At 60.4% G+C, this 136668-nt stretch overlaps 6 protein-coding genes across 8 annotated transcripts; 4 read left to right on the top strand and 2 right to left on the bottom strand.

The window, feature by feature from the left end:
• Positions 1 to 9023: 9023 nt before the first annotated feature.
• Positions 9024 to 30299, top strand: LMNB2 (lamin B2). The gene is given in 13 exon segments (XM_058282123.2): positions 9024 to 9308; positions 15907 to 16043; positions 21172 to 21328; positions 21525 to 21650; positions 23976 to 24146; positions 24913 to 25038; positions 25371 to 25434; positions 25437 to 25590; positions 25705 to 25993; positions 26076 to 26183; positions 26539 to 26658; positions 26810 to 26926; positions 27509 to 30299. Coding segments are annotated over 13 exon segments (1818 nt in total). The 5' UTR covers positions 9024 to 9101; the 3' UTR covers positions 27551 to 30299.
• Positions 30300 to 30709: 410 nt separating this feature from the next.
• Positions 30710 to 31833, top strand: TIMM13 (translocase of inner mitochondrial membrane 13). Its single transcript, XM_058282124.1, has 3 exons — positions 30710 to 30885; positions 30984 to 31052; positions 31358 to 31833. The coding sequence occupies exons 1-3, from the start codon at positions 30766 to 30768 to the stop codon at positions 31454 to 31456; spliced, it is 288 nt and encodes a 95-aa protein (XP_058138107.1). The 5' UTR covers positions 30710 to 30765; the 3' UTR covers positions 31457 to 31833.
• Positions 31834 to 32112: 279 nt separating this feature from the next.
• Positions 32113 to 73379, bottom strand: TMPRSS9 (transmembrane serine protease 9). Its single transcript, XM_058282122.1, has 18 exons — positions 73244 to 73379; positions 68385 to 68512; positions 64922 to 64989; positions 64628 to 64803; positions 63201 to 63242; positions 59483 to 59596; positions 57943 to 58114; positions 56048 to 56322; positions 53762 to 53898; positions 49015 to 49333; positions 44088 to 44259; positions 42390 to 42661; positions 42030 to 42166; positions 36544 to 36877; positions 33548 to 33719; positions 33082 to 33347; positions 32869 to 33005; positions 32113 to 32423 (listed from the first exon to the last, which is right to left on the bottom strand). Exons 1-18 carry the CDS (start codon positions 73377 to 73379, stop codon positions 32262 to 32264), a joined length of 3219 nt encoding a protein of 1072 aa, XP_058138105.1. The 3' UTR covers positions 32113 to 32261.
• Positions 73380 to 89464: 16085 nt separating this feature from the next.
• LOC139436963 (uncharacterized) lies at positions 89465 to 99452 on the top strand. The gene is made up of 4 exons (XM_071209695.1): positions 89465 to 89537; positions 93867 to 93997; positions 95058 to 96602; positions 99213 to 99452. Exons 1-4 carry the CDS (start codon positions 89465 to 89467, stop codon positions 99450 to 99452), a joined length of 1989 nt encoding a protein of 662 aa, XP_071065796.1.
• Positions 99453 to 104441: 4989 nt separating this feature from the next.
• Positions 104442 to 120264, bottom strand: SPPL2B (signal peptide peptidase like 2B). Of its 2 annotated transcripts, none has more exons than XM_058282125.2 (15): positions 120143 to 120264; positions 115842 to 115961; positions 115382 to 115564; positions 114557 to 114646; positions 114000 to 114139; positions 113673 to 113815; positions 112788 to 112884; positions 112369 to 112485; positions 111451 to 111532; positions 111122 to 111196; positions 110995 to 111057; positions 110796 to 110895; positions 110504 to 110581; positions 109269 to 109429; positions 104442 to 105761 (listed from the first exon to the last, which is right to left on the bottom strand). In XM_058282125.2, the coding sequence occupies exons 1-15, from the start codon at positions 120203 to 120205 to the stop codon at positions 105507 to 105509; spliced, it is 1767 nt and encodes a 588-aa protein (XP_058138108.1). In that variant the 5' UTR covers positions 120206 to 120264; the 3' UTR covers positions 104442 to 105506. The 2 variants fall into 2 exon arrangements, with proteins under 2 accessions (XP_058138108.1, XP_058138110.1); XM_058282127.2 differs by lacking the exon at positions 104442 to 105761 and adding an exon at positions 108121 to 108905 and having other exon boundaries at positions 120143 to 120262.
• Positions 120265 to 120290: 26 nt separating this feature from the next.
• Positions 120291 to 126132, top strand: LSM7 (LSM7 homolog, U6 small nuclear RNA and mRNA degradation associated). 2 transcript variants are annotated; one of them, XM_058282128.2, is made up of 5 exons: positions 120291 to 120340; positions 120424 to 120514; positions 120615 to 120674; positions 124604 to 124675; positions 125871 to 126132. In XM_058282128.2, exons 1-5 carry the CDS (start codon positions 120335 to 120337, stop codon positions 126011 to 126013), a joined length of 372 nt encoding a protein of 123 aa, XP_058138111.1. In that variant the 5' UTR covers positions 120291 to 120334; the 3' UTR covers positions 126014 to 126132. The 2 variants fall into 2 exon arrangements, with proteins under 2 accessions (XP_058138111.1, XP_058138112.1); XM_058282129.2 differs by lacking the exon at positions 120615 to 120674.
• Positions 126133 to 136668: the final 10536 nt, after the last annotated feature.

Genomic DNA, 136668 nt, shown 5'->3' on the forward strand with positions numbered 1-136668 from the left:
AATTTAAAAAACAGTTGCGAGGGGAATCGGATGTGGCTCAAGCAGTTGGGCTCCCGTCTACCCTATGGGAGGCCCAGGGTTCAATTCCTGGGGCCTCCTGGAGAAGGCGAGCTGGCCCACGCAACGAGCTGGCCCGAGTGGAGAGCTGGCCCACACAGGAGTGCTGGCCTTGTGGTGAGCTGGCCTGCACGGAGAGCTGGTGCAGCAAGGTGACGCAACAAAAAGAGACACAGGAGAGACAATAAGAGACACAACAGACCACGGAGCTGAGGTGGTGCAAGAGACGGAGTGCTTCTCTTCTGCTCCTAGAGGTCCCAGGATCGGTTCCCAGAGCTGCCTAAAGAAAAGACAAGCAGACACAGAAGAACACACAGCGAATGGACAGAGAGAGCAGACAATGAGGGATGGGGAGAAATAAATAAATAAAAATCTTTGAAAGGAAACAGTTGCAAGGGGAAGCAGATGTGGCTCAAGCAGTTGGGCACCTGCCTACCACATGGGAGGTCCCAGGTTTGGTTCCCAGTGCCTCCTAAAGAAGACGCCAGCAGTGGGCTGGCATGGCAAGCAGATACAACAAGACGATGCAATGAGACAACACAACGAGATGATGCAATGAGGAGACACAAGGAGGAGACACACTGACACACAACAAGCAGGGAGCAGAAGTGACTTAAGGATTGGATGCCTCCCTCCCACATATGAGGTCCTGGGTTCGGTCCCTACTGCCTCCTAAAAAGAAGAGGAGCAGGCACCGAGAGCACAAAACAAATAGCCAGAGAGCAGACATCCAGCGCAAACGACAAGGGTGGGGGAGAAATAAAATAAATCTGTTTAAAAAAAAAAACGAAAGAGAAAGTGAAAAAACAACAGCACACAGTTGCAAGCCTTGAACATTCCGCCAGCGACAGGCGGTGGGTTTCCCCTCCCTGGGCATCTGGGCTGGCTCGGGGCTGGCATCGGCCCGTGGGACGCGGAAGTGGGGCTCTGCCGGCCCAGCATCCTGGACGATGCCAGCCCCCGCCTCGCTCTCAGGAAGCACCGAGCCACCACGCGAGGAACCCAGCAGGGCCGCGGGGGCCAGCCTGCTGGGAGGCCAGCTGAGACCAGCCTCCAGCTGTCCCCACCGAGGCACCCGGCGGGCCACAGCCCTGGAGCCTCCAGCCCGGCCCGGCTGCAGGTCAGCGCCACGGGGTGACTCCATCTCTTTTCGTTCCTGAGCTGCTGGAACGAATCTCACACAGCGGGTTGATTTAAGCAAGGGGAACTTACTGGCTCATGGTTTTGAGGTTAGAAGTCCGAAGTCGAGGCAAAACGATGCTTTCTCCCCAAAGAGGGTCGCGTTCTGGGGCTGGCTGCCGGCGCCCCTCGGTGCTTGGCTTCTCCGTCACGTGCTGGTGCACGTGGCGGTGTCTTCTCCTTTCTCTCCCGGGTTCGTTTGACTTCCGGCTTTTGACTTCTTTTTTTTTTAACGCTTTTTAAATTAAAGTTAATAGAGCACAAAGAACGTTACATTAAAAAAATAAAAAAACATAAAAAACATTTAAAAAACCTGAGGTTCCCATATACCCCTCTCCCCACCCCCCACCCCATCATTTTTGTACATTGTATTTTTTTGAAGATAGATACATCACATACAAAAATGTTACATTAAAAAATATAAGAGGTTCCCTTATACCCCTCACCCCCCCACACACTCCTCCCACACCATCAACCTCCCCCATCATCGTGGCACACTCATTGCACTCGGGAACACACTTTGGGGCACTGCTGCACCATCTGGATAATAGTTTACCCTGCAGTTGACACTCTCCCCCAGTCCATTCAGTGGGCCATGGCAGGACATACGACATACAGCATCTGTCCCTGCAGCACCACCCAGGACAACTCCAAGTCCTAAAATGCCCCACATCACACCTCTTCTACCCCCTCCCTGCCCTCAGCAGCTCCCGGGGTCACTTTCTCCTCCTGAATGCTGCAGTATCTTCTATTACTCGGGCTCTCTGTGTCTTCGCTCTCTCTCCGTCTGAATTTTACTCTGCGTCTACAGAACTCCAGGGATCGAGGTGAAAGGTCACCCTGGTTCATTCCAGCCACGCCTTAACTGCAGGAACGCCTTCTAAGGGCTTACTGAAAGTGGGTCCATGCCCGCAGGGCCAGGGTTTGGGACCCGAATGTGCTTTTTGTGGGGGACGTGAGTCAGTCCCCGATACTGTCCACACCCCGTGGGGCAGGAGGCCCCCCCAGACCGCATTCCCGGCCTGCAAAATCATGAGACGTGATAAAAATGGTGGTTGTTTTAAACCACGCCTTGGGGTCATTTGTTACGCAGCAGTAGCTCACTGGTGCAAAACTGCCTGAAAGCTCAGGTTCAAGTTCAGAATTCTCGGACTCCTGGGAGTTCTGCACCAGAACGTGGCAGTGCAGGGGGAGCCAGGTCAAAGCCCGTGGCCACCCACCCCTGTTCTCTTGCTTCCTTAGTTGAGACCCCCCACTAAACACCCACCCTTTGCCACCTCTGGGTCCTGGAGGTGCCCTTGGGAAGGTGCCTGAGGACGTGAGAACTGAACAGGAATTGGGAACAGGGACTTCTCGGGTCCGGGGGCCTCAGAATCAGGTCTAAAAGATGGAAATGTGGGAGAGGCGCGGACAGAGGGCAGCCAGCTCAGGCAGGGGCCCCTCCTGCCGCGTCCAAGTGTGGCAGCGACCCCAGCCCTGGACGATGCCGTCCCACCCGCCATCCTGGTCTAGGACGCTGCGGTCTCTGATTTAGCTCACCACACCTGGGCTGCCTAGGTGACTCTGGCCACACGTGGCTCCTGAGTCCTGGAAACGCAGCAAGGGCAGCGAGGAACGGGATTTCAGACGGAATTTCACTTCAATGAATGAAATGCAAATCCACAAACGGAAGCTTTCCACGGATCAACCCAACTTTGTTTTGTTCAACTGTGGAAAACTGAGCACCCACCTTGCAACGTGCTGTTTGTTTTTAAAGATTTTATATTTTATTTATTTCTCCCCCCGCCCTGACCTTCCCCCTGCCGCCTGCCCTCTGTGTCCACTCATGGTGTGTTCTTCTGTCTCTGCTTGTCTTCTCATTAGGTGGCTCTGGGAATCGATCGTGGGACCTTCCAGAGAGGAAGAGAGGTGATTACTCTCTTGCGCCACCTTATCTCCCTGTTTTGCTATGTCTTATTTTCTCTCCTGTGTCTCTTGTGTCATCTTGCTGCACCAGCTCTTGGCATCGGCTGGCACTCCTGCGTGGGGCGGCTTTCCTGCACTGGGTGGCGTTCCCACGCAGGGCGGCTCTCCTGTGCAGGGCCACACTCCCTCACGGGCCGGCACTCCGCGTGGGCCAACTCGCTGCGTGGGCCAGCTTGCCTTCACCAGGAGGCCCTGGCATCGGACGCTGGACCTCCTGTGTGGTAGTTAATGTGCTGTTAAGTGCAAAGTACACACCAGGTTTGGAAGGCTTAGCATATATATTTTTAAAAGACTGTCTACAACTGCCAGCAGGGGAATCACATCCTTCATCCATGTGGAACCTAAGCCCCCTCTTGATATAGAGGGGGAGTGGACATCACCATCCCAGGTCCACAGGATGGAGGAAGAGAGTGTGGATTAGAGTGGACTTACTGATATTCTACTATAAAACTTTTGTGACTGCTAACATAAGAAATTGTAGCGTTGATGTGGAGACAGTGGCCACAGTAGTTGCTGAGGGCAGGAAGAGGGAAGAAGAGACGTGATGTGGGGGCATTTGGGGACTTGGAGTTGTCCTGAATGATATTGCAGGGTCAGATGCTGGACATTGTATGTCCTGCCACAACCCACTGAATGGACGGGGGGAGAGTGTGAACTAGAGTGTAAACTATCACCCATGTGGTGCAGCAGTGCTCCAAAGTGTGTTTGCCGAGAGTGATGAGTGTGCCACGATGACAGGGGATGTTGGTGGGGTGGGAGGAGTGGGGGGTATATGGGAACCTCTTAGGTTTTTTATAATGTAACCAACGTTCTATGTGATCTATTAACTTTAATAAAAAATAAAAAATAAAAAAGACTGTAAAGTATCTCCTTAGTTATCTCCTTAATAACTTACAGACTGACTACAGTCTTGATGGTAATATTTGGCATACCCTGGGTTAAATAAAACATTTAAAAATTACTTGCTCCTATTTGTTTTCATTTTTTCAAAAAGTGGCAACTAGAAAAATTAAAGTTACTTGTGTGGCTCTTATTCTATTTCTATTGGGATTGTGTGGTTCCCATGGTACTCCCAGGGAGTTTTTCCCTTTTTCCTTCAATTTAAAATTTTTTTTTAAAGATTTATTTTTTAAAATTAATTTTCTCCCCTCCCCCTCCCCCATTGTCTGCTCTCTGGGTCCATTAGCTGCGTGTTCTTCTGTGTCCACTTGCACTTTTGTCAGCGGTACCGGGAATCTGTGTCTCTTTTTGTTGCGTCATCTTGTTGTCAGCTCTCCGTGTGTGCGGGGCCACTCTTGGGCAGGGTGCAGTTTTTTTGCACTGGGCGGCTCTGAACACTGAGTACCGCCACGTACATTTCCAATGAACAGGTTCGTGTCTCACGAGCTCATGTAACCAACTTAAAATCATCACATTCAAGACTTTAGGGAAGCAGATTTGGCTCAACTGATAGGGCATCTGCCTACCACGTGGGAGGTCCAGGGTTCAAACCCCGGGCCTCCTGACCCACGTGGTAAGCTGGCTCACGCGCAGTGCTGATGTGCGCAAGGAGTGCCCTGCCATGCAGGGGTGTCCCCCGCGTAGGGGAGCCCCCTGTGCAAGGAGTACACCCCGCATGGAGAGCCGCCCCATGCAAAAAAAAGCGTAGCCTGCCCAGGAGTGGCGCCGCACCCACAGAGAGCTGACACAGCAAGATGACGCAACAAAAAGAAACACAGATTCCTGGTGCCACTGACAAAAGTGCAGGTGGACACAGGAGAACACACAGCGAATGAACACAGAGAGAAGACAGCAGGGGGCAAGGGGAGAGAAATAAACAAAAAATAAATCTTAAAAAAGAAAAGAACTGTAATGCTGATAGAAAGCGTTCAGTCTGTATTCCATGCGTATTTCAGATGTCCCAGCCTCCGTTAGAGCCAGCCCAGGACCATGCGTCGCACTGAGTTGTCAGCTTGTTCTCATTTTGGCAACACAAGTATGTCCCCCACACAGAGGACATTGACAATGCTATTGTTTGGTTTCAAGAAGATACAAATGCACAGCAGGGCCCAGCTTACGATACAGAGCTCGGCCTGCTCGTGGAAGCCCTCACTGCGTGCTCCACCCTGCCTGCCCCCCTCCAGTGGGCACCACTTTTCGCTTGAGTTGTATCACATCTGTAGCGCCCCTAAATAACAAAGTAGCTGGTTTAGTTGCACTTGGCATTTTGTAAATATGGCAGCATAGCAGATGTACTCTCCAGTGGTTTGCTCTCTTCACACTATCACGTTTGCAGGGGAACCGTCCTGTTCACTGCTGTATAATATTCCACGGCATGAACAGGCACCAACACGTTGGTCTGTTGTTGGTGGATTGTTTTCCGTTTTTGTTTTCCTGGTACGACACACAGTGAGGGATTCAAACCCCAAATCAGAGGCTCTTTCTCTCTCTCGGGGTGAGGAACTGAGTCAGCCCCTGGCCAGTGAGGAACGTCCTATCCACAGTCACGGAAAGGTCTTGTGCCCCAGTTGAGGCCTGGAGACACCTTCGCTGTTTCCCCTGGAAACCCGGAGCCTCAGGTCCCAGCCAGACCACACCCAGATTCTCGACTGTGGAGAGATTATGATCGTGAGTTGTTTTTAGGAGGAACCGGGGATTGAACCTGGTGCCTCGTGCATGGAAGTCAGGTGCTCAACTGCTGAGCTATATCTGCTCCCCAGTGAGAGTGGGCGTTTTCGGTTTGCTTGTTTTTAGGAGGAACTGGGCATTGAACCCGGGACCTTGTACGTGGGAAGCAGGCACTCAACCACTTGAGCTACATCTGTTCCCCAGGAGTGGTTTGAAGTCACTATGATGGGGGATATTTGTTACACAGCAAGAGCTAACTAGGACACTTGTGGTATGTTACATACGTGCTCCCTTGCTTAACATCTGCCTCCTGCACCAGACCGGCTTGCTCCTTCATTCCCATCCCCGGGAATGGCCCCCACCCACGTGGCTCATCTCCCCAGTCTCTTCAAGTCCTTGCTCAAATGCCCCCTTCTCCGAGGGGTCCCAAATACATCCCTAAGCCGACTGCCGGCTTTCTGTACGATACCATTAACTTACTCATTTGGTAAGTCTGATTGTTTTCCTTGGCCCCTCCCTGCTATGTTGGCTCCCCAAAGGGCAGACCTGTTTTGATTCCTGCTGCAGCCAGGGGGTCTAGAATACTCTTTACACAAAATAGGTCGCCACCAATGCCTTGGATTTCATGACTCTCTTCACAGGTCTGACAAACAGCTGTGGGCCACCAGGCCCCCCGGATCTTCTTACTGCCTGGATTTCAGTTGGGATGCAGGGTTGGGGCTCCGGGTTCTGGAATTCTGAGCTTAAACCCCAGGTTCCGCCTCCAGGCTCTGGAATCCGGGCTCCGGGAGATCCAGTTTCCGGAATTCAGGATCCGGGGCCGGGAGCCAGAGGCAGCCGTTGGGATGAGATTTTTCGAAATCTGGCGCGGACTGGGGTGGGTTGAGGGACCCGCCCGGCAGGACCGCCCCGGGGGCGGGGCCTGGTCGCCCAGGGTCCCCCCCATCTGCCCCCAAAGCGGATCAGAATTGGCCCTCAACTGTCCAGCTGCACAAGGTCCCGCGTTCGAATTCCACTCCCACTGGGGTCTCCGGACAGGTCCCCAAACCTCCCCGAGCCTCAGTTTCCCGAGCCCGGGAGCCCGCGGAGGGGGGGCGGGTCGGGTGTTCCGGAAGGGAGACGCGGGGTGGGGGTGCCGGGGTAAGAGCTGTCACAGCCCCGCCCGCTAAGCGCCAAAATTTGAAAATTGCCCGGGCCCCACCCACGGGGCAGCGCGGGGCTTGCTGGGACTTGGAGTCCAGCACCCCCCGCCCCCGTCCCGGGCTGGGGTCCTCCGAGACCCCGCCCAGCTCTGAGAAAGGAGGGCGGGGACCCTGGTGTACATTGGAGGGACTGAAGACCCAGGCCCGCGGGGAGGGGAACAGCATCCGGGCGGAGGAAGGGCACGGCGAAGCCTGGGGGGAGCATGGGGGCTCTTAACAGCCAAGAGGGGGCCGGAGGTGGGTGGGACCCTGCGGGGCTTGAGTGGCAGGGGAGGGGCGGGGCGGTGGTCGGGCAGAGCTTTGATGGGGAGGGGGCGGCAGATAAAATTTTTTTTTGGGGGGGAGGGCAGGAAAAAGCGACCCCAAAGTCCAGTTCTTCTTCCTTCTGAGTCTGCCCCCTGTCGTATGATTTATTTTAAATTTTGCTTTAAACCCTTCTCAGTTTATCCAACCCTTTTTTTTTTAGGTACCAGGGCCAGGATCAAACTCCGGATGTGGGTATGTGGGAAACTGGCGCTCAACCGCGGAGCCACATCGGCTCCCCTGAGTCGGTTTTTTTTCTTGTTGTTTGTGTGTGTGTGTGTGTGTGTGTTTTAGGAGGCCCCGGGGAACCGAACCCCGGACCTCCTGTGTGGGAGGCAGGTGCTCAACCGCTCCAGCCACACCTGCTCCCTCCAACCGTCTTTCCTATTTTAAATTCCTACCATTTGGAGGAAAGAAGGCCGAAGGGGGTCCCTATTACAAGGTAACTTTTGAGGAGGCCGTTTAGGCACAGCGCAGCCAGGCCGGGATACGGAGGCCGAGCCTCGACCTTCCTGCAAGAGGGGTACGTTGGCGAGTGTTCTGCCTTCAAGACGTGGAGAACCGAGCCGACGCGCCCCCTCGGCGTCCTCCTGGAGGGACTGGATTCTCCGCGGGTGATCTCGCAGAAGAACCCTTGGCAGTTTCCAGAGGGAGAGGCAGTGGGTCTCAGCCCCCCCATCCCCCGGCGGGGGGTTCTGCCCCCAGGAGGCGATGCAGGGTGGGCTGGGCTTGTTCCAGCGCCCGGTGACTAGAGGAGGACGGGGTGCCGCTAAAGGCCCAGCGGGGTCCAGGACAGCGTCCCCCCCCCCGCCCCAAGTGTGCACAAGGCCGGAATCGAGGACCCCTGCTCTGTAGAATTTTCTGGACGTTGCATTGCAATGGCATCCTGGAGCCTGAGGTCTTTTGTGTCTGGCTTCTTGCACTTCGCAGGACTTTTTAAAACATATAGTTGCGATGTCATCACCCCAGTCATTTTTACTTTTTTAATTTTTGCACTTTTTAAAATTGAAGTTCATAGATCGCAATGAACGTTGCATTAAAGAACATGAGAGGTTCCCCTATAACCCGCTCCCCACCCCCCACCCTCATCATTTTCGTAAATTGTATTTTTTTGGAGATAGATACATCACACAAAACCGCAGGACGTTTTTAGGTCACGTGTCAGTACTTGACCTCCCCACGTTGAATTTTTCCTGCACTGACAACATAAACAGATTTTGTCTTTTATTGCCTACCATATATTCACGTATTGGAAAAAGGGCGGTCCGGAAGTGTGCAAGCTGTGAAGATGTCACCGGTTCAAGTACTAATGGGATAATGTCACATTCTCTGTGATCTATGCATCATAAAAAAAAAAAAATTCAAATAGGAAAAAGTACTAATGGGAAAAACGGTAGGCTGCACAAGTGGAGAAACTGAGGCACGAGGCAGCACCCCGAGGTCACGGAGCAGCTGGGCCGGGCTAACGAAGCCAGGGGGATCGCCCTGGAAGACCTCGCCCCCGCACCGCGAGCGCGTTCACGGGAAGCGCGTGAAGAGAGCGGGACCCCGAGCCCGAGGGGGGCCGCGCCGCCACCCCGCCCCTCCGCGGCCGGGAGCCCGGGAACTACGACTCCCGGCGGGCCCCGCGCGGGCGCCCCGGGCGCCGGACTACAAGTCCCAGGGTGCCGCGCGGCGCGCGGGCGGGCGGCGAGCGGCGCCATCTTGGCAGTCGGCGGCGCGGGATTGAATGAGCCCGCCGCGCCGCGGGCCGCCGTCGAGAGCCGCGCAGGCCCCGCCGCCGCCGCCATGGCCGCGCCGCCGCCGAGCCGCGCGGGCGCCGGGCCCGCCACGCCGCTGTCGCCCACGCGCCTGTCGCGGCTGCAGGAGAAGGAGGAGCTGCGGGAGCTCAATGACCGCCTCGCGCACTACATCGACCGCGTCCGCGCGCTCGAGCTCGAGAACGACCGGCTCCTGCTCAAGATCTCCGAGAAGGAGGAGGTGACCACGCGCGAGGTACCCGGGCGCCGGGGGGCGGGCCGGGGGGCCCCGGGGCGAGGGGCGCGCGCTGGGCGGGGCCCGGGCGCCGGGGCGCCCCGGGGGCAAGCTCGGGGATCCCGTGGGCCCGGGGTGCAGGCTGGGCAGGCCCCGCCCTCCGGGGGGGTCCCCAGGGAATCTTCCCCTAAATGAGGGGGTGCAGGCTGAGCAGGCTCCGCCCTCCGGGGGTCCCCAGGGAATCTTCCCCTAAGTGAGGGGGTGCAGGCTGAGCAGGCTCCGCCCTCCGGGGGGGTCCCCAGGGAATCTTCCCCTAAATGAGGGGGTGCAGGCTGAGCAGGCTCCGCCCTCCGGGGGTCCCCAGGGAATCTTCCCCTAAGTGAGGGGTGCAGGCTGGGCTGGACCCGCCCTCCGGGGCCCCCCAGGAAAATTTCGGGGATCCCGTGGGCGCGGGGTGCAGGCTGGGCAGGACCCGCCCTCTGGGGTCCCCTGGTAATCTTTCCCTAAGTAAGGGGTGCATGCTGGGCTGGACCCGCCCTCCGGGGCCCCCCAGGGAAATCTCGGGGATCCCGTGTGCGAGGGGTGCAGGCTGGGCAGGCCCCGCCCTCCGGGGTCCCTAGGGAATCTTCCCTAAGTGACGGGTACATGCTGGGCTGGGCCCACCCTCTGGGGGCCCCCCAGGGAAATCTCGGGGATCCCGTGGGCGCAGGGTGCAGGCTGGGCAGGCCCCACCCTCCGGGGGGTCCCCAGGGAATCTTCCCCTAATGAGGGGTGCAGGCTGGGCGGGCCATGCCCTCCAAGAGGTCCCCAGGGAAATCTTGGGGCTCTCCTGAGTGAGGGGTGCAGACTGAACAGGCCCTGCCTTCCGAGGGGTTCCCGGGGATGCTTCCCGAGAGAGGGGTGCAGGCTGGGTGGGCCCTGGCCCCCGAGGAATCCCCCAGGAATCTCGGGGATCCCCTGAATTGGGGCGGGTGCAGGCTGAGCAGGCCCCACTCTCCGAGGCATTCCCAGGGAATCTTGGGGTCCCCTGGAGTGGGGGGTGCAGACTGGAGCAGGCCCTGAAGTCCCCAGGGCATTTTTGCCCGCTAACCCCCCCCCAAATGCCCCCTGAGTGGATCAGGGAGTTTTGGGGGAGTCAGTGGGTCTGGATGGGGTGGTGGGGGTCCAGGGGAAAATTTGGGGAGTGTGTCTGGTCTTCAAGGGGACCCTGAGGAGGGATGGAGGGTTTTGCGGGGGTCCCTGGGGCGGGTCCCGGGGTTTCCGTTTTCTTTGGCACTTTTGAGGGGTCTCGTGCACAGTCGCGGGGAGTTCCATGGCCAGGTGGTGGTTGGGGGATCAGCGCCACCTCCTACTGGGGCCTGGCGTGGGGGGGCGCGGCGTCGGGGGTGGGTTCGATGCTCGGGGGTCCCACGGGACATTTGGGAGGCCCCTGGTTGGGCCTGGGGGCCACCAGTGCCTGAGGGGCTAGGAGCTGGCTCGCCCCACCCTGAGGGGGGCGAAGGGGGTGGTTGTGAGATCTTGAGGTCAGCGGGAAGAAGTTTTGGGGTTCTGGGTGGAGGGAGAAGGGGCTACAGAAGAAGCTGTGCCCAAGGGGGATATGAGGGGGACTCTCCTGCGGTGGTTTGGGGGGTCCCTTGTGGGAGCTACCCTGAGCTCCCCAGCCCTCCTGGCCACGCCCCACTCAAGGGCAGGTACAGGGAGTTAGGGGGTGGGAGAGACAGGCCCCTGGGTGGGGGACTGGGGCCCCGTTCCCCCAGCAGGGTGCCGAAGCCTGGGTGCCGAAGCCGGGGCTTAGCGCCTTGAGCCTCGGCTCCCCCAGCCCCAGAACTGCCACGTGCTGGCGGCTGGCAAGGGGCTGACCTTGGTAAAGACCCCGGCCCGTGCGCGTCCCGGGGCCTCCTCCGTGGGGCTGCTGGTGACGGAGGCAGCCAGGGACGTGGGCGCTGCGGGGGGCTGGCCCAGCCGCCGCCATCCCCGGGGCGAGCCGCCCTGGGTCCGCCCACCTTTGTCCTCCCCGTCCCGGGGCGAGCCCGCCCTGGGTCCCCTCACCTTTGTCCTCTGTGCAGTGGGGTGGACTCCTCCCGACTCTTAAAGTCCAGCCTGGCCTGGCCTCTCGTCCCACCTCCCGGCCAGGCTTCCGGGCGCTCGGGGTCACCGCAGCCCCCGAGCGCGCAGGAAGCAGCCGCACTGCCCCGCTGCACAGTGCCAACCCGAGAGGGTGCGAAGGTGGGCGGGCAGGGCGAATCCCACCCGTCCGCCCGTGGGGGGCACGGTCGCCGGTTCCTCGGCTCCTTGGCACTTTGCAGAGTCTCAGTCTTGTTGGGGTGCGAGAGCAGCATGGGGTGCCGGGGAGCTGGGGCGGGGGCCGCGGGCCTCATGCCTGCCCCACTGGGCCCAGGACGGGCCGAGGTGTCCCCCGCGGGGGCCCCAGGGCAGCCCTTCCAGGCAGGTGGGCATGGCCGGCACCTGGAGGGACCTGGGTGTGTCCTGCGGAGAGGTTGCACTCTGCCTGGGGCCCTGAGGTTTCCGGGTGGGGCGAGTCTGCCCTGAGAGGGGGCGCCCCAGCCCCAATGGGGTGGCCCGGGGGGCTGCTGCACACCCTGCCAGGTCCTTAGGGCCCAGGTGGAAGGGGCTTGCTGGGGACGTGGGGGGCCGTGAGGGATGTCCCGGGATCTTGCAGGCGTAAGGCACACTGGGAACAGGAACGAGAGCAGTGCCAGGGCCGGGTCCCGCTTCCCTCCCCTGCGCCCTGGGCGCCAGGTCGGCCCCCCTCGCCCACCCACGAATGCACTTTCGCTCCTGGGGCGTCTCTGGGCGTCGCGGGGTCTTTCTCACGCTGCAGGGTGTGGCCGCCCCTCCCCGGGGGGGTCTCCTGGAAGGGGGATGGGGAGCCGGCCAGGTGGAAGTCAGGGAGTACCCGGCCGGCGTCTCCCCTGGGCCCGGGTCTCTGCCGCGCCTGCCCCGAGTCCCATGCGGCCTGGGGCGTTGCCCCTCTGTGGGCTTGGCCAGGGCACCTCGTGGAAGGAGCTGGTGCCAGGGTGGCTTCCCGCGCCCTGAGCTGGCACCTGGCCAGCAGTTTTGTCCCCAGGGGACGTCTGCCCCAGCCCCGGCGTCTATGGGGCCATCTCGGGTGACTAGAGCGCGCCCCTCCCTGCGCCCAGGCCGACACGTGCGGGTGCACTTGTCGGGATTCCACACGCTGGGCACGCCGCCCCAAACAGCCGGACAAGAGGCGGAGCCCACACCCGAGGCCCAGCGGTGGCACCGGCGCGCGCCCCAGCCGGCCTGCGGGGAGGCCGGCCCCCCACATCCCGCCTTAGGCAGGGGTTTCCGAATCCTGGCCTGGCGGTGGATCTGACCTTCCACAGACTTCTCCTAAAAAGGGCCAGGCTCTCGGCGTCTGTGGCCTTGACACACGTGAAAGTGGCCTTTGGCGAGTCGGAAGCAGACAGGCGTGGCTGCGCGCCAATAAAGCTTTATTTATAGAGTCCAGAACTGGGGCTGATTTTGGTTTGCAGGTGCCACAGAATTACTCCTCCCCCCGCTTCCCCCACCGTTTGAAAATGTAACAACCATTTCAGGCTTCCAAGGCGGACGCGCAGTGGGGCTGCGGTGGGCCGGGCCGCTGGCCCTCGCTTCCGCTGCCTTAGTAAGAGCAAGCACCCACGGCTGGGGGGCTGGCGGAGCTCCAGTGGTTGAGCACCTGCTTCCCACGCACGGGATCCTGGGGTCAACCCTCGGTACCTCCTAAAAAAATTTTTTTTTTAAATAAAGATTTTTAAAAAGTCAAAATTAATGCCCAAAAAATCTGCGGTGGACAAAGTCTTGGAAACTTAAGTAAACAGGGCCTCTGTCGCTGACCTTTCCCTCTGCTTGCTCTGATAGGGCGCTGCACTCGCTTTTGTTTAGAATCCTGATGCCCCTTTCTTAGTGATGGAAGGTGCAGGAAGCACTGGGTGAGCCCACGCTTTGGGGGGCAGGAGGTGTGATGTTAGGGGGACGGAGGGGCAGTGGGCGGCCCTGTCCCCTGGGTGGCGACCCGGCGGGGGCGCGGTGTGCTCGCAGGGCCCCCGGCTGTGCTGGGGGTGCTGCCCGCCCCTGGTGAGCAAGGCTTTACCCCAGGGGCGGCGTGGGGGGTGTGGCCCGTGACAGCCGCCCACCTGGAGGGCCATCCCCTGGCTGTCCCCTCAGCAGACCCGCCTTGGCCCCTTGGGCAGCTGTAGCCGGGAGGTGACATCTTCCCGTTCCATGCCTTGGTTTCTCCATCTGTAAAATGGGACTGGGTGCCCGTCCATACCCCTCCAGCGTGTAGGATGAAGCGCCTGGAGCTGCCGGGTGGTGGTGGTGGGGGGCCCAGGGTCCCCCCAAACGCCCGTGTCCAGGAAGCCCCCATGTCCTGGGCTCGGGGCAGGCAGTCACCCTGCCCGGCGGCGCGTCCTTGGCGGCTCCCCCGGCCCCCCTGCCCATGTCCTTTCCTGCAGGAGGGGGCGGGAGGGCCCCTTGGGTCCGAGCGGACGCCGAGCTCTGTGGGCACGCTGCGGCTTCCCGGGGGGCCTCCAGCCCGCTCCCCCGCAGCACCGGGCACCTCCACCAGCTTCATCGCCACGTGCCACCCTTCCCAAGAAGCGTCACTCCTGTTTTAAACTTCCCGGCCCATCCTTTTAAAGTACACAACTCAGGGCTGTTTGGTAGTCACATGATGGTGCAGCTGTCACCTCGAGTTCCAGAACCTTCTCATCACCCCACAAGGAAGCCCAGCGCCCATTTGCAGTCCCCGCCAGCCCCTGGCCCCGCGAATGCTGTCTCTGGCTTTGCCTCTTCGGGACAGCCCCCGCGCCGGGACCGGGCAGCAGGGCAGCCTCCGCGCCTGGCCTCTCCCCCCGAGCCCCGCGCTTTCGGGGTGACCCAGTGGCTCCCCTTCAGGGCCGAGCCATCGCCGTCGCGGGGTCGGGCACATTCTGCCACCGCCCGCTTAGGTTGTCTCCGCTTCCGTGCCACGTGCCACGTGCACATGCACGCCCGCCTCCCGCACAGACGGGGGTCGCAGTCCTCAGCCCGGGGAGCACGGCGGGGCCTTCGGGGCGCTTTGCTGAGGCTCTCAGGAAGCGCCGGGCTGTTTCCCGCAGCAGCTGCACTGCCTCTGCTGCCACCAGCGAGGCGCCAGCGTTCCCGGCTCTCCACATCCTCGCCAGCACTGCTTATTTTCCCTTTCTTTTATTAAAACAAATGGCGCCAGCCATCCTGGCAGCACGTGCTGCGGTGTCCTCAGTGGTTCGGTGCCAAATCCTTTCGGCGCATTCTGGGCCCAGCGCTGTGCTGGGGTGGGGCATGGAGGGGCCAGCAGCTGTGTGAGCTGTGCCCCCGGCTGGCGTGTGACCAGGCGGGGGACGGGTGACACCCGAGAGGGCAGGAGGTGGCAGCTGGGGCAGCAGCTGGGGGAGAGGGCAGAGGGCAGGGGTGGCAGCGCCCGAGCTGGTGGGGAACCCCCCGGGGACCAGAGCCACACGGCTCGAGGCAGGCCGCCTCAAGGGGGAGCACTGCCATGCACCCCAAGGCTTGCGCTGCCAGCTGGGCCTGGAGCACGTGCCCAGGAGGCTCAGTCGGGCATTGTCCGCAGAGTGGCACTGGGCCACCGGGCCTGCCCTGGCCTTCCAGAACCCGCCCGGGCTTCCTGGCTGGACAGCTGGTGGAGGGGGAGCGTGGGGTCATACCCGAGCAGATGCCCCATGGGGACAGGTGCGCCCTGGCCGGCTGGCCCACAGGAGCTCTGCCCCCGCCCGGTGCCTGTGTGCGGGCAGCAGGGGCAGAGCTCAGTGCTGGTCAGTTCCTCGGGGAGCTCTCAGGAAGGGCGTCCCTGAGCTGGGTCTTGCAGGCAGCATAGGAGTGTGCCAGGGGCTGGTGGCGCTGGTTAGAGCACCAGGAGCGCAGGAGCAGGCACAGCACTGGGAGGCCGGCCACCCCCAGGTCAGGGTGACGCCCCAGTCCTCCGTCCTGAGACCCCCCGGCAGCTCAGAGGCAGCACTTCCCGCAGAGAAAGAAACTTTTGTTTTTCCTGGAAAATTCGTTCATTTTTTGGAAAATGTAACCTACTCATTCTTTTTTCTGGAAGATTCATTCATTTCTTATAACAAAAAGTCAGATTTGTGATCAGGGGTGACTCTGCCCCCCAGGGACACCTGGTGATGTCTGGGGGGGGCAGATGTGATGGACAAGACTGGGGGGGGCCCTGGCCTCGCATGGGGGGTCTGGGGAGCTGCTCCCCACCCCACACACCCAGGACGGCCTGCCCGAGCGCGGCTGCCCTGACGTCGGCTCTTGTTTCCTGAGTTCCAGGCCCGGGGAGAGGAAAAGAGTTGGGACGAGCAAGTTCTATGTGGCCACGGCAACAGCCCCGGCCTGGGGGCCTGGGGGCGGGCGTCCCCCGCGCCTAAGCCGCCCTCGCTGTCCTGGAAGGTGCGGCGGAGCCCCGGCTTGTGGCCGAGGACACCGAGGCCCGAGGGGCGGTGACCAGCCCTGAGTGACCCTGCGCCGATGCTTCCGGGGTGGGCCTGGGGCTTGGGGAGGGGCGGTGGCTCCCGCCCCCCGTCTGATGGCCCCGCGCCCTGCGCCCTCCCTGCAGGTGAGCGGGATCAAGGCGCTGTACGAGGCGGAGCTGGCCGATGCCCGCCGCGTCCTGGACGAGACGGCCCGGGAGCGCGCCAGGTTGCAGATCGAGATCGGGAAGCTGCGGGCCGAGCTGGAGGAGACCAGCAAGAGGTGAGGGGTCACGGCCTCCTGCCCGGGGCGGGGGGGGGGGTGCCCCAGGGCTCTCCGAAGGCCTCAGGCTTCGCAGTGGGTTCCTGGAGGCACCCGAGTGGCCCCGGGGACGCCCCGATGCCGGACACTGGCCTGGGCGGCTGCCTGTGGGCCAGCGAGGGAGTGCCTGGAATCTGGGGCGGGGGCGCCCCGTCTGCCTGGCCTGGCCGTCCAGCTGCGCCCGCACCCCCCCTTACTTGCTCCAAGTGGGGACTTGCAGTGGGAGCAGCTCCCGGGGGCCGATTGGGACAGCGGCATGGTAGCCTGGGGAGGGGCCGGCCCAGCCCGGAGCCCACCTTGCACCGAGGACCGGCCGCCGCCCTCCCACCAGCCCCAGCAGGCCTGCCCCGGAGGCTCGGGGACCTCCGGCGGGCAGCTCCTTGGCCCCGCGGCCCTTGGGGCAGCTCCTTGGCCCCGCGGCCCTCGGGGCCCCTGACCCACCACTGCGGCCCTCCCTGTCCTCACTCCTGCCCTCAGAGCACCCCCAGAGAGGGACTCAGGCCCAGGACGCGGGGTGGGGGGGAGCAGGCGGCTCGAGCTCAGGTGCCCTGTAATTGCCGAGCACATTGGTTTCCGTCTTCCGTAGGAGTAAAACACAGAGAACGTGGAGAACATTCTTTTTCAAAAGCACAGGTCGCTTCTTCCTTTAAAAACGTAACAGGCCCCTGGGCCGTGCGGTCTAAGGAGCCGCCTGGGAGTGTTGGGGCCGGTCCCAGCCTTTGCTGAGGCAGCCTCTCGGGGTGACAGCCTTGTCACTGTCAGGCACGGCCTCTCCGTCAGCCTTCCAGCAGTCTTCCCTGGCTCAGGTCCAGCTTTGGGGGTAGATTGTAAAAATCAAACAGGAAGAGAGTCCCGTCGCAGGGCGGCGGGCGGATGCCCGAGTGAGTGCTGTCCGCTGTGTCTGAGGCCCCTTCCGCCTCTTCAAGTAGCTGCTTTCTTTTGTCCGCGGGCCTTCCAGGGTGGAACGGTCCAAACGCTCTTTCCCGCTCTTTCTCCCCAAATCCTCTCGTCCCTCCGCTGGGCCTTGGAGCCAGTTCCCTGGGTGCCCGCTGCCCCCTGCTGGCGGGAGCGGCCAAAGGCCCGAGGGAAGGTGCCACAGCTAAGGGCCGCCCTCCTGCCCCCAGGGTCCTGCTTGCTGGGGCTGGGGGGTCCTGGGAGGCGAGGGCAGGCCCGTGGAGTTAGGGAAGTGCCGCCAAGGCTTGCCCGGGTGGCTCGGAGGTCTCCGTCACCCCCGTGTCGGAAGGTGGCAGCACCAGCCGAGGACCTCGACTCCAGTGTCGCCGGCCCAGGCGGAGCCCCCCCGCGAGCAGCTGCTACCACCCGGCCCTTTGTCGCCTCCTCCATCCCCCTGGGCCCCGCCGAGGCCCGTGCCGCCGAGAGGGGCGCCTTCGGGCAGGCCCAGCACCCTGCCGCCAGCCTGGGCCCAGGGTGCCCCCAGCCCTCCCTGGCCCACCCCTCGGCGAGCGCAGGCCGTGGGCTCTGGGCTGTCGACCCCCAGCTGAGGGCCCTGCTCTCGGGCTCACGGGCAGGGCATTTGTGGAGAAAGTTTCTGACAGATGAAGAGTCCAGAGGGGCTTCTTTCCCTTTTCAGTATTTTTAAAGTTTATTTACAACTCATTCTCGCAGCACAGTTTACAAGTGACAGAAGACTTGCCCCACGTGCAAAGAGAACTGTCCCAATTTTTAAAGCTTTAAACGAACACATCTGAAAGGCTCCATCTCGCCGCGTCCCCTCACAGCTGGGTGAGAAGTCCTCTCTGTGTCGTCGGTCCCCATCACGCGTGGGTTCCGGCTTTGTGAATCCGCCGACTTGCCAGGGTTTGTTTGTAGCCCCCTCAAAGGCGACTTGGTGCTTGGGCAGTCCTTGGCGGGCGTGCTCGAGAATGACCCGTGCCCACGTCTTCTGCCGCACGTGTTCCCAGGGCGAGCGCGGCGACGTCCTGTTGCTTCAGCTCTCAGGCTGTCAGCAAGTGACTGTTCTGTGGCCCATCGGGCGCCACCGTTTGCACATTTTTGTGCTTTCCGTGGGTGGGGCTTCGCTCTTTAAAATGGCCCCAAGCGTAGTGCCGAGGTGCCATCCAGCCTTCCTAAGCGCAAGAGGGCTGCGCGGGGCCCCGTGGAGGAAGTCCACGTGTCGGAGAAGCCGCCGCTCCAGCCCGGCCTCAGCTTTGGTAGTCGGCTGCGGGGTCAGTGTTAGCGTCGCAGCGTATGTTAAAGCGTCTTCAGGCAGACACACAAGGAACGAGGCTGTCGATCTGTTGATGAGAAGGGAGTGGCCCGAGGCTCGCGGGACCCGCACCCGGATTCCCAGGACCAAGGGGCCGCGGGGCAGCACGCGCTGGCTCAGCATTCGTGGCGGCTCCGCAGAACGCTGTGGAGCGTTACCGTGAGTGAGCAGGACCGCCTGCCCGGCTGGCGTGCTCAGTGTCGTGGGTTAAATCAGCAAGTGGACGGAGTGTGATGGGGCCAGGCCCTGTAGGTTTTCAAGAAACGGTTGTTCCTTCCTGGACAATAGTTACGTACCTAAAACCCGAAAGAACAGGTCGTAGTCTTTTCCTGTGAAATTCAGTGAGAAGGGTGTGGAGTCAAAGCGTGCTGTTATTTTCGACTTAATCCCATACAGAATCACCTTTGTGTCAGCTCAGTAGATACAAATATGCAAATACACCTGGAGGTCCCAATGTCATTGTAACGAAGCACAATATAGCGTAGTCTACCACTGACCACAATTGCTAGCTTTCTGGAGCAAATATTCACTTCTAATAGCAGATTTTCCAAGAAATCTTGTGAATTTTGGGGGACAGTAATTACAGTATAATTACAATCTTAAATTTATGTAGTTTTTCCTCAGACATTCATTTAAGTTATTTTCGGGGTTATGCAAATTGCTGCTGCTATGGGAAAGTTTTCTCTTGGAGAAACTGAGGCAGCAGGGAGCGGGAATGACCTGCGCCCAACAGACCCGGGTTCAAGTCCCACCTCTGCTGTTTGCTGTTAGTGTAGACGTGAGCACGTTCCGTAGCCCGAGCTGGTTTCAAGAGGGGCATTTACAGGAGCTGCGTCTGCTGGAGAAGTTGCACTCGGTATCAGGGTTTCCCTGTCGCGTCTCGCCGAGCAGTCGCCACGTGCAGTTACGCCCGAGGCCTCTCCTGTCCGCGTTGCTTCTGTGATCCCGCCTCGGGGTGCCAGGCCTGCTGTCACACGGCCACGGATGGGTTGGCGGAAGCAGGAGCTCTTCATCTTAGGCTTCAGTCTGAAGCTGAGGTGTCGGCAGGGCCGCGCCCGCGCCCGCTCCAGGAGAGAACCCGTCCTGTGCGTCTCCCTGGTGCCGGCGGGGAGCCGGCGCCCCCGCGGCCCTCGCTGCTGCCGGCACTCGCCGTCGCGCGCTCTCCTGGCCTGTCCCAGTCTTCTGCTTACTCGGCGGCAGGCGTGCTGGATGAGCGCCCACCCCAGGACAGGGCGGCCTCTCCTTAATTACCAGCATCCTCAAAGGCCCCCTTTTTGGCGGGGGACACAATCCAGCCCCTAACAATCCCAAACAGCGTCGGCTTCCCGAGAGGTACATACATTGTTTTCCTCAGTAAATTTATGCCCCAAACTCTCTGATGTTAAAAAATGCAAGTAGCAAAAAAAAAAAAAAAAAGTCCGTTATCTGGGTAGGGAGTACTTTGGCGTTCTCGTCATTGTCTTATTTTTGCAACAGTCCTTAAGTTCAAAATTATTTCAAAATAGAAAATTTCTTGGATAAATTTTTTAAAAAATGCACGTAGCCACCGAGAGGCCTTAGGAAGCCAGATTCTCTTGCATAACCCCCAGGAATTTTTTTTTTTTTTTTTAGGATTTATGTATTTATTTCTCTCCCCCCCCCCAGGAATTATTTATACAGCCAAGGACTCTGCTCTGGTGCCTTCTGGCCTTCTGGCTGCGCTGGAGTGAGAGCCGCCGGTGCCTCCGGCTGGGGGCCACGCGTGGGGTTCTGCGGGACCCTGTGCTTTTATTCTGTGGTTTAGGGATTTCCTACCTGGCCGTAGCTGCTCCAGTCGCCGTGGCCTCTTGGCTGCTCTGGAACCTGCTGGCATGCCCTACCCTGGGCCCTGGCAGAAATGGCTCATTTTTCTGCGTCACCTCCATGTCCCCTCTGTCAGGTCCGTGGTTTTTTTTTTTTCCCCATGTTTTTATTTTTTTTTTTAAGATTTATTTTTCATTTATTTTTCTCCCCTCCCCCATCCCAGTTGTCTGCTCTGTGTCCACTCGCTGCCTGTTCCCGTGTCTGCTTCTTTCCTCATCAGCGGCACTGGGAATCTGCGTTTCCTTCTGTTGTGTCATCTTGTGCGTCAGCTCTCCGTGTGTGCGGCTCCATTCCTGGGCAGGCTGCACTTTCTTTCGTGCTGGCCGGCTCTCCTTACGGGGCGCACTCCTTGCGCGTGGGGCTCCCCTACGCGGGGGACACCCCTGCGTGGCAGGGCACTCCTTGCGCGCATCAGCACTGCGCATGGGCCAGCTCCACATGGGTCAGGGAGGCCCGGGGTTTGAACCGCGGACCTCCCATGTGGTAGGCGGACGCCCTAACCACTGGACCAAGTCCGCTTCCCTCCAAGAAGGTCTAGAATTACGCTTCGCTATGTTCTAGGGCCTTGGGTCCACGATATTCTTCATTGCGTGTTCAGGAGCCTGAACGTTGTTTTCAGTATTTAATCTTTTAAGCCAAACAGTCGGTTGGGATGTAGGCAGAGCCCACCTGCAGTAGTTTACGCCTGTTTCCAACGAGCGCATCCATTCCAAGGCCAAGGGTTGTCATCTGTAACTACGAGTTATACTTGGCTTTTCCCACACCCGAATCCCCCCGGAGCGATCCCTTCCGTGCCCAGAAGGCACAGGAGAGGAGCGAAGGCCCCGCGGCCCCTGTGCCTGCCCAGCCACGGGGCTCGGGGCTCGGAGCCCACCTGCCCGTGGGCGCGGCGGCGTTGCCCCGAGGTGTCAGGGCGTTCAGCCCCCTTGTGACACGTGGGGCCTCGGCACGCCTCCCCAAGCCCCCCGCCCCCCGCCCGGGGCTTGGCCTCCCCGGCCCACCGGCCCTCTTGGCTTTCAGCTCCAAGAAGAGGGAGGGCGAGCTCACGGTGGCACAGGGCCGCGTGAAGGACCTGGAGTCGCTGTTTCACCGGAGCGAGGCGGAGCTGGCCGCGGCCCTCAGTGACAAGCGCAGCCTGGAGAGCGACGTGGCCGAGCTGCGGGCGCAGCTGGCCAAGGTGGGCGCCGGCGCCTCCCCTCCCCGCCGGCCCCGGGAAGCCTCGCGGTGTGGCCGAGCCGGGCATCGGGGCGGGGGGCGGGGGCGTGCCCGGGGCGCGAGTGCCAGCGGTCTGAAGCCCCTGGCGCCGGGGGCTGCCAGAGAACTGGGCGCGGGCCCAGCCGACACGGTCGCCCCTTTACTCCCGTGTCTCTCAGGCCGAGGACGGCCACGCAGTGGCCAAAAAGCAGCTGGAGAAGGAGACGCTGATGCGTGTGGACCTGGAGAACCGCTGCCAGAGCCTGCAGGAGGAGCTCGACTTCCGCAAGAACGTGTTCGAGGAGGTGGGTGTCCCGGGGCGGCCGCGGGTCCGAGGTCAGCTGCGCGCCTCGCGGGCGCAGGGGAGGCTGCCGCCTGGCCTTCTCGGCGCCAGGCGCCCCGGCGGGCCCCGGCTCGTGGCTGCCTCTGTCGTCACATGGCCTGCCCGCTCGCTCGCTCTCGTCACTGTCCCGCCAAGGACAGTGCCGTGGGGTTTGGGGCCCACCCGGCGAGCCCACCTGACCTTGTCTTGAGACCCGTCACTAAATCCTGTCTGCGGAGACCCCCTGTCCAGCTAAGGTCAGACGGGTTCCAGGCCCGGCACGGGGACTCGTCTCGCTGGGGGGCTGCCATGCAGCCGCGGTAGGGGCCCCCCTGTCGGGGCGGGGGAGACCACCTGCTCCCCAGGGCTCTGGGCCTCCTTTCTCCCCCGTCCTGGTCGCTGGGCCCCTGGGAGTGTGGCGGGCAGTGGCTGGGGTCCCCAGCCGGCAGGGCGGGTGCTCCTGGGCTCTGGGAGGAGGGACCAGCACGGGCCCGCGGCCCCCCAGCTCGGCCCCCCGCCGGGCCCCTCCCCCGCCACGTGTCACAGAGCCCCCTGTGTGGTCACCGCCCAGGGGCCCAGGACAGAGCCCCGGGCCCGCCCGCCAGTGCGCCTCCGGCGCAGGCAGAGCCGCCAGCCCGCAGGATGCTGGCACGGCAGAGCTGCCGCTCCCAGCTGGGCCTGGCGGGGGCCACCGGGGGGGAGGCCACGGCGGGGCCTGTGAGCAGAGATGCGAGGGACGATGTGAGGAAACCGGTGAAGAGACGCAGGACGGCGCCCGTGACGGGAGCCGCAAGGGAAGATGCGAGCGGACCAGTGCCGGGACCTGTGGAGGGAGCCGTGAGGGAGGCTGTGGGGGGCCCTGTGGCGGGAGCCGTGAAAGAAGCCATGAGGGGACCTGTGACGGGAGCTGCGAGGGAAGATGCGAGCGGACCAGTGCCGGGACCCGTGGAGGGAGCCGTGAGGGAGGCTGTGGGGGGCCCTGTGATGGGAGCCGTGAAAGAAGCCATGAGGGGACCTGTGACGGGAGCTGCGAGGGAAGATGAGAGGGGACCAGTGCCGGGACCTGTGGAGGGAGCCGTGAGGGAAGATGCGAGGGAACCCGTGCCGGGACCTCTGGATGCGGCTTTGAGGGAAGCTGTGAGGAGACCTGTGGAGGGGCCTGGGAGGGGACCTGTGAAGAGAGCTGCGAGGGAAGATGCGAGGGGACCTGTGGAGGGAGCCGAGAGGGGAGCCGTGAGGAAATCTGTGAAGAGAGCCGCGAGGGGAGCTGTGAAGGAGTCTGTGAGGGGAGATGCAGGGGAGCCCGTGCAGGGAGCCGTGAGGGGACCTGCGAGGGGACCTGCAAAGAGACCCAGGAGGCAGCCCGTGGAGCGAGTTGTGGAGGCCGCCGCGCGGGGGCCCGTGAGGGAAGGTGAAGGTGCACGGGAACCTGCGCAGGGAGCTGCGCGGGAGCTCGTGAGGGGTCCTGCGAGGGGACCTGCGAGGGAAGCCAGCAGAGGCTCCTCAGCGTGGCCCCTGAGGGAGAAGGCCAAGAGGCCCTGGAGGGAAATGCTGAGGGGCGCAGCGAGGGCGTCTGAGGAGGACACGGTGTCAGCCAGGCATGGAGCGGTGAGTGCCGCCGTGACGGAGGGTGCACTGGCGCGGGGCTGGCGCGTGGGCCCCCAGGCTTGTCGGCTCTTTGTAGAAATCACTTTGCTCTAGAAACGGTTCTGCCCCGAGGCACGTGTGCCCAGCGGGCCCCGCTCTGAGTCGCCGCAGAGCAGAGCGGTGCTCTTGGCTGGCGGTCCAGGCACCACCATTGCTGGCGTGTCCACGCTGCCCCGAGGCCCAGGGCTGGTGGCAGTCCTTTACTTTCCAGTAACAGCTTTATTGAGAGAAAACTCACGTATCACAACGTTCACCGTTTTAAAGTGCAGCATTAAGTGGGTTTTTTAGCATGTTAACGATGTGAAACCACCGCCTTCGATTCCAGAACATTCTCGTCACCCCAAACAGAAGCCTGTGAGCCGTCCCCCGCCCCCTCCCGTGCAGCCCCCGGCAAGCGCCTCTTTCTCTCTGGCGCTGCCGATCCTGGACGTCCTGGGCCTGGCGTTTTCGAGGTCCCCCCACGGCGTGGCCTGGGCCGGGGCTTCCTGCCTTGGCACTTTCCCGCGGTGTCCGTGGGAGGCTTGGGAAGGAGTGGCCAGGGGCTCCCTGCCGCGCATCCTTGGCCATGTGCCCTCTTGGGACAGGGATCCGATCAGGGGCTGCAGGAGGGGAGGGCCAGTGGCCCCCTCGCCTGACCGTTCATGCCGGGCCTGTCCCCCAGGAGGTGCGCGAGACGCGGCGGCGGCACGAGCGCCGCCTGGTGGAGGTGGACAGCAGCCGGCAGCAGGAGTACGACTTCAAGATGGCGCAGGCGCTGGAGGAGCTGCGCGGCCAGCACGATGAGCAAGTGCGGCTGTACAAGCTGGAGCTGGAGCAGACCTACCAGGCCAAGGTGGGCGGGGCCCGGGCGGGGCCTCGGGGCTGGAGCTGACCTACCAGGCTGAGGTGGGCAGGTCTTTGGGGGTGGGGCGACTGGAACTGACCTACCAGGCCAAGGTGGGCGGGGCCTCAGGGCTGGAGCTGACCTACCAGGACAGGGGGGCGGGGCCTCAGGGGGCAAGGTGGCTGGAGCTGACCTACCAGGCCAAGGTGGGCAGGGCCTCAGGGCTGGAGCTGGCCTACCAGGCCAAGGTGGGCGGGGCCTTAGGGGTGGGGCTGCTGGAGCTGACCTACCAGGCCAAGGTGGGTGGGGCTTCGGGGGTGGGGGGTGACTGGAACTGTCCTACCAGGCCAAGGTGGGCGGGGCCTCAGGGCTGGAGCTGGCCTACCAGGCCACTGGAGTTGACCTACCAGGACAGGGTGGGCGGGGCCTCATGGGGCAAGGTGGCTGGAGCTGACCTACCAGGCTGGGGTGGGCAGGGCCTCAGGGGCAGTGCAGCGGCTGGAGTTGACCTACCAGGCCAAGGTGGGCGCGGCCTCGGGGGCGAGGTGGCTGGGGCTGATCTACTAGGTCAGAGTGGATGGGGCTCGGGGCTGGGGCTTCCAGGATTGGGAGACTGGAGCAGACCTATCAGGCCCGGGTGGGTGGGGCGGACTGAGCAGACACACAAGCCAAGGTGGGTGGGGTCTTGGTGGCTAGAGCAGCTCTATCAGGCCCTGGGGGCGGGGTCCTGTATGGGCTGGGTGGAGCTCTTCCCTCTCCCCCTTCCTCTCCTCAGCTGGAGACCGCCAAGCTGAGCTCCGACCAGAACGACAAGGCAGCCAGCGCGGCCCGCGAGGAGCTGAAGGAAGCCCGCATGCGGGTAGAGTCCCTCAGCTACCAGCTCTCCGGCCTCCAGAAACAGGTGATGCCCGATGCCCCCAAGAGCCTCCCACCTGGCAGGCGGGGCAAGGGAAGGGGCGGGGATCCCGCCAGCGTGTCCTCAAAGGTGAGGCAGGTGCCTAGCGACATGGCACAGGCGATGCCTGGTGGTGCTTGTCCCTCCCCCCCCCCCCGTCCCGAGCCAGCCCCATGCCAGCGCTCAGCAGCCCTTTGGGGGCCACCGCAGCCGGGTGCAGGGCGTGTGCCGGGGCCTGTGCGGAGGACCTGTCCTGCCGCCTGCTCCCGTGGCCACGCGGGGGGGTTGGCCAAGGCTTCCCGTGGGTCTCAGAGGCCTCACCTGGCCGCTCCTCCCAGGCCAGCGTGGCCGAGGACCGGATCCGGGAGCTGGAGGAGATGATGGCTGGGGAGCGGGACAAGTTCCGAAGATGCTGGACGCCAAGGAACGGGAGATGACGGAGATGCGGGACATGATGCAGCAGCAGCTGGCCGAGTACCAGGAGCTGCTGGACGTCAAGCTGGCCCTGGACATGGAGATCAGCGCCTACCGCAAGCTCCTGGAGGGCGAGGAGGAGAGGTGGGGCGGCGGGGGCGGGGGGAGGCAGAGCAGGGGCGGCGGGGAGGGGGCTCCACTTGGCGGGCCTGGGGGCGAGCCGCTCTGCCTGCCACCGACACTGTCCCCGTCCCCAAGGCTGAAGCTGTCGCCCAGCCCGTCGTCACGGATCACCATCTCCCGCGCCACCTCGAGCAGCAGCAGCGGCAGCGTGTCCGCGGCGGGGCGCCCGGGCCGCAGCAAGAGGAAGCGGCTGGACGTGGAGGAGTCCCCGGGCTCGGGCTCCAGCGGCCTGGGCACCGGCAGCAGCGCCAGCGGCACCGGCAGCTTCCCGCTGTCCCAGCAGGCGTCGGCCACGGGCAGCGTCAGCATCGAGGAGATCGACCTGGAGGGCAAGTTCGTACAGCTAAAGAACAACTCGGACAAGGTGAGGGGTGGCCGCGCCGGCGGGGAGGCCCCGGGGCGCCCCACAGTCCCGGTCCGGGCGTCACGCGGGGCGGCTCTTCCAGGACCAGTCGCTGGGGAACTGGAAGATCAAGAGGCAGGTCCTGGAAGGGGATGAGATCGCCTACAAGTTCACGCCCAAGTACGTGCTGCGGGCCGGCCAGGTGGTCACGGTAGGTGGCGAGGGCAGGTGGGGGGAGATTGGGGAGTGGGGGGTGGGTGGAATATGGGGTGGGGGACAGAGACCGGCGGCTGCTGGGGAGGTGGTGGAGTGGGGCTGGGGGCCTGGCGGGCCTGAAAGCAGGACACTGCTCTGCAGTGGGGGCCGGGCTCCGAGGACAAGTGCTGTTGTGGCCCCGTGCTGGGGTGGCGCTGAGGCCCGGGGAGCCGGGTGGCAGGGCGGGGCTGGAGGTGTGGCGGTCGCGGGACCTGGAGCCCAGCGGGCTCCCCTGCAGACCCCGGCCGCGCCACCTCCCCGCCGAGGGTGGCTGACGGGATGAGACGCTGACGGCCGGCCCTTGCCCTCAGGTGTGGGCTGCTGGGGCGGGGGTGGCCCACAGCCCCCCTGCCACGCTCGTGTGGAAGAGCCAGAGCAGCTGGGGCACGGGCGAGAGTTTGCGGACCACCCTGGTCAACGCCGACGGAGAGGTGGGTCCTCGGGCTCTGGGCGGGGAGGCCTGGGCTGGCGCGTCCCGGCGCGCTCCAGCCCTGGGCCAGGCACGCCACGCAGCACCGGGGGTCGTGGGGGGCAGGTGCAGGCCCCTGCATGCCGCAGGCCCACCGCTCTCGTCTCGCGCAGGAGGTGGCGGTGAGAACGGTGAAGCAGTCCTCAGCGGTGCGGGAGAATGAACACGAGGAGGAGGAGGAGGAAGAGGAGGAGGCGGAGTTTGGAGAGGAGGATCTTTTCCACCAGCAGGTAGAGGCCCCGGAGCCGCTCACCACGGGGCGGAGGGGACGTGCGCGGGCGCCTGCACACGGGAGGGCTGCGCTCGCGGGCCCGGGCTGGCGTCCCCCCGGCTGGCGTGGCTCTGGGTGCGCGTGCCTCGCCTGGCTGCGGGAGGGAACGGGCCGTGGGGGCGTGAGGACTCAGCGTCTGTGGCCCCTGATGGCCCGGCGGCGGCTCGCCTGGGGCCCCCGCGGGGGGTGGGCGCTGGAAAGCCGGCTGCGGCCCCGAGGGGCGCCCAGCGTTGTGGGTTGTCCTCAGCCGCGCGCCTCCTGCCGCCCCGTGTCGCCCCACCTCGGACTTCAGTGTCAGCTTTTGTGGGGAAAGAATCCCAGCCCTGTTCCCCGTTCCCGTTCTAAGACCACTCTGGTTTCTGCAGTGTGTAAACACGGGACTAGCAGCGTAACCCTCACGGCCGAGGGAGTGAAGGCACGGGAGGTTCTGGGAACAGATGAAGCTGCTGCCCCGTCCTGTTGGGAACCGGCCTTCCTGGGCCTGGGGGGCGGGGGGCCGGCCAGGGGTGCCCACCCTCACCGCCGCCTCCCTTCCTTGCAGGGGGACCCAAGGACCACCTCGAGAGGCTGCCGCGTGATGTGACCCGAACACTCGTCGTTCACACGTCTGTCTTCTCCCAGAGCCACTGAAAACTATTTTTATATCATTGACATTCTTTAGTTCTTGATACATTTCTAGAGAATTTTTAAGCAAACTGCCAGAGTGTGGGGGGGTTACCTCAGCCCGTCCCTCGGCGCCACGCCAGGAGGCGGTTGTTTCGCCCTGTTCCAGTGGGTTGACTTCGAGGCTTGGGCTGGGAGGCGGGAGGGCACCCCCCGGGGGCCTGGGGCTCCCCCCACAGCCGCAGCCTGGGCTGGGAGAGAGAGCCGCGCCTCCTCGGCTGCAGGTGGACAGAGCGCGGGACTGCTTGGGAATTCGCTAGTTTTGTGTGTGTTTTTAAAGCTTTTAAAAAACCAAATTGAGAAGCCAGGGTCTGGCCTGGTGGAGGACAAGGAGCACCAGCCTGTCGGTACCAGTTGTCTCCTTCCGCTGACCCTCAAGCATCTGCGCCTGAGAAGCTGCAGCGGAAGCTGCCGGAAGCCGCGCAGCCCCCCCGGGAAGGTTTTGGCCCCTTGGCCTGGGCCGAGAGAGCTCCCAGAACTCCCCACTCTCACGTCAGGCCCAGGGCATTCCGGGGGCCCTCCTAGAGTTCCCTTCCTGACCCCCGTGTCTTGAGCCTCTATTCCGGGCCTTTCTGTGGTTTCTGGTTGGGGCAGGAAAGAAGAGAACCTGGAGCAGCTGCTGCTCCAACAAGGCTTGTCACCCAGGTCCGCGGAAAGGGTACCAGGTGAGGGGACCATTGTTTTTATAACCTCAGAAACCAACCCCGTGAGTTCAGAACAGCTAGCCACGCGGCTGCCCCCCCGCTGGGGGGAAGTGAGCTCTCTGGTTCCCGACTTGCTCCCCCGTCCCTCGAGTAGATGTGCTTATGGGTATTGTACCTTTTATCTGTAACTTTTCTTGCTGAAATCATGTTTCTCAGATGTGCAGGTGTGGACTAGCTCTTCTCCATGGAAGGTTCCAGATCCCAGCCCCGCTCCCACTGCCCAGCCCCTTTCCGCAGTAACCTGTCGTGTCGCCCTGTCCACGTAGATACTCAGAAGTTATTTTTTTAACGGATATTTATTTTTTTACATTGGTCAGTATGCAGACTTGCTGGGATCCCACTTCAGGGGCTCCGGCCAGGGTCCCAAGGGCAGGCTGACAGCCCCCTTCTCCTCAGGAGCCAGCGTCAGGGCGGGGGCCTGTCTCCATGGAGATCTGAGCCCCCAGACCACAAACTTCCTTCAGACAGCGCAGCTCGAGTCTTAAGAGACGCCAACACTGAGCCTAATTATGGGACTTGTTCTGCCCCAGAGTAAGCTGGGCGGGCCTCCCCCTGCCGGGGCGGGACGGTCTTGACAGAATCGCACCCTTTCCCCAGCCCAGCGTGCGCCCGCTCCCTCGCCTGCTGCGGCAGGGCCTGCGGGTCTGGCTTCCCTTGGGAATTGCTTTCGGTGAGGGGGGAGCTGGAGCCACTGGCCTGGGCAGAATCTGCCGGCAGCCCCATGAGACCTTTTGAGTCCCTTGAGCCTTACCAGAACGAATCCCCCGTGAAAGTCCAGACGCCCCCAAACCACTGGGCTCCGTTTCTAGCCGGTAGTGGAGAGCTGTGCCCACCCTGGCAGGTGCGTGCCTGAGCCTTTCCCAGGCCTCTTCAGGACAGGCCTGCTGGTGCCAGGTGCCCAGGCCCTGCCCCCTTCCCGCCATGTGCAGCCTTCCCTTTTCCCATTGCCATAGCAGGAAGGTTCTAGAGCAGCAGAGGCTCCCGCAGCCAGGGGGGGTTCTTGGTGGGCCCGACATGTAGAAAGTGTGCTGGGCTCAGCCCACCCTAAGTATAATGGAAATTTCAGAGGTTCGAGCCATTTCTGGAGCCTGGGCCTCTGGTTGGCTGCCGAAGGCCTGCAGGCTGGGTTGGTGGACAGGAGAAGGGGCCCGAGGGGTGGCCTCCCCACCCCGCCCCCAGCATGGGCGTGGGCCAGCACCCCAGTGCCTGGCAGGCCCCCCATGCGTGGAAGGGCCACTGCCTGCAGCTGCTGGCTGCGCACCCTGGCCCTCATCCCAAACAGCCATGTTCAACCGACTGAGGTGGCCTTGGGTGGAGCTGGAGGGGGGGGCTGGTCAGGACTGGGCAGCCCAGGGGGGGAGTTCGATGAGGCCACTGGTTTTCAAGTACTCAGAAATGTGGAGCGGGGTCCGGTTTTTAAAATGTTGGTTGTGGCCTGGGAAACCTTTGTTCCTTTCCCCAAATACGCTTAGCTTCATGCCATTTAGAACAATAGAGAAATACTGGTTTGTATAAGCTCTTATGGTGGTCCTGGAGGATGTGGGCACCCCCAGCCCCCGGGCATGTGGGGCTGGAGGTGGGGATGGGGGGCGACCACCTGGGGTTAACACTAAGGGCCTTTCCCCCGGGCCTGTGGGGTGCAGCTACTTCCCTAACCATGACGACTTGGGTTCCTTCCACCCTGGCGGTTCATTTCTCCTAAAAACCGAGTCGGGACTGACATTCCTCCGGGACCTCCAAGCCCCCGGGCCGCGGCTCCAGCCTCCGGAGCATCCGCAGGACTTGCAAGCGGATCTGGCTTCGAGAGCCACGGGCTGGTCTACACTCCGATCCCAGCGCTTCGGCGGGCCGTTTCTGAGACAATGCATGCCAAACGCGTGGTCCCCCACCCACCCGTGATTTGTAATCATTTTATGACTGGAAGCCTTTTTTTTGTACAACACTCCAATAAACGTTTTGATTTTATGTCCTTTTGAGTTTACTCTGGGCCCGGAAGCTCTGCCTCCATTCAAGAGGACGGTCGGGACCCTCCCCCGCCAAGTGGCTCCTGGCGGGTGTGGACAGAACTCCGTTCCGGGGGGCCCGTCGCCCCAGCTTTCTTACAGCCCCTCGGCCACTGGGTGCGCCACGTGGTGGGCCCCGGTCCCAACCGGCCCCGCAGCGCGCGGTGTAGACGCGCACGGTCGGATCTTGTACGCACGCGCGGCGGCTTCCGCGGGACGGGACCGGGACTGCGGTGAGCGGGCCCCTCCGGAAGGAATCCACCGCGAAGAGCCCCGGGAGTCGGCCGGTCGCGGGCTGCCTCCCGACTGCGCATGCGCAGGCGCGCGCGCGCAGGCCCTGCGGGAGTCGTGGTCGTGGCCCCGCCCCCAGCCCGCCCAGACTCCATTTCCCGCCGTGCCCCGCGCGGCCCGGTTGACTTTGCGGGGCCATGGAGGGCGGCTTCGGCTCGGACTTCGCGGGCTCGGGCGGCGGGAAGCTGGACCCGGGAGTCATCATGGAGCAGGTGAAGGTGCAGATCGCCGTGGCCAACGCGCAGGAGCTGCTGCAGGTCCGTGGCCAGGCCGGGGGGCGCGAGCCGGTCCCGAGGGTGGCCGCGGGGAGGTCTGGGGGCGGGTGTTGCCGCTCAGGGCTCGCGTGTCTCCGCAGAGGATGACCGACAAGTGTTTCCGGAAGTGCATCGGGAAGCCGGGGGGCTCCCTGGACAACTCGGAACAGGTACGACCCACGGGGTCGAGTGCGGCCGAGGCCGTGGGACTTCGAACCCGGCTGGGGTCTGCCGCGCGTGCGCAGCTAGCTGGGGAGCAGCGATGGAGAGACCGCCGCGCGTGCGCAGTTAGCTGGGGAGTCGCGAGTGTGGGGCCGCCGCGCGTGCGCAGTGAGCTGGGTAACGGCAGTGGAGCGGCTGTCGCGCATGCGCACTCCTTCCCCCGGCTTGCTGCCCCCTGGGAGTGCGGACCGCCCTCAGGGGGGTGCGTGGAGGGACCGGCCCTGAGCACCGCGCGCCCCCTCCCCGCCCCCAGAAGTGCATCGCCATGTGCATGGACCGCTACATGGACGCCTGGAACACCGTGTCGCGCGCCTACAACTCGCGCCTGCAGCGGGAGCGAGCCAACATGTGAGCGGAGGCGCCGGGACCGGCCCCCCCGGAGGCCCCCCCGACCCGCCGTGTCCTTTTTATCGATGATCCTGGAGACTGTGGCAGCCCCGAGGCAGGGGCCAACAAGCGCATCCCGCCCGCGGCCTGGGGGAAGAGGCTGGGCCAGGTGGGGCCCTGCCCTGCCCCGCCAGCCGGTGCATCGCGGGTCTTGGGGTTCCTGGGCCTCCCGAAGTGCTGGCGGCCCAGGGGCACAGCCTTCAGACCTGGGAGTCGGCAACCCCCCCCCCAGCCAGGCGCAGGGCCTCCCTTGTTTGGACCTTTTGGGGAGTGGGGAGACCCTAGTCGCACTGGGACCTCTTGAGAACAGACTAATAAATTGCTGAGGGGAGGGCAGAGAAAGTCTTTTGTGTCTCTCCCCTTCCGTGGGTGCCTGGGAGCAGGTGCCGCGATTGAGCTTCGGCCTCCCCTGGCCAGAGTGTGGGTCTTTCTCTGTGCCCCTGGTGGCCGGGTGGGGTGATGGTGTTTGACAAAATAGGGGCCTTTTAAGAGGAGGCTGGCATCCGTTGCTCCCGGAGACCTGGCTTCCTTTCACTTCACTCCTTCCACCTCTGGACCCCCGGGGAAGGGACGCAGTTGGCCCTCTCTGTGACATCAACAAGCTGAACCGGCAAGCCGGGGGCGAGAGGCTGTTTATTGGAACAAAACATGCAGCTAAGCCGCTGCTACAGCCCCCTCTGTCCACCAGCCGCACGCCCCCGCTCAGGCCAGGCGGCCACTTCCTGCCGCTGTCACCTCCCGAGTCCCGGGCCTGGGCAGCCCCTCAGCCGTCACTCCTGGATGTTCTGTCCGATCCAGCCTCTCACAGCTGCCACCCGGGTGTAGACGCCGGGGAAGTGGGGCCGGCCGCAGCCGTAACCCCAGCTCGTGACCCCAGTCAGCACCCACCGGCCGGAGGGCTCCCTGCAGGCCAGGGGTCCCCCGGCGTCACCCTGCGGGCGGGAGAGGAGAGATGGCCTTCAGAGCCCCCTCGCTGGCCCGTGGAGGACTGGCCAGGCCCCAGGACCCCCAGGTTCCTGGCCAGGCCGGGGGTGTTGCCTGGGCCTCCTGAGTGACCCCAGCCGGCCCTGGGGAATGGGGTAAGTGCTGCCGGGCTGCCCTATCCCGCCGAGGGACAGTGATGGGCCCCACCCAGCAGTGGTGGCCTCACTCGACCGGAGCCAGCCCAGGGCAGCTGCCGGGACCCGCATCCTCATTGTCCACGCGGGGGCCGGTGCCCTGCTCTGCTCCCCCAGCGTCCTCCCGCTGCCGCCGCTGCCCGGCCTGCCCTGTTCCCTCCCAGCATCGCAGACCCCCAAGACGGAGGGTTTTCTCCTCTCGGGTTGCTGGAGGGCGGGGTGGGGACAGCAGCGCCTCGGGGCGGCGAGGGGCGCTCACCGAGCAGCTGTCCACGCCGCCCTGCGGGAAGCCGGCGCACAGCATGCGGCTGCTGATCTGCACCGGGTAGAAGCGGCGGCACGCCTGCTCGCTGAGGACGCGCACGGCCGCCTGCTGCAGCTGCCGCGCCATCGAGCCTGCGGGCGACACGGGGCCGGCTGGGCGCGCGCGGGGCGCGGGCGGGGCGGGGGCCGCGGGGCCGGCGCCGCCTACCTCCCTCGCGCACCGAGCCCCAGCCGGTGATGACGCAGCGCGCGCCGTCGGGGGGCCGCGGCGCGGGCCCGGGCAGGCAGATGGGCCGCACCAGGCGGCCGCGGCGCACGGGCCCCGCCAGCTCGAGCAGCGCCACGTCGTAGTCGAGCGTGTAGCCGTTGTAGAAGGGGTGCCGGTGGATGCGCGCCACGCGCGCCAGCTGCCCGTCGGCGCCGCTCAGGAGCGGCGTGCCCAGGAAGGCCGCCCACTGCCGGGGCTCCCCGTAGCTGCGGGGCGCGCGGCACGGCGTCGGCGCGGGCCCGGCGGCCTTCCTGGAGGAGGGGGCCCGGCCCTGGGAAGGGGTGGGGGGCGCCATGCCCGGGCCCCCGGGGGACTCCGGGAGGTGCCCCCTCCCGGCCGCGGGACCAGGGGTGCGGGGCGGGGGACACGGCGAGCGCGGGCCTGGGCAGGGGCGGGCGGGACTCACACGTCGAAGCAGTGCGCCGCCGACAGCAGCCACCTCTCGGCCACCAGCACGGCCCCGCAGCGGTGCTCCCGGCGCAGCAGCCACAGGCTCGCCTGCCACGGCCACGCCCCGCGGCCCGCCGCGCTGCCCCCCACGATCCTCGTCAGCGCCGCCGCGGGCGCCACGCCGCAGTCTGCGGGGCGGGGGAAGGCGGGTCGCCGGCGGCGCCTCCTCCAGGGAGACCCAGGAGGAGGCGTAGAGGGCGGGGGCGAGAGCCCGCCCGGAGGGACGCTGGGCCCCCGGCTTGGTCCACCAGGGTTCTTTGGGTTTCATTCACCCTTGTTTTCTAACCTTGGCTTTGGGGCCAGGCCCCCTCCCTGCAGAGGCTCAGGCAGGCCCTCGCTGTCCCCAACCCCACCCTCTCCAGGCAGCTCGCACCCCTGCAGGTGCCACTGCCCCCGCCCCAGGGCTTTTGCACCGGCAGCCCCTGCCAGCCTCCCCGGCTCCTGCTCCCCTCTCTTCCCGCTGCCCCCACCACGCCCTTTCCCCAGACCTGGGGACCCGGGATCCTCCCCGGGACGCCTCCTCCCCTCCCCCATCCCTTGCTCAGTGGGACCAGGCGCCAGGCAGACGGCAGAAGAGCCAACGGCGGCTTCAAGGGGTGCCCCAGGGACCACCGCGGCACCCCGGGGCACCCGGGCCCCCACAGGAAACTCCTGCAGCCGTGGAGGAGCCTGGTGGAAGCTCCAGCCCCCCTCCCTGAGACACAGCACTCTGCGCCCCGTCTCAGGGGCTTCCCGCCCCGCCTTTGGGCCCCCCAGCAGTTAGGAACTCCCCGGTGTGGCCCTTGCAAAAGCCAAAGTCAGCACAGACTGAGCAGGTGCGAGCCTCGGCAGGCGGGGACGACGGGCCGGCCACAGCCAGTGGCGGCGGGCAGTTCCCGGGGCGCTGCCCCCCGAGCCGCCAGCACGCCCCCCGCTGCGCCGCCACACTTGGAGAAACCGTGTCCCCTCACACTGCAGCCTGGCGGGGGCTCTGCGGCTACAGAGCCCTTCAGCGCAGAGGACGCCCCCTCCCCTGCCCGGAGGGCATGGGGCCCAGAGGAGCTGCCTCGGTTTCCCGCCCGCCTGCAGAGCTGCACTTGAGGGGCTTCCACGTCTCTTCTGAGGACCAGGACCGGGGGCACTTCCCAGCCCGGAGCCAGCGCTGGCCTCTGCACGGCGCCCTGCGTTGCCGCGAGCCCGGGGACAAGAGGACGCCCCGTTTAGATCCCATCGGCTCGCCACCCAAGCCCTGCGGGAGCTCCAGCTCTGCCTCCGCGTGGGTCTCCCACGTGGCAGTGAGCCGGGAAGCCTGACGTGCGTGTCCCCGGGTCTGCACTGCTCGCCCGGGACACTGAGTGCATAAATGCGTGCAGGCAGAGGGGCAAACACACCCCGTGAAGCACGCCAGGTGGCGGTGCCAGCCCGGCTCTCAGCTGGGGTTAAGTCACACCCGCCCGCCCCTGGGCTGGAGGAGCTCGAGGCCTGCAAGGGGAGGCCACAGGAGGAAAGGGGGGGCAGGTTTACGAAGGAGGAGAGGACAGAAATGAGCTGGGGTCCAGCGAAGCCTCCCTGGGTCCTCTCGGGGCTGGGAAAACGCCGCCGCCACACCCTGCCCCCGAGGAATCTGTGTGTGGGGACATCAGGTTCACCCAGAGAGAGGCGGGGGGCACGGTGGAAAGAGGGGGACACACGGGGGTTGGTGCCCTTCCCAGCCCCGGGAGAGCCCTGCCACGTCCTTGCCAAATGCCGTCCGGCTCAGATTGGTGTTCTGTCCCTCTCCTCCAAGACGGGGCGTCCACTAAAGGCAGAACAGGTCAGCCTTGGCTGTCCCACGTGGGAGACTCAACGAGCAGGAGGCAGCTCCCTGCAGCTCCCGGGCCCGCGGAGGGGGGCTGCTTACATTTCTAAGCTTGAGCCACGTGAAATTGTCTGGTCAATGGGGCCTTTGACCCAGGCAACGTCCACGCGTGGCTGCCGTGCCAGCGGGCCTCACCGAGACCCCCCGGGGAGGCTGTAGGCAGTGTGACATCGGTGTCCCAGCCAACAGCTGGCCAAAGCAACGTGGACGAAGGCCCATGCTCACTGTCACCAGCGGTCACCTGAAGTGAGCCTGGACGCACAGGTGGCCCCATGATGCCCGCAGCAGGAGCCTGCGGGAGCCAGGCCTTCTCTGCCTCCTGCGGTCCCTCCTTCCTGGCCACCTGCCCGTAGAGCCTGCGGCTGCCTCTTGGCCTCCTGGTTCCCGGCTGCATCCCCAGAGCGTAACCTGCACCTAAACCTCGTGCGGCAGTCAGAGATTGTTCTACGAATCCCAGACAGAGAGAACGTGTGCCCAGGACGCTGCCCCTCCGGGTGTGCCAGCCTTTGATTGCGTTACCTTCAGCTGAGGGGCCTTTGATTAGCTCTCCTGAAAGGTCAGGGCTTTTGAGTCCGCTCAGGTGGAGTCCCCACCCCTCCCTGTGTCTGATATAAACAGTGACGGACAGGAGAGGCTCAGAGGGGCTAGAGCCCCAGGGAGAGAGGGCCCCTTGGCCCGCTGGGGAAGAGAGGGACAGCCCAGACTGGTCTGGGAGGTCCGGGAAGAGCCGAGCCCTGGGCCAGGAGGGGGGGACTGCGGGGTCACTCAGCCCGGGGCCCCCGAGAGGCTGCACCTCGGCTCCAGAGGAGAGGGTGCGCCGGGGGGGGGGAGGGGGGAGCGTGACCAGGTGGCGCCCGCCGTCTCGCTTCGCCACGGGGCCGCCGGCTTGGGTGGGAGGCCCACCCGGAGGTGGTCTTTCCACGGCAGACTGCAAGCGCTCACCCGGACCAGCGCCCTTCCCAGAAGCCGCAGATTGCTGCCCTTTGCCCCGGCACCCCGTGGCTGAGTGAATGGAAGTCCCACCCCCCCGGGGCCTCCCCAGGCACCCCGCGCCCCCGCCGTCTCCTTCTGAGATGGGAGAGGCCCGGGGCGCCCGCCCCGCCGCCCCGCGGTACCTGGCAGCTGGGGGCGGGCGGTGGTCTCCGGGGCGCCAGGAAGGGGGGTCCGGGTCCCCGCGGTGCTGCTCGCGGCGGTGACGACGACGACGGGGCTGGCGCTGCTGCCGGCGCTGGGCCCGGGGGCCGCGGGGCCGGCGGTCGTCCCCGGGGGGCCGGGGGCGGGGGCGGGGGCGGGGGCCATGGTCTGCAGGATCCAGCCCTGGAGCCTGGTGACGCGGGCGTAGACGCCGGGCCGCCGGGCCTGCGCGCAGCCGATGCCCCAGCTCACGATGCCCGCCAGGTAGAAGACGCCGGGGCTCTCCTCGCAGGCCAGGGGGCCCCCCGAGTCGCCCTGAGGGGGGAGAGAGCGCGAGCCTCGGCACCCCCCCACCCCGCGCGGGGGCCTCCCGAGCCACGCCCCGCTTTAGGACATGACGGTGAAATGCACATAGTAGGCAGCTTCCCCTTCTGCCCTTCCCTGAGGTGAACAGAACACGGCACTTGGCGCATTCACGACGCTGCGTACCGCCACCACCGCACCAAGTCCCAGCACGGCTTCGTCGCCCTGGGAGGAGCCCCCGCCCCGCCCCGGCCTGCCGCCGGCAGCCTGCGTGGCCTGCGCTCGCCCGCGGTGTAGCCTCGCCCCGACTCACGTCCTTTCAGCTTTTATTTTATCGCCTTAACTCAGACGTAACGCCGACTCTGCCACTTTCACCGTTTAAAAAAAGAGATTTACTTGTTTATTTATTTCCCCCTCCCCTCCTCCCGCCCTGCTGTTCCTGCTGTCTGTGTTGTCTTCTCTTCTCATCTTTCTCCTCTAGGATTCACTGGGATTCGATCCTGGGGACCTCCGATGTGGAGAGAGTTCCCCTGTCACTCGCGCCACCTCAGTTCCTGGCTTCTGTTGCACTTCACCTTGACTCTCCCCTGGTTTCTCTTTTGTTGCATCATCATCTTGCTGCGTGACTCACTTGCACAGGCGCTGGCTCACCGCGCAGGCACGCGTTCTCTTCTTTTTCACCAGGAGGCCCCAGGGATGGAACCCGGGTCCTCCCATATGGTGGTCGGAGCCTGCATCACTTGCGCCACACCCGCTTCCCACTTTCCCCGTGTTAAGGGTCCGATTCGGCGGCCTTGGGCCCTCTCACCTCCATCCACAGCGAGAACGCTCCCATCGCCCCCGTGGAGAGCTGGAACTTGTAATGCTGTCGTTGGCATTTGGAGGGAAACAATCATGTTGTCTGCAAATGACCCTTTTGTGTAGTTGTTTTTTTTTTTTTAGGAGGCACAGGGGATTGAACCTGGGACCTTGAACATGGGAAGCAGGCGCTCAACCACTGAGCTACACCCGTTCCTCCTTTTATATAGTTTTACACTCTCAGGCGTCTTCTCTTTCCTTGGCGCCCTGCATTGGTTAGGGCGGCCCCGGCAACAGCGGGCATCTTCGGTTTGGGTTTGTTTCTTTCTTTTCATTTTTTTTTTATTGTGGTAAAAATACACCTAACAAAAACCATTTCAACTTTTTTTTTTTTTTTTGAGGTACCAGGGCCAGGGATTGAAGCCGGGACCTCGTAGGTGGGGAGCCGGCGCTCAGCCCCCGAGCCACACCGGCTCCCCTGAGTTGGCCCCTCTGCCTGTTTGCTTGTTGCCTGTTTTCCTGTTTCCAGGAGACACCGGAAACCGAACCCGGGACCTCCCACGTGGGAAGCAGGCGCTCAACCGCTCGAGCCACCTCTGCTCCCCTCAGCCGCCTTCAGTGTACAACCCTGCGGCCTCAGGCACGTCGCAGCGGCGTGTGGCTTTCGGGCACGCCACCACGAGAATTCCAAGCCCAGGAAGCGACGACCCCTCCCCGCAGCCCCTGGCACCCGGGCACCCGCCTCCGCCTCTCTACTGCTACGTCGTCCCCTAAGAGCCACGCACAGCAGTGTCCTCCGCACCTGGCTTCCTCCACGCAACGTGACGTCGCCAGGGCCCGCCGTGTGGTGGCACGGCCAGAGCCTCGCCCCCCGCAGCCGGACCACGGCCCCCCTCCTGGCGACCGCGAGTCGCGCCACGATGAACACGGCGTGATCCTCGTTCCTAAGGGGAAGACCTTTCAGAAGCAAACCATTTATTTGAGAACCGTTTAGATTTAGCGGCGGGGAGACCGCAGAGCTCCGTCCACCCCGCGGGCAGCGTGGCCTCCGGGGGGACGTTTCTCGCAGTCGATGAACCCGCGTCCATACGTTCTCGTTCGCTCCGGTCCGGCCTTCGCTCCCGTTCCTCAGTTTCCCCCAACACGCTCTGTCCGAGGACCCAGAATCGCACCATCGGTGTCACACCCGAGGCTCCCCGGGCGTGACGCCCCTCAGCCTTCCCTCGTGTTTGGTGACCGCGGCGTCTGAGAAGGCCCGGCCAGGGCCCGGCGCACGCCTTCAGCCGACACTTCGCTCCTAACTCGACGGGCGTGTGGGTTCCGGGGGGACGAGCAGAGAGGAACGTCCCCGTCCGTCACACGCCACCGGCGCGACGTGCCATCTGCCGGGTGGGCGCTGCCGCCCCTCTTTATCCTCCCGCTTTCCAGACCGGACTCTTGGGAAGGCGGCTGCCGGGGCTGGGATCGAATCCCGCCGCCCTAACCCCCGGCCCCGGTGGGCGCGACCCGCGGGACACAGCTCGAACGTGCCGCTCCAGTGACAGCGCGGCCCGCCCACGGAGGGAGCCCAGATTCTCGGAGGCTCCCCTGAGCGGAAAAGAAATGCGACGTCACCCAGCAGGGACGGCTTTGGGGGGATTCTCGGAGGCTCCCCTGAGCGGAAAAGAAATGTGACGTCACCCATCAGGGACGGCTTTGGGGGGAACGTTCGGCCTCGCGATGCCCCGGGTTCGACTTCTAGTCCCTGAAAGCGAGACGATAAATTCTGTTGTTAAGCCACCAACTGTCGGTGTTTGTCGTAGCAGCCTCGGCTAACTAAGACGCTCTGCACAGTTCAGCCTAAGGCAGAGTTTCTACAGACGCGGTGGGAGCTTTTTCTGCAGCAATATTTGTAACGGGATCACTTTTACTTCAAGCACGATGCTGGCGTTGGTTTCTATTGGGTAGCCTTCGCCGGGCTAGAAAAGACTTAATTAGCATGGTTGTTAGAATGATCAAATGATCTTTTTCTGAGATTGTTAAGACGATCATATTTCTCCTTTTTAATCCAGATGTGTGATGAATGACTTGACTCGATTTTCCAGCGCTGAGCCAACCTTTTTTGATGAGATAAACTTGCTGTGATTGTGATGTATATATTTTATATTTGTAGTTTCTTTTAAATCACTGAATTTTTTTTGTTTTCTTTTTTTTTTTTCCTTTTTTTTTAATCACTGAATTTAATTTAATATTGTATTAAGGATTTGTGCATCTATATGCTCTTTTCCTGTGTTTGTCTGGCGTTGGGGCCAGGGCTTGGCTAGCTGCTTCTTATCTTCCCGGGCAGGTTTCTTTGGTTCTTAATTTTGACCAGCCTCATTTCAAGTGCTCAGGAGCTACCCTGTTGGACGGCATGATGGTTTATGTGCTATTAGCTCTTTTCAGTCTTTTAGGAGATACTAGGGTCTGAACCCGGGACCTCAGACATGGGAGGCAGGTGCTCAATCACTGAGCTACCCCCGATCCCCTATTCTGCATGTTTTTTTTGTTTGTTTTTGGTTTTTGGTTTTCCCCCTTCCCCTCCTCCCGCCTTGCTGTTTTTACTGTCTGTGTTGTCTTCTCTTCTCATTTTATTTCCTCTAGGATTCACCAGGATTCGATCCTGGGAACCTCTAATGGGGAGAGAGGTTCCCTGTCAGCTGCGCCACCTCAGTTCCTGGTCTCTGCTGCGCTTCACCTTGACTCTCCCCTAGTCTCTCTGTTGATGTGTCATCATCTTGCCGTGTGACTCACTTGCGCGAGCACTGGCTCGCCTCGCGGGCACTCACGCGGGCGCTGGCTCACCACGCGGGCACTCACGCGGGCGCTGGCTCGCCTCGCGGGCACTCACGCGGGCACTGGCTCGCCGCACAGGCACGCTTTCTCTTTCTTTTTCACTGGGAGCCCCAGGGATGGAACCCGGGTCCTCCCATATGGTGGGCCGAAGCCCTATCTCTTGAGCCACATGTGCTTCCCCTGCACGTCTTTCAAAGTCGGCATGTGACATTGCACTAAGTAAAATAGGCCTGACCAAAGGACCCCTGTTGCAGATTCCAGTCCTATGAAGCTTCTAGAATCAGCAGAATCATATGGACAGGAAGCGGAGCAGAGGCTCCCAGAGCTGTGGGGGTGAGAGTGGGAGGGTCGTTTTACTTAATGTTTCTCTTCGTGGGTGATGGAAAAATTGGGGTGGTGACAGCAGCCCCACCCGGTGACTGAATCGACAGCGCCGCTGTGGGTGAAGGGAAACCTCAGGTGGTACCTCTGCGTCACGGCTAGGCCGGGCAGCGTGCCCCCTGCCTGGCCCAGCCAGCCCTGGGCTGACTGTAGACAAGGACACTGGTGGACTGTGACCATCAGTGAGCTGGCTGCACGGGTGGCCGGCGACATCTGCGGGCGACCAAGGAGAGTGGCATCTGCGCCGCGCCGTCTGTCCAGGCGGCTGAGGGCCTTCGAGGAGAGTGAGGTCAGCGTCGAGAGAAAACGTCCACGTCTGCTCAGGCAGCCTCGGCTCCCGGAAGCGCAGCCAGGACCTGCCTCGGGGCCCCGGCTGGCAGCCCCGGCGGAACTCGCGCTCCTCGTCCCCTCGGCAGTGTGAGACCACTGCATGAAATCTCACAGTGTTTGCGGATATCTCCTGTCAACTGTCTCCCTAGAGAACACTGGCCATTACAATATGTTCCCACCGTAAAAGATGGTAAATAAAAAATAAATAGTTGGGAAGCGGACTTGGCCCAGTGGTTAGGGCGTCTGTCTACCACATGGGAGGTCCGCGGTTCAAGCCCCGGGCCTCCCTGACCCGTGTGCAGCTGGCCCATGCGCAGTGCTGATGCGCGCAAGGAGTGCCGTGCTATGCAGGGGTGTCCCCGCTCAGGGGAGCCCCACGTGCAAGGAGTGTGCCCCATAAGGAGAGCCGCCCAGCGCAAAAGAAGGTGCAGCCTGCCCAGGAATGGCGCTGCACCACGGAGAGCTGACACAAAATGACGCAACAAAAAGAAACACAGATTCCCCATGCCGCTGACAAGAATGCAAATGAACACAGAGGAACACACAGAGAGCACAGGACAGAAGGGGACGGGGAGAGAAATAAAATAAATCTTTAAAAATAAATGAATAGCTCCCTTAGAGAAACATCCGGGGGTGCGTGCTTTCTCGAGCTCGACCACGTGCCCTCAACGGCGGCCTCAGCCCCGCTCGGTCGCGTCGTGGCTCCTCGCGCAGCCCCCCGTCGGGCGGCCCCCGGGATCGGTCCGGGTCCCCCCCCCCGGCTCCCACAGCGCCGCGCCGACCGCTCCCGGCCCGCGCCCCCCGGCTCCGGGGCGCCCCCCGCGGGCTGAGGCCCCCCTACCTGGCAGGAGTCCACCTTGCCCTCGGGGAAGCCGGCGCAGACCATGCGGTCGGTGAGGGAGAAGTTGTAGAGCGCGCTGCACGCCTTCTGGTCCATGATGCCCACCGACGCCTTCTGCAGTGTGTCGGGCTTGGTGGCTGCAGGGACAGAGCGCCGGCGTGCCCTGGGAGCGGCCCCCTGCGTCCAGCTCCCGACCCGGCGCCTCCCGGGGGCGCGGCATCAAGGCCCCCCAAAGGTGGGCTCGGGACCCTCCCCACGGGGAGAAAAACACATAAAATAAATCTGTAAGAAAAACTAAAAAGACGCGCCGGGAGAGGGGAGCCCACTCGCGGGGGCCCGGCCCCGCCCGCCGCCGCGCACCGTTGCCCTCGCGGGTGTCGCCCCAGCCCGAGATCATGCAGCGGCGGCCCACGGGGAAGGCGTGGATGGCCAGGGGCAGGCACACGGGCTGCACGAAGTCGTTGAAGCGCAGGGGCTCGGCCAGCTCCAGCACCGCCACGTCGAAGTCGAGGGTGCTGGGGTCGTAGCGCGGGTGCAGCACCGCCCGCCGCACGCCCACCTTCACGGGGCGCCCGCCCACGCCCGCCAGCGACGCCGTGCCCAGGTGCGCCCGCGCCTGCTCCGCCTTGGTGCTGCGGAGACAGGGAGCCTCAGGCCCGCGCCCGCCCGCGCCCGCCTCCCGGGGTGGAAGGTGGAGCTCCTGGGGGGGGGGGGGACCCCAGCTGGGGGCACCTCCCGCAGGCCCTCGGCTCTGGGGGGGGGTCTCGGGAGGGAAGGGCCGGGGAAAATCGGCCGGAGCGCTTTGAGAGGGTTTGCCGTCCGGTCTGTTCCTCTGGGCCTATTAGATCGTATTAGGGCCTGAGGTTTCACTTTGACTTCACTAAGTCAAGAGGAGGGCTCTGATGTGACCACGTCATTGGGGTCGAGTCCCTGCCCCTTTGGTGGGAAAAAGCCACACTCTCACAGGGGAGGAAACACCCAGAGAAGGAGAGCACAGAGAAGCAGAGGCGGCTCGAGAGCCAGGGCCCGCGTCCCGGGGAGAGCGACGGGCCGGAGAGCTGACAGCTGGCCTGTGGAGAGGACAGAGCAGCCGAGCCCGGAGAGAGACGAGCCCCGGGGACAGGGACGAGCCCCTTGCCAGCCTGGAGCCGAGCCGGGCAGGAGCTGGGCCCACGGGCCTTAGAGGAAGAGGGAGGCTGGGCCGCGCAGACGTCGCCGCCATCTCGGTCACCACGCGGCCAGTGACTGGGGGAGGAAGTGCCTCTCGTGGTGCCTTGAGTTGGACTCTTTGGGGCCTGGGGACGGTCAGCTTCTACCCCAGTAACCCCCCTTTAGAAAAGCCTGCGGGTCCTGGCACTCCACTCCAGCGCCCCTTTGGCTGATTCCCCTGCGTGCGTCTCAAGAGGGCGTTGGCCCAGAAGCACCAAAGGCGAGTGAGGGCCCTGCAGCCCGCGGCGCTCAGAGACCCACCCCGCCTGGCCATCAGGGGAAAGAGGCCCTTCTCCCCCCCCGCGAGCCCCCCAGTGACATCCTGACCCACGCTTCCCGCGCCGCTTCGCCGCCCCTCCCACCTTGTTGCGCTATTAGACATCTGGGAATCTAGACTGGGGGATTTGGCCTCCCCAAAGAGAGCAGGCCACGGGGCCGGCTCCTGGGGTGACTGTGTCCCCGGGACTCCCCCCCCCCCCCGCTGTGACAGGGAAGCCTCTGGTTGCCCAGGGCGGCCCCCGGGCCCACGCCTGGCCGTTTATGCTGGTGGGAGGACGCAGGGTGGGCTCGGGGTGGGGGGGCCGCCGGGCCAGGGACCCCCCAGGTACGAGGGGGTGGGGCTTTGAGCCACTCCTGCCGAACCGACCTCGGGGGATGGATGGGGGGGCTGGAGACTGCGCTCAGCGTGGCTCGTGCCAGTAAGCGCCGGGCGCCGAAGCCGGGGCCGCCGGCGACACCCGGGGGTGCAGAAGGGGAGGCCTGCCCAGAGCCGGGGGAGTCGGCGGGGGCAGGGGTGTCCAGCGGCGCCGGGGCAGCCGGGCAGGCCCCCGGGGCGGGGCGCCCTCTTACTGGTTGAAGCAGTGGGCGGCGGAGAGCAGCCAGCGGTCGCCCACGACGGTGGCCCCGCAGAAGTGCCGGGAGCCCTCCTTCAGGCTGACCTGCCAGGGCACCTCCCCGGAGGCGGCGCCCAGCCCGCCCACGATCCGCGTGGGCTTCTCCATCGCCGGCCTGGCCCCGCACCCTGCGGGGACAAGAGAGCGGGGCTCAGGCCCTCGCGGGGGCCCCCGAGGAGGCGCCGCTGCTCCGGGGTCCGTCGCGGGTGCCGGAAGGCGGCAGCGGCCCCGGAGCCCGTCCGCAGAGGGGCGGACAGACAAGGTGTGGCCCATCCGCACCATGGAATATTAGTCAGCTGTGAAAAAGGAACAGAGTTCTGACACAGGCACACCTTCCGTGACCCTCGAAGGCAGCCTGTTGGGTGAAATGAGTCGGACACACAAAGGCACAGATACCGCACGATCGAGAAGTAAACCTCACAGAGACGGAAGGGAGAGCACAGGCGACCCAGGGCCGGGGCGGGGAAGGGGGAGTGGGGGCTCCCTGTGTTTTCAGTGCACCACGTCACCCAGCTGTGCACCTGACAGCGACGGGGATGGGGAACTTTGAGTTGTATATACGTTATCAGAAATAGAAATTAAAATAAAGGGGATGGGAAGCGGACTTGGACCAGTGGAGAGGGCATCCGCCTACCCCATGGGAGGTCCGCGGTTCAAACCCCGGGCCTCCTGACCCGTGTGGAGCTGGCCCATGTGCAGTGCTGATGCACGCAAGGAGTGCCCTGCCACGCAGGGGTGTCCCCCGCATAGGGGAGCCCCACGTGCAAGGAGTGCGCCCCGTAAGGAGAGCCGCCCAGCGCGAAAGAAAGTGCAGCCTGCCCAGGAATGGCGCCGCACACACGGAGAGCTGACACAGCAAGGTGAGGCACAAAAAGGGATGCAGATTCCCGGTGCCGCTGATAAGGAAAGAAGCAGTCACAGAAGAACACACAGCGAATGGAAACAGAGAGCAGACAACTGGGGGGGGGAAAATAAATAAATCTTTGGAAAAAAAAGGGGGTTGGGGTAGGAAGTGGATGTGCTCAAGTGATAAGGCCTCTGCCTACCGTATGGGAGGACCCGGGTTTGATCCCTGGGGCCTCCTGGTGAAAAAAGAAAGCGAGCCTGCGCGGCGGGCCTGTGCCTGCTCAAGTGAGTCCCGCAGCAGGATGATGGCACAGCAAAAGGGAGACAAGAGAGAGTCAAGGTGAAGTGCAGCAGAGACCAGGAGCTGAGGTGGCGCAGCTGACGGGGAGCCTCTCTCCCCATCAGAGGTCCCCAGGATCGAATCCCGGTGAATCCTAGAGGAGAAAGACGAGAAGAGAAGACAGAAACAGAAATAGACACAGAAGATCACACAGCAAATGGATATGGAGAGCAAACACAGCAGGGAGGAGGGGGGGAAGAAAAATAAAATAAATACCAAAAAAATAAATAACTACGGTGGGTGCATGAGGCGCTCTGGCCTGCTCGGAATGTGAGCGCTGGGCCCGGGGCGGGGAGGGGCTCCGGCCCTCTGCAGGCGGTCCTCCCTGGTCATGGAAGGTGCTAGAGCCACCCCCCACTTTACAGATGAAGAGACGGAGGCTTCTGGGTGGGAGCAGCTCGCTGAAGTCTCGCAGCTGCAACGCGGCACCGCGAAGGAGAGGGAAGTTAACAGGAGAACCTAAGAGTGTGCGTCATTCGGCCTGAGCAGCCGCAGGCCACGTACACGTCTGCCGCCGGCTGGTGGCAACGAGGGCGTCCGCAAACCTGGAGGCCCGTGGGTGTCTCCCCCGATGACGGCAGAACCAGGTTATTCTGGGATTCGGGGAGAAGGTGGGGTTTAGGTGGAACTGGAACGAAGTCAAGTTCCACGGGCTCAAAGCCATGCCCAGCTGCACGTAAGGGGGTCGGCCCTGAGCCGGCGCTACGAGGAGGACGCACCCCTGGACGCCGCAGCGATAAGAGAGCTGTGGACCGTCGTGTCCAGAGAGCCCTTATCTGAAACCCCGCACCTGGGCTGCACGTCGAGGCGGCCTCTCTGCGTCAGAGTGACTTCCATCCGCCAGGCAAGAAAGGGGGATTTCATTGTCACTGATAGGAATGGAAGCGGCAACGTTTCTGGCAGACTTCCGAGAAGGAGGTTTGCCAGTGGGAATAAAGCGGTCATCGCTCAAACAAGGGGGCATTATAACAAGACACAGTGTGTCCTTGGGGGGATGGTGCTTCCTGGAAACTTTGTAGCCAGATTTATCCCTGTGTGTTACTCCAGCCTTTGGAAGAGCGGGGCAGAATTTCACTGTCCGGGTCTGTGCTGGTTTTTACTTTCTCAAAATGCCTGTCGACAAGGAAATATGGGCACACTGCAACGTTAATAGTTGGAAGGATGGGCTGGCAATGTGAGGTGCTCTCAGGGCCGCTCTATTTTTGGTATAAATATTTAGAACCAAAAATTTCTAAAGATCACTGCTGGCCAGGGGTTGGCGGAGCGGGGGCGACCCGGTGGAGAACAGATTTTTAGGGCCGCGAGTCTTTTCTGTAAGACGCCATAACAGACATGACGTGCGTGTCAAAACCCATAGAACCACAGAGACAGCCCTAGCGGACACTGTGGACCTTAGTTAAAAAGAACTAAATGGGTCCATCAATTGTAACAAATGTACCACATTCGTGCGCGGTGTTACCAGTCGGAGAAATGGATGGGGAGGAAGGGGGATATATGGGAACACTCTGCTTTCTGCACAATTTTTCTGTGAACCTAAAACTTCCCTAAAAATTTCAAGACCTTTTTAAAAAAGGCAAAGCAGGGAGCTGGGTTCTTGTTCTAGTTTTGCCACATAGTATTTAGGATCTTGGCACGAATCATTTAATCATGGGGAATCTGTTTTGTTTTGTTTTTTTCATCCGTAGCACACGGTATAGGGAAGGACGAGCGCTACAGAGGAGCTAGTATCAGCTGAATGGAACAGAGTGGTCAAGGGCTTCTCAAGGTCACATCGAGGAGAGCTAGAGTTGGAACCCACCCCCTGCCTTCAGACCCACGGTTTTTTCCACTCTCTGAAAGCTGAGGTGGCAAAAGAAAATTCACAGTCGGTCACTCCATCCTTGTAAGAGACAATCTACTCATATCATTTGCAAAACTTAACTCAAAATGCATTATCGACCTAAGACCGTAAGACTTTTAGAAGAAAACACAGGGGTAAATATTTGTGACCTTGGATTTGGCAACGGATTCTTAGATATGACACCAGCAGCGCAAGCAACCAAAGGAAAAAATAAATATGTTGGACTTCATCAAAATTTAAAAATTTCGTACTTCCAAGGACTCTCTCAAGAAAGAGAAAAGACAACCTACGGAATGGGAGAAAATAGTTGCAGATTATATATCTGAAAAGGAACTTATACCTGGAATATATAAAGAAGTCTAACACCTCCATAATAATAAAAAGACAAATTAAAAAGGGGCCAAGGACCGGACTAGATCTCTCTCCAAAGAAGATAAACAAATGGCCAATAAACCCGTGAACGATGCTCCCCAGTGTTACCCGTCAGGGAAAATGCAAACCACAGCCACGACCACAATGGGCTACCACTTCCTACCCGCTGGGGTGACTAGAATGAAAAAGCCAGACACTGACAAGCACTGGCGAGATGAGGGAGAAATCAGAGCTTTGGCTGCGGGAGAGTGAAGTGGTGCAGCCGCTGCGGGAAACAGGCTGGCTGCTTCTCAGATGATAAGGGCCATCAGGGGTCTGCATATTCGGAAAGCCACCAAGTATCCGAAAGGCGTCACTTTCCAGAAGCAATGCGTGCCACTCCGCCGTTAAACAGTGGTGGCGCTGGGAGGTGTGCCCGGGCCACAGAGGGGGGCTGGACGCAGGGTCGGTAGCCCAACAAGAGTGCTGGATTTTGGTTGCGCCTGCTTCAGAAGGCACAGAGCAAGGCAGACCTTAAGGGTCTCTGGTCACTGAGCACATCCAGGTGAAAAAAGCCCCCAGGATGCGCCGGCTCCTTGCAGAGCTCATGGTCAGACGAGCCCACACGGGCGCTCCCCCTGCCACATGGAGACGGTCCTCACTGCAAAGGAACAAGTTGTTCCCAAACCAGAAGAGGAGGTTGCACAGAGGAAAAAGACATCCCAGAAGAAACTGAAGAGACAAACACTTACGGCTCGGGAGTAACCGCAGCATACAATCAAGGCAAATAAAAGTTGAAAAAAAATGTTAAGAGCAGAGTTATCATGTGCTCTAGCAATTCCACTCCTAGACATATACCCAAGGAAAGGAAAACATATTCATGCTAAAAACTTGTTCATGAATATCACAGGAGCGTTACTTATAAGAGCGAAAAGGTGGAAACAAGTGTGCAGCAACTGATGAATGGAAAAACAAAATGTGGTCCAGTGCTACGAAGTATTGATACATACGGCAACAGGGATGGGTGTGTATCTGGAGGGAAACCCAAGAAAATAATTACGCCAGTTATCCCCAGGGAGCTTTCTGAGGGTATAAGGATGGGCCCTCAATTCCTTTTTCCAGCTCCTTGTGGGTCCTTTAGATTTATTCTTTATAGAGCCTCTCTTTTTTTTGCCTCAATTTTCCATATTTTACTGTTTTTTTCTATAATAGAAAAATAAGACCCGAGAATTAACGTTGCGTTCGTGATAAGTGTTGAATCAGCTTAGCAGTGTACGTGCACCCTCTTGCATCGCTTGAATTTACCATGCACATATACTACCCTTTAAAAAATAAAAAAAAAGATAAGTCTGAAAGATGGCATGGCTGTGATATTCCTCTCTGCCTGTGCCCCTGACAGACATCACTAATCAATCACCGATCGCTTTCCCACGGAGGGCTTCAGAAAGCCAGTACCGATCGATCTGACCTGGCGCACGAGATGACACCCATCTCCCTGGAAAATACCTCGTGGCTTGGAAGCCGTGGCTGAGTGGAGAGGTACGGTGCTTGGGGGCGGCGTGGGTTTGGTGGGGGTGCTGATCACAGGACGCTCGGGGCTGGTGGGCCAGGCGCTGCTGGGGGTGGCAGGTGCAGGGGCCGCCGTGGGGCCCCGGGTCGTGCTTGCCGTGGCAATCGTCTCCAGGATCCAGTCGCGCAGCCTGGTCACGCGGGCGTAGACCCCCGGGCGCCGGGCTTCCGCACAACCGATGCCCCAGCTCACGATGCCGGCCAGGAAGAACCTGCCGGAAGGCTCCTCGCAGACCAGGGGGCCTCCGGAGTCACCCTGGGAGACAGAGGCACACGCTCAGGCTGGGCGGGGCCCCGGCAGCAGCCAGCCCAGCTCCCGGAGCCGCAGGGTGGAGGAGGGCTTCCTGACACCTCCCTCCACGTGAGCTCATGGGGAAAATTGGGGCTGGTCATTCGCATTTCAGAACCTTTTCAGTAAAAATAAAACAAGACAGTTGGACTTGGGAGCTCCAAGATCTTTCAGCTCGATCACTGACCGAAATAAACAACTTCCCCTCCCAGCCTCCGCCCAGTAGATCTTTGTTAATGTCACCACTTGCTTAGGCTGGCAGCATGGCTGCCCTGCCGGAGCCCCCAGACAGCTCCCTAACAGCCGCAGCGCTTCTCCCCAGTTCCCCGTCTGCTCTCCTTCATTCTCTCTTTGCCTTCTTTCCACCCTGGACTCTCTCACACTCTTGAACACAAGCTCTCTCACTATGTTCCGGCTTCGTCTCCAGCTTCTGGTTTCACTGTGGGAACCGGAGCACGTGCTGCGTTCTCTTCCCGTCTTTCCCCCCACTCGCCAGGCCTTAGAAATGAGAGCAAAGATTTAAACTAAAAAGAAGGACTCCACAGCCATCCTAGAAATCCAGCTGCTGCTGGACGGAAGCGGCTGCCCAGCTGTGTGCTGAGGCCTGAGAGAGAAGAGAAGGCTCCCTCGAAAGGAGGGGCATTTGGCAGACGTGTTGGTTGGGGTGCAGCAAGAGATCTGGGCAACAGTAAGGGATAAGCAAGACAGGGAGGCCTTCAGCTCCTGGAAAGGGGCACCTGATCCCGGAAGACAAGCTCCTGATGTCCCCACCCAGGGAAAGTGAACAGAAAACATGAGATCTGGGAAGCAGATGTGGCTCAGGTGGTTGAGCTCCCACCTACCACACGGGAGGTCCTGGGTTCGGTTCCCGGTGCCTCCTAAAGAAGATGAGCAAGACAGCGAGCTGGCATGACAGGCTGGCACGGAGAGCTGATGTAACAAGATAATGCAACAAGAGACATAAGGAGGAAAACACAATGAGAGACACAACAAAGCAGGGAGTGGAAGTGACTCAAGCGATTAGTCATCTCCCTCCCACATGGGAAGTCCCAGGCTTGGTTCCCAGTGCCTCCTAAAAAGAAGACAAGCACACAATGAACAGGCACAGCAAGTGCAATGAGTGGGTGGGGAGAAGTAAATAAATAAAATAAATCTTTAAACAAAAAGGAAAAAGAGAAAAAGAAAATATGAGATCACTATCAAGAATATGCCCAAGTGTCCTCTGACGATGAATGGGTAACCAAAACGTGGTCCACTCACACAGTGGAATATTATTCACCCATAAAAAAGGAATTAAGTCCTGATCTATGTGACCACATGGGTGGGTCTTGAAGACACCATGTTGAGTGAAAGAAGCCGGACCCAAAAGGACAGATAGTGCATGGTTTCCCTTATTTGAAATGCCCAGAGTATGCACATTCACAGAGACACAGTAGATTACAGGTTACCTGGGAAGGGGCAGGGAGAGGGAGAATGGGGAGTCAATATTTCCCATACATAATTTCAGTCTGGGGTGATGGGAAGGTTGTGGTAATAGATGGTGGTGATGGTGACACGACATTGTGAAGGTTTATTAATGCCACTGAATTGTACACTTGAAAGCAGTTAAAATGGGAAATTTTATGTTGTATATATGTTACCGTGATAAAAATTATCCACGAAAGAAAGACACTCAGGCAAAACTGAATAACTGTTTGCATGAAATATAGTTATTGGAATAACCACAGCTGGTATTAAATTATGGTGCCCAGAGAAAAAAGAAATGGCATCCATGCAACAAGAAAAGGAGACTACAAAACAAGAACAGATGGCTGTGTGGAAGACAGAAGCAATTACAGTTCTTAAAAAGAAAAGTAGGGAAGTGGATGTGGCTCAAGCAATTGGGCTCCCGCCTACCATATGGGAGGTCCAGGGATTGATTCCCTGGGCCTCCTGGTGAGGGCGAGCTGGCCCACATGGAGTGCTGGCCCGTGCAGGAGTGCTGGCCCACAAGGAGAGCTGGTGCGGCAAGATGATGCAACAAAAAAGAGACACAGAGAAGAGAGAGAGACCCGGCAGACCAGGGAGCTGAGGTGGCGCAAGTGATCGAGCGCCTCCCACTCCAGAAGGTCCCAGGATCGGTTCCCGGTCCCACCTAAAGAGAAGACAAGCAGACACCGAAGAACACACAGTGAATGGACACAGACAGTAGACAATGGCAGGGGGGAGGGTAGAAATAAATAAATCTTTTTAAAAAAAGTGCAATTGGTGAAATAAAATCTGAACAGATGGTCTAATAGCAGAATGGATAGAGCTAAAGAGTGAACAAGGGAAGCGGACGTGGCTCAACTGATAGAGTGTCCGCCTACCACATGGAAGGTCCAGGGTTCAAACCCCAGGCCTCCCGACCCATGTGGTGAGCTGGCCCACACGCAGTGCTGATGCGCGCAAGGAGTGCCGTGCAATTCAGGGGTGTCCCCTGCATAGGGGAGCCCCACGTGCAAGGAGTGCGCCCCTCAAGGAGAGCCGTCCCGTGTGTAAAAAGCACGCAGCCTGCCCAGGAGTGGCGCTGCACACACGGAGAGCTGACGAAGCAAGATGACGCAACACAACGAGACGCAGTTTCCCAGTGCCGCCTGATGATGCAAGCGGGCGCAGAATGCACAGCAAGTGGACACAGAGCAGACAATGGGGGGGGGACGCAGGGGGGAGGGAGGAGGAAGAGAAGAGAAATAAATAAAATAAATCTTAAAAAAACCAAAAAGAGTGAAGGAGAAGGTGCCATGGGGGGGAAGAGGTCCTATCCATCAACGTGACAAAGCTCTGAAGACATAAAGCCTCTAGGCATAAACCCAAATCTCCTCCTCCCTCATAGGTTCTCATCCCACCAAGCCCCGGAAGCGGGGCTCTGGAGCGTCCTTCCACCGCTGCGTGCGGATCCGTGCCCTCGGCAGGCGCGTGCTAGCGTCCTGAGCGGCTGTAACTGATCACCGCAAACGCAGGGGCTTGAGACCACCCAGATTCACCCTCTGGATCCCGGAGGTCCAGCGTGGGCGCCCGGGGCTAAGCTCGAGGTGCTGGGAGGCCACGTCCTTTGCTGGAGGCGCTGGCGGAGAACAAACTCCCAGCGTCTCAAGTCGCCTGTCCCCGGGCTCGCGGCCCCGTCCCCCGAGGCCGGCAGCCTGGCGTCTCTCGGTGCGTTTTTCTCGAGTCGCGGCTCCCCTGACTCTTGCCCTCTGCCTCCCTCTCCCACCTCTAAGCCCCCTTCCCTCCGCCCCCCACCGGATGATCCGGAACCATCGGTTCACTCGAGGTGAGGGCTGCTTAGCCAACCTCAAGTCCACCCGCATCTTCCATAGTCACGGTGTCAGGGGTTGCCCTGGAAACGAATATATCCTCAGGTTTTGGGGATTAGGAGGGCGTGTCTCGAGTGGGGGGGGCGGGCATTTTCTGCTGACCCCTGGGCTAAGAGAGACTCAAGAAAAGAGATAGGGAGTGGGTGTGGCTCGAGCGGTTGAGCACCTGCCTCCCACACGGGAAGTCCTGGGTTCGGTTTCCCGGTGCCTCCTAAAGGAAAAAACAAAAGCAAACAAAACAAAGGGAAAAAACCCAACTCAGGGAGCTGATGTGGCTCAGAGGTTGAGCGCCGGCTTCCCACATACGAGGTTTCTAGGTTCAATCCCTCGCCCCCGTACCTCAAAAAAAAAAGGAGATCAGGCTTTGAGAGTCAACAACACTGTCTTTGAAAATCCGTAGTCCCAGGAAGCAGCTGTGGTTCAATTGATTGGGCTCCTGCCTACCATACGGGAGACCCTGGGCTCGCATCCGGGGGGTCTCCTGGTGAAGGCGGGCTCGCCCGCGCACCGCGGAGAGATGACAGCCCGCGCCCGTGGAGAGCTGGCACAGGAAGATGAAGCAATGGAGAGAGACAAGCAGACAGAAAAGAGCGCACAGCGAATGGACACAGAGAGCAGACGGCGAGCAAGCTGCAAGGGAGGAGGGGATACATAAAAATAAAAAAATAAATCTTAAAAAAAAAATCCCTAGTCCCTTCAAAGGGACGCTTTGCCAGCTGCAGTCCCTGCTGCCGCTACTGGGTGCCTGACGCATGGCATACAGGCCACCCAAGTTGAAGAAATCTAGCGGCAGAAGGGGAAACTGAGGCACCGAGAGAGCCGGGGCTAGGGGACAAAGCCCCTACCTCCGCAGAAATACCAGCTTAGAAGAGGAGGCGGGTGGTCAGGCAGGTTGATGCAGGGACCCCATCGAGGCAGCCGGGGAGGGCACAGGGGCTCCAGGGGGCAAGGGACAGCCCAGCCCCATCCCCTGGAAACGGCGGGGTCCACAAGCCCGCGGCTCCGCCCGGCAGGAGACAGCCTCCCGCCCCGCGGGCGTCTCTCTGGGGGCGGGGCTCACCTGGCAGGAGTCCACCTGGCCATGCAGGTAGCCGGCGCACACCATCCTGTCGGTGAGCGAGTGGCCGTAGAGGCTGGCGCACAGGCCCTCGTCCAGCAGCTCCACAGTGGCCTTCTGCAGCACCTCCGGCTTGACCACTGCGCGGGGCGGGGACAGGCCTGAGCAGCGGGGTCCCAGGCAGATCCCCCGCCCCGAGCCGGGAGGCCGGAGGCCCGCGCCCTTCCCAGCCTCGCTTTCCCCGGCCGCCGTCGGGATTGCCGGCAGCAGCCGAGCCCGCGGTCCACCGCCAGGCTGACCACGGCCAAGGCCGGCCCCCCGGTCCCCCCTCCCCAGGCCTGCCCTCAGCCTCCTGCACCCCCAGCTCCGTCCTTCCGGAGCTCGGGCCCCCCCAAACCGAGTCGACCCCCCGCGCCCCTCGCGAAGGCCGCGCGTCGGTCGTCCCCCAATCTGCCCGCCCGCTCATGCCTGGCTCGGCCGTGGCTTCCGGGCCCTCCGTCCTGGCTCTGCTCAGGGCTCTTAACCCCACGGGCAGCACGATGCCCGTGACACGCTCGCTCAGATCGCGCTGCCCTCCCTCGAGCCCGGCTGCCCCTTCTGCCCGGCGGGCGTAAAAGCCCGACCTGGCCTCACCTCCTCCCTGTCCCAGCCGTCACCAGCCTCCAGGCACCCGCTGCCATGCTTCCCGTGTGCAGCCACCCTCCCACCCCAGGGCCTTTGCACTGGCTGTTCCCTTTGCCTGGAAATGCTTGTCCCTGCAGTATCTGCCCACGACTCCCTCCTCCAGCTCCCTTCTCCACAAGGCCTCTCCTGACTCCCCCCATTTAAAACTGCAGCCCCCCAACTCTACCCCTGCCTTGTTCTTCTCTACCAGGCTCACGGCCATGCATGAATTTTCTTTTTAAATTTATTTCTCTCCCCTTCCCTCTTCCCCATTGTCTGCTCCCTTCCCCATTGTCTGCTCGCTGTGTGTTCTTCTGTGTCTGCTTGTATCCTTAGCTCTATGTGTCTATTTGCTGTGTCTTGTTTCTTTGTCCGCTTCTGTTGTTGTCAGTGGCACGGGAATCTGTGTTTCTTTTTGTTGCGTCATCTTGCTGTGTCAGCTCTCCGTGTGTGTGGCGCCATTCCTGGGCAGGCTGCTCCCTCCTTCGCGCTGGGCGGCTCTCCTTACGGGGCGCACTCCTTGCGCGTGGGGCTCCCCCACGCGGGGGACACCCTTGCGTGGCACGGCACTCCTTGCGCGCATCAGCACTGCGCATGGCCAGCTCCACGCGGGTCAAGGAGGCCCGGGGTTTGAACCACGGACCTCCCATGTGGTAGACGGACGCCCTAACCACTGGGCCAAAGTCCGCTTCCCGCTTTTATTTTCTAACCCTCCCTAGAGCTGCCTGGTCCGGTAGGACTGAGCAGGCTTCAGTGAATTAAAACGGAAACAAAATTTGACACGGTCTCTCAGCGCCACTGGCCAACGTCCAGGGCTCGCCGTGGGGCTCCCGGGCGGCTAACAGGCTGAAACACCCTCGTGGCCGTGGAAAGCTCCACGGGGCAGCGCCGGTTTAGACCGTGCGCTCCGCGCGGGCAGGGACTTCCGTCCCTCAAACGTTCACGGGGTGTAACAGTGGCAGCGCCATCGCCACCCAGCAGGGAGGGGGCCGTGCCGGGAAACGTCGTATCCTAAGCGGGGAACTTGTGGCAAACGTCTTTCCAGGTCGCCAGGTGTAAGTCCTTCCAGGATTTTCCTTCCTTCTCAGCCAGGCACAGACTTTTTTTTCCAAACCGAGACCCCCCCCCCCGGCCCCTTCTCTGGGGGGAAAGCCTCAGGTTCTGGAGACAAGGCAGAGCTCCCTGTTCTTGGGGTCCCCGGGGCTTCCTGAAGGGGCCCCCTCAAACACACACCCGGCCATTAGATTCATTTCCAGACTCCGTCTAAGTGCCCCAGGCACCCACTCGACTGGCCTGTTATGAGAAGCTCCTGAATTAGACAGCGGAGCTCTAGAATGTTCTAGAACAGCGTCGTCCAATGCAACTTTCTGCGGCGATGAGATGCCCCAGTCTGAGTCGTCCTGTGTCCCCAGAAGACACCAGGCTCCTCTCCTCCCGCCTCGATGTACCCCTGCTCCCCCTTTCACCCCAAGCTGAGCCTGAGCGCCACGTTCCCACATCCCTTTGCTATGCCTGTCTCCCTCCACATCGTTTTCCTTGCTGTTTCCTCGCCTCCTCCTCTTAGTCTCCTCCCAAGAGCGAATCATCTCGCTCACTTCTTTGCTGGCCGCCGCGGGAGATGCTTACGGAAGTCCTCCTTGAGGTAGCCCCAGCCCGAAATGAGGCACTTCTTCCTGGGTGGGAAGAGGTGCGTGGCAGCGGGGAGGCACACCGGCTGCACGTGGCTGCCGAAGGGCAGAGGGCTGCGCAGCTCGAGCACCGCCACGTCGAAGTCGGCCGTCTCGGGGTTGTACGCGGGGTGCCTGAGGATCCGGGCCACCCGAGCCCGCACCGTGCTGGCCTCCGAGCCGCTGAGGTAGGTCGTGCCCGCGTAGGCCACCCACGCCCTCGGATCTTGGAATCTGCAGGGACGGAAAAAAAAAAGCTTGGAAACGGACTTGGCCCAGTGGTTAGGGCGTCCGTCTACCACATGGGAGGTCCGCGGTTCAAACCCCGGGCCTCCTTGACCCGTGTGCAGCTGGCCATGCGCAGTGCTGATGCGCACAAGGAGTGCCCTGCCATGCAGGGGTGTCCCCCGCGTAGGGGAGCCCCACGTGCAAGGAGTGCGCCCCGTAAGGAGAGCCGCCCAGCGCGAAGGAAAGTGCAGCCTGCCCAGGAATGGCACCGCCCACACTTCCCGTGCCGCTGACAACAACAGAAGCAGACAAAGAAACAAGACGCAGCAAATAGACACCAAGAACAGACAACCAGATGAGGGGGCGGGGGGAATTAAATAAATAACAAATAAAAAAAAAATCTTTAAAAAAAAAAAAAAGCAAGGCTCAGGGTTCCCTCTCACCCCCCCTCCCCCTGCACAGAGCTGGGCCGGGAGAGGGTGAGGCGAGCGAGGCACTCGCCTTGGGCACAACGTTTACGGGAGGACCAAAAACCCCGGTCATCGCCGTGAACGATGTTGTATCGCGATTTTGTGAAAAAGCAAAATGAATTCAGGAGGAGCGGCGGGGAGCCAAATGTCAGCGTTTTGTGCGGAGACAGGACGTGGGGGGTCTGGCGGAGGGACAGCTCTGCCTTCTTATCTCAGCCTCATGCTGGAAACAGGCATCCTTTGCACTTTTTATTGCATTTTTATGCTAAAAATGTGCTGTTTAAAATGATCCCAAGCGTAGCGCTGAAGTGCTGTCTAGCGGTCGAGGTTCCTAAGCATAGAAGGCTGCAACGGGCCTTATGGAGGAAATCTTTAAGCATGAGTTTTTGTGCTGCAGGCTGAGAGTTTAATGTCAATGAATCCATGATAGATATTAAATAATGTGCCTTAAATAATAATGTTAATGAATCCATGATAAACAATGATATGTATTAAATGAATCCATGATGATATATATTAAACAATAACACATATCAAACGAGATTATGTACTGAAAAGCTGTGCCCAGAGGCTGGTAGGAACTCAACTCGTGCTTCCCTTAGCATTTGCTAATGCAGTGTTCTTGGAGAGCGTTTATGCAAATGACTACAAAAATGGACTGTGCATGAAATTCACACCCAGATAAAGCAGGAATGCCTGTTAAATTTCTTGTGCCTCCTTAGAGACTCTTGTAAGAAACATTTTAACACTTTCCCTCTTCTGGAGCACAAAAACTACCCAAATGAGAGTTTGCCACTCTGCCTCTCATGGGAATCAACTATTGCTCAAATTATGGATAAATCCTCTTTATGGTAAATCAGCCCAGAAAGATCTGCCTTGGATAAAACCGCAACCTGTAGTGTACAATATGGATTAGATACGAAGACCCACCGGGGTGGAAAAGGGGATCTTTGCTTCTTCTTGGTTTGCCAAATGCCCAAATAGCCATTGCTGTTCTGACTGGGAAATAAACCCATCAATGTTATCTTTAAAATAAGGAATCGAGGCAGATGCTCATGCCAGCAGCCAAAGAGTTCCGAGGGGCCCTAAGAAAGGCCAGGAAATGTGTCACCCCGGAGTGGAAGAGAAGGTGGAACGAAAGGGGCAGGGGGCTTACTCATTGAAGCAGTGGGCGGCAGACACCAGCCACCTGGCGGTGAGGATGGCGGCTCCGCAGAAGTGCTCGTTGTTTTCTCGAAGGCTGACTTGCCAAGGGAACTCCCCAGGGGACGCCTCCATGCCACCCACAATCCTGCCAGCTGCCTTCCAGGCGGTTTGCAAGCCGCAATCTGTAAGACACGAGATCCCCAACCAGGACTCTTCGTGGAGTGCCCCCCGGGCAGGGCTTCTGCCCACCCTGGCACAAAGGTCAAACGCCCCAGGGGCTGAGACAGGTCTCCACCCAGGAGTCTTACTCTGCGCAAGCACACGGCAGACCTCACTTCTCCATCTTACACTTTGCCACATTCCACTTATGGCCAAGTGCCAGGTACGAGGTGGGAACTTTAGAAACATTTTCTCTTGAATTTGTTCAAGTGAAACAAATCCACATGGTTAAGTCCCTGTTTTCTCACATTTTGTAGCTGATTTCAACCAGCCTTGATAGGCTGAGGATGACTTCGCCTTCTTTGCCTTTGTCATATCTACGTCCAGGTGCTGGACTATGAATTCTCCTTCATGGTGTGTTTTGCAAGTTTCACAACTCTTATTTGTGCATCTTTGGCACAGGATGTCATGTCTTTCTATTTACTCAACTCTACTTTTATATCCTTCAGTAAAGTTTTGTGATTTTCTATATATAAGTGCAACACCTATTTATAACTTTAGTCTTTGATATTTTATTGTTTGTTGTTACTGATAATGAATGCTGACTCTTCTAACTTGTTATTACTTGTATAAGGCAAAGCAATAACTTTTTCAATATATTTATAGCTATCTTATCCTGCCTGATTATTGAACTCTCTTAGTTTTCTAATAGCTTTGGGGTTAATTTGTTGATTCATTTTACATAGACAATTACATCAACTGCAAATTACTATAGTTTCCCTTCTTCTTTTCCAATACTTAAACCACTTTTCTTATCATATTGCATGGGCTAGAGTTGCTAGAAAAATGTTGACTATTCTTACAGCATTTTTGTTTGTTTGTTCATTTTTAAGGAGGTACCAGATTTTGAAACCAGGACCTTGCATCTATGAAACAAGTGCTCAAACACTGAGCTACACTTGCTCAACAAGGTTTTTTTTATTTTTATTTTTAGGAGGTACCAGGGAATGAACCTGGGATCTTGTACATGTGAGGCAGGTGCTCAGCCACTGAGCTACACCTGCTTCACTACCACATTTTAATTGGCTAATTTCCTTATTTAAATCCCTTCGGCAACTCCCTACTGTTTTTAGGATAGAGCTCAAGTCTTCCTCAAATAGTCTGGATTTGTCTCTTCAGCCTGATTTATTTTCCCTACTCACCTAAGGACCCTCTCTACTCCACCAATAGTTTTCTCCCTTTTCTGTGTTTTTTGCTTTTGTTTCTCCCCACAAGTAGGTGCCCCTCCATTTCCTCCACCAGCTTGCCTAGATGTGGGACGCACGGTGAGCCAGGGAGCAGGGCCGGCAGCTGGCCCTGGAGAGGGGGCATGGCCTAGAACCCAGACTGACCGCAGTGCGCCTCATCGGATCCATCGGAACAGTCCGCTCTGTCGTCACACTCTGGGTTCACTTTGGTCACGCACTGGCTGTTCCCGCAGGGAAAGGCATTCCCTGGGCAGCGACCTGAGGACGGAAGAGAGCCAAGTTCCCGACCTCGTTTGGGCGTGAAAACACTCTCAACACCGAACCCCGAGAGCGCAGCAAACATCTCTCATCCGTTTGCTTGGCTTTGACTGCTCCTGAAATAATTTTCCCGGAATTAATGCAAAGAAATAACATGAGAAAAACTTAAACATATAATTAAAAAACACAGAAGCAGATGCGCAGGAAGAGGCGGTGCTCCATGGACACGACCCTGGGTGAGGCGATGAGCCGTTTGCCTGGTAGTCCACGGCTGACCTGGTGAAGAGAGCAGGGCAGCTGAGGCCGGACAGAGACGAGCCCCGGGGAGAGAGGCGAGCCCTGCGCCAGCCCACGGCTGAGACCGGAAGAGGCTGGACCCGCGGAGCCGGAAGAGGAGGAGGAAGCTGAGCCCGCGCAGAGTCGCCCGCCATCTTGGTTCTACGCGTGGCAACGGAGTTTGATATCCAAACACGGTGAGGAGGATGGAGACGGTGTCCGCTCTCGCGAGATGCTCTCCTCCTCGTGGAGATGGACAAGAAGCAAGTAGAGTGAGGCAGATGTGACTCAAAGGATAGAGCGTCCGTCTACCACATGGGAGGTCCGCGGTTCAAACCCCGGGCCTCCTTGACCCGTGTGGAGCTGACCCATGCGCAGTGCTGATGCGCGCAAGGAGTGCCCTGCCACGCAGGGGTGTCCCCCGCGTAGGGGAGCCCCACGCGCAAGGAGTGCGCCCTGCAAGGAGAGCCGCCCAGCATGAAAGAAAGTGCAGCCTGCCCAGGAATGGCACCGCACACACGGAGAGCTGACGCAGCAAGATGATGCCACAAAGAGAAACACAGATTCCCAGTGCTGCTGCTAAGGATAGAAGCGGTCATAGAAGAACACACAGCAAATGGACACAGAGAGCAGACAACCGGGGGAGGTGGAATGGGGAGAGAAATAAACAAAAAAAAAATAAATCTTAAAAAAAAAACAAGAGTAACACAAGAATCTCAGTAAACATTGAGGCCAGAACAGAACTATTGTAGTGTGAGGGCCACAGGTGCACTTTTAATTTTTCTAGTAGTTTTTTAACTACACTTAAAAAAAAAAGAGAGAAGAAACAGGTGAGATTAATTTCATTATCTGTGCAACCTGTTAGCAACAGTGTAAAACGTGACCAGTGAGAAATTTAACACGCTTTTTTGGGTAAATTGTAATCTGGCATGTATTTGACATTTGTGGTTTACTGCAGTCCAGAACAGCTGGATTTTAAGAGCTCGGCGGCCACCGACACGGGGCCACCAAGCGTCCCGGCTGGCCGGGACTCTCGTGGCTCTCGTGGCTCAAGTGGGACATTCCCGGGCAAGTCAGGCCCGCGTGGCGAGCGCAGGGGTTTCAGCGCTGCGCATGAGGGGATCTGGCCAGCAGGGGGCAGGGACGCACGGGCTGTATCCGGGTGGCGCTTGGCCGGGGGCCTGGGGGTGCCTTCCAGGGCTGGGGATAACCGGAATGGGGAGCAGGGCAAGGGGCTGCCACGCGGCGGGGACGCCCCTCTGCTCGAGGGCAGCGCCGCGGGGCAGGGGCAGCTCGGGGTCTTTGTGCCTGATCTGACTTCGCTGCGTGAGTGGGGCCTGCCGAGCGGGTGGACGCTGCACGCTCCCCCAGGCTGCTTTTAGGAGGAAGGATTTCAGTTTGGCCAGGACCCAGCGGCCACCCTCGGCTCGAGGGGTCTGCGCCCACCACGTCCGCGCTATCACCCCCCCGCGGCGGGGAGGGTCTCAGCCGACGCCTGGCTTTAGGACTCCCATTGAGGCCGGATCGCCGCTGTGCAGACAGGAGGGTTGAGCAACCGGGGGCATTGGTGGTCGATGGGCTAACCTGCCAAGCCGGCCCCCCCAGCCCCGGCCCGGCCCATGGACGGAAAAACAGCCACCCTGGGTCAGAAGGCGGACGGTACACACCCTGTGACCCAGCAACTCCACGGGGAGGGCACATTTGTTTAGAGGCCTCAGAGATTGAACCCAGAACCTTGTATTGGGAGGCAGGTGCTCAACCACTGACCTACACCTGCTCCCCTGTGAGGGCTTTTTATTTTTTAAAGATTTATTTTTATTTATTTCTCTCCCCTTCCCCCCGTTGTCTGCTCTCGGTGCCCATTTGCTGTGTGTTCTTCTGCATCCGCTTGTATTCTCAGCAGCACTGGTTATCTGTGTTTCTTTTTGTTGCATCGTCTTGTTGTGTCAGCTCTCCGTGTGGGCGGCGACACTCCTGGGCAGGCTGCACTTTCTTTCACGCTGGGCGGCTCTCCTTACGGGGCGCACTCCTTGCGCGTGGGGCTCCCCTACGCGGGGGACACCCCTGAGTGGCAGGGCACTCCTTGCGCGCATCAGCACTGCGCATGGCCAGCTCCACACGGGTCAGGAGGCCCGGGGCTTGAACCGTGGACCTCCCGTGTGGTAGGCGGACGCTCTATCTGTTGAGTCACATCTGCTTCCTGTGTGAGGGTTTTTTTTAAGATTTATTTTCTACATTTATTTCTCCCTCCCCTTGTTGTTCGCCCTGGCTGTCTGCCTCTGTGTCTGTTCGTTGTGTGCGCTTCTTCTTTTTAGGAGGCACCGGAAACCGAACCTGGGACCTCCCATGGGGGCGGGAGGCGCCCAATCGCTTGAGCCGCCTCCACTCCAGCTTGTTGTGTCTCCCATTGTGTTTCCTCATTGTGCCTCTTCATGCTGGCGTCTTGTTGCATCACCTTGGCACCCCAGCCCGTCAGCTCGCTGTCTTGCTTCTCTAGGAGGCACTGTGAACCGAACCCGGGTCCTCCCGTGTGGTAGGCAGGTGCCCAACTGCTTGAGCCACATCTGCTTCCCCTGTGAGGGCCTTTAACCTGGTATTTCCACGGGGTGGATGATGACAGCAGAAAAACTGACAATAATTTATGTGTCTATCCATGTTGGCCCTAAATCAATCCATTTATACCGTCTGTTCCCTCAGGAATTTATTCTGGGACCTAATTCAACTGTTTTCCAAATAATGTCGGAGGGCTTCCCAGCTGGGCTGATGTCGGGGCTGGGAGCGTCCCGGGCCCTGGGGGGGCTGAGCGGCCTCTCTGGGCTCCCCCCACTCGATGCCAGGAGCTCCCCTCCCCAGCTGTGACAACCACAAATGTTTCCAGGCGTCACCCAGCGTCTCCTGAGGGCTAAATTGCCGCCGCGTGAGACCCACTGGGGTAAAGTTAAAGAAATTTATGTTTATATGTGCAGTGCGCCATCCAGAGCGGCACTCCTCAAAACATTAGCATCGCATTCCAGGGAACTTGATGCTCTCCTTTCTTTTTTGCCGTTTTTTTTTTTTTTGGGGGGGGGGGTATTTTTAAAAAACAGGCTTCCACAACTTTTCCAGAAAACAGTCGTGCTTTCTCTGAACCGCACTCGGCGTTCGGTAGCCCCGCCCCCTTCGAATTCTTTGCTGCCCCAGCGAGGACCGGGTGAGCGAAAGGAATATTTACTTGCACTAGGGATGCATTTGTTTACTTGAAAGAAGTATTGGGAAAGCCCTGGAGGTGACTGCAATCGGAGAAAAGCTGGCAGCCCACAGGGAGCTCAAGGCAAGGAGAAAAACATACCTGACTTCAGATCTCTTTCTGCCAACAGCCCCTCCTGGCTTCCTGCAGTGAAACAGAGGAGAAGGTCATCAGAGGCGAAATTCTTTGAAAACATCTTACTGCCGGCAAAGCATCAAGCCGTGCTGTCCACCACTTAAATTAATTAAAAACGCAACCAAATTAGACCTTCTCTTCCTTGCTGGCAGAGGCCGCATTTCGAGTGCTCGAGAGCCTGCCATATTGGATCGCGCAGTGGGGGAACATTTCCAGCACCACGGAAAGTTCTAGCAGCCCGCAGTAGCGTAGAGGTTGCTTTAAGAGCTCAACGGGTCTGTCAGGGCTGGTGGGGAGGGGCCAGGATGACAAATCTTCACACTGTGACAACAGTCTAGACCAATGCCTCTGAACCTGTGCTCTCAAAAGACAACATACTGCACACGATGGAATATTATGCAGCCGTGAAAAGGAATGGAGCTCTGATTCATGTGTCAACGTGAGTGAGCCCTGAAGACAGCACATTGAGTGAAATAAGCCAGACACAAACGGACAAATATTGTGGGAGCTCATGGATACAAAATGATTAGAATAAGCCAACTCATAGAGTTGGAATCTAGAATTATTACCAGGGGCTTGGGTGGGGTGGGGAATGGGGAGTAAATGGTTAAAGGGTGCAGAGTTTTTCTTTGGGATGATGGAAAAGTTTTGTAATGGATGGTGGTGACAGCTGCACAATATTGTGGATATAATTAATACCTCTAAATTTGACTGTGGTTAAAAGGGAAAACTCTAGGTTGTGCATATGTTACTAGGGTACAAATTTTTTAAAAATCCATTAAACTGTACAACACAGTGAATCCCGAGTTCAATCATATAATAGTCCACTTATAAAAAAGTGTGTAAGGAATTCACACTGACTTTAATAGTCGGGTAGTATAGAGCAACTCTGTCTTTTCTGCATGATTTTTCTGTAAACCTACAACTTCTCCAATAAAAAGAAACACATGAAAACAAATGTTAAAAATGACAATATACCAGACCAGAGAATTGCAGAGCATTTATTCTTATTTCTATACCAGGGGTCACAAGCTACGGCCCACGGGCCGAAACCGGCCCGCCGCCCGATTTTATCAATAAAGTTTTATCGGCACATGGCCCTTCATTTACAAACTACCTGTGGCTGCTTTTGCCACAGCAGGGCTGAGGAGGTGCGGGACTGGCTGACCCGCCAGGCTGGGAATATTTGCTCGCCGGCCCTTTACAGGAAAAATGTCTGCCAATCCCCGGTCCACACCCTGGCAGTGAAACAATGTGTGTGTGTGTGTGTGTGTGCGTGTTCTCGCCACAGGCGTGGCGATGATTGAAAACCTGAAGGTTGGCGGGACTTAAAACCACGCGGACACGGCAGAGAGGCCCCTGGCCCGTCTCCCGCGGCCCCCGGGCCCCCTCACCCGTGAGCTCGGCCGACAGGATGGTGCCGTAGGCTGCCAGGGGGACGCCCTGCTCCCACAGGCTGGTGCGAAGGCCCCGCTGCAGGAGCTCCTCCTCCAGGGCCAGGCTCAGCGGCCGGACGCCTCGCGGCAGGAAGCGCAGTCGGAAGTGCGCGAGGACGCTGGCGTTCCCGTCCCTACAGGTCGGGGAAGAAACCTTTGGAGAAGGACTGCTCTCTGCCGGAATCTTCTAGAACCTTCTGGAATCTCCCAGGTGTGCCGCCGAAGCTGCCCACCCAGGAGACTCCGGCTCACCTGTAACTCAGCACGGTGCAGCCCGCGTAGCTCGCCTCTAACTCCGTCTTCCGAAAGCTGCTTAAAATCTGCAGGGGAAACAACACCAGGAGAGGCTGAGGTTCAGGGTGGACCCCACTCCCGGCCCGACAGAGAGCTGGTAGGGGTTTCGGGGAGTGGGCGAGGGCTCTGGGAAAACATCTCCTTGTTTAAAAACGGTGATAAAATACACGTAACATAAAATTTGCCATTTTCAGCGTATGGCTCAGCGGCATGACACGATGATCACAAGCTGTACAACCATCACCACCACTTCCCACACGGCTGCATCCCCCAGACAGAAACACTGTACCCTCGAAGGAATAACTCCCATCCCCTGACCCCTGGCGACCTCTGGTCTATGTTTTTTTTGGATTTGCCTCTTCTGGACATTTCGTATAAATGGAGTCATCCAGGGCGTGGCACGACACCTTCAAGGTTCACCGTGTTGTCACGTGTATCAGAGCCTCATGCCTTTTCATGGCTGCATAGTATTCCCTGGTCTGGATGGACCATACGTTGTCCACCCACAGGTGACGGACTCCTGGGTCGTCTTCACCTCGTGGCGGTGGTGAACAGTGTCGCGACAAGCAGTGGTGTGCACGCATCTGTCGGCGTCCCCTGTTTTCAATTCTTTCGAGAAATCATCTCCTTTTAAACTCAAGAAGGGAAGTGGACGTGGCCCAGTGGTTAGGGCGTCCGCCTACCACATGGGAGGTCCGCGGTTCAAACCCCGGGCCTCCTGACCCGTGTGGAGCTGGCCCATGCGCAGTGCTGATGCGCGCAAGGAGTGCCTGCCACACAGGGGTGTCCCCCGCGTAGGGGAGCCCCACACGCAAGGAGTGCACCCCGTAAGGAGAGCCGCCCAGCGCGAAAGAAAGTGCAGCCTGCCCAGGAATGGCGCCGCACACATGGAGAGATGACACAAGATGACGCAACAAAAAGAAACAGATTCCTGGTGCCGCTGACCAGAATATAAGCGGACACAGAAGAACACGCAGCGAATGGACACAGAGAGCAGACAACTGGGGGGGAAGGGGAGAGAAATAAATCAAATAAATCTTTTTAAAAAACCAAAACATAAGAGGTTTCCACATACCCCACCCCCCATCCCCAAGAAAATATCTTAATTTCTGTTCTACGCTGAAGGTATGGTGAAGCGATAATATTTTGAATATACTGGGTTAAATAAAATATTAAAATTAATCTCACCTGTCGCTGCATACTTTTTTTTAATATTAGAAAATTTTCAACGACCCTGGGGCTAGCATTATGTTTCCACTGGCGTGTGCCGCCCTAGGGCCCTGGGCTGAGGTTGGCACACTGCTGCCCGTGGGCCACATTTAAACGGGCCCCTGTTTTCACGCTGTCCGTGAACCAAGAATGACTTTTACATTTTCAAATGGCTGGAAAAAATCCAAAGAAAAATATTTCCTGGCGCCTGAAAATTCTATGAAATTCAAATTTCAGTGTCTGTGGTTCAAGTCGTCTTGGCATTCATCCTCACGCCTGGTCCGCTGTGTGTGGACTGTGTCCCTTTTGTGTATTTTTGTTCTTAGAAGAAAATTTAAAACATTAAAAAAAAAAATCTAGCTATAACTCACCTACCATAAGGTGCACCCTTTTAAAGTATACAGTTAGATGGGTTTCAGTCTGTTCACAGAGTTGTGCCATCACCACAATCCATTATAAAACCTTTTCACCCCAAAAAGAGACCCCATGTCCCATCAGCAGACTCTCCCCCTTCCCCAGCCCCTCCCCTCCCTTCCCCCAGCCCCTCCCCCAGCTACCCTCCCCCCTCCCCCCTTCCCCTCCCCAGCCCCTCCCCCTCCCCCCTTCCCCCTACCCCAGCCCCTCCCTCAGCCCCTGGCTGTCACGAATCTCCTTTCTGTCGCTAACGATTGGCCTCTTCTGACATTTCTCATCAATGCAATGAGACAAGAGGTGACCTTTGGTGTCCGCTTCTTTCCCTGAGCGGGACGCCCCCAGGTCCCCCCACGTTGTCACATGGAGCAGAACTTTGCTCTTTTTTTGTGGCGGAGTAAGATTCCACTGGCTGGGGCCCCCTCTGTTCACTCATTCACACACAGGGAGCGGACGCCGGCGTGGCCGCCACCTTGGGGCTACTGTGAGTCACTCTGCTGTGCGCATCTGCGTGGAAGCTTCTGGGCACACGTGGCAGACGCCAGGGCCTGGAAGAGCTGGTCAGGGGGTAACGCCACGCTGAGCTTGTTTCATTTGCATGCTTCCTTTTTTTTTTTTTTTAGAGAAGTTGTAGCTTTACGGAAAGGTCCTGCAGAAAATAGAGTCCCCGGGTGGTAACACCTGATAGTGAGCAGAGCTAACGCTGCGGTTTATAAACGCGCTTGTGGCTGAGAGGGGGGTCCAGGGATGGAAATGTCAACTGAAAGGAAGCTAGAGGATCACCCGGGGACCACGACATAGCGGATTTAGGTGGTGAGTGAAGGTTGTGGTGAAGAGCATAAATTTAAGTGTAGTTTGTCTTTACAAAGTGTTTAGAATATGGTGCTACATGGGAAAACTACAGCTAATGTAACTTACGGGCCATAGTTGGCAGTCATACTGTAACGGTTTTGCAGCCCTGCCAAGAAGATACTGTATCAATTCTAAGCAACAATTATAGAGGAGCACAAGGGGTGTGGGATTTTCCTTCTGGAGTCAGGAAAACGTCCTAAAATGGACTGAGTGATGACGGCCCAGCTCTGGGATGAGAATGAGAGCCCCCGATGGCCACTTGGAACAGGTCGTGCAAAGCACTCAGTAACACAGGGAATCCAGCGGTGGAAGAGGGACTGCGGCTAACAGAAACAAAGCGAGACTGTGCTCTTATGAACTAGAACAAATATATAACATTGTACTAATACAGCGTGTTAGTAATCGGGTGGGTTGAGGGGGGAAGACACTGAATGTAAAAGATGGGTAATAATTAGTAATATTTGGACGATGCTCTTTCACAGTAACAAATCTTTCACGACAACACAGATGCTGGCGGTGGGAGATGTGTGGGAGCCTTGGATGATGATATGTACGTTTGTTTCATAAGTTTGCAGCTTTAACCATACACTTCTAGTTTACGTATGTCCATGTAGGCATGACGTACTTCAATCAATTTTTAAAAAAGAAAATAGAGTTTCCAATTCCCTGCCTCCGTTCGGATGTGGTTTCCCAGAGCAGCTGCACCACAAGGATAAACTTATTTCCAACCCGGCCCAGAGCCCTGCACGCACTCGGGCCGCCTGGACGCAACTCTCCCTGGTGCGCCCTCAGCCCCCTCAGCCCGCCTCAGGGCCCGCCGAGGCTGCGGCTTCTCCCTGGGCCTCCATCCCCCCTGCTCGCCTTCCCATCCTTCGGGCCCGGGAAGCTGCTGGAGGTCACAGCCACCGGCTGCCCACGTATCCCCGCGCCCCGGGCCCCCCACGCTCACCAGCGCCTCCAGGGCGGCCGTCAGGGTCCGGTAGTAGCGGGAGGACTCCCGCCGCAGGCTGCCGTCGTACCTGATCCCGCGCACCTGCACCGTGTGCTCCACCGCCACGCCCTGCGCGGAGAGGACGGCTGCGGGCGAAACGGGGCGCCGTGAGCGTCCACGCACCGCCCTCCCCTCGGGTCTCGGCCGTGTCCCCGTGTCCCGGGCTGCCCGTATTTGGAAATAGGGTCCTTACCGATGTGACTTGTTAGAAAAAATTTTTTTTAATTTGTCTTTTTTTTTTTTAAAGATACATAGATCACAAAAAATGTTATGGTAAAAAACGTAAGCGGCTTCCCCATCCCTGCCCCCCACCCCCCTCCTCCCACACCCACCACCTCTCTCCTCATCGCGGCACATGCACTGCATTTGTGAACACATCTTGGCGCACTGCTGCGCCGCGTGGATGATAGTTGACACTGTAGCTCACACTCTCCCCCAGTGCATTCAGTGGGCTATGGCAGGATATACAGTGTCCTGCATCTGTCCCTGCGGTATCATTTAGGACAACTCCAAACCCCGAAAATGCCCCCACATCACGTCTCTTCCTCCCTCTCCCTGCCCTCAGCAGCGCCCGTGGCCGCTGTCTCCACATCAGTGCTGCAGTTTCTTCCATTACTAGTCACAGCAGTTCTGTAGTAGAACACCAGTAAGTCCACTCTAGTCCATGCTCTATTCCTCTATCCTGTGGCCCCTGGGATGGCGATGTCCCCTCCGCCTCTATATCGAGAGGGGCTTAGGTCCCACGTGGCTGATGGATGCGATAGAAAAAAATTTCTTAGGGGTTCCCAGGGATCGAACCCGGGACCTCGTCCTGGCGAAGCTGGAGCTCAGCCGCTGAGCGACACCCGCTCCTTGGTTCATTTAATTTAAGATGAGGTCGCACCTGCCTGGGGTCCTTATAAGACCAGGACAAGCAAACCCACGGAGGAAGAGACGAGGACGCGTCCACAAGCCAAGGACAGGAGCGTGGCCGGCAGGCACCGGCGTGGCCAGGGCAAGCCCAGGAAACGGAGACACCCGGGGTGGGGACGCAGTCTCGAGGCACAGGGCGGTGGGTGCTGCCCCCAGGTCCCCCATCGGGACCTCCTTGAGGGCGGGGCCGCGCCTTGCTCATCCTCTCTCACCACCCAGTGTCACCCCGGAAGGGTTCTGTCTGAAACCCACGATAGCAATTTTTAAACACGGAAAGAGAAGGGCTGGACTAGCAGCCACGTTCACCATGAAAACCTGAGTTTCTAACTATCGAAAGTGCACGGGAACTGCTAAAATACACACTAGCAAAAAAAAAAAAAAAGGATCATAATTTTAAAGTAAATAATGGGGAAGCGGATGTGGCCCAATGGATAGGGCGCCCGCCTGCCCCATGGGAGGTCTGAGGTTCACACCCCGGGCCTCCTTGACCCGTGTGGAGCTGGGGCAGTGCTGATGCGCGCAAGGAGTGCCCTGCCACGCAGGGGTGTCCCCGTGTAGGGGAGCCCCACGCGCAAGGAGTGCGCCCCGTAAGGAGAGCCGCCCAGCGCAAAAGAAAGTGCAGGCTGCCCAGGAATGGTGCCGCACACACAGAGAGCTGACACAACGAGATGACGCAACAAAGAGAAACACAGATTCCTGGTGCCGCTGACAAGAATACAAGCGGTCACAGAAGAACACACAGTGAATGGACACAGAGAGCAGAAAACGGTGCGGGGGGGCAGGGGAGAAATAAAATAAATCTTAAAAAAAAGTAAATAATGACAATAGCAACCGCACACCGTGTAAATGGAGTCTAATCCTGTTTATCTTTCAGCTCTAAAAACGGGACATTATGCATTCAAGAAACGGAAAATAAAGAAAAGCGCCTCTTTCGTCGCGCGAGCTGCCCGTGCCGCCCCCCACTAAGGCACTTCTCATCTGAGGTCACCCCAGACTGGCCGGAAGAGGCAAAACCAGCCCAGAGGAGCCCCGGCACCTTCCCCCAGCCTGCCCCCTGCTTGCAGCTCCAGCTGAAGGTTTAAGCTCTGTCCGGGAAGGCGCTGAGTTTTAAGGGCTTTTAAAATCTGTCCTGTGGGTTCAGGGGCCCTGCTGGGGATTCTACTTCTCTGCTGTTTCTAAAATGTCTGTGCGGTTCTGGCGGAGCCGGGAGCCCTGACCCCCAGCTCCTCACTCGGGCGAGTCCACGCGCACGGGCACATGCGCGCCACGCGGCGCCCGCGCTGCCCTGCGCCTGACTCCCGCAGCCCCTGGGGTCTCAGCCCAGCGCCTGAGACTCTGGAATTCTCTGGAGATTTCTAAGACAATTTTTTTTTTTTGAAGGAGGAACACAACTTACTATTTTGCCAAATGAGGCCATTTCCCCCAAACCGCCGTTATCATCACTGTCTCCTCAAACGAAGGCGACGTTAACACCCAAAAGCAAAACTGCCGTGGCGGCGTAGTGCCTGGGGTCAGTCTGTGCCAGATCAGGGCTGTCAGTTTCCGGCCATGATGGAATGTTCTAGATCTGCGAGGGCCACGTGCGGCCGTTGGGCCCTTGAAGTGGGGCTGCTGGGCCTGAGGACCCGAACCTTAGATTTTATTTAATTTTACTTTATTTAAGTTTAGATAGCCGCATGGAACTGGTAACTGCTCTTTTGGAGAGCGTTGTCCTAGCGCATGTACGAGATGAACCTTCTAGAGAATGTTCACTGCCCGATCGCTTATACAGGCCTAACATTGGAACCAGCTCAGCGCCTCTCAAGAGGAATGTCTACCCGCGCACTCTGTATTAGCACAGAAAGAACGCGGACAGACTGCTAAATGGCAGAAGCAAGCTTCAGGAAGAGACTAGACTCTCCTGTCATTCATACAATAGATGCGTGCAAAAGTACTAAGTATTATTTCTGGATCCATGGACATTTCATTGGTCCTCAATATTCGTGGATTCCATATTCGCAAAATCACCTACTCACGAAAGTGTATTTGTAACCCCCAAAACAGTATTACCAGAGATTTTGTGGTCACGTGTAGAGTGGCTAAAAATGTGAGTCGCCCAACGCACCCGTTCCCCGCTCCAGTCGAACGAGGCGGTGCTCTGCCGCCTTATCTCAACTCTCACACTGTAAACAGGTGTCCTTTTTTGTAGTATAGTTAGATGCTTGTTTTTCCAATTTTTGTGCTTTTTGTGGGTGATTTCACCCTGGGTGTGGTGCTAAGGGCTGTCTAGTATTCCTTAGCACAAAAAGGCTGCGCTGCAACTTAAGGAGAAAATCCTTATCCCGGATAATCAGTGACAATGAGTCAACATCTCATTTAATGAGCTCCAATGACCTCCTACCTCGGTGAGATTTATGATTAAACTTGCTTAATTTTAGGTTCAGGGACTTTGTTTAAATGCTGCTCTAAAATGCTGGGAAGGTGACCCCGGGATTAAATGGGGGCCAGCTCTAAGGAGCTGCTCAAAGAACTCCCAAGGGCATTATTGTATGCAAATGCAGGGAGAGCAAAAGCGAGAAGGTGTCTTTAAACCAAAACCTGCCTCAAACAATATCCTATATTGATTTATTGGCGAAATGGCAGGAGCTGAGGCTCCCTGGAGCCTAACCCTGTGTCTTCTAAGGATAGAAATTTGGTATTTACTACGTCAGTGTCCTGGCAACTTTAAGGAACATAAAGAACCCACGACGACAATCGAGCGTATATGTACGCAAACGTGTATTTTAGAACCACTCATGACAATATTTGCCATAGACATGCCAGAGGGAAGAATGGCATGTGGTTGCCATCTGCAATATTTTGTTTTATACTAAAAAAAAAAAAAATACAGCTTTTTGAAAAGGTGCTCTATCCTCATGTTCCAAAAATCAAGCAACACCAAAGAGTATATGTGGTAAAAAAATCTCCCTCTCTCACCTGTCCCTCAATTCTCCATGGTCCCCTCTCTCAAGATAACCAATTAATTAGACTCTGATGCTTCCTTCCCGAAAATAATTTATGCACTGTAGCAGTCTGATATGGTCATGAATTCCAAAAACAGGTATTGGATTATGTTTGTCATCTGGTCTGTGCCTGGGCGTGACTGAGCTATGATGAGGGCTCTGATTGGGCCACATCGTTAGGGCATTGAGTCCCCGCCCCTTGGTGGGTGGGACCCACAGATAAAAGGCAAGGGACAGAGTGGAGGATTTTTAATGTTGGAGTTTGATGCTGAAGCCTTAAGCTGGAGCCCCAGGAAGTCAGCGCACAGAGGAAAGAGAAGCCAGCCCCAGGAAGAGAGGAGCCCTGAGCCCAGGAAGAAGCAAGACCCTGGAAGGGAGGAGCCCAGGAAGCCTGAGCCCTCGCAGGCGTCGGCAGCCGTCTTGCTCCAACACGTGGAAATAGACTTTGATGAGGGAAGTGACTTACGCTTTAGGCCTGGTGTCTGTAAGCTCCTACCCCAAATAAATACCCTTGATAAAAACCCACCCACTTCCCGTATTTTGCGTCAGAACCCCTTTGGCTAATACATACACATTAGCAAACTTTTTTCTTACCTGCTATTCTGCACCTCCTTTGCGTATTTTTTACAATGCACGGATGTAAAATAATCCTGTATGTTTTCTCTCAAATTATTCGAACATCACACTCGTATGAAAAAAAGGGCGCACACGTGATCTAGGCGCGACTGTTGACTGGGGGCAGTGGGATCATAAGCGACTGTTCCTTTTCCTTAATACTTTAAACAATTTCCCAACCTTTAAAAAATTCACTTCCCTATCCCTGTCTCCGTTTACCCCAGCCATAAGAACGCCTTGGGGAGCCCCTTGGCCCGGGAAAAGGGCAATGACCCGCGCCCGGCCCGGCCCGCAGCCGCCCGCGCTTACCCAGGAGCGCGGCCAGGGAGACGGCGCCGGCCAGCAGGAGCGCGGCCGCGGCGCGGCGCCGGCACGCGGGGGCCGGGCTGGGCGGCTCCTTGGTGGCCTCGGACACGAGGTGCAAGTCGGCGACGGCGGGCTCCATGGCTCGAAGACGCAAGGCCAGCGACCTAGATGCCCCAGAGAGGGGGGACACAGAAAAAGTGGATCAGCGCCGGAGGGGTCCCGCCTGCGGCCGCGGTGGCCCCCAAAGGGCCGGGAGCGCCCCCGGAGGAGAACCGCAGAGGGGCTTCGCGTGGCCACGGCCGGCGCGGCGTGCGTGGGGGCCCGTGGGCTGCGGGGGCGCGGAGCTGGAGAAAGGTGAGCGGCGAGGAGAGGGGTGGGTAAGGCGCCCGGATTCCCCAGAGCCAGGTGCGGCCCAAAGGCCACGGGACGCGGAATGAGGGGACGCGGGCGCAGCGCCCCCGTGGGAGACGCCCCCCAGCCTCGGCCACGGCGCGTCGTCAGCCGCTCAGTACGTCACCGGGTTCTACCTGCGTTTTTTTTTTTGTCTTTATTTTTTTAATATTACATTAAAAAAAATATGAGGTCCCCATATACCCCCCACTCCTCCCCCCATAACAACAACCTCCTCCATCATCATGAGACATTCATTGCACTTGGTGAATCCATCTCTGAGCACCGCTGCACCTCATGGTCAGTGGTCCACACCAGAGCCCACACTCTCCCACAGTCCACCCAGTGGGCCATGGCAGGACATACAATGTCTGGTAACTGTCCCTGCAGCACCACCCAGGACAACTCCAACCCCCGAAAACGCCCCCACATCTCATCTCTTCCTCCCACTCCCTACCCCCGGCAGCTACCATGGTCACTCTCTCCACACCAATTCTACGTGCGTTTTTGTTGAAAGACGTCTCGTTGATTTAAGCCCAGCACCGTAGCTCCCCGCTCAACGAAGCGGATCTAACACACTTTTGTAGGTGACTCAGAAGCTTTTGTCCACTCTGATCCATACTCTGTTCCTCCATCTAAGGACCCTGGGATGGTGGTGTCCACTCTGCCTCTAAATCAAGAGGGGCCTAAGATCCCACGTGGCTGATGGATGGGATTCTCCTGCTTGCAGCTGTGGACTCTCCCGGGTCCCTGGGGTGGTGGTTGACCGTCCTCACCTCCCTGTAGCTGTCCTGGGTAAGTCCAGTGAACTGGAGAGCAGGTGCTGCAGCTCTGCTGGGGCTCAGGGTCCCACTGGCACATGGGCAGGCCAGAGATTGAAGTCTCCTGAGTATGGACCAACCCCAGTGTCAAACACAGCTCAGGCAAAGTGACAGAAGAGGCATGTGTGCAGAGGTCACGTCTGAATCCAACTCCATCACGCTCAGAAGCACGAACTCCAAAGCAGGGCCCACTGATGAGGCATGAACGCCAGGGCTTCTGTCTGGCCGCGGGACCTGGGTGTCTCCGTAGCCCTCAGGAGCACCTTCCTGGTATTCTACTATAGAATCACTGTGACTCTGGCAATGGGAGAAATCATATTATTGATGTGGAGACAGTGGCCACGGTAGCTGCTGAGGGCAGGGAGAGGGAAGAAGAGCTGTGATGTGGGGCATTTTCGGGACTTGAAGTTGTCCTGGGTGGTGCTGCAGGGACAGATGCTGGACATTATATATTCCGCCACAACCCACTGAATGGACGGGGGGCGAGTGTGAGCTACGGGGTAAACTATCATCCACGGGGGGCAGCAGGGCCCCAAAATGTGTTCACCAGATGCAGGGAATGTGCCACGATGATGAAGGAGGTTGTGGTGTGGGAGGGGTGGGATGGGGGGTGAGGTATATGGGAACCTCTTATGTTTTTTAATGTAACATTTTGTGTGATCTATGTACCTTTAAAAAAAAAAGATAATAAAAAAAAAAGCTTTTGTCCCTAGAGGAGGTGCGTTCTCAGCAGTGGCATTACCACCTTCAAGGGGCACAAATTGGTTCCTGGGGAGGTGAAACACCCTTTTTTTTGTATAACACACAGATATATGTACATAAACAGATCCAGGATATCTGTAGTATTAAATTTTCAAAAGGGGTGGGGAGGAGATTGGGAAAAAATGTGCCTGAAAATGCTCCATAGTGAGAACACCATGACAAGAAAAAAAGGGTTGAAAAACCCTGCTCCAAGAAGACGGTCTCGAGTTGACACCAACTGTCCAGCTTAAACATTAAATTGTGTCTAACGATGGCCCTCTGTAGGCCAGCTCTCGTCCCAGAATGTTTTCTATTTATGTTTTATTTCAGTAGACCAACGGTAGCACCCAGAATGGATGGTAGAATCAAAGTAGAGATTCGAATTGTTTTGCATTTCTTTTGGGAAAAAAAAAGATTATCCATTACAAAGGCCAGTGGTACAGAGGTGGAGAAGTCCAGTGTCACAAATCAACGCCACTGCTTTGCTCTATCAAGATGGAGCTGGGGAAGCGGGTTTGGCTCAACGGATAGGGCGTCCGTCTACCACAAGGGAGGTGCAGGGTTCAAACCCCGGGCCTCCTGACCCGTGTGCAGCTGGCCCATGTGCAGTGCTGATGCGCGCAAGGAGTGCCCTGCCACGCAGGGGTGTCCCCCGCATAGGGGAGCCCCACACTCAAGGAGTGCGCCCCGTAAGGAGAGCCGCCCGGCATGAACAAAGCACAGCCCGCCCAGGAGTGGCGCCGCATGCACGGAGAGCTGACACAGCAAGATGACACAGCAAAACGAGACACAGATTCCCAGTGCCAAGAATACAAGCAGGCACAGAAGAACACACAGCGAATGGACACAGAGAGCAGACAACTGGGGGGGAAAGGGGAGAGAAATAAATAAGTCTTTTAAAAGAAAAAAAAGACGAGCTGAGCAGCTGTGGCAGAGGGGCTGCAAATCCTGGTTCTCCAAGTTTCCTATGTGGCGGCTTAAAACAACAGAAATCGACCATCTCCCCGCTCTGGAGGGCAGAACCCCGAAATCAAGGGCGCGGCAGGTCTGCTCACCTCCCAAGGCTCGTTGCTGGCCCCTGCAGCTCCCGGGACGCGCTGACCCGCCCCCAGTGGCCTCGTCTTAATAATCACACCTGGCGAGACCCATTTCCAGGGGGGTTCCCATTCCCAGGATTTGGGGCGAGGACTCAGACCGTGTCTTTTGGGGGACGCAATAGAATCCATCGTTTGGGCCCCGATGAAAACGTCGGCCAGTCCATGAGTTCAGCCATCCCCGACGGACGTGTCTCCACCCAGCCCTGGCCGTTTAAGAGGGTCTGGAAACGCGAGGGGCGGGATTAGCTGCCGGCCACCGATCCCCTCTGCTCTCGGGCAGTGGGTTCGCCCAGAGCAGCCCACGACTGGCTGCCCGGAAATGAGAGCCCGTGACCCCTGAGAGATGTCACAAGTGACCGTGGTGGACAGATTCCAAGACGGAGTGGGGATTCGTCTCCCGGGGCTGCTGTGGCCCAGCCCCACGGGCATGGGTGGCTTGCAGCCACGGAAACGTATTTTCTCACGGCCCCGGAACCCAGAAGTCCCAAACCAGCAGGGCCACGCGCCCTCTAACTGCTCGAAGGAAGGCGCCCCGCCACCCCGGAGCACCAAGGCTTGCAGCTGCTCAACACGCCAATCTCTGCCCCCGTCTTCCCACGGCCGCTTGCCTCTGCGTGCATCTTGGTGTCTGCTCCTCTCCTTAGATGTCACCGGCCCTTGCATTTAGGGGCCACCTCATCCAGGATGACCTCATTTGAGCTAAGTGCCTCTGCAAAAATGCTGCTTCCAAGGGAGGTCCCGTTCGGAGGTTTTGCGTGGACGCGGGTTTGGGGGGAGATGGCGTTCAGCCCGCTGCAGGCACCATGAGCCTGCCTTCTGCTGTTTGAAATCTTGGGATCTACGGCCAGACCACCCTGAACGCGCCTGGTCTCGTCTGAAATCTTGGGAAGCAGATGTGGCTCAAGCAGTTGGGCACCCGCCTACCACATAGGATGTCCCAGGTTCAGTTCCCGGTGCCTCCTAAAGAAGATAAGAGAGCGAGCCGATGTGAGGTGCTGGTGCAATGAGTTGCTGATGCAACAAGACGCAATGGAGAGACACAAGGAGGAAAGCACAATGAAAGACGCAACAAAGCAGGGAGCGGAGGTGGCTCAAGCGATGAGGCGCCTCCCTCCCACATGGGAGGGTGCGGGTTCGGTTCCCAGTGCCTCCTAAAAAGAAGATGAGCACACAACGAGCAGACCCAGAGAGCAGACAGCGAGTGCAAATAAGGAGGGGGGAAGGAGAAATTTTTTTTAAATCGAAAAAAAAAGATCCTTGTGTTCCGCCCCCTTTGACTTGCTTCCAACCCATGACTACAGCAAAGGTGATGAGCCGTGGGATTACGAGAACACAATTACGTCACAGCAGACTGGCTTCCTTCTTGGTGGGGCATGCTACCTCGCTGGCTTTGATGGAGCAAGTGGCCATGACGGGAAGGGCCACATGGCAAGGAGCGGAGGGCGGCCCGGGGCTCTCAGCCAGCAAGAAAATGAAGCCCTCAGACCTATACCCGCACGGAACTGAATTCTGCCAACCGCTCATGACCTCGGAAGGAGGTCTTTCCCCCAGCTGGACCCAACTCACACCTTAATCCCAGCCTTTGAGGGACCCTGAGCGGAGAGCTCAGACTGAAGCCAAGCTCAGACTAAATGTGTGCTGTGGAAGCTGCTAAGTTTGCAGTCATCTTGTTACGCAGCAATCGCTCACTGATACAAAGCCACTTTATCCACTACATGCCACTCAAAAGTCAACTGCTGGCCCAGTTTCATAACCCTGAAAAATCGGAGCCGTAGGCGATTTCTCCATCCGAGTGTTGATGCTCTCTTTTTTTTCACTCTCTCAGTAGGAAGGCTGCTGTGGGATCTGCGTAAAACAGGCACAGTGATTGAGCTCGCCACTGCAGCACCCTCAGATCCAACAGAACAGGGCTGAAAATGACGTCTTCACCTCTGAAACGTCTCAGGCTCCAGAGCCAACAAATTCCCTTTTCCCCTTGAAGCAGTTCAAGCTGTTTTGGCCACGGGGCCTGAGAGAGCGCTGACATATGCTTGGGCGCCTTAGCCCACACCCGGCCGCCAGCTGGCTCGGTCTCCTGCATCCGGGAGGCCCGAGCAGGCCTTCTCCTCCCGCGAAGCCTGCAGCCCGAGGAGCAGCCTTCTTCTCCAGAGGCGCGGAGGCGGCCCGCTCTGTGGTCCTCAGAGGCGGGCTCGTTTCCTCCCCGCAGGTGTGCCGCGAGCTGCCTCGGCTCCCCCGGGACAGTGCTGCCACCGGGCGCGTGGACGGTGGTCCGTGCCCGGCCTCTGACACGTTGGCTGCCATTAGGAAGCCACAGAGATGGACCCTGGGTGAGCAGTCCCACTCGGGTGTCCCTGACGGGGCACCACGGAGCTCCAGCTCAGCTGCGTGCGTTCTGGAAGGTTCTGCAGCTGCTCCTGGGGTCCCTGGTGGTGAAGGATGGACCTCGGTCCCAGATAAAATACAGAACCCCTGGGTAGCTCTGAATATCGGATCAACAATAAATATTTCCTTAAAGGATACGTATAGGGAACAGATGTGGCTCAAGTGACTGGGCTTCCGTCTACCGTACGGGAGGACCCGGGTTCGATCCCCGGGGCCTCCTAGCAAAGGTGTGTCTGTGCGGCGAGCCCTGCAGCAAGAGGATGACGCAACGACGAGGAAGGCGAAGGGGAGAGTCAAGGCCAGACGTGACAGAAACCAGCTGAGGTGGCACAAGTGACAGGGAACCTCTCTCCACATCAGAGGTCCCCAGGATCAAATCCCGGTGAACCCTAGAGGAGAAAAATGAGAAGACAAAAAGAGAGAGAAGTAGATACAGAAGATCTCACAGCGAATGGACACAGACAGCAAAACAGTAGCAGGAGCGGGGGGAGAAGGAAAAAAAAGCATAAGCTTTACCAAAAAAAAAGGATAAATATGAAGCAGATTTGGCCCAATGGATAGGACGTCCACCTACCACACGGGAGGTCCAAGGTTCAAACCCCAGGCCTCCATGACCCGTGTGGAGCTGGCCCACGCGCAGTGCTGATGCGCGCAAGGAGTGCCCTGCCATGCAGGGGAACCCCACACACAAGGAGTGCGCCCCACAAGGAGAGCCGCCCCATGCTAAAAAAGCGCAGCCTGCCCAGGAGTGGTGCCGCACACATGGAGAGCTGATGCGCCAAGATGACGCAACAAAAAGAGATGCAGATTCCCGGTGCCGCTGACAAGAATGCAAACGGACACAGAGGAACACACAGCGAATGGACACAGAGCAGACACCTGGGGGGGGGGGAGGGAGGGAAGAGAAATAAATAAAAAATAAACCTTAAAAAAAAAAAAGGATAAGGAGGCCCCAAAGCTGTATTTTAGTATAAGTATATCCTGTGCAATGTCTGGGACATACTTATCCTTAAAAAAAAAGTGCTTGTTGCTTATCTGAAATTCAGATTTATCTTGGGCGTGCTGTAGGTTCATCGCTGAGCCTGGCCAGCCCGCGCGGGGGCCCCGGCAGAGGCTCCGTCCCCAGGAAGCAGGTCCCCGCGGGAAACCACGCCTCGGGGCCACCACCCAGGGCCAGGGTCTCGCGGGGGCGGAGGGCGCAGGGCCGTGTGACATTTACCGCTCTCTTCTTACCCTGGAGCCGAATTGCCTTCCCGGGAGCCAGAGAAACTCGAAGAATCCCTTGATGGACTGTTTCGGGGACAGAGATGCCGAGATGCCCTTCTGTGATTAGCGCTGGAACCTCCGATTCAGCGCATGAGCTCATCGACGCTCCCCGCAGCCCCCCACGCTGTGCCCATTCAACCCAAGCCGCCCCGCCCTGCGGGTTTTCTAAGGATTGCTGTGTTCTCTGAATTGTCTTGTCATCACTCTCGGTAGGTGCACAGAAAGGGCCCTCCCGCTGCTGACTTCGAATATAAAAGCGCTATTCATCCGGATCCCTACCCGTCCAATATCTACAATGGGCCCGGCTCAGCGCTCCAGGTCCTCAGCTCTCAACGAGGTTGCTAGGATTCTCTGGGCTCACAGAGCCAAAATCTTAGTGGGAGAGACCTCGATCAATTAAAGTTACAGCCACCGTAAAGGCTCCGCGGAAGGGACACATCCATGGGGCTTTGCGTCTGTTCAAAGGGGACTCTGATCTATCGGGGGGGGGGGGGTTGGGGGAAGGATTCTCCGGGGAGTGACAAAGGACACACAGGAATTCAGTAAGGGACAAGCAGAAGAGACACGTGCATCCAGCAGGAACAAAATACGTAAAATCCCTGTGGCATGAGGGAAGAAGTGAAGGGCAATGTAAAGAGAGTGTATCGGTCAGCTATTGCTGCGTAACAAATTTAGCGCAAACTTGATGGCTTCAGCAACACGTATTTACTATTTCACAGTCTCCGTGCGTGAGGAGTCTGGTGTATGTGACCCAGGCCCTCTATCTGTGGAAGGCTGTGGTCAAGCCATGTGAGGCCCTGCCTCGTCATATCCACTGGCCCTGCCCACACTCAGGGGAAGATGCTACTCACAGCCTGTACCAGAGGCTGGGAATGTCAGGGACCATCTTGGGGTTCTGCCTGCCACAGAAGGCAAGAGGAGCAGTGGTCTGAGGGGGAGTTGGGGAGGCAGGGACCTGCCCAAGCCGAGGCGCATCCAGCCCGTAGAAAGCTTCAAGAGGTCAGACCCTGCGAACAACTGAAATCCTCAACGACGGGGTGTTGGGTAAAGAAATGAGAATGCAGCTAGACCTGAGCTGTCCAAATGGTAGCCGCGGGCCATGTGTGGCCATTCAGATTCAAATTCATTAAAATTAAACAAAATAGGGTATTCCGTTCCTCAGCCACACTCACCGCTTTCCAGTGCTCGCTGACCGTGGGACTGGCGGTGGCCACTTGGGCAGCTCAAGTGTGGCCTGTTTCCTTCACGACAGAACAGTGCTGGTCTCAGACCAGGGGTCAGCCAACTAGAGGCAGATGGCCAAATCCGGCCCACAGCTTCTTTTTGTAAATAAAGTTTTATTGGGACACAGCCACACCCACTTGCTTATATATCGTCTCCGGTGCAGAAACATAAAGCAGGGTTAGGTATTGGCCAATGGGTGAAAACGTTGCGAGCGGAGGCTCCTGGGAACCCAAGCCCATATTTCCCAGGGGCGGCCGGTCAATAGTTGCTAATTCAGGGAAGCGGACGTGGCTCAACTGATAGAGCGTCCGCCTACCATGTGGAGGGTCCAGGGTTCAAACCCCGGGCCTCCTGACCCGTGTGGAGCTGGCCCATGTGCAGTGCTGATGTGCGCAAGGAGTGCCCTGCCACACAGGGGTGTCCCCCGCATAGGGGAGCCCCATGCGCAAGGAGTGCACCCCGTAAGGAGAGCTGCCCTGTGTGAAAAAAAGCACAGCCCGTCCAGGAGTGGCGCCGCACACACGGACAGCTGATGCAGCAAGATGATGCAACAAAAAGAGACACAGATTCCCAGTGCCACCGAGAATGCAAGCGGACGTAGAAGAACACACAGCAAATGGACGCAGAGAGCAGACAACGGGGCGGTGGGGGGAAGGGTAGAGAAATAAATAAAATAAATCTAAAACAAAAAAATAGTTGCTAATTCAGTATTCACAGGAACCTCCTAGGACATCAAGACCTCAATGACAATCGGCTACATTGAGTGAGGTGACGTCGTGTGTCCTGACGCTTTGTCTCTGGTTGCGTGGACAGAGGTCCCCAAGCTTCCTTACCCTGCAGCAATAACTTTTTCACGGCTCCCTTTAGGTCAAAAGAAACAATTTTAGCACGTCTGTCCTAACAACATCATAGCCATTTAGAAAAACACATACACCCATTGAAAGAAAAATAACATTTTGTTTGTTCTTGTAATAACTACCGACTAGTGACATACAATGCTGACACCGCGCAGCTTCTCCAGGCTTGGGCAGGATGTCACAAACTCACATCCCGTTTTGCATCGATGCCCGTGTGGTTTTTGCTTTCGCCCATGGCAATCACCGCAAACCTGGTTTCGCGAAGACGCGATTCCTCGAAGGGGACGGAGCGTGAGCGAACGCTGCAGCTGCGAGCCACCACGAGCCAGCAGTTAGCCCGGTGCCCGCCGGCAGCTGCCCTCGCTCGTGTTTCTCTCTAAAGGCATAAAATGCCTCGCAGCCCGGGGGCGGGGGCAGTTTGCTGTGGCACCCCAGGGTGCCTCGGCACGTGGTTTAGGAACCAGAGAGCCAGGCAGGGCCCCCTGAGCTACCTGGGTACCCGGAGACGTCATTGCCTCTCTCTGAGCCACGGTACGAGGTGGCTGTCCATCTCTCTGTCCAAACGTCCCCCTTCTTCTAAGGCCCGCCCTCATCCAGTTGGGCCTCATCTGAAGGGGTCCCGTCTTTGAGGACCCCATTTCCAAAGACGGTCCCACTCTCGGGGCTGGGGTGAGGGTCTGCTCGAGCCCCCAGGAAAACGCCCAGCAGAGCTGGGCTCCCCCCGTCCACCTGCTGGCACCGGGGAGAGAGGCCCCGCCCTGGTTTTGACTGCCCTCAGCAGAACTGCCCCATCTGTGCCCTGATGGCCCGAGGAACACCCAGGGTGCCTGCTTTGCTTGCCTCGGTTTCCCCAGAAGCACCAAGAAGGCAAATCTAGGGGGAGGAGCAGAGCGATGGGAGACAGAAATCCCATTCTGCGGAAAAGAGTTTGAAAGCAAAGAGAGAGGGATGTGGCTCAAGCGACTGGGCTCCCGCCTCCCACGTGGGAGGGCTGTGGTTCGGTTCCCGGTGCCTCCTAAAGAAGATGAGCAAGACAGTGAGCTGACGCAATGGGCAGGCAACAAGATACACAACAAAAAGACACAAGGAGGAAAACATAATGAGAGACACAACAAAGCAGGTAAAGGAGGGGACTCAAGTGATTAGGTGCCTCCCTCCCACATCGGAGGTCCCAGGTTCGGTTTCTGGTGCCTCCTAAGGAAACAAGGAAGATGAACAGTCACAGCCAGTGCAGACAATGACGAGGTGGGGAGAAATTTTTTAAAAATAAAATAGGGAAGCAGCTGTGGCTCAAGCAATTGAGCTCCCATTTGCCATATGGAGGACCCGGGTTTGGTCCCCGGGACTTCCTGGCAAAAAAGAATATAGAAAAAAGGCGTCCCAGGCCTGTGCGGTGAGGCACGGGCTCCTGTGCGGCGAAGCGACGCGCCAAAAAGACGATGAGCGACCAGATAGAAAAAATAATCATAATAAAATAAATAAAGCAAAGAGAGAGAGAGAGAAGGAGGGAGAAAAAGAACAAAGAGGAACTGATAAACGCTGGAAACTGAAATAAGAGAAGGGCAGATAGTCCAGATGGAACGAAGCCGCCCCTGGCAGGGGCACGCTGAAGTGTTTCCATGCAGAAATATCCGGAAAGTGAGAGCCAGGAGGGAGTAGCTGAGGAAAACGGGGGAGCTCGCGAGAGGCCACCCGAGGCGGCCTCCTGCCAGAGACCCACCGCGCGGCCTCCTCTCGGGTTCCCAGGCCACGCTGACGCCCTGGCGTGACCCAGCGAGGTCCCGCTCGTAGGTGGGGAAATTGTAGCCGGCATCTGGCAGGGCCGGCCGGGCGCTGATAACAAGCAGGCTCTGGCGTCTCCCCTCTGAACCCAGCGAAGCTCAGAGACAGCGGCGAGTCCCGGCTCCGAAGGCCCTGGCTGCTCTCGGGGGCGGGCGCGCGCGTGGAAACGGCGATCGGCTTGGGCAGGGGGTCGGCCCCCGAAGTCGTCTCCGTCCTGTGGCTGTGTCCCCACGTGGGGTCACGTGAGGGGTCTTGAGATGGGGCGACTCATCCCGGGGCACCTGCGGGGGACGAGGTCACCGCTGCGTCCTTCTAAGAGGAGGGCGGAAGCTGGAGAGGGGAGAAGGGGCTGTGCTGCTGGCTTTGAGGGTGGAGGAGGGGGCCGGGAACCCCCGAGCGCAGGTGCCATTAGAAGCCAGAAAAGACAAGAAACAGACCTTCCGCCCCGGAGCCTCCAGAAGAACCCGCCCTGCTGGCGCCTCGACTTCAGTCCTGAGAGATCTATTTTGTTGTAGCAGCAACTGGGAGCTGATACTCATACTTCGCAGGCAGATGTTGATCCAGGAGAGAGTTGAGTGGCTTGACTTGGGGTCTTTGGCAGATTTTCGAGGAAGGGCACCTGGCAAATTGGATCTGGCCTCTCCCCATGTGCTGTCAGTATACGCCACCCCCCACCCCGAGCCCAAGACACCCTCAAATTCCCTCCCGAAGCTGGAAACCTGAGGGCACTGCTGACACCCCTGACCCCCCGCCCAGCAAATCACCGAGCCCCTCGAGAGTGAATGCAAGTCAGGACACCTGCCCGCCCCGCGGCCGGCCCTGCTTCGAGCCTCCACCCGCCGCCCAGACCCCCGCCCACTCCCTCAGTTGCTTGGCTCACCCCCTCCGAGTCCTCCCCACAGCCGCCATCGACTAAAACTCAGATGCCATCTGGCCTCGCACTGTGTTGGCTTTAGCCACCTCCCTTTTTTTTAATTTTAAATTTTTAAGCACTTTTATTTTTTTTATTTTTTGAAAATGAAATTCTTTTTAAAGATACAGAGACCACACAAAATGTTACATTAAAAAATAGAGGCGGTTCCCAGAGACCCCCACTCCCCACCCCACCCCACTCCTGCCACACCAACGCCTCTTTGATCATTGTGGCGCATTTACTGCATTTGGGGAACACATTTTAGAGCACTGCTGCACCGCAAGGATAATAGTTTACACATTGTAGTTTACATTCTACCCCAGTCCACTGAGTGGGTTATGGCAGGATTTATAATGTCCAGCATCTGTCCCTGCAACATCATTCGGGACAACTCCAAGTCCCCAAAATGCCCCCACATCACACCTCTTCTTCCCTCTCCCTGCCCTCAGCAATCCCCGTGGCCACTGTCTCCACATCACTGCTACAATTTCTTCCATTGCCAGAGTCACAATGGTTCTATAGTAGAATACAGCAAGTCCACTCTAGTCCATATTTTATTCCCTCATCCTGTGGGCCCGGGATGGTGATGTCCCCTCCACCTCTATATCGAGAGGGGGCTTAGATCCCACATGGCTGATGGATGTGATTCTCCTGCTGGCAGCTGTGGACTCTTTAGCAACCTCCTTTAGGGCAGGGCTCTCCCCACATCCCTCCACTCTCCCCTGCCCTGGCCCCTGGCTCAGTGCTCCAGCCGCGTGCAAATCCTCCCCCCAGGTGCCCCAGGGCCTTTGCACATGTGGTTTCTTCTAATGGGAAAAGACTGGGCAAGCCCTTACCTCTCCCCTCCAATGGCGCCCCCATGCCATTCGCTTAAGTGCCCCCCCCATAGCCTTCGTCACTCCCTTCCCACCCCTCAGGTTCCCACAGGGCCCTGCTCTCCCCTATTGAGCTCCTTTTGGCATCTCTATAATTGTGGGCTTCCTTTCTGATCTCTGCGGTGGGCAGAATTTAAGGTGGCCGCGCTGTCCCACCTCCCACATGGGTGGGCCCTGCGACTTGCTCCTAACAACAGAACGCAGCGCAGGCGATGGGATGTCACTCCCACGATGACATTTTGCTACAGTCTCCCTCCGTGGCTGGCGTTGCAGGAGGCACCTGCCATGCAGCCTGCAGCCCCAGGGAAAGCTGCCAGCACGCCCCCCCAAAAGCAGGGACGGGCCTCCTGTGCCAGGGGAGCCCCCAATGAGGACGCAGCTCCAGGAGACCCCTCGCCTGCAGGCTTGGGAGACCCCGAAACAGAGCCCCCGGCTGAGCCCTGCCAGGACCCCGCCCTCAAACACTCAGATTCGCAGTGCCATTGTAAGCCGCCACCTTTGTGACAGGTGGATCACCAAGTACAGAAAACAAATACCGCCTTCACGACCAAATTCTAGTCCACGGCTTCATCCCCAGAGGCCGCCAGGGAGCAAGGGCTTGTGAAGTATGTGTAGGATGACAGTCAGGACTCTTCCAGAATAAGCAGAAGAACCCGCACCAGTCTCTCCAGTAGAACCTAACTGGTGCCAGAAGAACACGGTTCCTGGTGCCCCACCCACCTGGCCAGCCAATCACAGTATCCATCCTTCTCCATCAGTGATTGGTCCACGTGGGACCCAGACCTGCCAATCACAGTACCCATCCCTCTCCATCAGTGATTGGTCCGTGTAGGACCCAGTCCTGACAATCACAGTATCCATCCCTCTCCATCAGTGACTGGTCCATGTAGGACCCAGTCCTGCCAATCACAGTATCCATCCCTCTCCATCAGTGATTGGTCCACGTGGGACCCAGGCCTGCCAATCACAGTATCCATCCCTCTCCATCAGTGATTGGTCCTCGTGGGACCCAGGCCTGCCAATCACAGTATCCATCCCTCTCCATCAGTGATTGGTCCACGTGTGACCCAGGCCTGCCAATCACAGTGTTTAGCTACCCCCCTACAGTAATTTGTCCAAGGGGTTGTACATGACTCAAGCTTCTTCCCTGAGTCAGAACTGTATGAAATTGCCCTTTTTGTAGACCAAAAGCAATAGAAGTCATCGATTTCCTACACTTCAAGGTATAGAAGCAGGAAGGAAGACGCCATCTTCCCAGTGGGGCTTCTAAGTTTCCATGATGTGGGCTTGGGGCCAAAGGCTGCCATTTTGTGCCACCAGCAAGGGGGAAGATCTCTGAATGCAGAGAATGGGTAGGGGGGTGGGGTCACGGGGCAGGAGCCTCAGCCAGGAAAGACTCCCGTGGAAGAGACAGAATGGGTGGGACCCGCGGCTGGGGCAGGATTCTCCTCTGGGCCGCCGAGTTTTAGGAAGATGTGTTCACTGGAGCTGATTCAAATTGGGCTTCTCTTACAAGATCAAGATGGGGAAGTGGACGTGGCTCAAGGGATGGGGCTCCCGCCCACCATATGGGAGGACCTGGGTTGGATCCCTGGGGCCTCCTGGTGAGAAAGAAGAGAACGTGTGCCCGTGTGGTGAGCCAGTGCCCACACAAGTGAATCACTCAGCAAGATGATGAGGCATGAAAAGAGAGACAAGGGGAAGCGCAGCAGAAACCAGGAACTGAGGTGGCGCAGCTGACAGGGAGCCTCTCTCCCCATCAGGGGTCTCCAGGATCGAGTCCCGGTGAATCCTAGAGGAGAGAAAATGAGAAGAAAAGACAACACAGACAGCAGAAAGAGCAGGGCGGGAGGGAGGGGAAGGGGGAAAATAAATAAATCTTTAAAAAAGGAAGATCAAGATGGATGATCATGGACAAACCAAAGCAGGGTGCAGTAACGTCTACAAGGACAGCCACAAAGGGGCAGCCCTTCGCCCACCTCTTCTCCTGTCCCCGTGAAGAACGCGGGATGCTGAGCACAGCCCGGGCTTTTGCTGGATTCTAGGCGGGGAAGGTACAGCTCGCCCACACGCTTGGACGCCCGCTCCATGGAAGCCCTTGGGGACACGGGGACGTCAGGGTGTGTGCCGGCGAGCCGTCACAGGGGGACTGTCCCTCCTAAGGCCCCGGGACCCTCGGGAGGGACAAAAGAGCCTCTGATGAGGTCTTTATGTCCTCGCTCACTCGCCTCCTTTGTTGGCACAATCTTGATGGGACAGGAAAGGCACAAAGGAAAGCGAGCCACTATTTCTAAGCCTCACCCACGCCGCGCTCCGGGAAAAGGCCCTCCCTGGCCTCCGCCACCCCCTCACAGCCCGCTCTCCCGCCTCCGGGGCCCAGGCAGGCCCCTGGCCCCTTCTCTCGCGCTGTGGGGCTTCCTCGGCCACCAGTGCTTCAGCAATTCCCCCAGATCGGCTCCTAACTCGCACGACTCTCGGGACCTGCCACCCGGCGTGGCCACCGGGGCGTCTCCACCTGCAGCTCAGCCCGTCCCGAGCAGAGTCCACCTGCCCCAGAGAACCTGCCGGCTGCTCGTCCTCCCAAGTTCTCCGCCTCGGGCAGCGCCTGTCCCGTCCCCGAGGACACTCAACCCGGCCACCTGCACGTCGCCCGGGCGCCCCCGGTGTCCTCCCTGCCGTGCCCGCTTGCCTCCAAGCCCCACGAGCCCGCCTCTTCCACCCCGCTGCGTCCATCTGCGTCCCCCCCTCGTTTCTGACCACGGTCACCCCTTCTTGCTCATCTCAGTCTCGCTCCCCCCAAGCCTCTCATCTTCCTACGCCCGGAGACCCTTGCCTGGACAAGCATTTCTCGCTCGGGGGTGATTTTGCCCCCCCCCCCGGGACAATTGGCAAGCTCTGACACACCGGGTTGTCACAGCTTGGGGGAGCCACTGGCGTCAAGCGGGCGGAGCCCAGGGGTGCTGCTCAAACCCTGCGACGTGCACAGGTCGCCCGTACCCCAGAGAAGGATCCGGCTGCAAACGCCGGCCGTGCCGAGGTGGGGGGCAAGTGAGCTCGAGCCCTGCTTGCACCGCCCCCCAGAATAAATTCCCCGTGGGTGAGCTGGTATAAACCAGGGCGCCCCCCCAGCTTCCGGGGCTCCCCGCCCCGCCCCCCTCGTGTATTTAAAGGGGTGCAGCCTCTTGGGACGGCAGCAGGTCGGATGATCCTGGGACCCGAGTCCCTCGGGGCGGGCAGGGGAATCCCTCAGCCCGGGGCTCCCCACCCATATTCCACCCCTAGTTCCAAATAGAAAGCGAACCCCTGACCAAGATGTAAAGTCAGTTCAGGGGTTAAGAGAAAGGACGCTAAACCGAATTATTGAGTGTCGCGTAGAACACTCCTCGACTCTTTAGACGATTCTTTCCCTTTTTAGTCATTGGCAGCAGAGACAGCCTTTCTCAGAAGAGCAGGTGTTTTGTTCAAGAAAGAGATGAGAGGAAAGATGGTTCTGGAAGATTCTTCACTTCCCTAATTGCAGGCTATAAAGAGTTTATAGATTTTTTTTTTTGCCAAGAGTGGGAGAGAGTGAAATACAAAAGCGGAGTGAAAAGAGGAAAGATAACTGGGCGAGAGAAACACGAGAGGATGCCGAAAGGCTGTTTCTGGTGCCCGCCGTTACCTCGATGGGATGACGCATAGTTTTATTTTTCGAAAGCAACCCCGGAGGATAAGTTACCACCCGAGTTTGAGAGATAACACCCCGGATGATGAAGCACTGACATCCGAGGAATAAACGGACAGTTGTAAACAGAGAAGCCAGTGGGAGGAGGGCCTCCCCCTCCCCGAGAATTCGGTAAACGCTTCGAGAAGGCTTGACGATGGAGCTGAGACCTCATGGATCGCCAGGCCTACAAGTTCAAGGGCGCCTTGGCATCTTCCAGCTTCCCAGGGCCCCGGAGGGCGGGCCGTGAGCTCCCCTGCTCTTGGCAGATATGACCTCCCCACTGGGGAAGCCGCCCCCCAGCCCGGCTCGCTTCCCCACCCGCCAAACCAGCGCCCCCCGGCCCGGTCCTCAAACCAATGGGCTCTGGCAGCCTCCAATCTGCAGAATTATTCAAACAAATCGTTCCCATCCTCCCACAGGACCAGGAGCCACCCGGCCCTTTTGGAACCACAGCCACGGCTGGGCTGCTTTGCTCCCAGGCACGGCCCCACGTGGCGTGCAGTGTCCTCTGCTTGTGAGGGATAAATTGCTGCCCACCTCACCCGATGGTGCGCTTGGCCATCCTGGACTATTTAGGGTGGGGGGACCCATAGAAGGGGATCGGAGCACTGAATCGTGCCCCAAGATTGAGGGGGGAAGAGAAAGGTCCCTAAACCGCAGCGCGTGGAGAGCTCAATGGCAGCTCGTCAGCGGCCACAGCCTGTGGCCCGTCCAGCCTGACATCCCAGCCCCCTCGCGGCCACATCGGGAAGCGGGGAACGTGGCGTGGGGGGAGGGACCCGAGTCTCACCCCGACTCGGCAGCCATGAGGGTGACACTGGGAAAGTCGCTTCCTCCTGGACTGAACAATTATCCCGAAAGCCACTCGGTCCCCCTGTTGCCCATCTTTTTTGGGGGGAGGGGTACGAGGACTGGAGATTAAAACCTCGACCTTGCATGTGGGAAGCCGGTGCTCAACCACCGAGCCACCTCAGCTCTGCTGAGTTGGTTTGGTTTTTTGTTTTTAAGAGGCACTGGGAACGGGACTCGGGGCCTCCCGTGTGGGAGGCGGGCGCTCAGCCGCTTGAGCTGCATCTGCTCCCTTGTCCTCCCTTTAACTGCCCTCAGAAGGCGCTGCACCAACTCAGAGGCTCCAGGAGATGCTAAAAGAGAGCACTTCATGGGCGCAGCCACGGGAACTCAGAAGGAGGCAGAACGACCCTCGTGCTCAGCCTTCTGATAACACCAGAGTCCTGGTCAATAAAATAAAGAACATTTTCAGGTCATATTTTGTAAAAATCGAAACTAATGCAAAAAATCTATGACCCCCAAAATATCAACATTTTCCACAAAGACAGGATTGGAACTGGTCCTTGCACAGCTCACTAGTCCCAGTCCTGCCAGACGCTATCCTGGTTTAAAAACGTTTATATTTTGCTCATCACGCATTCTTCTGTAAAACATCCATTAGATGTTTTACACTATTCCATTGAAATATTATTTATCACCATCGCTGTGTTTTTTTGATGCCTCTGTACGTTTTTCACCCGAGGCGAGGACCTTGCTTGCCCACCCTAGCCCAGGCCCTGGGAGGACAGTAACGATTTAATAATGCTCTGTTGTTTTCTTGTTGTATTTTTCAGTTGCCCTCTCTTGCTTGTTTTCTTTTTGTGTGTGACAGTGATTAAGTTTGCCTTAAAAGTATTTTTTTTTTAGATTTCAAAAGTAGACCCATGATGGGGAGCGGAGGTAGCTCAAGCAGTTGAGCGTCTGCTTCCCATGTATGAGGTCCCGGGTTTGATCCCTGGGACCTCCTGAAAACACACAAACCAAAAACCAACTCTCATTGGGGAGCGGGTGTTGCTCAGTGGTTGAGGGGCTGTTTCCCATGTACAAGGTCCCAGGTTCAATCCCCACTACCTCCGAAAAGAAAAAAAAGTAGACCAATGAAAGAAGATTAAAGAATATTTCCTGGGCTCCCTTTATAAGCTCATCCAGTCTCCTGGTTCTAACAGAATTTCTCTGCTGATGTCTACAGGCTCCAGCCCAGACTCATTTTTGAATTCCTGACCCAGGCTTCATTGACCGCTGGAAGCTGCTTCCGGAAGGACGGTGGTAGATAGAGCTCTGGTGACTTCCACTGATGCTCCATCTCCCAGTAATCCCCTCTCCTAGAGCTGGGTGGCTCCTCCACGATAGAGTATGGCAAAGGAGATGGAATGCTTCTGCCGTGATTACACTACACTATGTCAGACTCTGCCTCAGCAGACTGGCGCTAGAAACCCTCCTTGATGGCTTGACGAAGGAGCCATGCCAAAAAGCCATGTCCTCAGTGTCCGCCAACAACCCGAGCGAGCTTGGAAGCAGATTCTCCCCCGGTCGAGTCTCCAGATGGGAACACAGCCTGGCCAACATTTTGGTTGTGTGAACCCGATCAGGGAACCCTTTTAAGCCATTCTTAAACTCCTGACCCACAGAAATAGGTGTTGTCTTAAGTCATTAAGTTTGTGGTAATTTGTTACATGGCATAGCTAACTGATACAATTTTTCAAATTTGACACGCACAAACTCACCTCCTGATGTTCCTCACCCCAGACAAAAAAAAAATACCTGTTCCTCCCATAGTCTTCCCAGCTCAAATAGCAGTTGCATTTTTTATGGCCACTCAACCCCCAAATCGTAGACACCTCTCTCATATGCCCCTCCATCCAGTCTGCCCCCAAATGCAGCCAGCGCTATCTTTCAAATACATCTGGAATCGGGACACCTCTACCCTGGTGTAAGCATCACCCGTGCTTGTACTTGGGTTTGCGGCTCCCAGCCTCACCTCCCGGGGTCTATTTACAACGTGGTTCCACTTCTGCTCCCGTGATCTCGCCATGGCCCCCTGCCCACAGCCCCGTGTCCCACCCCACTCTTTCTCCTTGCTCTCTCTGGGATCACTCATTTTGGGGATGTGCCGGCCATGTTGGGAGGCGACTCAAGTAGCTCTCTGGGGAGGTCTACCTGGCGGGAGGTGAGCCTCTGGCCGACGGCCGCATGAAGAAGCTGACTTGGACGTGGATCCTCCAGTCCAGTTGAGCCTTCCGTTGCTGCAGCCACAGCCAATGCACCCTCAAGATACCCACCCCCACCCCAGAAAGACCCCAGCTAAATCACTCCCAGATTCTTAGCCCCATGGCAACTATGAGATAATATACGTTTGCTGTTTTAATCTACTAAACTTGGGGGCAATTTGTTACGCAGCCACAGATAACTAATACACTTAGCTATACACAGGCCTTTCCTGTCTTGTTTTCTTTTTTTCACTCCCAGGAAGCACACACTCTCCATCCTTAGTGACCCATCTTTCCCCCATCTCTTTGTTCTCCTCATTAGCTCCTCATCCTTCTTGCATTTCTCTGGGTCTCCACCACGGATCTTCTCCTTGCCTTTAATGGAAAAGTGTCTTTTTATTTGGTTAAGCCAGTGGTTTGACCTCTCCAAGAGGAACTACAACCATTGGGTTCAGTTTTTCCATACATAGGCAACTATCAACTTCAATAAAACCCAAAAGGTTATCTCAGCTTTGCTTTCGGGCTCCTAGATTTCTACTTCTCTCTCTTAACCGTCTTGGTCACTGATCTATATCATTTTTTTTTCCTTTCACTTCATCCAAAATGATCACAGTTTTCAGACTGTTCCGTCCCATATGCCTCCGTTGCACTGCGGCCAAAGCCCGTTTACGGAACAGGCTTCTCTTGTCTGCCCGCACCCTCTCCTGTTTCACCCATCCCTCTCGTCAGCCTCGGATCTAGCTGGGAAAACCTCCTCTCTCCCACTGCCCCAACTTCATGAAATAAATCACTCAGCAAGCCTAAAGGAAATTGAATAAGCTTGGCCTTCTACCTTTTTTTTTTTGTCTGTGAACATTTTGTTAGGTTTTCATGGGAAGAGGTGTGTGTGAGAAAACTATTTGCAGCAATGGTCCCTTGTGTTCATTTAGCTTTACAATTTGCACAGAGGAAAAAGGCGTTGCAGATCGTACGAGAGAGCGGGAGCAGTGAGGGGTAACACTGATAAACACGAGTGATCGACACCAAGGAAAACTGACAGAAGCCTGTAGATGAAAAATAAAAACAAAAACAGATCACTTACTGCTTGTGATCAATGCAGTGTGGGATGCTGGGACAGGAAAGGGCGTGGTGGGAAACCTAGGGAAGTCCCAAGTCTGTTCGATTGTAGCAATGTTAATTTCTCAGTTTGGATCGTTGCAGCACGGTCATGGGAGCTCCAAAACAATCAAGAAGCTGCGTGAAGGGTGAACGGGGCTTGGACCATCTTTGCAACCGGGCATGTTCCGAAATAAGCTTTTGAAAGTGGAAAAAATAACCAAAGCCTCGTGCAGATTTCAGCCAATAACCTGGAATCCCCGTTCCCTTCCGCGTTGGTTTTAGAGCTTTGGATGTGAAATTACAGCCTGTGGGTGACACGGTCGCGACGCGGCGGTGCCAAGAGAAGCAGCTGGGACAGCGAGCTCGTGCCGGCTCCCTGAGAGCTAACGGCTTAAATAGGCGGGTTTCGCCGTCCCGGTAGTTCTGCGGTGATCCCCAGCCTGGACGCACACGGCGCGACCGCAGCATCCCAGGACCTTCCTGCGCTTTGCTGCGTGGGTGGCGCCGAAGCCAGCCCGGGACCTGCTCTCCAGGGACAGCGGGTGCGCCTCGGCCACCAGGACGCGGACTGTAGGCAGGACGGACGAGAGGCCGGGGAACGAGGCCGGGCCTCGCCCTGGGCTGGAATCCGGCCCCCTAGGGAGGTGGGATGGTACGGGGTCCCGCTCACCCGTGGGGCCCCGCGCCAGGCGAGCGACGAGGCCTCGGCTTTCCCGCAGGACAGGGGCCAGCGCCTGGGACCACCGAGCTCCCCTCGTAGGCGGGGAGTTCCCACGCGTGGGACTTCACGCAGCCACACGCCATCACACACGGACACACACCTACACACCACACACGATCACAACCACACAGCATCAGACTTCACAGACACACAATCGCACACACCACACACACATACGATCATACAATCACAACCACACACCATCACACACTTCACAGACACAATCACACACACACTTGGTCAAACACATGGTTGTGCACAACTACACACCACAGACGATTACACAGGCACACAACTGCACACTACACAGCCACACATCACACACAACCACACACACATAGCTGTACAGCCACACGCTTACCCGCAGTCACGCACACACACAGCCCGCACCTACCCCTCTCCTTCCTTTACCTCCTCGAGGAAAAGCAGAGACCCAGGTTCACACAGGACCAACCACACATACAAGCACAACGAGCATATACACAACCACACATGCCTACACACACAACCACACATGGTCATATACACAACCACACATGACCACACACATAAGCACACAAGATCATATACACAACCACACATGACCACATACACAAGCACACAAGATCATATACACAACCACACATGACCACACACACAAGATCATATACACAACCACACACGCCTACACACGACCATACACGATCATATACACAACCACACATGACCACACACAAGCACACAAGATCATATATACAACCACACATGGCCACACACACAACCACACACAATCATATACACAACCACACACACACACAACCACACACTATCATATACACAACCACACACACAACCTCAACACCATCACCCCGTCCACACCCGCCCACGAGGGCCACGCCCTGCTCCCGCCGCTCAGCCCCTCGTCCCCAGGCGGCCGCTCTGCCCCCGCCGCCAGGCCCTCCCCCTCCCCCACCGCTGCCCCCGGCCCCCAGCCCAGCGGTCTGCCCCCGGTCCCCCGGCCCCCAGCCCCGCAGTCTGTCTCCCAGCCCCCCGGCCCCCCGGTCCCCCGGCCCCCAGCCCCGCAGTCTGTCCCCTGAGCCCACCGGCCCCCCGGCCCCCCGGCCCCCAGCCCCGCAGTCTGTCTCCCAGCCCCCCAGCCCCCTGGCCCCCCGGTCCCAGCCCCGCAGTCTGTCTCCCAGCCCCCCGGCCCCCCGGTCCCCCGGCCCCCAGCCCCGCAGTCTGTCCCCCGAGCCCCCCGGCCCCCCGGCCCCCCAGCCCCCAGCCCCGCAGTCTGTCTCCCAGCCCCCGGCCCCCCGGTCCCCCGGCCCCCAGCCCTGCAGTCTGTCCCCCGAGCCCACCGGCCCCCCGGCCCCCCAGCCCCCAGCCCCGCAGTCTGTCTCCCAGCCCCCCGGCCCCCCGGCCCCCCGGCCCCCAGCCCCGCAGTCTGTCCCCCGAGCCCCCCGGCCCCCCGGCCCCCCAGCCCCCAGCCCCGCAGTCTGTCTCCCAGCCCCCGGCCCCCCCGGTCCCCCGGCCCCCAGCCCTGCAGTCTGTCCCCCGAGCCCACCGGCCCCCCGGCCCCCCAGCCCCCAGCCCCGCAGTCTGTCTCCCAGCCCCCCGGCCCCCCGGCCCCCCCGGCCCCCAGCCCCGCAGTCTGTCCCCCGAGCCCCCTGGCCCCCCGGCCCCCCAGCCCCCAGCCCCGCAGTCTGTCTCCCAGCCCCCCGGCCCCCCGGCCCCCCGGCCCCCAGCCCCGCAGTCTGTCCCACGAGCCCACCGGCCCCCCGGCCCCCCGGCCCCCAGCCCCGCAGTCTGTCCCCCGAGCCCACCGGCCCCCCGGCCCCCCGGCCCCCAGCCCCGCAGTCTGTCTCCCAGCCCCCCGGCCCCCCGGCCCCCCGGCCCCCAGCCCCGCAGTCTGTCTCCCAGCCCCCCGGCCCCCCGGTCCCCCGGCCCCCAGCCCCGCAGTCTGTCCCCCGAGCCCACCGGCCCCCCGGCCCCCCGGCCCCCAGCCCCGCAGTCTGTCTCCCAGCCCCCCGGCCCCCCGGTCCCCCGGCCCCCAGCCCCGCAGTCTGTCCCCCGAGCCCACCGGCCCCCCGGCCCCCCGGCCCCCAGCCCCGCAGTCTGTCTCCCAGCCCCCCGGCCCCCCGGCCCCCCCGGCCCCCAGCCCCGCAGTCTGTCTCCCAGCCCCCCGGCCCCCCCGGTCCCCCGGCCCCCAGCCCCGCAGTCTGTCCCCCGAGCCCACCGGCCCCCCGGCCCCCCGGCCCCCAGCCCCGCAGTCTGTCTCCCAGCCCCCCGGCCCCCCGGTCCCCCGGCCCCCAGCCCCGCAGTCTGTCCCCCGAGCCCACCGGCCCCCCGGCCCCCCGGCCCCCAGCCCCGCAGTCTGTCTCCCAGCCCCCCGGCCCCCTGGTCCCCCGGCCCCCAGCCCCGCAGTCTGTCCCCCGAGCCCACCGGCCCCCCGGCCCCCCGGCCCCCAGCCCCGCAGTCTGTCTCCCGGCCCCCCAGCCCCCCCGCCCTTCAGCCTTGCAGTCTGTCCCCTGGCCCCACAGTCTACCTCCAGCCCCCAGCCCCCCAGCCCCGCGGTCCACCCCCAGAGCGCAGGGCCCCGCGGGCTCGGCCGGAGCACACACAAGCCTCAGCGGGGCGGGAGGCAGGGAGGGCTGCCCCGGGAGGCGCCCACGGCCACGCTGCCCCGCGGAGGCGCGCTCCTTTGCGGCCGCTGGTGGACAGGGCGGCAGGCGGCCACGTACAACCACACAGATCACACACGACCTCACATACAATGACACACAATCACAAACGACCACACGCCACCATACCCGACCTCACCCGACCTCAGGCGACCTCATAAATCTCTCACGAGATCTCGCATGACCTCACACAACCTCCCAAAGACACAAAACCACACATGACTACATACAACCACACAGATCACACACAATGACACACAATCACAAACAACCACATGCAACATAGACACAACCACACACAACCACACAACCACACTCAACCTCACATCACCTCATAAATCTTGCTCAAGACCTCAAGTGACCTCACACAACCTCACACACAATGACACAAAACCACACATGACCACACATACGACACACAATCACAAATGACCACACACAACATAGACACAACCACATAACGACACACAACCACACTTGACTTCACATGGCCTCATAAGTCTCACACGAGACCTCACACAGCCTCACACACAACACAAAACCACATATAACTACACAAAACCACACCCACAATCACATGTGACCTCACATGACACACAATCGCAAACGACCACACATAACCATAGACACACCACACATGACCTTACACAACCTCACATACAGTGGCACACAACCATACACGTGTGCATACACGACTACACACAAGTACAGAAATCATACATGACCTTGCATACAATGACACACAGTCACTAATGACCACACACAACATAGACACAACTACACACAACCACGTACAACCACACTCGACCTCACATGACCTCACAAACCTTACACGAGACCTCACATGACCTCACACAATCTCACACACGATATAAAACCACACACTACACACAACCACACACAACCACACATGACCTCACACACTATGACACAGAACCATAAACACAATCACAAATGACCACACATGACCTCATACAACCTCACATACAATGACACAATGGCATGACTTCACACAACCACAGACACAAACACACATGACCCCACACGACCTCATCGGACGTCACATGCAATAACACATAACCACCCATAATCTTACACACAATCACACGACCACCCTCAACCACACATACAACCACACACAAGCTCACACTCACAATCCTACATGCACAATCAAGCATTATCACACAACCTCACACATGCAATTCCACACAAACACCACCCCACATAACCACACACAACCACACAATCACACCACACATAATCACAACACAACCTCACACAATCTCAGAGAACCACACTCAGCCAGACACTGTCACACATGACCAATGTCACACACACAATCACACATTATCACACAAAACCACACACAATCCTATTCACAATCCTATGCACACAACCACTCATGGTCACACACAATCACACAACCATACATGGTCACACACCACCTCACACAGCACACAACCACAGATGGTCACACACAATCACAACCATACATGGTCACACAACCTCACACAATCACATATGGTCACACAACCACACAACCACAGATGGTCACACAAGCACACAAACATACATGGTCACACACAACCTCACGTGGCACACAATCACACATGGTCACACACAACCACACAACCACAAACACATGGTCACACAGAATCACACAACCAGACATGGCCCCACATATCCTCACCCACACAGTCACACAACAACACATGGCCCCACACAACCTCACACACGTAAGCACACATGGCCACACACAACCCCACACAACCTCACACACACAGGTGTGAGCCTGGCTGCTGTGAGCTGCCCCATGGGGCGGGCGGGCTCCGCGGTGGCCGCTTCAGTTGTCCCGGGCTCGTCCCCCCATCGCCGCGCACAGCGTCCCTCGGCCCGCAGGGGGAGGTCTGCGGGGACCCCCACAGCTTGTCTTCCACGCCGAACATGTCCCCGGACTGCGGGCGGCTGGGCCCCCGGGGCGTGGGGGGCGCCTGGCCGGGCCCTCGCTCCTCGCAGACCCCTGAGCCGCTGGGGGCGCGAGCGCGGGCCCCGGGCCACCTGCCACGTTCATCAACTCCCCACAAAGACCCCAGCCCAAGGTCAGGCCTTCCACCCCCACCCCCCAAGGACCTGGTCATTCCGTCGCACACCCGAGAGCCCGGCAGCGGGGAGGGGGAGCCCGGGGGTCCTGGGACCACGGGGCATCCCCACCCACCTGGTAAATCTGAGTTTTACCCCCGCCCATGCCCGCCCCCAGAATGAGCAAAGTCAAGTGCAGAACTGGCGGGAAAACTGCCTTTGGGGAGGGGAGACCCCAAGGTGGGGCGCCACCTCTGCCCTCTGCCCAGCCGGTGGCATCTATGCGAGCTGGCCGTGTCTACACAGTCCTACCCTGTCTACACAGCCAGCTGCACGCAGCCTGGTGCTGTTCCGGCGCTACCCCACCGCGACTACGCAGCCCGGTCCCCTCTACACAGCCAGGGGCCGGCTGAGGGGCAGGGAGGCGGGGGGCTGCAGCTGCCCCCCACTTTCTGGAGGGGAAGCCGGGCCCAGGCAGGCGGCCCCCGGACTCACCGCGCTCCGGGGCCACGCGGCTGTCCCCGCTCCCGCGCTGCGGGAACCGGAGCCGCACCGCCGCCTTTAGGGGCCGCCGCCGAGGGGGGCGGGGCGGGGCGGCCCCTGAGCCGCCTTCCCCGCCCCCTCGGCGCTGGTGGGCCCTGGGCCCCCCGCCCGGCTCCTCCCACGAGCCCAGGCCAGGGGTGACCCGGGGGGCGCCCCCCCCCCGCAGGTCCAATCTGCCCCCCACAGCACTTGTGGGAGGGGGCTGGGGGGGGCGCCCCGGGGCTGGACGGCAGAGGGAGGGGGGTGCTGGGGGTGGGAGCAGCAGAGGACAACGGAGGGCTGCTGGTGCCGGGCCCAGGTGAGCGATGGGCGGGGCCAGACAGGCGAGCGGTGGGCGGAGCCGGGCAGGTGAGCGGTGGGCGGGGCCGGGAAGGCGAGTGGTGGGCGGGGCCGGGCAGGTGAGTGGTGGGCGGGGCCAGGCCGGTGAGCTGTGGGCGGGCCCGGGCAGGTGAGTGGTGGGCGGGGCCGGGCAGGTGCCTGGAGGCCCACGTGGAGGAGGCTAAGGTCGCCTCCAAAGCGGCCGCGGGGCACAGGCTGCGTGGGGTGTGCGAGCGTGTGTTTGTGATCCGTGTACTACTTTAAAAATAAACTTGGTGTTGAATCGATTCATTGAGTTGCCGAACCGGCCAGAGTCCCACGTGCCCCTGGGGTGCACGTCGTCCGCTGCCGCGGCACCTCTGTCACCGCCCGTGGACCCGTGCTGACACAGCGTTGTCTAAGGTCCACGCTCGATTCGGATTTCCTCGGTTTCCCCCTAACGTCCCCGGGCAGTGAGGGTGCTCGGCTCACCCTGTGGGCGGCCCGTGCCCTGCGCGGCTGGAGCGGAGCAGCTCGGCGGGTCGGCGTGGTGGGTTTTTGAGATTGGACTGGGAGCGGCTTCGGGGCCGGCCTTCCGGCGGCCGAGGTGGCAGTGCGCGGGCCTCCCCAGGCTCCCCTGAAGCACCCCCCGCTCTGCCCACGGGGGCAGCTCGAGCCTTCCAGGCTCCGTGGCCCGGGTCCCTGGTCCTCTGTCCAGCCGCCCATGTGCTCGGGGTCAGGGGCTCAACCTGGCACTGTCACATCTTCAGGCCAGGGACGGCGTGGGAGCAGGACGCACCTCCTCCCCCCACCCCCAGCAGCCCCCAGTCGCCCCCTCGTGCGTGGCTCACGGGTGGCTCGTGTCCCGCGTGTTGTAAGTACTCTCTGCTCAAGACACTTGCGGGTGTTTTTTTGCAACCGCCTTCTCTTACTCTCTGAAGAGAGCCGCGAGCCGGGGGAGCCACGGCCGGTGCTGGAGGGAGAGCAACCCTGCAGACCCCCCGTCCGGCATCTCCCCACTGTCTGCAGCGTGGCTCGGTTCATCAGGCGCAGGCGCACGTGGGGTGCTCCGAGCAGGCAGGGATTCTACTCGGTTCCTCTGGCCCTCGTGACAACCCCGCACAGAGGGGTGGCTGCAGCCCACAGGAGGTGACGACGCCCCCCAAGGCCACGAAACTTCCAGGATGTGAGCGGGGGCCCTACAGCTGGAGGGGCTCCGAGCCCGGCTCCTTCCCTTGCTGCCTGCCTGGAGCGGGAGAGCTGTGGGAGTGGGGGTAGCCGGCCGCCTCCTCCGAGCAGCCCTTGTGGTAGCCTCCCCTGTGTGATCCACAGGCCCCCGGGCTCACTCCCCGGGAGGGTCAGCCTCACTGAGAACCCCCTTTCCTCACCAGGCTGGGCCACCTGGGCTTGGGAGGAGGGTGGAGGGACAGATGGATAGGCGGATGGAAAGAAGAGTGGGTGCATGTGTGGATGGATGGACGGATGGATAGGTGGATGCATGGAGAGGTGAATGGATGGAGGAGTGGGTGGATGGACGAATGGGTGGGTGGATGGGTAGGTGGACAGATGAGTTGTGTGGATGGGTGGATGGGTGGTGTATAGATGGACAGATAGGTGGACGGATGAATGAGTGGGTGGATGGATGGATGAGTGGGTAGATGAACGAAGGGGTGGGTGGATGGGTGAGTGGACAGATGGGTGGGTGGATGGACAGATGGATGGGTAAATGGATGGGTAAATGGATGATGAGTGGGTGGATGGGTGGACGGATGGATGGACATATGGACGGATGGGTAGGTGGATGGCTGGAAGAGTGGGTGGATGTGTGGATGGATGGATAGGTGGATGGATGAATGTGTGGGCAGGTGGGTGGATGGGTAGGTGGACAGATGAGTGTGTGGATGGGTGGATGGTTGGTGGATAGATGGACAGATAGGTGGATGGATGGATGAGTGGGTGGATGGATGGATGAGTAGGTAGATGAACGAAGGGGTGGGTGGATGTGTGGGTGGACAGATGGGTGGGTGGATGGACAGATAGATAGGTGGATGGATGGATGAGTAAATGGATGGGTAAATGGATGATGAGTGGGTGGATGGATGGACAGATGGACGGATGGACGGATGGGTAGGTGGATGGCTAGAAGGGTAGGTGGATGTGTGGATGGATGGTGGATGGATGGATGAGTGGGTGCATGGATAGATGAGTGGGTAGATGATTGAAGGGGTGGGTGGATGGGTGGGTGGACAGATGGATGGATGGATGGACAGATAGGTGGATGGATGAGTAAATGGATGGGTAAATGGATGATGAGTGGGTGGATGGGTGGATGGATGGATGGATAGGTGGGTGAGCAGATAGATAGGTGGATGGATGTGTGTGGGTGGACAGATGGGTAGATGGTTGGTGGATGGATGGACAGGTGGATGGATGGATGGGTGGGTGGATGGGTGGCTGATGGGTAGATGGATGGATAGGTGGGTGGATGGGTGAACAAAAAGCACACACATCCCAAATCAGAAGCAGGGCCACGAATAGATACTTGCACAGCAATGTTCACCACAGAAATCATTTGCAGCAGCCGAAGGGTGGAAGCCACCACGGCGCCCATCGACAGGGGGGAGCAACAGCAGGCCAGCGTCCCCGCCCTGGAACCTCAGCCAGCCCTGAAAAGGAATGACGCGCCGACGCACGCCGCAGCACGGTGACCCTCGGAGACAGCGGCCACAGAGGTAGCCAGGCCACGTGCTGACCGATCCCTTTTCTCGGAAATGCCCACAACAGGCCCGTCCTAGAGACCAGGGTGGAGTCGTGGCAGCCAGGGCTGCGGGCGGGGGCAGGGAGGGGCTGCTGAGGGAATGTTCTGGAACTGGGTGGAGCGGCGGCTGCACAGCCTGTGAATGTGCCTCGTGCCCCCGAACTGCTCACTCCAAGGGACCAAGCACACGATCCGTGAGTTTTGTCTTGAAGGTCAAGTGCGTGTCCATGAGTTTTGGCTTTTGAACGGTCGAGCAGGTGTCACCGAGTTGTCTAAGTGCATGAGCTCTGTTCGGCCTCTGAAGCCACTGTCCTTGCCTAGTGGTCCCTCTTTGGAGCCGGGACCCGGGAGGGCAGTGCTGATGGGACAGAAACGGGGCCTCCTCCCCCAGGCCGTGGGGGCACCCTGCCCACCCCCGGGCCTCCGGGCCCCAGAAGGGGACGCGCGTTCGGTCTCCACCGCCCGCGGCACCCCGCTCGAGGGGACGCCCAGACGGCGCGGGCTCGGGCCGGGGGTTTCGAAGCTCGCCGCACCGCCTTCCGGAGCCCGCTGCGCCGCGCCCGCCCGGTGCCCTCGGCCCACGCCCTCGGCTGCGCTGCCCCCGTGGCCGGGTGGAGCCTCGGCGCAAGGCCACAGGGGGCCTTTCCCACCGGGCTGCCCGCCGGGCCCCGCCGGGGGCCTTAACTGCGGCCCTTTAGGTGTCAGGGGACTCGAGGGAGAGAGCCGCTGCCTCCCCTCGGCCCCGCGGGCCACGCCTTCGCCACGCGCCCTCCGGCGGCTCGGGGTCGGCACTGTCCCCGGCCCTCGGCGCCGAGCTGGCCGCCTGCTTCGGTGGGAGGCACCTGCAGAGAACGGTCTTCACCTCTTTGAGAGGTGGGGGGGAGATCTCAAAAGAATATTTTGTGATGCGGAAAAATTATGAGGGATTCAGGGAGCAGGGGAGGCAGTTGAGCGCCTGCTTCCTGCATACGAGGTCCCGGGTTCGGTCCCCGCTACCTCCTAAAAAACATCACATGGAATTTTAACGTCAGTGTCCGTCGGCGAAGTCGGGCCTGCAGGGCAGAGGGTGCTTGCTCTCTGACCCTTTGTATCTTCTTTTCTTCTCCCTGCCATTCCACTCCCGACAATTCCCTTGAGGAATTCTGCAGAGGATCCCTGGTAAGCTCACCGTGCCTCGACACCCAGGATGGACCAGAAGGTGGACGATTCCTTCCCGGTCTCGAGCTCCCTGTCCTAGGCGCACCACGGCGCGCCTGGGGACCGGCTCTGCCGCTGCGTCACGGAACGTGCAGGGGCTGCGTGGTGTCAGAGCCTGTGTTTAACCGTCAGATCCCGGTAGGAGGCAGGCGGGAAACGCAAAGAAACCTCTGGAAATAACATCGCTTTTGCATCCTCAGCATCTACCAACCTTCCAAAACAAGGCAGAGCCCGGCCTCACCGCACCTGGGCATAGGATGGCTTGAATCAAGGCACGGTTCCAGCCCCTGGCCCATCCCAAAGCCCAGGAATTCCCACAGGGGGACAGGCACCGACTTATCTTGTTCCCAGGTCTTTGGCTTTTAAGAAACACACAGGGGAAGCGGATTTGGCCCAACGGATAGGGCGCCCACCTGCCACATGGGAGGTCCAGGGTTCAAACCCCGGGCCTCCTTGACCCGTGTGGAGCTGGCCCATGCGCAGTGCTGATGCGTGCAAGGAGTGCCGTGCCACACAGGGGTGTCCCCCGCGTAGGGGAGCCCCACGCGCAAGGAGTGCACCCCGTAAGGAGAGCCGCCCAGCGTGAAAGAAAGTGCAGCCTGCCCAGGAATGGCGCCACCCACACGGAGAGGTGACACAAGGTGACGCAACAAAGAGAGACACAGATTCCTGGTGCCACTGACAAGAATACAAGTGGACACAGCAGACAATAGGGGGCGGGGGAGAGAAATAAAATATAAATCTTAAAAAACACACACGTAAGTGGGTCAAGGACTTCTCCTTTTTGTTTATTCCTGCAGAGAAGCGAGGCTGGCAAGGCTGGTCGCAGGCCCCTGGCACTGGTGTTTCTGCAATGGGTCGGGGGTTTGGCCCGACCTCCTGCCCAGGACGGGCGGCGGGAGGGCGTCCGCCACGCAGAGGAGAGCGCCTCCCGGGAGCCCGGGTGGTCAGCACGGGGCCGAGGGGCTCGGTGTCCTTTTGGGGTGATGGAAACGCCCCTGGACCTGGGGGCAGGTGGCACAGGGCAGGGGCCCGGCGGGCAACAGCCCACAGCCTGGCGTCCGTCGGCCTTGGGGGGCGGCGTCGGCTGCTACGTGGAGGAGCGAGCTGGGGAGACGGGGACCCCGGGCCGCGAGCGAGCCCCGCGGGTGAGGTAGAAGGCGGGACGCCGCTTCCAGGGCACCCCTCGCACGCCCGCCTCTGCCCCCTCTGGGCCGGGCGGCTGTGTGCGCTGGAACGCCCCGTCCCCGGGGGCCACCACGGCGACCGGGCTGCGCTCGCGGGGCCGGTCATGCGGAAGTCGAGAGCAGAAGGCCCGGCCTGCGCGCCCCATTCCGAGGCTGCGCCACCTGGACCAAGGCGCGGCGGCGTCCCCTGCGGCCGCCTCTCTGCCCGGACGCTCGACCCCGGCGGGCGGACCCCGCTTCCCGTCTCCGGGCCACCCGAGGGTCCCCAGCGCCGGGCTCGGCGGGGCTTAGAGGAGTCTGCACGGCCAGACGGCCCTCGGGGGAGCAGCAGCGACGCCTTTTCCTCTCTCGCCCCCACCTCGTGGGCGAGAAGCGGGGTCAGCACCAAACGCACCCCTGCGGCCCACGCTGCGCGGCCGGGAGGCTCCACGAGGCGGGGCGCAGGAGACGCGGGGGCGGGCAGCAGGTGGGGGTGATGCTGGGGGGGGCTCGGGCTGCGCGGCCGGGAGCACCATGTGTCGGGGCGGCCCGTCCACGGTCCTGGGCTGGCCGTCGCAGCCATGTTCCGTGGCTGCCGGGGTCGCCGGGGCTCTTGGCGCGCTGTGCGGAGGGGCCGGGAGCCTTGGGGCCGGTGGTCCTAGGCCGAGGCGTCCGGCCGGCCCTGGTCCTGGGCTGCGGGGCCCGGGGTGCTGCAGGCTGGGCTTGTGGGCTCGCAGGCCGGTGCCTCAGCAGCTGCCTCTGTGTCCTGAGGCACGGCCGGCTCGGGGGGCTGCGCGTCTTGGAGGGCGGGCCCGGGCACCTCTTGCCCGGGAGGCGGGGGCGAGGGACAGCCTTTTGGGGACTGCAGGCCGTTGGCTCCGGCCGGGGCCCAGGGAGACTGAGGTAGGTCTTTCTGTAAGAGAAGAGGCACCTGGTGAGAGGATAGTGGGGACCGGCCAAGGCACAGGCAGGGGCTGCGGCAGAGGAGGGTGGGGCAGACGCAGTGCGTCTTCCAATCCAGCAGGGCCCACACGAGGCACTGTGTCTCCGTGGACCCCAGCCCCATCTGGGCGGCCCCTGGGGCAGGCAAGCCTGCTGGGGTGCCACCTGTTGGCAAGGAGCCTGCCGGGCGACTCGGCCCCTTGCAAACCTTCCAGAACGAACCCACTCCCTCCTGGGGCAGAGCCAGGAAGATGACTGTTAGAATGGGGGGTGTAGGGGAATTCATGTTTATGAATTCCAAAAGTAGATATTATGTTTGAAATCTGGTCTGAACCTGGGTGTGACGGAGACTGACCGGGCCACGTTGGGGCGTTGAGTTCCCACCAAGGGTGGGGACCCACAGATGGCAGGCGAAGGACAGAGTGGAGGGTTTCTGATCTGGAGTTTCAATGTTGGAGTTTGATGCTGAAGCCTTAAGCTGGAGCCCCAGGAAGTAAGCTCCAGGAGGAAAGAGAAGCCAGCCCCAGGAAGAGAGGAACCCTGAGCCCAGGAAGAAGCAAGACCCTGGAAGGGAGGAGCCCAGGAAGCCTGAGCCCTCGCAGACCTTGGCAGCCGCCTTGCTCCAGCACGTGGAAATAGACTTTGGAGAAGGAAGTAACTTACATTTTATGGCCTGGTATCTGTTAAGCTCCTACCCCAAATACCCCTTATAAAAACCAACCAATTTCTGACATCAGCACCCCTTTGGCTAATACAGAATTTGGTACCAAGGTGTAGGGAAGTGCTTTTGCAATTACCAAAACGCTGGAATGGTTTTATAAATGGGTAAGGGGTCTTGTTTGGAGGAATTGTGAGATGCTTGATGGAAAGGCCTAGATGGCTTTGAAGAGACTGTTGATGGCAACGTGGATGCTAGACAGACTTTTTATGATGTCTGAGAAGTGAATGATGAAACTATTACTGGAAAGTAGAAGAAAGGTGGTCTGTGTTTTGAAGTCACAGAGAACTTAGCAAAATTAACTCCTGGTGTTTTATGGAAGGCAGAATTTGAAAAGGGCAAGCCTGGGCATTTAGCTGAAGAACTTTCCAAAATAAACCCAGAGAATGTGGCTTGGCTTCTGCTTGCAGCTTATAGCAAAATGCTAGACAAGAGAGAGATGCTGAGGACTGAACTGTTGGGCACAAAGGAAACAGAAACAGATTCTGGAAATTCCAAGCCTCTGGAAACCAAGCTCCCAGATGACAGTGCCCCAATGGAGGACTTAGCTAAACTTGGGACTTGCAAATCAGGATTGAAGATGTGGTTATCTCAGAAAGACTTGAAGAAAGTCTTACTGTCTGATGGCCTGGACCCCTGCTTCCTGCATGCTAAACCAGCAAGGTTTTTGAGAGAGCTGTGTGAACTAAACTAGTCAGCCTGGAATAAGAAGGACACGGAAAGGAGATCGAAGGAGAAACGGCTTTAAGAGGAAAGCCACGGGAGCTGAGATCTGGAATTAGGCATCACCTTGGGCAAGAGAGGAGCCCCCCCGTGTGCACAGAGGGTGCGTTTGCCCAGCACTTGAAGAGGGCGCACGTTCCCACCCGATGTTCTGGGAGAGGTTTGCCGCCCGGAGTACAGAGAGGGGGGAGCACATACCCCAAGGATGAGGGCGGTTAAGGCCAGCACCCCACAGGTCTGAGGGGGGTGGACCTGTCCCCCAAAGCTTAGGGAAGGCCGGGTGGTCAACTAGCTGCTCTGAGAGGGCTGAGCCTTTATGCCAAAGGTTAGGGGGCATGTTGTCTCACGTCACTGTCTAGGGGGGCTAAGACCAAAGCTTGGGTGAGGGGTGGCAGTCACCCCAACACTCTTGCAGGGAGAGGTCTGGAGCTTGGTCGACACCCAGATGCTTGATGAGGGTGGAACCAAGAAAATGGCCACTGGGCAAGCCTGTGGAAAGGGGGGTCCCCATACGGCCCCAAGGAGAAGAAACCAGCACCTTAAGAATGACTCTCAGACGGAAACTGAATGGAGGATGCCCTGCAGGTTTATGAACTGTGGAAGACCTGTGACTCAGTTTCCCTCCCAATTTCTCCTTATTGTAATGAAAAAGTTTATCCTTTGTCTATCCATTTGTATTGGAAGCAGATGAATCGTTTTGTAAGTTTCAGAGGTCTATCGCAGACAGGACTTTGTTCCCGAAAAACCTGTATTTCTTTAAATTGACTGTGATATGGTTTAGTACTTGCATTATTACTGATTTAAAGTTTTTTCAAAAATTGTAATGTCTTTGGAATTAAGAAGGTGGACTGTAGAAGTCTGATATGGTTATGAATTCCAAAAATAGATATTGGATTATATTTGCATTTATTTGTACCTGTGTGTGATTAAGTTATAATTAGGGCTTTGATTGGGCCACATCATTAGGGCTTTGAGTCTCCACCCCTTGGTGGGTGGGGTCTCACAGATAAAAGGCATCGCACAGGACAGGGTTGAGGGATTTTAATGTTGGAGGCTGATGCTGAAGCTGGAGCCCCAGGGAGAGAGGCAGAGTCGCTCGCCTGAGCCTCCAGCTGAGCTTGTGGAGACAGGCAAAGCCTAGAGGGGCTCACAGTCCACAGCTTGACCTTGTGGAGCAAACAGGAGCTGAGCCCAGAGGAGCCCAGGAAGCCTGAGCCCTGGCAGAGGTCGGCAGCCGTCTTGCTCCAGACAGACTTTGGGGAGGGAAGTGACTGATGCTTTATGGCCTGGTGTCTGTAAGCTCCTGCCTCAAATAGATGCCCTTGATAAACACCCACCGATTCTGGTGTTTGGCACCAGCGCCCTCTGGCTAACGGGGTCTTCCAGGGAGTGGACTCAGCCCTGGGAGGCCCCCGGGCCTGCGGAGGCGCTCACCCCGCAGCCACCGTCCCGCCCAATGCTCCAGCCACCAGCACGGCGCTGGCCTGCGCGCCCACAGAGGCATGGCGCAGTGACGCCGCATTTGACGGGCACTGGGGGAGGAGCCGCTGGGTGCAGGGGGACAGAGCCCAGTGTCCCCCAAATGCGACGGCGCCGACTGGGCCTGCTCCGGACCCAGGAACTTCCTCGGGATCACAGACTGGAGCACGGAAAAGCGTCACGCTCTTTTGGCAACTGCGGAAAACGAGCGTGACCGTGAGGCTGCGGGGGTCGAGCGTCCCCCTGGCTCGCCCGCCCCCACTCGGGCGCCGCCCCCTGCAGAGCCTGGATGCCATCCTGGCGCCGTCCGGTTGGACGGGGGGTTACTGCGCTCGGGGCCAAGTGGCTTCAGCGAAGAGAAGACGAGCCTCCAGCGCCCAGCGCACGCCCGGACGCGGCCAGCACCGCAGACGGGCGGCCGCCAGAGCCACGCGGGCACGTCTGTGAGCACGCCGGGCGCCGGGCCTGCGCGGCCCGCCGGGGGCTTTACTCGACTTTAACACTAGTTGGGGCTTGTGAGGCCATCGTCTCCCACGGCCACAGCAAACCGATTCTCACCGCGAAGCCACTTCCCGTCCAGAAGGCGGCCAGCTCCCGGCGCCACAGGGCCACGGCGCAGCTCGTGGTCAGCGTGCAGGGCACCAGGTAGAGCAGGGCGGGCTGGCCGCGCTGCATCAGGGCCAGCGCCACGAACGTCACCAGGAGGCCGATGCCGTAGGCTGCGCGGGCAGAGACGGGGCGTCAGCGTGGGCTGGGGAAGCCGCCCCCACGCCCGCCCCCGCGTCCCTGAGCGAACGCCACCGGCAGGCGCGGCCGAGGCGTACGGGGACAGCGAGGCAAGCCAAGCCCAGGACACGGCAGGCAGGCGGTGATGCTCCCAGAAGCCCCCGGGCCCCCAGTCAGGTTGACAGGAACCGGGGTTGGCAGCGAGAGAGGAGGGGAGTGAGGAGGAGGTGGGGGCTTCCCGTCAAACCCCGGAGAAAACCCCCAGCCAGAGAGAGCCGGGGGCCCCCGCCTGGGGCCAGGTCGCACCGGAGGACTTTAAAGTCACACAGGTGTGGGGCCCACGCCGCTGCTGGCGGAGCCGTTACACGAGGGAGCGTCCCCCCTCTCAGGACGTCCCCGCCCAAGTGCTCAGGGGCACAGAGGCACAGCGGCAGCAGTTCGCGGCCCGGTGGGTCGGGAAGTAACCGTGTGTGTGCGTGTGTGCACACGCGAGGGACGAAGCATGCGTGTAACTGAAGGAGAAAGGTGGACGGGCCCCCGCGGGGAAACGGAGGGAAAGAGCAAGTTCTAAGAGGGAAAACACGCTTAAAAAAAATGAAAGAAGCGGCTGGCGAAGGCCTGGGTGGGACTTGCTACTCCTGTGAGGAGGTAAAGAGCAACAAGACCTTTCCCTAGAGGCTTCCAGCACCTCCCGCCGCCCGAGTCTTAAAGGACAACGGTGAGGACGCTTGGGGGCCTCAGACAAGGAACGCTAGGGCGGCGCGGCCGGGGGTGGGTGGGCTGCGCCCTCCAGGTGACGGGGCAGCCGCGCCCCCTCCTGCAGCTGTGCGCCCCTGCCACGCGGGGGCTGTGGGGGCTGCCTGCAGGCCGCCTCGCCCTCAGGGCTGACGGGTGGGGGCGGGCTGCTGGGGAATTAAGAACAGGCACATCCCAGCTCACAGCCGCTTTGGCGCTAAGGATCTTGGGGCAACAGAAACCACCGGAAGCGCAGGGGGAGAAAATAGAAAAGGAAAGAATGCAAGACGGCAGGGAGAGGAGGCGCGGCCGCCCCCCAGCCCGCCACGTACCCACGGTGCAGGCGACGAAGTAGACGCGGGAGGACTGCACCTGGATGTCGAACCTGTGGCAGTAGGCCACCAGCAGGCCTGCGGGGGCGCGGCCTCAGGCACGGCGGGCGGCCTCGAGGCCTCCACCCCCGCCCCAGCCCCTGACCCCGGGACCGCACGGCCACCCCCGGGCGCCCAGTCCACCCCCAGCCCCGGAGCCCACCGGCCTGTCGCTCCCAGGGGCCCTCGGCCACCCAGCGAGGCGGGCCCGGGGCTCAGCGCCTGGCAGGGCCCGTCCCCCCCGCCTGAGTACCTGGCACCAGGATGTCCCCGAAGCCCAGGAGGGAGAAGGGCCGGTCACACAGGGCCAGCGGGGAGGACGAGAGCCGGGGCACCTTTAGGACCATGGGGAGCTGCGCGGAAGGCGGGGACGTGGCTCAGCCACGAGGGCGGCTCCGCAGCGGGGGCCGGGGCCAGGGCAGGGGCAGGGGCCGGGGGCCGGGGGCACGCACCTTCTCGCGGGTGGCGGAGTCTGAGGGGCCGGTGGCCACTTCCACCATGACGCTGTGCCCGCTCTGGGGAGACAGGGGCCGCGTCAGGGGGCGGCGGGCGCGGGGGGCGGGGGCGGGGGCCGCCTACCTTGGTCAGGAAGGGCGTGACGAACACGAAGAAGACGTCGTAGGCGAAGAGCACCAGCAGCAGCAGCGTGCAGGCCTGGGGGGGCGGGGCGGGGCGGGGCGGGTGAGGCGGGCGGGCGCCTCTGCACCCCACCTGCACCCCTGCCTCCTCTGGGCCTTGCCCGCTTGGGGCAACGCCCGGCCGAGCCTCCCGAGACGGGAGACCCGAGGAGGGGGGCTGAGCACGAGGGGTCCACGCGCACGCAGAGACCAGGGTCAGAGTGGACCCCTGAGCGACCGAGTCGGAGCCCCGGGAAGGTGGCCGCGGCGGGGGCGCCCCCAGGCCCTCACCTTGAAGGTGGGCAGGCGGATGGTCTTCAGCATGTAGAGGCAGAAGGCGACGCCCAGGGCGTCCTGCAGGACCCAGGCCCACCTGGGGACACGGCAGGGTCAGCGGCCGGGGAGTGCGGGGGGCTCACCGCAGTCCCGCACCCCAACACCTGAAGGCCCCAGGGCCCGGCTGCGCCCTCGCCTCCCACACCGGGGTCACAGGACTGGGGCGTGGCGGGGGCTGCTCCCTGCTGAGCTCCCCTTTCTCTTTGGACACAGATTTCAAGCAGTCTAGAAGCAGCCGTGCTCTCCGCTGGCACCCAGCCCCTGAGGGCTGGCAGGTGCCACCCAGCGGGCTCAGGGCGCCTGGGGACCCGTGGCCCGCGTCCAGGAGCTGCCGAGGTGGCGTCTGCCTCGCTGCGCCTGACGGAGCAGGTCTCCTGGCGCAGGCCTGACGGGAAGGTTCCCGCTCTCCTTGTGTACGAGGGACGCAAAGTATTTCCACTCTCCTGCCAGAGGCCGGCTGGCGCTGCTGGCGCTGGGCTGGCGCTGGCACACAGGAGTCTAACCGCTCAGGCCAGGCTAAGAGGGCGCGCTGACAGGAGTGCCCAGCACGTGGCCCGCTGCCCAGCAGCAGCAGCCCACCAGGCGGGGAGCCAGTGCCGCAGGGACACATATGCCTGACCCGGGTCCTCTGCCACCAAGGGGGTCCGGGGAGGGGGGCGGCAGCCGGGGTGGGGGCAGGCCCGCAGCCCCTCCTCTGGGGTTCCAGTCACGCCCCATGGCACCTAGACAGGCCCCGGCTCCCCCCCAGTGAAACCATACCCGCGTTGGTCCCCAGCAGGGGGACCTCCCGTGAGCGTGGAGCTGAGGCGGCTCCAGGCCCACCCCCGGGCCGTGCGAGGTCGCCCACCCCCAGCGCCCGCGGGCCACACTCACTGGTCCTCATTGCGGAAGACGCCCCAGACCACACTAACGGCGACGCAGGCCAGCGCCAGCAGCAGCATGCGGGCCTGCGGGCGCTTGTGCAGGTAGGGCAGGCTGTTGTCGGGGAGCCTGTGGGGTGGCACCGCTGTCAGGACCCGGCTCCGGCCCCGCCCCCGTGCCCCGACCCCCGACCCCGGGGAGCCCAGCCCGGCCCCAGAACCTTTTCTGCCCCTTCCCCTGCGTGGGGAGGGAACCCCGGGGGCTGGGTCTCTGTGCCCTGCTGCGCCCGACCCCACTGGGGCGCGTTGGTGGCTGTACCCGAGGGGTGATGGGGAAGGGGGAACAGTGCAGGGGGGGCCTTGGGAGACCCCGCCGCCCTGCTCCTGGGGTGTAGGGCGTGTCCCACCCTGCGCTGCGGGGCGGGGGCTCACCTGCAGCTGCCGCAGGGCAGCCTACGGACGAAGGGCGCCAGGCAGCTGTAGAGGCCCGTGGAGGAGGCCAGGCAGAAGATGCCAATGACCACGTACACTGTGGGGGGGCGGGGGTAAGGGCCCGGAGCTGCTCAGGACCCAGGAGGTCCCATCTGCCCAGGACCCCGCAAGCCCCCCCAGCCCCCCCAGCCCCAGATCCAGGATCCCCAGAACCCCAGGAGCCCCACCCCCAGCCCCAGGAGCCCCCAGCCCCAGGAGCCCAGCTACCACAGCCCCAGGAGCCCCCGGCCCCAGGAGCCCCGCCCCCGGCCCAGGAGCCCCCAGTCCCAGGAGCCCAGCTACCACAGCCCCAGGAGCCCCGGGCCCCAGGAGCCCCACCCCCGGCCCAGGAGCCCCCAGCCCCAGGAGCCCCACCCCCAGCCCCAGGAGCCCAGCTACCACAGCCCCAGGAGCCCCGGGCCCCAGGAGCCCCACCCCCAGCCCCAGGAGCCCCCACCCCAAAGAGCCCTGCCCCCAGCCCCAGGAGCCCCCACACCCAAGAGCCCCACCCCTGCCCCAGGAGCCCCACCCCCGCCCCAGGAGCCCCGCCCCCAGCCCCAGGAGCCCCGCCCCCAGCCCCAGGAGCCCCGCCCCCAGCCCCAGGAGCCCCGCCCCCGGCCCAGGAGCCCAGCTACCACAGCCCCAGGAGCCCCACCCCCAGCCCCAGGAGCCCCCAGCCCCAGGAGCCCCACCCCCGCCCCAGGAGCCCCGCCCCCGGCCCAGGAGCCCCCAGCTACCACAGCCCCAGGAGCCCCCGGCCCCAGGAGCCCCACCCCCGCCCCAGGAGCCCCGCCCCCAGCCCCAGGAGCCCCGCCCCCAGCCCCAGGAGCCCCGCCTGGCGCGCACCGAGGTGGTCGTAGAAGTAGTAGAGCAGCACCAGCATGGAGCAGCACATGACCACGAAGACGCCGATCATCACGGGCGTCACGTCCACCGCCTCGTCCTCCTGCTTCTCGGGCCCCTCGTCCCGCTTGTGCTTCAGGTACCGCCTGGGGGTGCGGGCAGGCCGTGGGGTGGGCTCCTCTGCCTGCAGGACCCCGCCACCCCTGCCCTGGCCACGGTGTGCTCCCTCCACGGGGCCTCGGGGTTCAGCCTCCCACCTGCCGTAAGGCCCCCACGTGGGCCCGGGGCCCAGGGCGCCTGCCCCCTCCCCCAGCCCAGCGAGGTGCCCACCTCTTGACGTCCCGGCTTCCGGCCCAGTAGCCCCCGACGGCGACGGTGCCCACGGCCATGAGGAAGATGGCGACCGTGTTGTAGTCCAGCGCGGGCTCGCCAGGTGCGTACAGCGCCGCCCTCGCCGCTTGCCCGGAGCGCTGCCTCGGAGAGCACACCCTCCTCCTCCTCCTCCTCCTCCTCCTGGGGCCCGCCACCCGGGACCCCTCCTCCTGGGGCCCCCTCCTCCACTAGGGGCCCCTCCACCTAGGGACCCTCCCTTCTCCTGGTGATCCCCCCTCCACTAGGGGCCCCCTCCACCTAGGGATCCCCCCTCCTCCTCCTGGGGATCCCCTCCTAAAGGCCCGCTCCTCCGTCTGGGGACCCTCTCCACCTAGGGACCCTCCCTCCTAGGGACCCCCCTCTCCTGGCTGCCCCCAGCCCGAGGGCGTGACTGGCTCAGGCCCCGGCTGTGGGAGGGGGCCAGCCGGGCACCCTGGGACGCCTGTGCCCCCGCTATGGGGGAGCCCCGCAGCCTGGGGCCTCTCCGTGACAGAGCAGGGCGGGTGGGCGCCTACCTTGAAGAGGTCGAGTGCATCCCTGTGGCTGAGCAGGGCCACGGGGATCGCGATCTCGTCGTACTGCGTCTTGTTGCCTCCTGGGGGGACCTGGCCGAGGGGGCACACCACGGTTCAGCAGTGCCACCCCCAGGCTCAGCCTTCCATGGTGCCACCCCCCAGGGGAACGGGCCCCCACGCGGCCCGAGACTGCAGGGCCCACCAGGGCAGCGCAGCCCTACTCGCCTCGGGCAGGGGTCCCTGTCCCTGTCACTCCACCCAGGGCGGGGGTGGGGGGCTCCTCCAGGCAGCCGGGTCCCAGCCGGGAAGGCAGGCTTGGGAGGGCTGAGGCGGGGGAAGGCCCGAGCCTCTCCTCCTGCACCCGCCCCGACCCTGACCTGCCGGGAGGACCTGCTTCTGACACAAAACGCCTCTAGACGTAAAATATTTAGTGGCCGAAACCCACTGTGTCCTCGAAGGACTACGAGGCCACCGCAAACTGCTGCACGGATGAGGTTATAGCAGTCACTGTATGTTTCTTTCCTGTTGTTTCTTTTTTGTTTAGGTTTATTGTCCTTTCCGATGATCTTTTTTGTTGCCATGTTAAAGCCCTCATCCTGGGAGGGGACACAGGCACGTGCCTGGCCTGTGGCCTCTGCGCTCCCAGATGGCTGGGCGCCCGCGGGGCCTGAGGCCTGGACACTACCGGCTCTCCAGCCGCAGCTGGCCATGTGCTGCCCGTCCCCGCCCGCAGCCCTGGGCTGGGGGAGCCCCAGAGGCGCCCGGTTAACCCGGCAGGGCGTCTGCGGCCCCCGCTGCCCCGCGCCCGGCCCCCCGGAGCCGTACCAGCTTCTCGCGGCTGACGATGAGCAGTGCCCGCGCCCCGCTGCCCTGCGCCAGCCTCACTTTCTCGTAGAAGGTGCAGTTGCCCCGGGCCACCAGCGGGATCTGGTTGCTGAAGCCGCCGGCGGGGAGGTCGGAGGGCGAGCAGAGCATGGAGGCCGTCCAGTCCCGCAGCTGCAGCAGAGGCTGGGGGGCAGGCGTCACGCTGGGGACCCCCGCCACCGCGGCCCCAGCAGGGAGGGGTCTAAGCAGGAGGGAGCTCGGCGGGGAGGGGGCTCTGGGCGTGCCAGGCCTGGCCCAGGCATGCAGCCTGGACGCGCTCGATTAGACCAGGGACCCTGAGGCCCGGGGGACTGAGGGGCAGCCCGGGTCATCCCGACTCCAGGGCCCAGGCACCGAGGGTCACCCGGTGGTCTCGAGACCCCAGGGGCTGGGCTGAGGGCCCCGCGGGCCGCGCACTCACGGCTTTGCTGAGGTCGTGGGGCAGGTGGGCCCACTGCGGGTTGTAGAGGATGCAGTAGTCGCGGCCCCTGGCGCCGCCCGCCTCGGAGGTCACGTGCACCATGCCGTACTCGCAGGCCACCTGGGCGGCAGGGCGGGGTCAGAGGCCCGCTCCCCGCCCCGGCCCCCAAGAGAAAGAGGGCCTCCCCGTTTGGGGATGGACAGGAAGGGGTGCAGTCGGCCCCCAGGTGAGAGGCACGAGGTGGGCCTGGACACACAACGGCCCCCACCTCCGGGCCTGGGGGCTCCGAGGGCCCCATGGGAGGTGACCTGGGGAAGCCTCGCGGGTCTTTCTCGGGCGGGGCAGGTGTGAGGAGGCGCTCTCTACAGAGTGTCACCCCGGAGCCAGGAGCTGGGCTCACTCAGAGCGCTGTGGGCCTTGTGCACTCAGGCTGGGGCCACGGGCGATGCCCATCCAGGGTCAAGGGGTGACGGCCAGGGGGCACTCGGGGCCAGGCCTGGCAGCTGCGCTTCTGCCGCAGGCAGGTGCTGACGGCAGGTCCATCAGGCGGGGCCGCGCGGGCACAGGCAGGCTGGACGCTGCCCGCCCCTCCCCGCAGCCGGCCACGCGCGGCCCCACCCGCCCACGGAGCCCCCACTCCCCTTCCCCACGCGCGGCTCCAGGCTGCCTGGGAGGTCACCAGGGGGCCCCGCTTTGGGGAGCCTCTGTATCTGAGTGCAGGGTCCCCGGAGAGAAGCCTGGCGCTAGACACCGAGGATACGGTGTGTCCCCGCTGCACCACGCGCCTGCGGGGAGAAGCCCCGGTGGCGCCTGCAGGGCCCCAATGGGCAGGCGACACGAGGGCTGCTCCCGGGGCCCGAGGCACCTGCCAGGTATGCACAGGCAGTCGCTGCTCACCTGGAGCACCGCGAGGGGCTGGCCAAGGTGGGCCGGGGCTTGGACTAGACTAGGGGTCTCCTGCACATGGTCCCCGACCCCGGGACCCACAAAGTCACGCCAAGGCCTGGGCCTATCGGGGGCCCCTCCCCAAGTGCCCCAGGTGAGTGGCGCAGGTGCCCCGGCGCCTTGCCTGCTCTCACCTCAGAGGTACGGGCCCCTGGTGCCAGGTGCCAAAGGAGCGCAGAACCAGCCTGCTGCGCTGGCCAGGGGTGTGTTCGGGGGCAGAGCCTCGAAGATGCCCAGTCCCACAGCGGCCAGGCCGGGGCCGCTGGCCCCACTCGCTCGGGAGGCCACAGCCAGCCCGCTGTCGTCCCAGAGCCGCAGAGGCCCGTGCCGCGGACGGGGGCGCTACACTCGGACGGCTTCCTGCCCCCCAGGCCCGCCGCTGGGCAAAAGCCCCTCTCCCCAGACTGCACCCCAGAGGGCCAGTGTGGGGCGGACGCCGCTGCAGCAGGCCCCCCACGGCCAGCGCCCCCTGGCACCGATAGTGCGTGGGCCTCTCTGCCAGGGAGTCTGTGCTCCAGGGCAGGGCCCGGAAACCAACAGCCCGTGGGCCAAACCCGCTGGCCCCCGCTGCATCTGTGAGGAAAGGTTTCCCAGGCACGCGGCTACACCGGCTCAGCGCTGCACTGTCTGTCCACTCTCGAGCTCCAACGCACCTGCCCCAGGGACTCATGGGCCTGCAATGCCCAAAACCCTCGAGTCCTCCACGGAGAAAGATCGTCAGGGCCCAGCCCATGGCATCTGGGTTTATGGCGGAAAAGCATCGTTTGTGTAAAATGGGGATTGATAGACTCTGTTCCGTTTAAAAAGATCATTTAAGAGCATAGAGCAGCCTTCTTGAGTTTGCTCCCCAAAATTTGCAAAACAAACTGGCTTCTCCACACACACAAAATTAAAGGTCTGCAACTTTATCAGCCATTAGAGAAGACACTCTTGCTTTGAATAGTTTTTCTCACTGATGAGCTAAAGGAACAGGGAGCAGTTCTTCGAGAGGATGTAGGTTTAAAGGTGAAAGAGAGATCTAGAAGGATCTATCCGAATCTGGAGTACCTGAAGGGCCACCCATGGCGGGCCCAAGCACGTGGCAGCCGCCTTCCACCGCTCACAGCTGTGAGGCAGGGACGCCACACGGCATGGTACCGCCAACGCGTGGGCACCGGTGGGTTTAAAAGAAACCGCTGTGATGACGTGGTGGGTGGTCGCTCTTGAAGAGACCCGGGAAGTCCCGGGAGAGTGAGGAACGAGGATGCGGGGACCTGGGGGAGGTCTAGGGGGGAGGGGAGCTTATGACGGGCAGTGGGGAGAAGAGGGGCGCCCCGATCAGCTCAGCCCTGCCGGGTCACCGCCCCACAGGCCTCCACACTCCTTGCCGGAGAGGCAGGGGGATGTAATCGGGAGAGGTCGACCCCCAGCCCGGGGTCACCATACAGACTGCCACCTGGCAGCCTCCTGCACAGCGGAGGCCTGTCTCGGGAGCCAGGACTCAAACACCCCCACTCCCACAGCCCTGACCCGGCAGCCAAGTGGGCAGGGCCTCAGAGTCGCAGGCGGCGAGCGGCCCCGGCGGGTCTGTGCTGACCAGGGCTGCAGAAGGCAGGACACGCCTCCCTGCCCCTCAGAGGCTTCCTGGGCTGCCCGCGCTCAGGCGCAGGTGCAGACTGCCCGGTGCCGTCAGCCTGCAGAACCTGGCTGCAATCTAACGCCCAAGCCGGGACGCCAGCCCCAGCCTGCTGGGGACCCCACCCCACTTCCTCCTCTCCAGGCCCACCTGTGCCCCCTTCACCTGACATGTTCCTGGGGGAGAGCTCTCCCCAAGGCCTGTGTCACCTTCCACAGCGAGCCCCTCCCCAGGCCCCACACAAGCCACCGGCTCTCTCACCTGCGGCTCCCGTTGCCTATGGCAACCTTCCTCTCCCTTCCCAACCTGGCAAACTCCTGCTCATCCTCCAAAACACGGCTCAGACGTTGCTGCTTCTGAAAGCAGCCTTCCCGAGTCGCACCCTCCGTGGCATTCCCACAATCCTTTGTCCAGTTCTAGCTTTCCTCTCATTGGAAATATCTTGAGGGCTCAGAGTCTTACCCTCAAAACCGCTCTGGACTGGGGAGGAAGATGAGTCAACAAGTAGGTACCAGCCAGCGTGATCAGGGGAGGGGCGGGAGAGGGGGGCCTGGCAAAGCAGCTGGGGAGGGGCTGTCGCCTCTGAGAGGGAAGGACACAGCAGGGCTAACCAGGCCAGCAGGGAGGAGGGGCATTTCCAGGGCAATAGGAGAGAGCAGATCTCAGCAACTGTCTTCCATAGATGCCTCCCCCATTACGGAGAGCGGAAAGGGGAGGGGAGGCTCCCAGACTAGCCAGATCACAAAGGCCTTTCTCAACAAGGCAGGAAGCCGCTGGAAGCTGTCATCTGGAAGTGATGAGAGCTGACACGCTTTGGGAAAAGATCGCTCCTGCTGTGTGGCAAATGGACTGGGGGCGGGGGGGAGTCCAGAGCAGCCACCGGGAGATCAGAGGGGAACTCTAGAGGACAGAGGTGCAGACTGAGAGAAGCAGACAGGTTCAAGCAAACCTTTGAAGAGTTAGAACTGCAAAGGGAGTTAACAGCCCGCGCCGCTGGAGAGCTATGGGCTGCAGAGCGGGAGGGAGGGAGAGAGGGAAGGTTTGGGGGAAAAGATGAGGTTCTGACAACACATCAGCTACTTCTTTGTCTCCCCCCACGAGTCCGGGAGCTCCTTAATGCTGAACAGCACACATCATACTGAGCACTGGCTGGGTCCATTACTCCGCTTACTCCCTGCAGCGTCAAGATGAACCCACAAAACTCTATTCTCGTCCCCGCTTTCAGATGAGCAACTGACCCCCAAGTGGGACCTCCCTCGCCCAAGGTCACGGAGTAAAAAGCCCGAGTGGGGATTCGCTCCCCGACACCACCCTAGCGCGGTGGACAACGCCGGTGCCTTAGCGGCGACCCCGGGAGTGAGTACTAGCAGCATGCCCCTTTAGCACACGGGGAAACTGAGGCTCGGAGAGGGGCAGCCACCTGCCTCCGGCGGTGGACGGAGACCCCCGAGACTGACAAGCAGGACCCGAGGGGAGGGGGGAATGGAGGGGGACCCCGCAGACTTCGGCCCCGGCAGGGACGCTGCAGCTGGGAAGCATTTGCTTGGCAGGGAAGGAGGACAAGCCGGAGAAGGACCCGCAAGGTCACGGTCGGGCCCCGGACCCCGCGGGCCGCCAGCGCGGGCTCGTGGGTCCCCCAGGCTGTGGCCCCGAGCCCGGGTCGGGTTGGGGTCCCGCGAGGGACCCGCGGGACACGGGGAGCCGCAGCCCTCCGGGTTGTCGGGCCCGGCGCGGCCCTCACCTGGGCGGCGAGAAGGAGAAAGGCGGCCCCGAGCCGCGCCAGCGCCGCCGCGGTCGCCGCCATGTCCGCCGGTGCCCGCCTCAGCCGTCGGCCGACGTTTCCCGGCGACGCCCGCGGCGCCGCGACGCGCCTGCGCACCGCGCCTGCGCAGGGCGGCCAGTCGGCGGCGCTTGCGCAGAGCGGCGCGGCGAGATGGCGGTGAGCGCGCGGCGGCGGCTGCCGGGCGGGCGGCGCGGGCCCGGGGCGCGCCCTCCGCCTCACGCGCTCTGCTTTCCCCGCAGGACAAAGAGAAGAAGAAGAAGGAGAGCATTTTGGACCTGTCCAAGTACATCGACAAGACGATCCGGGTGAAGTTTCAGGGAGGCCGCGAAGGTGAGGCCCCCCGCCGCCCGGAGCCCTCCGGTCCCAATTTAAAACGAGTAACGACCGCAGTTATCACAGCTCGCGCTCAGGCAGCGCTTTCTCCCAGCAGGCCCTGCTTGGAGCGCTTCCAGGGAACTAATAACTCGTGCAATCCGGACAACGCGGGGAGGTGGGCACCGTTGTGTCCATTTTGCAGATGGGGAGACTGAGGCACAAGGAGAGGAACAAACTGAACCCAGCGTCACGTTGGCGTAGGCGGGATCGGGGTTCTCGGTGTTGGCTTCTGACGCGGTCCTGGCCTTCCAGCTCCCGCCCGCGCGGTGGTCCCAGCACCTCCCCGGTCTCCCCGCTCGCGTTCCTGTGCCCCTTTTCTCAGCCTTTCCACTGGTGACATCTGGGACCAGATAATTCTCGATGGCTGCGACCGTCCTGGGCATGTTAGGAATTTGAGCTGCGTCCCTGGCCTCTCCTCACTCCATGCCAGGAGCACACGCCGCCCCCGCCCTAACCAAAAAGGCCAGTGGAAATGTTAGGCAGCAGAGAAAGCCGAAACAAACGTTTTGCAAAGCAAGAGATGTTATCTGGTGGGTATATCCCGGTGCCGGCATGATATAGATTGAACAAGCGTTTGTTCAGATTCCCATTCTTCTGCCAGGTATCTAGTCTCGCAGTCACTGTGTTGTATTGCCACATGTCCCCCCGGGGGGTGGGATCCAAAATTGCCCCTGCTTGAGAACCGGGGCCCACCCTCAGTCTCCACTCAGCAGCCAGAGGGACCTGTCGAAAGCAGAAACTGAACCTCAAGTTGCCCCCTGCTTAAACCCTCCGTGGCACCCCCTTGTTCAGGGTAAAGTTTTGGCTGTCAGGGGACTGTGAAGTAGGATGTTTACTCTCCACCTGGAAGGTTCATTCCAGAATAACTGCCAGTGTTCTCCTGCTCTCAGATCAAGGCTCTTCGCTCTGGGACGCCTTCCCTGACCTTCTTCAGGTGAAGCCACTTTTTAAGACACTCCTGGCAGCACCTGTCACAGTTTGCACGTTTCCGCTACTTAATATGATGCGTAACCCCGCAGTTGACTCTGGCTGGAGTCTAGAAAGTTCTAGATAGTGCCCTGAAGTCAGGGACCAGGTCGGATCTGCTCCTGTGTGGGCAGTACCTCTGCTGTCTAACTCTGGGCTCTAGTTCCAACCCATCGATTAGACGGCTCGGGTTAGACTCCCAGCTCTTCTGCTCCCTGGCTGTGGGACTTTGGGCAAATCATTATCTTCTCTAAGCCTCCGGTTCCTCATAGGTCACACGGGTCGTGGTGACAACAGAAGAGCTTAAGGCACGCAGCATGGTTAGCCCAAGGCCCCAGCACATAGTGAGCTTTTGACAGCATTTCATTTATTCGGCCATCCCTCTGATCTTCAGTTTCTTTATTTCACAAGACGGATCTCCTGATCCCCTCTTCCCTGAGACACGGACAGTTGAGGGGCCACGGAGGCATTGAAAGCACAGTGTTAGCAAGGTTAGGTGTCTGATGGAAGTAAGAATTTGAATCTGAACAAATGTTGGCTCAGTCTGTATCATGCTGGCACGGGGGTGTATGAATGAGGTACATCTTTTGCTTTTCAAAATGTTCCTATTTTCTGTGCTTCATAACAAATTGTCAAACTTGGCACCTTAAACAGCAAATTCATTCTCTCGGTGTCTGGGTAGGAGGCCAGGGGCCTCTGGCTCAGGGTTCCTCACAGTTGCCATCCAGGATTTCTGTTGGCCATGGTCGTCTCGGGCTCAGGGTCCTCCTCCAAGGTCACTGGCTGTTGGCAGAATCCAGTTCCTCGACACGGCAGGATGGAGGTCTCTGCTTTTTTGGCTCATGCTGTCTGGGGACACTCAGCTCCTAGAGACTACCTGCTGGCCCCCGTGACACTCCTGTACTTGAATTTCTTCTTTCCTAATGCAATTATGGTTAATAGAGTTATAGAAATGTCGTTCTGTGAATTGTAAGAAACATACCACACTAACGCCAGGTGTTTATTATAGGGTGGTTGCATGATATTTCCATAAACATACAACTTCTCCAGTTAAAACTTTTGTACGTGCCAGGTCCCTTTGAGTTTGTTTGCCTGTTAGGTCAGGCCCACCCAAATCCATCTCCCTTTGGATTAATTCAGAAGTCCACTGATCAGGGACCTTCGCCCTTGTCATATGACCTCGTCACAGGGGCGATGCTCCCTGGTGTTCCCGTGGCATTCACGGTCCCACCCCGCCCTCCGGGGAAGGGGATTGCACAGGACGCTGGCAGGGGATGGAGTCGTCTTGGGGCTGTCTTAGAATCCTGCGCTCCTACCACAGTCCTCGTGTCCCAGGAGCAGGGCAGACCCACACATGCAGGCCCACTGTGTGCCGGCATCCCAGGCTAGCGCCTGCCACACGCTGTGACACACGCTGCAACCTGAGAGACAGCCGTCGCTATCGTTCCTCATTTTGCAGGGGAGGAACCTGAGCACAGAGGGGAAGCCCCAGAGGCAGGGGCTCAACCCAGGCGCCTTCTGTGACAATACGCAATCACTACAAACACATGCGCGCCTAACAGTAGCGCCCCGAAACACGTAAAGTAAAACTTGACAGAACTGAAGGGAGAAATAGATCTGTGATAATCGTGGGAGGTGTCAGTACCCCACTTTCAATAATAGAACATCTCTACGGGAGATCAGCAAGGAAAGAGAGAGCCTGAACAATGCCTAAACCACCCAGACCTAACAGACATACAGGACGCTACCAAAAGTGCACACTCTTCTCAAGTGCACGCGAAGCACTCTACGACAGGGTTAGGGTTAGGTCAGAAACCAGTTGTTAACGTACATTAAAAGATGCAAGTTGTATGAGCTAGCTTTGCTGATCGCCCCCTGCAATTGCTGCGTGAAAGCTCCCATGGCTAGTTGTTAAACGAGTGAGCGTAGCTGTGTACCAGTAAAACTTTATTGACAGAAACAGGCAGCAGGGCGGCTTCGGCCCGCGTGCTGTGGCATGCAGTGGCCTGCCCTTGGGCCTGGGCCGCCAGCCGGGGCCCTGCCTTCAGGGGAGGTGAGGAGAGAGGAGGCAGAGCGGGGTACCCACTTCCACAGGTGGGATGGGGGGTGTGGAGGAGGGGAAGGGGCCCCCGAAGCAGCGTGGGGTGATGTCCTAGAGGAAGAGGCCTGACGGGCGAGGGCACTAGGAAGGAGGGTGAGAGGTAGAGCCACAGGGAGAAGCACCACAGGGCGCAGAGGTCAGCCAGAGGGGACGGGAGGAGTAGTGGTTGGGACAGACCATCCAGGGGAGGTGCCGGGGGGCGGGGGGTTCTAAGCGGGAAGGGTGGACGGGCCAGCCTGTCGGGTGACCCGGGGACTGTCACTGACAAGGCACGGAGGAGCAAGACTGTCTAGGAACAGAACGTAAGACAGCGGGGGGGGCAGGAAGGGAGCCTGGAGAATAAGCATGGCGCCCGTGCAGCTGGCTGGGGAGCGGGCACTGGGGCCTGACACCTGCTCCCGTCACGACGTCCCCTGGCGACGGGGCCAGCATCTGCCCTTCGAGCCGCCTCGGTGCTTCCTGGGGCCGTCCGGGCACCTGGAACCATCCTTGGTACCGGCCCTCGGGCCAAGTCCAGCGCAGCCCCTGCTTTGATGTGGCCTGTGAATGACTTTCCCGTTTATTTAAGTGGCTGAAAATTTTTCAAAAGTAAGACTGTTTCATATCACGTGAGAATTGCCTGAAATGCCTATTTCCGCGTCCACAATGAAAGTTTTCCCGGCACGAGCCGCGCTGTCGGTGGCCGTGCCGCCCGGCTGCCTGCGCCACGGCGGAGCTGCGTAGCCGCGGCGACCCGCCTGCCCGCAGAGCGCCAGCACGGGCGCGGGGCCGCTGGGGGAAGGTTCGCCCTGCCCCTCCGGGAGGCGGCTGCCACGGGCCGCCCTGGCCCTGTCCGGAGGAAGGTCCCGCGTGTTTGGTGTGTGGGGCTGGGGCGAGCCCCCCCCTCGGTCTGCAGCCCCCGAGCGCGCTTGTCCAGAGACGAAATGCTGACCTCACGCCTCCCTCTTCCCTCTTCCCTTTCCGGTGCTTTCTCCAAGCCAGTGGAATCCTGAAGGGGTTCGACCCGCTCCTCAACCTCGTGCTGGACGGCACCATCGAGTACATGCGTGGTGAGCCGGCAGGGCGGGCGCCGGGGCGGGGGCCCTTCCCACGGGACCCTGGCAGAGGGGAGGGCTTGGCACCCGGGGGCTGCTGCGCCCCCGTCCCGGGCGTTCCTGCAGAGCCTCCCAGGCCGCGGGCGCGGAGGTCCTGGCCCCACTCAGCCGGGCACCCGTGGGTGTCGGCTTCCCCCCGGGTCCTTGGAGCGGAGGGGTGCTCAGGACACGCCCGCTGGCGCTCGCCTCGGGGTGGGGGGGGGCGCTTCCTGCCGTCCTCTGCTGCTCACCCTGCCCAGCTCCCCTGCGAACGCGGGTCCTCGGCACCCAGCCTGCCTCTTCCTCGGGGAGGACCCCCTCCCCAGACCCTCCCCGGGGCCGGCCGCGGGCGAGGCAGGGCTACTCGTGAGAAGCCAGGGTGTCGCGCCACCACAGAGCTGCGTGGAGGCGCCGCCCCTGCCCCTTCCCACGCGGGGCTCCAGCTGCGGGGCCTGGGGGGCCGCCGGTGACAAGCGAGCGCTGTCCACCAGGAGCACAGCACGTCGGGCCTGCCCGGGAGCCGGAGCCGCCGTGACAGCGCGTCTTCCCCCGCCCGGCACCCCCGGGCCTGTGCCCGCTGCTGGGTGACACGCGAGCCCTGTTCTCCGGGGCCAGCCTGCCCTGGGCACCGGACCACCCCTCCTGGGCACGGGGCAGGGGCCCCAGGGTGGGTCCCGCACTTGGAAGCCCGGCCACTCGTCCCCGCAGTGTCGGGGACGACGACGGGTTGTGACCGCCCGCAATGTCCTGACCGTGCTGCTGGAGCTCGCTCCCACCCCGCCATCGGGGGTGTGGGCGCCCGCCGGGGCTTCTGGGATTCCGCTCCCCATTTTGGCTCCCCGCCTGCCCCGGAGCTCCCGTCGGCTCAGCCTCTGCCCACAGTTAGCGCCGCGACCCGGGGCCCCGCGTTCTCCCCGGATGAGGCCAGGCGGGTGCGCGTCTTCCCGCAGCGCCTTCCGGGTGCAGCTCAGAGGGGGCCGCGTGTGTGGGCGGCCGGGTGCCTCGGGGGGGTGCCTGGTGGGCAGCGGCTGCCCCTGAGCACGCCCCCTCCGAGGCCACCGGGCGTCCACGGCGCCGCGGGTCGGGTGGGAGGCGCGCGGGAGGCGGCTCCCAGAGGGCGGCCACCCTGTGGCCCCACGGCCGCCCGACGCCCCGTCTGTCCTCCCCGCAGACCCCGACGACCAGTACAAGCTCACGGAGGACACGCGGCAGCTGGGGCTGGTGGTCTGCCGGGGCACGTCGGTCGTTCTCATCTGCCCCCAGGACGGCATGGAGGCCATCCCCAACCCCTTCATCCAGCAGCAGGACGGCTAGCGGGCGCGGCCCCACAGCCCCCACGGCCCCCCACGGACTCGGGGCGGCCTGCCCGCCGCACCCGGCTTCTTTTTGTACAGGCTGAATTTTTGTTTTCCTAATAAAACTGCAGACCTCTGCGTTGGGGAGTCCGGGAGTTCCCTCAGCCTTGGTCTCGGGCGAGGCCTGGGTGGGGGGACCTGTTTCCCTTTGCAGCCCAGGGGACCCCAGCGGCCCTGTGCTGCCCTGCGGGGTCTCGCGGGTGTGGGCTCAGGCAGGTCGGGGTCTGGGGCCCTCTGCACCGGAGGCTGGGCCTTCCCCCGGAGGCCCCGGCGGCCGCTCCAGAAGCCCCTGCGCCCAGGACCGCAGGGGATGCCCATCCCGCCCCCTCAGAGCCGCCGTGCCCCCGAGCCCCAGGGGCCGTCCAGCTCCTTCCAGCTTGAAGCCTCGTGGGGACAGCAGCAGGCAGGCGCCCTCCCGCGGCTTCTCAGCCCCTCCAGGGCCCGCCACCCCCGCCCCTCACCACCGCCAGCCCCTCCTGCCCCAGCCCCTCCCCAGCCCCTCCCCCGCCCCAGCCCCTCCCCCGCCCCAGCGCCTCCCCCACCCCAGCCCCTCCTGCCCCAGCGCCTCCCCCGCCCCAGCCCCTCCTGCCCCAGCGCCTCTCCCGCCCGCTCTGCTGGGTGCAGGGCCCCCGCACCAGCCCACTTGGGTTCCGCCTGACAAATGCTCCCCGCCCTCGTCAGGCCTGTCTTGCCCTGGACTGTCCCAGAGCTGGCCCCTCCCTCGTCACGCAGAAGGGCCGCACGAGTGAGAGGGCGGCAGCGCTGGCTGTTGCTGGGGGCAGGGGGGTCCCCCAACAGAAACCTCAGACGGGTGCCCCTGGTCTCACGGGGTAGCGTGGGGTCCAGTGCCGTGCAGGACGCTAGCAGCACGCGGATGTGCTCGGACTCGGGGCCCACGGGCTCACCGAGGAATCTGAGCCCGGCCGCCTCTGGGCTCACGGCAGGGTCGGGGCCCGCGGGCGGCAGTGCTGCCCGGTGTTGCAGCGGCCCCCGCGGCTGGGGAGTCGGCCACCAGCCCGGGGAGGGGCCGCCCAGGACGCACTCCGCCCACCGTTACCTCGCTGTGGGGAGCAGCTGCCCCGTGCCCGCTTGACACACCAGGGGCCAGGCCTCTGAAGGCAGTGGGCCCCCAGATCCACGGTCACACCCCCTGCTGTTGGCCAGAGGCTTCGGCCCGGGGCTGGGAGAGCAGCCAGGTCCTGCAGGCCAAGTAACGCTCGTTAGCGCTTCCACAGGCCGCAGGGGCTAGAGGGGACAGCGGGTGCCCCGCCCACCCAGCTCCCCTCGCCGAGCCCGGCCCTGGCATCCCCCAGCCTTGCCGTTGTCCCCTCTAAACAGACTCCAGGCCGCTGCCCGTCCACCCCGACCCTCCCAGCAAGCCACCAGGACAAGGGCTACCCTCGAGCCACAGGGCGCTGGCTTGAATCCCCTCGCACCCCTTGCTGTGTGGCTTAGAGTACTGACCCAGCCTCTCTGAGGTCCAGGAAAGCACTGGGCATCCACTTGGTGACCAGGCCCCAGGCCACAGTTGTATGAGGTGACAGTTAAGAGCACAAGGACAGGGACAGAATGCCCAGGCCTGGAGAGAGGCTCTGCCTGAGGATTCGGGCAGGACTCCCCGGAGAAGGTAAAACAAGCCCGCTCCGCCGAGCCATCCACTGTGGCCTCGTTTTGTAAGAGTGAGCGGCTTGAAGGAGCCTAAGTATGGAGCGGGCGGTCCACGGCCAGTTCAACCAGCTTCGTCCACAGAGACAGAGCCTTGCAGGGGCATCTGAAACGCGGCCACAGGCTCCCTGCAGCTCCTCCCGGCCCGGGGGGCCCGCCTCCACCCCGCGGATTGGGCTAGGCGTGCCTCGACCCCGAGACGTGGGGGAGCGACGTGTGCGCTCAGCCTGGTCCTCGAGGGCCTTTGCAGCTTCCGCTCTGCGCTCTTGGCCACCCTGACATGAGGAAGCTGGACCACCTCGGCTAGCACCGACCACCCGGCCCATCCCGGGTGGCCGGGACGTCAAGAGCCAGCCCAGGCCAGACTAGAGGAGCCCTCCAAGCCCACAGAGTCATGAGAAATAACCAGTTCCGTGCTGCTAAGTTTTGGGGGATGTTGGTTACGCAGCAATAGATTGCTGAAACTTGCTGACAGAGTATGACAAATTACAGGGTGAAAACAGCAAGTTGAGCACAGTAATACGTACGGGTGCAGAGGAAGGAATTGTGGCCCCGGTTTGGACATGTTCTCGGTCTTGGCATTCTGGCGGGTGTGGACCAAAAATAGGACCATTTGAAGACGTTACTTCAATGAAGGGGTGGCCCCTCTGAGTCAGGGTGGACTGTAATCCAGGTTACCAGGGGTCCTTTATACAGCAGAATGAGTGTCAGGTGGAGAAGAACGCTGTGGGAAGCAGCACAGGTGCGGCTCAGTGGCTGAGCGCCTGCTTTGCACGTATGAGGTCCTGGGTTCAATCCCCAGTACCTCCCCAAACCCAAAAACGCTACAGGAAGCACCAGCAGAACCCAGAGAACACAGGAGAAGAGGCCACAAGTGCGTTGCTGCATGACGAAAAGCCAAGGACCGAGGAGCGCCGGCAGCCGGCCCTGGAACGCCGCGGCCTTGGGGGAGAAAGCGTCGCCTTGAGGACGCCTCAGGTTTGGACCCCCGCCCCCAGCCTCAAAACCACGAGCCAACAAATCCCTCCTGTCTAAGCCACGCCATCGCACGGCGTTCATTTTAGCAGGGAAGAAATAGACACAGGGAAGCGGGCTTGGCCCAGTGGTTAGGGCGTCCGTCTACCACATGGGAGGTCCACGGTTCAAACCCCAGGCCTCCTTGACCCGTGTGGAGCTGGCCCATGCACAGTGCTGATGCACACAAGGAGTGCCCTGCCACGCAGGGGTGTCCCTTGCGTAGGAGAGCCCCACATGCAAGGAGTGCACCCCATAAGGAAGAGCTGCCTAGCCCAAAAGAAAGTGCAGCCTGCCCAGGAATGGTGCCGCACACACGGAGAGCTGACGCAGCAAGATGACGCAAGAAATAGAGAGATGCAGTTTCCCAGTGCCGCTGACAAGAATGCCAGCAGACAGAGAAGAACACACAGCAAATGGACACACAGAGCAGATGGTGGGGGGGAGGGGAGAGAAATTAAAAATAATAAAATCAATCTAAAAAACAAAACACACGGGCCTCATGTTTCTGTGCGTGTGAACGCGTAGAGAAAGGTCTGGAAGGAGCACGATGACAGGAGGAGGTGGCTGGAGGGACTTGGCCTGTCCTGGGAGCTTTGGTATTTGACAAGGAGAAGACGTGAGTCAGAGCCAGAGGGAGCCAGGCACGGAATGGGGACCCGGGCAGGGGGCCAGCCCTGCCCCCCGCAGCCGGCCGCGCCCGCGGGGGGCTGCCCGCGACCCTCCGGTCAGCCCGGGAGCAGCAGCGTGCAGGGACTGAGGGCCTGGACCGGGGCCAGCCCTGCCCCATGCCCTCGGCCGCCCCGGCCCGTGGCTTCCCGGTGCTGGCAGAGGCCGCGGGCGCCGTCCGGGGAGGCTGCGCTCTGGGCACTGCCGCCAGAGGCCCCTGCGGGGGCAGGGGCCTGGCCTCACCCCAGATGAGCCCGAGATCCCAGGACACGACCTCGCAGCAGGCCCCGGAGAATTCTGGGGGAGGCCGAGGTCTCGCGGCGGCTGGCGGTGAGCCCTGCCCTCTCCCCGGCCGCCTGGGAACGGGATCAGCTAGCGGCGACTTCCAGCTGACTCAGGCCTGCCCAAGCCCCTGGCAGCTTCCCTAGTTATCCCCGATTATGGGCGAGGAAGGCCAGAGAGGCCAGGCGACCTGTCCAGAGTCACACAGCATGTCTGACCCAGTTGCCACGACCCTAGGCTCCAAAGCTCCCCGAGTTTTCCAACTGCCGCATCTCCCGGGTGTAGAAACTGAGGCCCAACCCAGGTTTGGGGGGTACATGTGTGAGAAGGGACTGCAGGAAAGAAAGGGAAAGAACTGCCTGCTGCGCTGGCCCCAGCTCTGGGGGAGACCACGCTCCCCTCTGCCATGGCCGCAGGCCCGTTCCTGCAGGGCACAGCCAAGGGGAGCCCTCCCTTCACCCCTAAGCCCAGCAGCAGGACCCAGGCAGCACTGGACAGCCTTGACCTGCCCAGAGCCGTGGAGCTCAGGGAGCCTGGTGTGGGGCCACAGAGGCGGGGGGCGTGGGGCCACAGCGGCAGGGGGCCACAGGCAGGGGGTCACGGAAGGCAGGGGGTGTGGGCAGGGGGCCACAGAGGCGGGGGGCATGGGCAGGGGGCCACAGAGGCGGGGGGCGTGGGCAGGGGGCCACAGAGGCGGGGGGCGTGGGCGTGGGGCCACAGAGGCAGGGGGCATGGGCGTGGGGCCACCGGCAGGGACGTGGCCGTGGGGCCACGGAGGCAGGGGGTGTGGGAAATCCGAGATGCCTCTGGGTCCCAACCTTGTTGCTGAAAAGGCTCCTGAGTTCCTGTTCCCTGCCCCCGCCACACCCACTGGGTGCCTAGGAGGCCCCCCAAACTGCTGCTCCCTCTTGCACCTGGCACCTCCTGGCCTTCCCTATCCCGGCAAATAGCCCCACGACTCCCCCTTGCCCAGACCCAAAACCCTGGGCCACCCTTGCCAGCCTTCTTTTCTGAGCCCCCACATCTCATCCAGCTACCTTCAAAACTCATCCCAAAACATTTAAGGAACAAATAACAGCCATACCAACTCCTTCAGAAATGAGAAGAGGGATGCTTCCTGACTTGTATGAGGTCAACCACATTACAGAAAAAGAAGACAGCCCAGAATCCCTCATGAATGTAGATACAAAAGTCCTTCCCAAAATACTAGCCCAGGGAAGTCGATGTGGCTAACAGTTAAGCGCCGGTTTCCCACATACAAGGTCCCAGGTTCGATTCTTGGCCCCCAGTACCTCAAAACAAAAGCAAAAACAAAACTAGTATATTGAATCCTGCCACCAAGAAAATGGATTACGTGTCACAACCAAGTGGGGTTTATCCCAGGAAAGCAAGGTTGGTTCAACATCCAAGAATCAGTCAATGTTATTCCATTAGCAGGGTAAACCATGCACTTGTCTCAGTTGATGCAGAAAGGGCATTTTGCAAAAAAGTCAACACCCATTCAGATGAAAAACTCAGCCACTAGGAATAGAGGGGGGCTATGGAAAACTTACAGCTAACACCATACCAGATGATAAAAGACAGAACGCTTTCCCCCTAAGATCAGGAGTGAGAGAAGGATGTCCACTTCACCATGGCTGTTCAGCACTGGACTAGCGATGCTAAACAGCCTAATAGGGCAGGAAAACAAAATGAAAGATCGGAAAGGAGGAACTAAAATGGTCTCTATGAGCAAAACGTACCTGGAAATGCCCTTCCCCACTGCACCCTGGGAGTCAGGCAGTGCCACGCCTCACCTGACGATGACCATCTCTACCTCCCCTGAGACCCCTGTACGGTCCAGCAGCAAGTCACAGCACGCTGCTCCCCTGCTTAAACCCTCCCCATCACCTTGGAACAAAAGCCAAACTCCTCAGCCCTCAAGGTCCAGCCTGACCTGGCCCTGGCCCCCTCCCCACCCTCATCCCCAATTCTTCTCCCCTGCCTCCTCTCCACTGTGGCCACACCAGCCTCCCTGCTGACCGCAGCGCACCAGGCTTGGTCCTGCCCCGGGGCCTTTGCACCAGCTGCTGTACTCCTGAAACACTTTGTTTCCTCATCCTCGCTCCCTCCAGGCACTCGCTGCATGGAGGCCTTTCCCTGACCATCCTTCTGATTCCTGCACTGCCACGTTTTACCCATGGCTCTGATTTTGATCCTCAGTTATCACCCATAGTCGCCTTCTGCGGTGATGGCTTCTGCTTGCCCTCCACGCTCCCCGCTCACCTAGATGCTTCGTGAGGTCGGCAGCCAACCTGTCCCGATCAAACCCATAAGATGTGGGCACCCTGGGGTGCCGGCTAGCGTTGAGCGAGTGGCCAGGAAATCTAGACTCTGGAAAACAGACAAGTCGCAGCTTACATAAATTGCAAGGAGAGAAAGAGAAAGGGAAGGAGAACCTGTGGATGAAAAGAAACTTGAGCAAGCCAGTGTCCATTGACGGATGGACGGATAAATAAAACGTGGTATATGCGTACCGCAGAACATAGCTGAGCAGTAAAAAGGGAATGAAGTCCTGATGAACCTTGAAGAAATCACGGTGAAAGAAGCCAAACAGAAAAGGACAGCTACTGTAGCATCTCACTGGTACGGAATAATTAGAATAAGCAGAAACTAGAGTGGAGGCCGTGGGGGGCCGGGGTGGGGGTTGGGGAAGGGGAGTCTATGCTTTCATGGCACAGTTATCGGGGTAACCATAAGGTTCCGGAATGGATGGTGGCAAGGGAAGCACAGCAGTGAGCGTCATTGTCAGTGCTGAAGTATATATTTGAATGTGGTTAAGGGGGATATTTTAGGTTGTACATATGGTGCTAGAATAAAAATCCAAACTAAGCTAAAAAGAGCCATCAGGCTATACAAAGCAGTGAATCCTAATGTAAACAATGGGCTACAGCTACTAGTACAGTTATAGAAGTGCAACTATTGTGACTAGTAATGGAAGAATAAAATGTTATCATTGATGTGGAGACAGCGGCCACAGGAGCTGCTGAGGGCAGGGAGAGGGAAGAAGAGACGTGATGTGGGGGCATTTTCGGGACTTGGAGTGGTCCTGAATGATACCGCAGGGACAGATGCAGGACATTGTATATCCTGCCATAGCCCACTGAGTAGACTGGGGGAGAGTGGGAGCTACAGTGTAAACTATCATCCGTGCGGGGCAGCAGTGCTCCAAGATGTGTTCACAAATGCAGTGAATGTGCCACGATGAGGAGAGAGGTGGTGGATGTGGGGGGGCGGTATGTGGGAACCTCATATTTTTTAATGTACCATTTTTTGTGATCTATGTATCTTCAAAAAAAAAACCAGTTTAAAAAATAAATAAAATAAAAGTGGCAGCAGATGTGGCTCTGGCAGTTGGGTGCCTGCCAGGTTTGGTTTCCCAGTGCCTCCTAAAGAAGAAATAGACGATGAGCAAAAACAATGAGCAAACGATGAGAGCATCATCTCAGGGATAAAACACACACACACAAATAAAATAAAGTGTTATTTCATGAATCGTAACAAGGGTACCACACCAATGCAAGGTTAATGGAGAACTCTAGCTTATGCATTTTTCTGTAAACCCACAACTTCTCTAATAAGAAAAAAAGAGAGAGAGCGCCTCCTAATTGACACATCAACGAGTTGCACTGAACGGACCCCGTTTGCCTCCTATTTTGAGCAAAGCGTGAAAAAAAAAATGCCACAAGACAGTCGAGAAAACTGGGCAGAGCGGCTGGTCAAGGGTATTAAGGAATTCCTGCTAATTTTCAAAGCCTGATAATGGAATGATCGGTCACGTTTTCTTGATTCCTCATGTTATAGAAAGACAAGCATTTATGGATGCGCTCTGTGATTTGCTTTACGTCATGTGGTGGGGAGAACGGGAGGGTACGGGGAGCCCTGGTGGCTGGCGTCTGTCATGGGACACGGGGGCTCGCTCCCCACTCGTGTTTATATTAGAAAACTCCCACAATAAAAGTTAACTTAAGCAAGAGTTCCCTTCGGCATCTGCTGGGGCCTGACAGCATCAGGCAGCACGAGGCTGAAAACCGGTGCGTGGGGAAGCGGATGTGGCTCGAGCAGCTGGGCGCCCGCCTACCACACGGGAGGCCCTGGGCTCGGTTCCCAGTGCCTCCTAAAGACGATGAGCAAGACAGCGAGCTGACGGCTGGCACGGCGAGCCGGCATCAAGATGACACAATGAGGAAACACAATGAGAGACACAACAAGCAGAGAGCAGAGGTGGCTCAAGCCGTCGGGCACCTCCCTCCCACATGGGAGGTCCCAGGTTCAGTTCCCGGTGCCTCCTAAAAAGAAGACAAGCGGACAACGAACAGACACAGAGAGCAGACATGAGCGCAAACGAGGGAGGGGGAGAAATAAATAAGTTAATCTTAAAAAAACAAACTGGGAGCTGTCATGTGGGGGGCGGGGTGGGGGAGCACGAGCCCCCTGAGCCCAGGGCTCCTCAGGGAGGTGTTTCTCCGAGGGCCTGGCTTCTGTACCCAGGATCCTCCTTCCCGGTCCTGCCTGCCTAGAACGCTCTGTGGCTCCCAACTGCCCTTAAGATGCCGTCTCACTGCCGGTCCCCTCCTCACCTCTCGTTGCTGTCCCCAGACCTGCCATATCCTCGTCACCTCTGGCCTCTGCCTGGCCGTGGCCCCTCTGCCACCCCTGGCCCTTCTGAACTCCCCCGGAGGCTCTCCAGCCAAGTCTGCCGAGCGACCTTGACTGGGGCCCCGAGTCGTCCCAGGCCGCGACGGCAGCCGCGGGCGAGTGCTGGCATCCTCGGAGGTCGCTGGCCCCGGAGCAGGCGGCCTCTCGTCCATCTGGTGTCCCTCTATGCCCACTCCACGGTGAAGGAAACTGAGGCTCAGAGAGGTGGGGCGCTGGCCCAAGGCCACACAGCAGGTACAAGGTGCCCGTCTGTCCCCGCCTCTCAGCAGCCGGTGACGGCGCCCCCAATTAGAAAGGGGCTCCCCAGGGCTCAGAGAGGGGAGGCACCCAGGCCAGCTGCCCCACCGCCTTCCCGGCCTCACCTGCTCCCGCACATCATGCAGGGGGAGGGCTTTTCATCCCAGAGATAATTGCACCCCCCCCGCCCCCCCGCTGCCCTCCCCAAAGGGGGCCCCTCCCCGCCCTCCCACGCCTTCCGTCCTCCTGGGTGGTCCGTCTCCATGGCAACGCCCAGCACAGGTGGCTGTCACCCTGGCAACCAGGTACCACCTCCCCCCTGCCTGGAAGGCGCTAACCCGCGCTGGCACCCCCTCCCACGCTCCCCCCACCCCACAGGACGGCTCCCAGGGCGGGGCCGAGGGGCACCGCGGCGTCCCCCAGGGCTGAGCTCCGCTCCCCGCGGCCTCGCCCGCCTCCCCCTGCCGGCGGCGGTGGGACAGCACAGGCCAGGGTCCCCATGGCCGGCTGGACACCTGCTGTGTCCACGCTGGGACACGGGCGACGGGGGGAGGGGAGGACCCCCGCCCCCGGGGACCAAGCCACCTCCCTCCGCGTCGCCGGGTTATTCATTCACTCCACGAATATGGATCAGGCACCTCCTGGGTGCTGGGTGCTGAGTCGAGGGACAAACAGGATCAATGAGCAAATGACACGGGACAGCGGCGGGGTGAGCGCCCGCGGGGCGGAGGGCAGAGGGAGCGAGGGGCCAGCTGGGAACGCCCGGGCCCCGGCTGCCCGCACCCTCCGGCCACGTTTCCAGAGCCTGGGCCCCAAGTCCGCAGAGCCCCCGGGGCCCGGCGCGCCCCTCTGTCCCTGGGGGAGCATCCGCAGCCCTTCAAGGCTGGCTGCTCCCACGCCCGTTTACAGAAGCGGAACTGAGGCCAGAGGGGGTCACGGCGCCAGCAGGACTTGAACCCAGGCCTTGGGCTTAAGCCCACCCCTCCTTGGGGTAAGCCCCCTGACCCCCGCGTGGGCTCCCCCGGGTCGCTGCTGGGCCTCCCGCCTCTGTCTTTGTGATTGATGTGTCTGCCCCCCCCCAAGGGGCCCTCCATCTTCCCCGCTCTGCTTGCGTTCCCCCGGCACGCAGCCCGGTATACAGCAGGCGCTCCATCCATGCTGTCTCTCCCGAGAGGCTGGGATCAGGCCCCTCATTTTACAGAAGGAGAAACCGAGGCCCAGCAAGGGGGACTGACCCCCAGCTCGGGGCTGGCCGCGGGGGCGCAGGAGCACGGCGGGGGCTCGGCGCCTCCTCGGGGCCCCGCCGCCCCCCTCGCCTGCGGCCTCCGGGAGGGGCGCCCGGGCCTCCCGCCAACGCGGCAGTCTGGGCACCGAGCCCGCTCGAGTCACAGGTGGCCGCGCCAGCGCCAAGCGGCCATCAGAGCAGCTGGGAGGACGCGGGGGAGGGGGGGCGGGGGAGCGGAGGGGCGCCCGGGGACCCCCAGTGGAGCCGGAGTGCCGCAAGGCGCCAGCCCGGGGCCCCGGACACCCCACAACCCGCCCCATCTCCGTCCCTGCTCGCTGGAGCCTCAGTTTCCCCACCCGGGTCCCTTCCCCCTGACGTTCTAGGGTGTCCAGCAAGAGGCCGTTCGTCAGGCGAGGCTGACCCTCCCTCCTCTGGAGATATCCTAGCATGCGGGTGCCCTCGGTCCCCAAAACGTTCACCGGATAGAAAAGGCACGTTCTTTCACAAATACTCTTGGGGCGCTGGCAGGTGCCCAATGCTGGCTTCTGAGCGTGCGACGCGACAGGACCCGGGTGGACAAACACGATGACAAACGACTCCGCGGGCGTGAAGGGACATCTTCCCAATGGGGGGGACATCACGTGCAAAGGCCCTGAGGCTGGGGTGCAGCGGGAATGGGGGGCCGAGCACAGATGTGGGGTCTGGCCCGAGAGGGGAGGCTGGGAACGGGGTCCAGGGGCCAGGGGCTGGTGGCCTGGGCTGGGGGGGGACAGGGCCGGAGGCGGCAGATTCCAGGGGGCACCAGCTAGACTTGGGGGGCCCCC

The sequence above is a fragment of the Dasypus novemcinctus genome, chromosome 19 (assembly GCF_030445035.2).
Source record: "Dasypus novemcinctus isolate mDasNov1 chromosome 19, mDasNov1.1.hap2, whole genome shotgun sequence".
Taxonomy (NCBI): domain Eukaryota; kingdom Metazoa; phylum Chordata; class Mammalia; order Cingulata; family Dasypodidae; genus Dasypus; species Dasypus novemcinctus.

What these genes read in the sequence shown, in the direction of transcription:
- LSM7 (XM_058282128.2), top strand. An exon ending in AATCCGGACAACGCGGGGAG is followed by an intron (nt 120,675 to 124,603) that starts GTGGGCACCGTT and finishes GCTTTCTCCAAG; the next exon opens with CCAGTGGAATCCTGAAGGGG. An exon ending in CACCATCGAGTACATGCGTG is followed by an intron (nt 124,676 to 125,870) that starts GTGAGCCGGCAG and finishes TCCTCCCCGCAG; the next exon opens with ACCCCGACGACCAGTACAAG.
- SPPL2B (XM_058282125.2), bottom strand. Translation starts at nt 120,205, where the DNA reads ATGGCGGCGACCGCGGCGGCGCTGGCGCGGCTCGGGGCCGCCTTTCTC. An exon ending in ATGCACTCGACCTCTTCAAG is followed by an intron (nt 114,140 to 114,556) that starts GTAGGCGCCCAC and finishes TCTCCGAGGCAG; the next exon opens with CGCTCCGGGCAAGCGGCGAG. An exon ending in GTCTTCCGCAATGAGGACCA is followed by an intron (nt 111,533 to 112,368) that starts GTGAGTGTGGCC and finishes CCGTGTCCCCAG; the next exon opens with GTGGGCCTGGGTCCTGCAGG.
- LOC139436963 (XM_071209695.1), top strand. Translation starts at nt 89,465, where the DNA reads ATGGATCGCCAGGCCTACAAGTTCAAGGGCGCCTTGGCATCTTCCAGC. An exon ending in AGGGCCCCGGAGGGCGGGCC is followed by an intron (nt 89,538 to 93,866) that starts GTGAGCTCCCCT and finishes GGTGATCCCCAG; the next exon opens with CCTGGACGCACACGGCGCGA. An exon ending in CCCCGGCCCCCAGCCCCGCA is followed by an intron (nt 96,603 to 99,212) that starts GTCTGTCTCCCG and finishes CTGTCTACACAG; the next exon opens with CCAGCTGCACGCAGCCTGGT.
- TIMM13 (XM_058282124.1), top strand. Translation starts at nt 30,766, where the DNA reads ATGGAGGGCGGCTTCGGCTCGGACTTCGCGGGCTCGGGCGGCGGGAAG. An exon ending in ACGCGCAGGAGCTGCTGCAG is followed by an intron (nt 30,886 to 30,983) that starts GTCCGTGGCCAG and finishes GTGTCTCCGCAG; the next exon opens with AGGATGACCGACAAGTGTTT. An exon ending in CCCTGGACAACTCGGAACAG is followed by an intron (nt 31,053 to 31,357) that starts GTACGACCCACG and finishes CCCCGCCCCCAG; the next exon opens with AAGTGCATCGCCATGTGCAT.
- TMPRSS9 (XM_058282122.1), bottom strand. Translation starts at nt 73,379, where the DNA reads ATGGAGCCCGCCGTCGCCGACTTGCACCTCGTGTCCGAGGCCACCAAG. An exon ending in CGACACCCGCGAGGGCAACG is followed by an intron (nt 42,167 to 42,389) that starts GTGCGCGGCGGC and finishes CTGTCCCTGCAG; the next exon opens with CCACCAAGCCCGACACACTG. An exon ending in GCAAGGTGGACTCCTGCCAG is followed by an intron (nt 36,878 to 42,029) that starts GTAGGGGGGCCT and finishes CTCCCCCCTCAG; the next exon opens with GGCGACTCGGGGGGCCCCCT.